Here is a 144179-nt window from a genome sequence, read left to right as displayed (position 1 = left end):
ATGTTAGCACAGGGCTGATCTCCTCACAAAAAAAAAAAAAAACAAGCAAATAAACACACAAAACCTTTTATCTCTTGAAGTTGCTAGACTAAAATGGCTGAAAAAAAACCCTCAAAATCTGATCCAGTGGATTGTTGAATAATGTCATTTGAATCCACAGTTTTTCCTAGTCTCTTGTGTGAAAATTAGAGCAGTTATTGAAAAGGAGTGGTTCTGTAAGAATAGGAACAAAGATGTTTGGAAGGAATAGAATGTGTCAAAGGGTAGTCTCTTCTTCCTTTTTGGATAAGGCTGTAACTGCCTTGCTTGAAGACCCTGTAATAGCCTTACCTGAGGAAGTTCTCAAACAAGGCAAATCTGAGTCCATGTGCCTGACCTCTGATTGTCTCCAGGCCTATAATTCGAGTCCCTAGAGAACAGCCCATAGAGGCCTTGTTTGATTTATTTAACAGCAACACCAGCAACAACACCCCTCTAGACTTGGAGAGGCCTGCTTTCAGCTACCACAATAGAGTCACAGCTCTTCACCTAATTCTCAGACCTGGGTCCATACACAGACATCCCTAGCTTGCTCTAACATTGGGATGAGGCAGGATGCATTTAAGAAAGCACCCTGTAATAACTTCATAAGTATGTTCTATGATTTTTCTTTCCAGCTTTCTACAAAGGAAACTATTTATTTACCAGAGTAACTGTGTACTAGAGAAAGGGAAATACCCAGACCTTTCAGGGATTATTGGACATTGCCTCTGAGCTAACAGTAACTCCAAGGAATGAGGGTAGACCATCATCTAACCAGATTCTCTGGTTAGAATGGAGACTAAAGAGGTCAGGTAACAAATATAGTCATGAACTAAATCCAGCTCGTGGAGGCCCAGTGGGTTCCTGAACCTTCTGATGGTTATTTTCCTGGTTCCTAAATGCAATGTCAGTAAAGACAATCTCAGTAAATGACCAAATCCCCACACTTGATTCTTGACCCCTATTATTAATAGTACCCTTTTCACTACAAAAGTATACTGGTTCTAATGATAATTTAATACTTTAAAAAATACTTTTAATACAGGTTTTAATGATAAATTATATGGTAACTCTAGCTATTATGGTAGAAAGGACCAAAGAAAACTCTTAGAACTCCTCCTCCCTGTCAGAAAGTAAATCAAAAGCCACATCATATCTTTGGGAGGAGACTGAGAGAGGAGGGGGGAAGATACAAAGTTAAATGCTACCTTCGAAGACTTAAAAGATGCAAGTAGCTTGTTTGGCCTATGCAGAAATCACATAGGACTCCAAAATGTTTCAAAAATATTCTCATCCAGTTGACTATCATAAACCTAACCCATTTTTCAAATTGTAGTGGCCAGTTCAGATACAGTTTCTTTGGTCTGACAAATGCTATTTCATTAAATAGAGAATCTCAGAAGTTTATTTTCATTTGACAGGAACAGTAGTATATTTATCTTGTCTCAGGCTTACAACAGTTCTTGAACTCTGTGCCACAATTTGGCCCATAGGGTACTTGATTGTTTCACCATTTTGTAGGGCATCATGCTAGTCTAATACATTATTGTTTCATGCTGAAAATACCCAGGAACAGAAAGTAGCAGTGACTTTAGATGGGCCTCTCATCTGTCTGAAGAACATACGAATATATTTGCCAATATGAAGGACAAATTAATACACCTTGCATCCAATACCATTAAAGAAAGAGGCATAACACTTGATAGGCCTCATTAGACTTTAGAAGCAACATATAATATAGGTGTGCTTCTTTGACTCATTTACAGGGTGACCCAAATGACTGCAAGCTTTGATGGGTCCTACGACCTGAGAAGGCTAGGCAATCCCAGCTTCACTGCAGGTGGCACTGCTACTTGGCTTTTATGACCTAGTAAATCCAACAGGACTCAAAATTTCTGTAGCAGGTTGGAATGCTCTCTAAACCCCATGAAAATTCCAACAAACAAATCACAGCAGAGGCCTGTAGGATGTGTGAGCATAAGGACATCCTCTTTGCCAAATAACAATTCTCCTTTTGAGAAACAGCTTAGCTTGCTATTGGGTTCTGGTAGAGACTGAACACTGTCCTTAGGACTCCATTCATGAACTTCCCATCATAAATGAGATATTTGCAATAAAATCGGACACTCCCTGAGATACTGTGTGCTTGCTTGATGAGCTCATAAACAAAGGGTCACGCTGAGATAAAGAGAACTTACGCATGAGCTCAACTGTATGGACTTCCCTCACCAACGCTGAGATAAAGAGAACTTACACATGAGCTCAGCTGTATGGACTTCCCCTCACCAAGGCTGGCTTGTCTCCTACAGCTGCTGAATGTCCAAATTGACGTTTGCAGTAACCAGACATGAACCTCCAATGTGGTATCCAACTCCAGGGGAACCAGAAAGGCACTTGGAGTCAAGCTAATTACATTTCTCCGTGGAAGGGCAGTTTTTGTTTCATTGGAATAGACATTTATTTTGGATTTGAATTTGCTTTTCTTGACTGCCATACATCTGCAAGCAGCACAGTCTATGGATTTAATGAAGACTTTATTCATTAGCAACTTCTCTTTCAAAATATTACCATTAATAAGTTTACTTTTTAGTGAAATAAGGCAATATACTGGTGCCCATGGGATCACTGGCCTCAAGTGCCAGCACTTGAAAGAAGTCTGCCTTATAGAGTAGCAGAATGCCTACTGGATCTTCAGTTATGTAGCTTAGGAAACAATATCTTGCCAGTCTGTGGTGCTATTCTGCAGATGCAGTGTGTACTCTGAACTGGAGACAAATATTAGGTGCTTTTCTCCTACAGCAATAATATGGGTCCAGGAATCAAAGGGTGGACTGGGGAGTGGCACCTAATGATCCACTCGCCCTTCCTTCTTGGGGCTCTGCTGATTTAGAGTTCTTGGTACGCAAAGACTTCCTCCACCAGAAAAACAATGATGATTCCACTGAATTGGAAGCAGCAACCTCTACCTAGTCATTTGGGATTCCTCATGCCATTGGAAAGCAAGCCAAAAAGAAGGTTATAGTCATGTCTGCCACATATAAGGTATGTTGTTTACATTATGGAATTTTGTACATATATTATGTCAATTTTTTTGACCTACAGTAGTAAAGTGTCTTGTTATAATAAAGTCAGTATATTATAACAATTTTCTGACAGATGTCAGTAAAGTATCTTGGAGAAGGTGCATCTTTTCCTAATTTATACTGGGATACTAAATAGACTAGTGGAGTCCCTGGTTATAGTGATGGTTAGGGAATTGAACCTATCAAAAGTAAACGTAGTGGCTACCACACAAAAGGGTCAAGAGGCGTCTAGATGCAACACAAGAGATATCTGGGATGCATTCTAGTCATGCAAATCTTTAGTTGTGTTGGATTTTCCTTCTGTGTATGCCCTTATAATCCCCCCAAAGCATTCTGAAACTTGACTCTCTTTACAGGTCTGGAGAAATGAGTTTAGATGAGGATGGAGCACGAGGACAATTGCCTTCCTCTTTTATTATAAATCCGTCAGATAGATCACCATGAATGATTTTCAGATGTCCCCACATTGCTCAAGAAAAATTTCTGACGAACAGCGTTGGTCACATGTCTGAATAAAAGCCTCCAGGAGCACGAAGATGGAATATTTGATTACTGTGGTTTCTGTAACAGAAAAGATTGCACAATAGGGGATTCTGCACAAATAATAAGAGGACTGAGATGCTGGAAACCCTTCCCCCAACCGCAAGAAAAAGTAATAAAAAATTCAACTATCTAATATTACTATAATTAGTATGTGGTATATTTATAAAAATAATTGTCAACCTGCAAGCAAAATAAACAGAAAGATCTTTTTAAAAAATCTATGATTCTATGAAAGCAATTTGTATTTAAAACTGTTCTGTTTGAAGACGACATGATTCCAGTGTTGCAAAACAATTTTGACAACCCCTTACAATTTATTGAAATGAGATTTAACTTCTGGGGGCAGAATATCATATAATGTTGATACATGCAGTGACAAGTTGACTGTTGTGTTCCCTTGTGATACTGGAGGTGACTAATTATATAATTTCTTGTGTGCAGTCTCTTGAAATCTCCTATTTACTTGTCTAGATTCCAAACAAGGGATCAGGGTAAACATTGCAAGGTGTTGCCTACAGAAGCCTGAGAGGAGGCAGAGGCCAAGCAGGGAAAGGTGGAGTGTTTCCCCCAAGCAGCCAGAAGAAATATAATCAAGGGTGTGACCATAAATCACGATGGAGGAGGAATGTCAACGACAAGGAAAAAGTTATGAATGAGGTCAGATGCTGGGAAAGCAGGAATAAATCTGAAAGTGGAAGGATCAGCAAAAAAGCTTTGTGCAGAGAATTCATACAAGATGCCAAAGTACCAGCTGTCTGGTATGTGAACAGCCCAGAAAATGCTGAAGCCATGCAGGACCAGGCACCAGTCAGAAATCTTCTGGGCCAGGGCGGGGAGACTGAGTTACCGTAGCGGCTTAGCATGTTAAAACCTCTTGATTTCAGCCCAGGCATCAGCAGTTATCAAATCCTGTCATCCATGGAGTCAGGTAAGATTTCTCCTGCACCTATGCCCATAGCACAGTTGCTGGGAGGCAGAGCTCTGCGCCTAGGGGATGCCTCCCATATCCCTTTCTGGGTCACTGGGCTACCTTTGCCTGTGAAGAAGAAAAGTGATCCCCTCTGCCTCATCAAGTTACATGAGGACTCTCAGCACCTCTTCCACCTTTATTTGGAGAAAGAACAGGGCTGCTTACAGGTAAAGGTGTTCCTCCCACACCAAGCGGTTTGTCTTCCTCTTACATGTTTGAGAGATTAGAAATTGTTCCTTGACACATTATAGACTACCATTGGCTTTACATGGTTGAAATATCTTCAAAATTCTGAAGAAGGGCAATAGTTCTTGTGAGCAATGCTATTTATAGTGTATCAGTGCAAAATTTCAACAAATCACAAGAGAAGAGAAAGGAACCAAACCTTAGATCTGTGAAGCAAAATATGTAGTAACTTGAAACAAATGAGTGCTATCGTTTGGAAACTTCTAAACAAAACAATTTAAACAAAATTCGGGAATAGCCTTATATAAATGCTATCCTACCTTAAAGCCAAAGTTATTTTCTATAAAGTGATTTCTGAATTCTAAAACAGCTTATGTTTTTCTAGGTAGTTATTAATTCGTAAATACCTTTAAGTCCCAACCATTTAATATTTGATAAACTTGAAAGCATTATGTTTGATTTCATATTTCCATGGTCTGATTTTATCTTTTGTTAGCATGTTCTCATTAAATAGTTACCTGCAGTTGAAGGTAATAAGTAGGCCAAAATAAGAATAAAGGAATCATTTATTGAAATTTCATTACATACAAAATGAAAGACACTACCTGCTTCTAAACATAATGTAAATTGCAAAGGCCAAAAACATTTTTTTCAACATAACAATAATTGATATATAGTCAATCAGTCCAGACCTACTGTCAATGAACAAAAGAGACAAAAGTTCTTGCCCTCATGGAACTTATAATATGGTTATATCTGACTCCTTCCGTCCCCATTTTCCTAATATTTACAAGCTATCAAATCTTGTCAATCTGATTTTTCGTATTTATTCTTTTCTCTCTGATCCCCTAACCACTGGATTAATTTAGACTTCCATCACTGCTTTTAATGTTTACTTATTTGTGGCCAGGTAATCCATGTACATTTATTATTTTGAAATATTATTGAATACTAAATACTTAAAAATATTCAAAGTGTAAAATGTCTCTTCCACACCTGTTTGTTCTTCCTTCCTCTTCCCAGAGGCAACCACTTTTACCAGTTTTTTATGTATCTGGACAGATAGTCAATGCATATTTAGGTGTTTATTTGTATTTTATACAAATGGTAACATATCATACACTCTATTCTGTATCTTGCTTTTTAAAGTTAATATAATTGGAGGATCTTTTTATATCAACACATATCAGCCTCACTCTTTTTTAATAGCTGCATGATTAATGGATGTATACCAACTCACAATTTGCTTAAATAGTCCACTGTTGTATCAGTCAGGATAGACTAGGTTATGTTACAGAAACAAATAATCCCACAAATCTCAGTGGTTTATTTCTGGCTCACAAAATGTCTGTTGAGGTTCTGGGCAACTATCCATGGCAAATGCCTTCCATATGGCTACTCAGTGATCATTTGTTAGCAGTTCCACCATCTGGAATAAGCAGCCTTCTTAGCTGATGCAGCAAAGAAAGAGAGAGCTTTGGTCAGAAGTAAACCTACACTGCTGCAGCCTGAAAGAAATGCACATATACTCTTCTTGCAACGCTTTTGCCAGAACCAGCCTCATGGCCTCTCCTAACTGCAAGGAGAGTAGGGAAGTAAAATTCTCCCATGTGCCTGAAGGAGAGGAGAGCTGGCTATGCAACTAATTAGAAATCCTTTGAAAAACTGTATTTAAAAGCCATGTTATTAGTCTAAACCTTCTTAGGCAAGTACTCCCACATACCTTTGCATGTTCAATAAACATATGTTAGCTAGCCAGCATTAATAGAGTACTCATATCTATTGATAGCAATCAGTGAATAGCATTTAATAAGTATATGATAGCTTAGTCAAAAGCACCATCACAAGGTGGGTCTGAATTATTACTACCATTTTCAGAAAAAGCAAAGATGGAAGATAAATGGCAAATATTTGAGGAATTATTTTAGTACTCTTTTGATTTGTAAATGAGTAAGTTATAAAGCCTTTCAGAGATTGACAGCAACAAGAAAGATGAATGAGTACACCCATGTTTATAGCAGCATCATTCGCAGTTGGCAAAGGGTGGAAGCAACCCAAGTATCTATCAGTAGATGAATGGATATAAAAGATATAGTCTATACATACAATGGGATATTATTCAGCCTTAAAAAAAGAAGGAAAATCGAACACATGCTGCAACACGAATGAACCTTGAGGACATTATGCTAAGTGAAATAAGCCAGTCACAAAAAGACAACTACTGTATGATTCCAGTTATATGAAGAACCTAGAGTAGTCAAATTCATAGGTACAGAAAGTAGAATGGTGGTTGCCAGGGGTTGGGGGTAGGGGGGATGTGGAGGGAACAGGGAGTTAGTGTTGAATGGGTACAGAGTTTCAGTTTTACAAGATGAAAAGAGTTCTGGAGATGGATGGTTGCACAACAATGTGATGTACCTAATGCCACTGCACCGTACACTTCAAAATGATTGATAGTAAATTTCATGTCATGTATATTTTACCACAATGAAAAAAGAAAGATGAATGAGTGAAAATCTTTAGAAAATGACTACAAAAATCTCTGAGAAAACTCTGAATTTCTCTGATTCCTTAAAGAAACTTGAGAAGCAGTTGATATAAGAGTAGTGACCTAGCAAGCCAGAAAGAGGAAAGGTTGTGGTCAGAGAACAAGAAATATGAGTTAATGACCTGGAATATAAAGCAGTTTTAGGGGGTGGTGACAAGAGCTAGGATATGACTGTGGGAGCAGGTAGGTGAGGTGGAGTGAAGAAAAAGCTAATGGAATGTGTGCATGTCAAAGAACCAAGAGGCCAGAATGTTGGATGGGACATCCATATGGATGTTTAAATGATCCACGAGGATGGCAGAGTTTGGGATAGAGAGGAAGACTGTGAGCAAGGGGCCAAATTCTATGAATGAGTAAAATAGGAGATTCCATCTTATTTGATCAGCATTCCTGGGCTGTATTTAACCTCTAGATATCCAGCACACACCAGATGAGCTCGTAGAAGATGGGTTGTATAAATGCGAATGACAGCTAGCTGAGAAGAGAAATGTAGCTATCCCATGGACTTTTCAAGTCTGCAAGAGCAGCACATTCCTTTCCTATAGGAAATGTGTGTGGGAAAGCACATTACAATCAGAAGCTATTTAGTGAATGTGGAATGAGGGAAAGAGTGGTGGTGATTGAGAGGAGAGGAGGGACAATTGTAATGTTTAAATGCCTAATGACATCACCCTATAATAACCTGATTTATCAGCCTCTGAACTAGGGTCACCTGCCACAGGGACTGGGTAGAGCAGTCACAGGGCTAGAGCATCCCCCCTCCACTGGACATGCTGAGTGGGTATTGCTGTTTTTCTCTCTGACATCTCCTATTTTTTTAGGCATTCAAGCTGACTACCCAACTTTTGTTAACCCATTTTTTTCTTTATAAAATCAATGGCATCTATTGATGGGTTACCGGTAATGATATGACTAAGGAGACATTCTGCCTCTGTACGTTATGTTGGCATTTGCTATGAACTGAATGTTTGTGTACCCCCCAAATTTATATGTTATAGTCCTAATCCCCATTGTGATGGTATCTGGAGGTGGGGTCTTTGGGACGTAATTATATCTAGATGAGATCACGAGAGTTGAGCCGCCATGATGTGATTAATGCCCTTATAAAAAGAGGAAGAGACAGAACCCCTCTCTTTCTCTCTGCAAGCATGTACCAAGGAAAGGTTATGTGGGGACATAACCAGGAAGAGGGCTCTCACCAAGAACCTGACCATACTGGCACCCTGATTTTGGACTTTCGGCTCCAGAACTGTGAGGAATAAATGTTTGTTGTTCAAGACACCCAGTCTATGGTATATGTTGTAGCAGCTGGAGCTGACCGAGACTGCATTTTTCTGATATCGTTCATTGGTGTCACATTTATTAGACTCCAAGAGCTATGTATTTGCCTTAGAGCAACTATTATGTTACTTTTACTATTATTTTACTTACAGCAACTTTAATTTTACTTTTACTATTACTTTTGTTATTATTAATATTATTATTATTTTGTCATATTCAGCTTCTCAAAATTTCTTATTTTGAACAGCTCAGACTGCCCTGTTGGCCATATAATTATTTATTTAATTATTCTTTCATTAATTCATTCATTTCAGTGAGTCTTCTAAGTGAAAGGCACTTTCATAGATACTTTATGCATTAAGATCCCAAGAATCCTAAACTAAGCTGTGTCCATTAGGGAGAGATCTGAATTCCTAAAAGAATGATCTCAGATTTGGACCAAGGACAATTCTAATGGAAATGGGTTCTTAGTCTCAACTCTGGAGTCTGCTGCTAATTGGATTTTACTTGGGCATCTGTCCAGTTTTGAAAGGCCATTTTTACTTACTGCATCTTACTTTTTGTTGAGGACTTAGTGAGGTGCATTAACACTTCCAAGTCTCTAGAGAACCTTTTAGCATAGTTATCACATTAAGAAGAAAAAAGTCTGTGTTATCCTACGTCTGAAATGGCTTTTCATTTACTCATTTTAGCTCCAAATTTTCCATTTATTTTCCCTTTTATCATGATTAGCCCATTAAGCACACAGGCCAATGGAAACGTTGACATGTATGTCTATCCCAAATTATTTAGATTTGGATTTTTAAGGTTAAAAACAATATTTTCCTTATAAGACAACCTATATCAATTACCAAATAATTAGAAAATACAAGAGAACATAAACAAAAATAAACTAGACAGCAGCCATAATCCCACTCTCAATCACATTTAACACTTGACTACATATCTTTCCAAAATAATTTTTTTGTCTCTTGTTGTGTTTCTTTTCAGACTTTTATTATGTGTAAGTAAATAGTATTTTTATATGTGCAATCATATATACCATACATATTTGGTAGCTTGTTATTTTTTGCCTATACTGTATTGTGAACATGTTTGTATGTTGATACATATAGATCAATATCCTGTTCTCTTTTTTCAAACATTTCCATGGTATTTCCTTGTATAGCTATATTGTACTTTAATTATTTCTCAAAAAATGGACCTGTAGGTTGTTTCCAAATTTTTCACTCTTATAAATAATTCTGCCATGAACATCCTCATACCTATACTTTTTGCAATTCATTCCAAACTGTACAAAGTTTGTTCTGATTCACTCTCTGATTACAAGTATATGAGAGTGCTGATTTTCCCACACTCTCATCATTATGAGGCATTATTACTCTTTTTTCTGCTAACTGACAGACAAAAACGGACAATAACTTTGGACTTACACTTGAATGTGTGTAGATTTGCCACTCCGGGAAACTTTAAGAGAAAATAAGCCACAAAATGGAGACTGAGTTTGGTAGCTTCTGAACATTGGCCAGTTTCTCCATTTCACCCCTTGCCATGCATCTCCCGATCCTTGTTCCCTGCTTCATTAGGGAGAGAAAAAGATTCATTTCTGAGACTGAAACAGAGCACCAACCCTTTTCTTTCCAAAATTAGTACCACTAACTCACATACACCTGGGTTTGAAACTTTTGGAGTCCTAATTGTCTGTATTGGCCTAAACACAAAGTGAAATAGACTCTTCTCTTGAGATGTCTCTTGCATCTAAGCTTTCATCGCCATAGTTCAGGACATCTTTATTCCACCCATTTTCCAAGGCCCAGTTTATATACCACATCCTCCCTAATCTCCCGACCCAATCTCTCCCTCACACTAAACTATATAACTTATTATATGTGCCATATTGTGACACATGTACATCTTGATGTAAGGAGGGATCTTTTCAAGCATACATATATCTAATTATAGTATAAGCTCCCCAAAAGAAGTCCAATTTCTTAGTTTTCTATGAATATTTGCAAATGCAACATCTTTCTCACCTTCACTCTTGCCTTCTCTACAGTATGTGTCCCAAATGAAAGCAAACCTCCCTATGATTTCACATCCTCCTGCACTAACCATCCTTTTCTTTGTAATCAAATTAGAAAGATGAATATGCTCTTGCTAATCCATTTCCCATTCTCACACTCCCCACTCAGTACAATCCAATCAGGCTTCTGCTCTACCCACTTTGAGTGCCCTCCACCCAATTTTGAATGGTCTTTTTCAAATACTAGAATTAGGTGTTTTGTTTTTTCAAAAACAAAACCAAACAAAACCAAATCCAATCATATACTCCTCTGCTCAAAATGTCCCTCTGTTGTTAGAAAAATGGCCAAAACCCTTAGCATGAGTAACAAGGATCTGTCTGCCTAAGTCTCGTCTTATATTTGCTTCTCTGTACTCTGGACACATCAACCATTTCTCTTTTCCTTGGACATGACAAGCTCTTATGCATGCTCTTGGCTGAAATTCCTTCTACATATGTACACCCTTGCCTGAACAACTCCTACTTATATTTAAGTCTTACTTTAAATATAGGTCAAGTCCCCTTATACATGATCTTATAGTACCCCATTTTCATCATAGCACCTATCACAAATGTAATTAATTAATTATTAGGATAGTTATTTAATAGATCTCTTTCCCATCAAACTATAAGCTCCATGAAGTAAGAGACTGTATCTATCTTAATCTTCTTTGGATTCCCAGCACCTACCACAGTGCCTGGCACATAGTAGACATTCAATAAATGTTTGTTAAATGGATTATAGTAAGATGGAAGGAGGAAAGAGTGGGTGCAGATGTAAGTAAGTTGGTGCGTCTTCGAATGACAAGTTGAGGAAATTGCTTTTGTGGTTATGTTCTTTTCAGTAAAGTAGGAGATGAGAAAATCATCTGGGAGTGACTAAGAACTTGCAAGTGGAAGAGAGAGTATCAGAGTTTTGAGGTTAATGGGAAACATTTTGGAATAATCACAGTGAAGAATTGGAGAGTTGGCTAAACAATAAAAATATCTTTTTAGGCCACATGAGGATTAAGGTTAATAGTCATGACTACATGGCAACATTTACTTGCTTGGTGTAGGATTTTCTCCAGTAGAATGTCAGAGCCTGAGTGGGCTTGGTGAGGAGATAGAACAGAAGAACAATTGAGCAAAGGAGTTTAAGATATTGGGAAGAGAATATTGAAGTGTTTAATTATAGTAACAAAGCTATATAAGAAAAGAAGTAAAGTCTGATTGTCAGGAGAAAGATAAAGGGTCAATGGACTGGAGATCTAATGAAGCTTTAAGATAGTTGTGGTGAGACTATAACTCAAGCAGAGACTGGAAAAAGAGTAAACTTTGTTCAGAACATAGCATACCTGAATTAGTCATTCCGATGGTGAAATATTTTCAGTGATTATAAATTGCAAGGAATGATCATGGGAGTGGGTGGATGATGTAGGTCATGGAAGATGTGTGAGGCAGGTGTCAGACCACCCAAGATATTGAATCACCTATCATGAAAGCCTCGCTTTGGGTGGAGAGGATGAGTGAGCTAGCTGCCAAAAATTTCAGAGAATGGAAGAAGAAGTGACCAGGACGTTGGAAATATGGTTCTGGAGGTTGCTATAGTTGAAACTATGAAAGTATATGAAATTGCCTGAGAAGAACTCATAACATGAGAAAATGAAAGATCACCAATATTTACACAGCAAGAAAAGGAAATCCAGTACATTAAAAGGAAGGAAATCATGGTCAGGTAGGAAAGAGGAAAACCAATACAAAGTATTTAAAGTAAAGAAAGTGACAGCAATTGAGATGTGCCTAGAACAAGGCCTTGCACATATTAAAATTGAAAGAAAAAAAGAAGTCAATGAAGAAGTGGGTTGAAAAGAGATGATGATTATATTTGGTGATTAACAAGTTCTTGGTACACATGGAGAGTTGTACAGTGAATACAAGGCATCAAATCTGATATTTTAATTTTAGATCTTGTTTCAGATCTTCTGTGAAATACACAACTATTAGACATTGGATGAAAGGTCCTGTCATTTTTTTCTACATCAAAGCACCTGTCACTATTATAATTTTGCATTGGTTTTAAAATTTCTTAGAAGATTCCATCTCCTCTGGATAGGCTAGTGATTTGTTCTGTCATATCCCTCTCTTCTTTTTGTTAAAGCTTAGATTATTCTCATGAAAGTATTGCAATTCAACTGCTTTCTTATTGAGAAATTGTCAAAAATTTAAAAGATGTGGTACTATAAATTTGGAAAAGCCACTACAGCATTATCAATATTTAAATATATGCCTTTTGCTGGATATCTACGCTTGGCTCTATTGATTTTTGCTGTTTGAGTGTGATCTGGCTTGGAACATGTACTATGTTGTGAAGTATTTACTTGAAGATGTGTTAGGCATAAAACTATTTCAAACTAGAAGTGGAGTAAGATGTCAATCATTGTATCACCTGAGATAATATTTTAAACTGTGTATAGAAAGGATTTTTATTTAAAAACACATACTATATGCACTGTATAGTACTATTTTATGGAAGCAAAAAATATGTCTAAAAATGCATGGAAAACAGCCATCTTTTCACGGCCAATATTTGTTGAGTTCCTGCTATGAGCCAGACACTTTACTAGGCACTCTGGCACTCTGGATATGACTGTGCCTAAGGCAGAGACAATTCTGCTTCCAGAAGATTGCAATCTTTAGGGAAAAGCAAACATTAAACTAATATTCTAAGCATGATGATTATTACAAAGGGGGAAATAGGTGATATAGGGATGTGTAACAGGGGATTGGAAAGACACAATTCAAAGTGTTAATAGAGGTTATTTCTGGAAATCAAGAAAGTTTACGAGTGATTTTATATTTTTTCCATTATTCCTTTTTTATTTTTCAACCTTTCTGTTTAGAACAATACTTTTGTTATTAGAAAAGGCATAACATTCATTGAGTAAAAAAAGTCAAATAAATCATTTTGGCTCTGCTTCATCTCTTATAATTCTAATCAACAACTTCAGAAATTTGTTTATTTTAAAACACACTAAAATCTAAACTAAGACATGTTGTATGTTCTTTTCCTGGTTAGTCAGTGAGAATTACCGATTTTTATCCAATCCTGGACATCCTAATAGCGTTTGGATTAAACAATAGATTCATGGGAGGCCTAGAAAATAAACACTAATTAAGAAACTCAAAGATTCAAGGCCAAGACTCGTGCTCTGCTTATATAGAATCATGAACACTTCCTACCTCAGTTTCTCCAAAGGAAGAAGGCAGAGACTGGGATTGACCACCAGAGTATATAAGTAGGTTGGGGGTCTTGTTTACAGCTACTACAAGCAATGCTCACATTTATTGCCCTTAAGCTACACAACTAAAGTAGTGGTTGGTAGAAAATTCAATATCAGACTCTCCCTGGTGATAATTGGAGCGAAATAACTTTCATAACTATATGTTATATGGTTTTTTTTTTCTGGATTCTGAAATGACTCACTTAACATTCCCATACATATAAAACATGTAAATGAGAACTGGACAATACCTAGAGTGCCTAATAACAGCTTTGTGCATGTGGGGCACTCTGTTAAGAAAAAGAGACTAATGACAACTAACAGTTAAAAAATATATACTCATCTAGAACACATAGACAACACACACATTACATTTCAAAAGAGATTAACAATTAAACGCACTCAACACTAAAAGTACACTGGCCATAATTTAATATTTCGGATCTTGTAGGTTCTTCCAATTCATCGTTATGAACATCATTTATCGTAGAAATTTGGAAGTGTCAGAGGATAGAATGCTGGGTAGACATGCTTTTGTGATACATACACTATAAATGTATGATATAAACTATAAATCAGGGTGGCTTCCCATTTTTCAAATGAGAGTGAATTATCACTTCAGCCTAGTAACTGGTATATTATGTGAACTAATTGATTTTTAAAGATATGAAGGGATTATTTAAAGATACATGCATGACAATATATATTATATTTGAGCTTCCTTTAAGCCAAATTTCAAACTTTACATATGCTGAATCAAAGCATTACTATAAATAGAGCATAGAAGACAGCATTGTATTTGTTTGGTTGTTAAAAGGAGATTGCTGATGACTGAAGGTTGGTCAAAACAGCAAGTGTTTAAATGGGAAACAATGTGACAGGGATTATGGCAGGGTTATGGCATTGGCAATTAGCTAATGTCAATGATACACTTAAGAAACTCTGGGCAAGAAGGCTAATAAATCACAGCCAGCCATCATTAATAATCCACGACAGAAGGGAACAGAGGAAGAAAGGAAAGAGAAGCAAATGTAGGAGAGAGCGCTCAGTAAGAAGATAAACAGTAAAGCATAAAGTGTCCTATAATTAGAATTATGTTACCCGAGAGCTCAGGAAAGGCTTTCTAGTGAAGAGTTCAACAAATAACTACAGGAGGTTGATAAGCATATTGTCAGATTATAAGTTTTTCACTTATTCCATTTCATTTTATGGGTGTGTGTGTGTGTGCCTTTTATAGGCATATGGTATCATACCAGCCAGGTATAATGGGGTAGAGTTTTGACTTTCTACATGTTCCTAAGGATATTATAATTCCAAACAAAAAGCAACTAAAATATTGCCATCTAGTCTCTGCTGGAAATTCTTAACTAGACAATTTCCCTGTGACAACATATAATGATAACCATTACTTTCAGTTTACTATATACAAAGAACTGAAAACTCTTCTAATACCCGTTTGATGTTTCCAGTCCATGTTATTATCGTTATCTTATCAATGATGTCAGAATTCATAGTGAGAAGTGCACTATGCTAATTTTTAAGCACTCACTAGGCTATTAAACTGGCGATTACAATATGGCATGTTAAGTGGAATGATAGGGAAAGTAGATGGTGTTATCGTCAAGGTGATGACTTTGGAGGTCAAGGAAAGTTTCTGCAGGAAATGACATATAATATGAGACTTAAAGGATTTGTAAGAGGTAGACAGGCAAAGATGGAGGAAAAGTGGAGTGGAGAATATGATTCAAGAAGAAGGAACGTCATGTGCAAACCCTAAAAGTGAGAGGGAGCATGGCAATCTGGAAAACCGAAAGCAATTTAATCTATATTGAGTGTAGATTTTGAGGTGTGAAGTGGTGTTAGATAAGCTTGGAGATATAAGCAGAGACCTGATTAATCATAAAGGTCTGAGGCCAATGGACAGGCAGTAGGGTTTAAGCAGGGGAACAACATGATCAAGTGTGGAGCAATTGCAGTAATCCAGATGAGGGACAATGAAGATTTTCAGCAGAAGTTCTGATTGCATTAGATGATGGTTAAACAGAGTTGTTGAAGGAAATGGAAGGATGTTGGAGGCAGAGAAGACAATGTTTACTGTTGATTTTCTCTCTTGAATTACAAATTCTTAGAGGAATTTCTGATTATCATTTTACCCTACATTATGTAGCACAGAGTAAATATTCAATAAATGTTTGTTGAATAAATGAATGAATGAAATAAATTCAACCAAATTTATTTTCCTAACTTGGGAGAGGAGTTCTCATTTCTATTTTCTTTTTTTGTTAGGAAGATCAGCCCTGTGCTAACATCTGCCAATCCTCTTCTTTTTTTTGCTGAGGAAGACTGGCCCTGGGCTAACATCCGTGCCCATCTTCCTCCACTTTATATGAGACACCGCCACTGCATGGCTTGTCAAGCAGTGCGTTGGTGTGCGCCCAGGATCCGAACCAGCAAACCCCGGGCTGCCGCAGTGGAACGCGCACACTTAACCGCTTGCACCACCAGACCGGCCCCATCATTTCTATTTTCTTGTATTGAATTTTTAACATTGGTACTGCCTGGAATGTTTGTTTTCGTCAAGCTGCCCTAGCTTGTGAAAGAGAAATTATTTTTCTGATATTTTTATTATGAATATTTTCAAAAATATAGAAAAGTTGAAAGAGTAGTACAATGAATAACCAAATACTCACCACCTTGTTAATAATTTGCAATATTTCCTGTGTTTGTGTATGTGGGTGTATCATTTTCAAGTTACAGACCTAACTCCTAAGTATTTCATCTGCAACTTCTAAGAATACAGATAATTTCATGTAAAACTATAATGGTATTATTGCCCCTAAGAAAATTAACAGTAATTTCCTGATATAATTACTTTCAAATTTCTTCAATTAACCCAAAAATGTCTTTTACATATGTTTTTTTCAAAACAGGATTCAATCAAGGTTCACAGATGTGCTCGGTTGTTAGGTCTCTGGAAATGAGATCTTTTTGAGTAAAGAACAAGAACGATAGGATTATTTAACCTGGGACAAAAGTGCTGAGGATAACCTAATATTCAATAGAAAGCATTGGGCAACCAGGTTTGTTTTTTGACTGGAATTGCTTTCTTTTTTTTTTAGCCAATAAGTTCAGTTGGCAAGGGCATTGTATTTATGAGTCTTGGGTCAAGGGTTCACTCTCTATATGGGTCTCCTCTCAATCCATGGAGAGTAATCTCTGTCCATGTGATCATACATTGTACTCCACGCTCTAGGTAATTATCTGATAAAAGATTGGACTTTGTCACCAGGAGGATCTGAATGAATGTATATAGACGGTTTCGGTGAAAATCTATTACTCCTTTAGGGGGAAAACATCTCAATATATAATAAATTATTCATTTGGTGGGACATCTTCATATAAAAAACAGCTCATTGGTTTAAGGTGCTTACATCATGGGGTGCTTTGCACAGTGCTTCCAGTTGAGTTTGTGTCTGGGGACAAAGGATAAGCTGAGATAAATCCAAACTAAGTTGGACATTAGTCTCTTCATCGCACCTGCCAGATCATCAAAGCGTAGAAAATATTAAGTGCAAATATGTGAGCCTACTTTCAAGGGCTAAGAATTTTGTCCTCCTTTCACTTCCCTTTCCTTCCTCTCTCTCCTCTTTAATGGAAACGCCATTAGGAATTTGACAGTGATGGACAGACTAGTGGCACCACAACAAAGTTTGTGGGTATTGTGTTTCTGTTTCTAGCTGCTGAAGGTTGAAAAATGATTGTAATTTGCATCCTTTGCATACATTTAGATGCAGTATGGTATTCCAGGGTGATAACTGTTTTAAAATTATGAAACTTCAAGCTGTTTGTTAGCTCTGTCATTTGCAGGAGGCTAAGTGAATGTCGGTTTATGTGCTCTAGTTCCCAGCAATACAAAGGCTACTTGAAGCTCCCAATAGTCCCTGAGAGCTGTCTTAGAGTGGATGCATGACCAAAACAGGGACATTCACATTCTCTAAATGACCTGGGTAGTTCCTTTATGGGATTTCTTTTCCTTCTAAAACTTATAAATAATATATGCTTTACTATACCATAAAATCTGGTTTTGTGTTAAAATAAGCATCCTGATTTTTCAGTGCAGATTATTTTTTTAAACATAAATGTTTGCAAGGTGATATTAGTGACAGTAATGTTGGGGTGGTCAGAGTGGTTTTGAAAAGTTTGTGCATGAACGATCATCGTTTCCACTTGTACATATCAATTTTTTTGTTTTAGGCTTCCACTGCTACTTGTAGAGCCTGACCTTGAGGGTAAGCAAGTGTCTCTGCTGTTAACATCTTTCCTTGGCCTTTGTTTCAGGCAAGCTGCCTTGTTTCCAGTTGCTTCATGCCAGGCTAATCTATCCTCTGTTCTTACAATACTTGAATGGCACAAAGCTAGAGGTTGCTATAATGCAGATATTAGGGAATGTCTATGTAAAGCATTCTTTCAACGTTCCCAGCTCACTGGAGTTAAATAAAAATGTACCTTATTGAAATACAGAGGTAAACAGTGTTCCAGAACCAGGTTATTAGTAACGCTTCAGGACATTGCCATTTTCTACTGAAGTTGATTTAGAGATAAAACTCACAAAACAGGAAACACCACTAGATGGGACAGCAACTGAAGGTTAAATACACTTCAAGATATATTAGCAACTGCAATCACAAGTTGTATGGTAGTATGTTCATTGTAGGAAGAATCAACGATGGGACCAGGGATTCCTAATCACCAGTGTGTGGCACATTAGTGGGAGATGAAGAGGGGTCTATAGCTGGCTTTCAGATTATTGTGTACAACCTGCAGCCAGCTGTACCTCTGCTAGGCTTGTAGAAACAGTGGGTACACATACTTGTGCATATAAACATTATCTGTCAGGAATGGCCTGCAGAAAAAAAATACTTTGCGACTCTCCACTACCATGAAAACCTTCATATTCTTTCCCAGAGCTTTATGCACATTAATTTCCCTTTCTGTCTGCCATTCTGAATCTCAAAGAAAAAGCCTTCTAGTAACACTAAATCAGTTGATTGCCTGAACTGATAAAATATTGAACTGAGAACATTGTTAGTAGTTGATATTATGGAGAAATTTTGTACTTTTGATGGAAAGTTGTTTAAAGAAGTAGATACATGTGGGACTGTCTTACCAGTAATGCACACATTTCAGGCTTGTGCTGTACTCACTTGGTGGCATGCTAAAAACTACATAAGCATATAAAGCTTTATTTTGTTTAGAAAATAGCTTTACTAAAAAAATAGTACTAGAATGTACAATTGCCCGAAAGGGAGCACTAAAAGGAGATTCTCTCCACTGACTCTTTGCTCAAAGAAAGTGTCAGAATTTCATCAGCATCTTTGTGTAGCCGTGTAGGGGGAATCAGAGTCCAGGACTGAGCCAGAGGTGAGATTCGAGCCCACCCACGCACATCTGAGGAACTGCTAGGCGGGACTTTCACAAGTTCATTTGCAGGAGAGTTTCTCATTGATGAGTAGGGAGAGAGTAGAGAGGACAAGGGGTTTTTGGCCTCAGATATCACTGTTCCCTCAGCCAGGGCCCCAAGTGTGGAGCTTATGAAGAAAGAGGCAGAAGGCATGAGGCATAAAAGCGAATTCTCTGAGGCACTCAAGGGGTTAGAATATGACATCAGGAGGCAGGTGGAGAAATATTCCTTTCCCTTCCACGTGGAACAGACCTCAGCTTTGGTGCAGTGGGAATCCGATGTTGAAAACATTTAGAGATGGTACCCTTGGCATGGCTAAACATCAACCTTGTCACAGTGCCAGAAGCATGGGAGTCAAAAGATGCTCTTGGTGGCTTAGGCCAAAGTGGAAGAATATGAGTTTTTTGTGACCTCAAGAGAACGAAATTGGAAAATCCCAGAAAAAAACTAGTGAGATTTTAGTTTTAGTAAAAAAACTAGTAGAGCCAGAATTCCTGCAATAACAGGGAGGGGAATGAAGCAGTGTTCTCCCATGAATATTAGCTCCTGTGCAATAATGACCATAGACAACATTTCTTCTGAGCATCTTACATGTCCTAAATCATCAACCTCATGAGATAGACACTTTTTTTTTTACATGAGAAAACTGAGGCACAGAGAAGTTAAATGACTTGCCTAAGATCACACAGTAAATAAATGGTAGCGCCCCAAATCAGACCCCCCTAGGCAGTTTGACTCCAGACCCCACTCTTTACCCCTTTCCTATGCTGTCTTGCCATATTAACCCCATAAGGCTGAGAACAATCAAGTTACATATGTGATTTTCTATTTTATTTTAGGAACATCATCTATCCCTTAGAAATCTAAGTAAAAATGAGAGACTGCCTTATATTACTATAAATTAATTAGTATTGAAAGATTTTTAAGTGTAGTTTGATTTGAAAGATCTGTAACTCTTTAACTTAGGAGTTAAAGCTCTTTAACTTAGAGGTGGCTAATTAGCATAAAAACTCTGGAATTATTTCTTAATTTGAGCACTGTATCTAAATACTCATGAATAACTATCAAATCAGTTAAGCAAAATTAAAAATATAAAGAGGTTAGTTGAAGGAGTTTGATGTACGGAATGGACACGAAGTGAGAAAAACAAGTCCCATGTTGACTCTTTTGGCTACACTTATTACCATATTCACCCAAATTTCCTCTATAAGAGGTTCTAGTAGATGACAAGAAAGGAAAGAGCTCCAAAAAACCACCAAAAACATGCAAACAGTGTTCATAGTAGTAAGCTAGTTAGGAAATGACAGAAAGTAGAATAATACCAAACTCTGGGGAATGGAAAAGGCAGCCTTCCTCTCATTTAATCATTCTACCTTCGGGAAGTAGAAGTGTTACAACCTGAGATGGTGTTTGCATCTAATGAGAGAAAGTTCTGCTTTATCATTGGGAATACTAGAGATGTTTTTTAGATATAGTTATTTTGTTTTTTTTTTTAGTTCTGGTCTCTGAGAATTTAGCCTATCGGGGGTTTAGAACTTTTTGTTTAACTTCTCATCTGGGCTACACTTTTTTGTGGTAAGAATACTTAACATGAGATCTACTCTCTTAAATTTTGAAGTGCATAATACTGTATTGTTAACTATAGCCATTATGTTGTACAGTAGATCTCTAGAACTTATTCATCTAGCTATAGCTGAAACTTTGTACCCGCTGAATAACAACACCTCATTTCCCCTCCCCTCCAGCTTCTAGCAACCAGTATTGTAGTTTCTGTTTCTATGAGTTTGACTGTTTTAGATACCATATATACCTGGAATCAGGCAGTATTTGTCCTGTGACTGCCTTATTTCACTTAGCATAATGTTCTCCAGGTTTGTCCACATTGTCACAAATGGCAGGATCTCCTCCTTTTTTAAGGCTGAATAATATTCCATTGTATGTATATACCACATTTTCTTTATCCATTCATCTGTCGAAAACAGTATGGTATTGGCATGAGGACAGACACGTAGGCCAATGGAACAGAACGGAGAGCCCAGAAATCAGAAGGGAGATAAATCCCCATGACTTCATAGTATATTAATTGGTTACCATATGCGAGGTGCCAAATTTCTGAGTCTCAGTGTCTCACCTTTAAATGATGATAGCATTGCATATCCTACTTACTTCCCAGAGTTGTTTTGAAGATTAAATAAGATAATATACATGCAAGTTCTTAGAAAACTACAAAAATCTTTTGTTTTTTAACTAATAAGCAGTTATTAAAATATATGATTTTTATATTTATTTGCTATCATTTTCCATTAATAGTCTTGATTATCTTAATATAATAGAATTCTATATTAGTAGCAAAAGCAGAGATTTTACAATATACTTTAGAAAGCAAACGTCTTAACAACACTTATAACACTCTATACTCCTATTCAAGCCAATGACCTTCTGTTTATATATTTTTTATTCTTCCCTAGATTTGGAGTGACTTGAGTTCAGGGAGTATTGGATTTATCTTTATTCTCAAGTTCTTGTCACTCAATAAAAGTACGTGACACAGATGAATGAATATGCAACCAATTGTTGATACATTAATAGTCAACAAGGTGAATGTGTGAAGAAAATATAATAGAATATTCATCAAGTGAAAAGTGTGGATTCTTAAATAACTTTTGAGAGGACAAAAGTTTTGGGTTGTTAAATTACTAAATTGTGTCCTCAATTATGGTTTAATGTACTTAGAGTTACATAAATTCTTTCAGTGCCTTTTAGTTAAACTAAAACTGATTTGCTAATGGTACCCTAATGACCTTTAAGCATTAATGAAAACTGCCTAATTTATGCCTGAGGCTAACTCACTCATGAGATGAAGTCCTGCCCAGAGTACAGGCATAAAGAGAAGCAGGGTTAGACAACTGCAGAGACAATTGAGCGTCTGCCCAGTGCCCCAGGAGGCAAGATATTGAAAAATATGTCCCAGAGGGAAGAGATGAGGCCCTAGTTCTGACTCTGCCACCAGCCAACTGTGTGACCTTGGCTGATCAAGCCTGTTTCCTAATCTTGAAACTAGCAGTGGCTCTCAACTAAGAAAAACATAGCTGGAGCATAGCTGGCATGCCTGGGTCTTCTGAACAATTTCTAAGACACTATTATAATGGCAGAAAGCACAAAACTTCTCAGAGAAAATTTTGCGTTTGGGGGTTTTCTTTTTGTTTTTCCTGTTATGGTGGGACCCCAGAGCTTGTGGATTTATATCACAGAAAATGTTGAGCACCAATGGAACTAGAAAATCTCTAATGCATCTTCCACACTGCAGCTCTGTGATTCCAGTCAATCGCTGAATGTTTGTGTGGAAGGAGACAAAGATGGCCATGAACCAGAATTGGTTCTAGTTGTCAAGCCAAAGCCTGACCCTCAAAAGAATGAGCTTTTGAGGAGGCTAAAACTGTTTTTATTCCTTCTGTCAGCAGCCTGCTTACAATAAAAGGATAACAGACTCCAAGTTAAGAATGTTCTATTGACTACTAATCTAATATCCACGTCAAATGAATCTGCCATAGACAATTATAATTGCAAAAATTAGAAATGATCATCATAATTTTTCCCTTAGAGTTTGACAATAGGTAATAGGGAATTTTTGCAAGATTACCTGCTGTATTTTAAAGACAACCACTTTCTTATTCTGTGTAAAATGCCAAATACTTTTTTGGAAAATTAAACAAGATAAAAATTATAATTTTCTACATCTCATTGAGAAAAAGAGAACAAGACAATATGTTCTAATTAGCATAAACAGATAATAGAGATTTTCTTTTGTACTGGAGTCTCAGATCTCTGATAGGAGACATTGTGTCTGGGACAAGTTATTAAGGAATGATCAAAAGTATTTTGTAGTGTGACATAAACAAAAGCACCAAAAGCAGGAGGGAGAAGAAAACTATAACCACGGAGTAATAATGAAACAATGTAACATTTTACTAACCTTTCAAAATGTCCAAGATTCAGGAGTGACTCTGAACTAGTGAGTTGTTTTGCAGGATAAAATCAGAATCAGAACATTTTTTAACAATTTTACAGGCAAGAAAAACAGGAACCAAATAATCATTAAGAAAATTTGCAATGATGGAAATAATTAGAAATATCAAAGGGAAAAAGAGTCAGTATTCGAAAGGGCACGGACTGAAAAAATATATATATGCCATTTTATATTACATATTATAACAAATCTATCTTTATCTTAAAGTAGAGTAGGCTGGGTAATAAGTTTTATGTAGCTCTAATTTATATGAATAGGATCATGGAGGGACGAAATTTCTAGAAGCAAACCATCAATCTATTAGTTAATGTCTTCAGGACTAAAAACTTTTGCAATATATACTTGGTGGGAGACAATTCTCCTTGAGTCTTTCACATTTCTGCACATATTTTAAGCAAGGCACTGACTGCCCTTTGTTCTGGACAATCTCAAGGATGTTTGTATAGTGAGCATACTTGGAAAATAGACAAAGTCTTGCCCTTTGGAGTAAAGGGCAGGTTTACTTACAGCCTTGGATGATGGGGATAGTATCAGCCTCTGCAGCAATGGGCAGCCATGCTTAATATCCAGTATAATAAAGATAACACTTTCCTCTAGAGCAAAAGGCAGCCATGCTTACGCCCATTATAGAAGATTCTGGCTCTCTAGGCTCAGGGTTCCTTTCCTGTAAAACAACCAGCTGTGCATTATGGCTGTCACTTGGCCCTCTTCATGTTCTGTGGGAGAGGGGGCTCAGGGCACCAGCATGAAAATGCTGACGTTCTGGCTACTGCTATTGCTGTCCTTCATCTCTGATCCAGGGGTCTCGTGTTTTCTTCCGGGATGCACGATACCGTGGCAGGCTAACTTTTGAGCTAGCAAGTAGGATAAAAATCTCAGAACATTCACAGGTCCTGACAACACTTAGATTGGTAATTACCTTGGAAACATAGTAGTCTCTTCTCTGGAGTCTCTTCTCTTCATGAGTTTAAATTGATGATTTTTCAAGATGTGTAAACAGCAGTTTTACTGTCACGTAGAGAAGAGATACCCATGTGTGTATAAAGTCTGACTGACCAACCCAATAAGCCCTCATAAGTAGCTGATCAAGAGATTCTATATCGTCTTGGTCCTTAGAGTTGATACAGCTCTGAGGACCAACAAACTCATATGAGACTGAGATAGAGTTTTTAATGCTGATTTGTTCATTTATACCAAAAAAAATCATTTCCAAGCATCAGAATTTTGCTAGAAAAGACAGGTAAGCGTTATCTCTTTACTATATGCAAATCAAGTGTAATAATTAAAGAGATAATTAAGCGTTCTCAATGGTTAGTGTCATCAAGTCTGACACAGGCCTGACCACTTTAGGTTATATCCCAGGTTGAATAATCATATCAATATTCATATCAATCTTAGTCAAGGTGCTCTCTCTTCCGGATAATGCTGAATAACTACAAATTTTACTTTGAAGGATTTCCTTTTCCAGAATCTATACAGACCACTCCTTCTTTCTGAATACCTTCTTTCTTCAGACAGATTACAATTCAACTAATTAGGTTTCAACTTTCTGTGTCATAATCACTTTCTAGTAATTTAATTTCAATGAATATACCACCTGTTCCCCCTAGCTGAACTTTATTGTTTCTAAATCTTCTGTGTTGCACATTTACAGACAATAAAATGACTAGTTTCATGAGTTGTGTTTCCACTCTCAAATAGTTCTGAGTTGCTTCACCTTACATTCTAAACACATGAAATTAGATGTAGTCTATGTGGTATTCATCTTTTGGTTCTCAAAGAGAGGTCCCTGGGAGAGCATAACTGGCATCACCTGCAAATTTATGAGAACCACACTCATAGGGCTCTGACCCAAACCTACTGAATCCAAAATTCTAGAGAAGCCCAGTAATCTCTCTTTTAACATGCTCTCCAGGTGGTTCTGATGCACACTAAAGAGCCATCACATTAATTAAATCCCATTGGATGATTACAGTGAATTCCAGAGGGTTGTTAAAATTATTGAAAATATCCATTTTGCTTAATTAAATAACAATTGGCCGTTGACTAGAGCTTGAGATATTTTGTTGTGTACAAAAATCAATATTAATCTTTGTTATTGGGGGAAGCTGGATGAAGGATGCGTGGTACTTTTCTATACTATTTTTACAACTTGATGTGTCTATAATTATTTCAAAATAAAAAGTTTTTAAAAAAACTTACAAATGTATGATTTTTATAATGAAGAGAATTTTACTTTATATATAAAGATAAGATGTTCTCCTGGCACATAAATAAGAAAATAATGATGCTTACTAAGCAATCTGAGTTATATTGAAATCTCTCTCTTACTTTTGTTCTTCATACCAATGAGAGAGAAAAAAAACATGAGTTCCAAAGACACAGTGTCTACTTGGGAACTGCATGACAAACCATAGACAATTAAATTGATATTCCTCAGATTAAAATACTACACAGAATATGTGATTATATTAATGAAAAGAGTTTTGCAATTCATAAATATCAGAGTTTAATTCATAAAAGTAGAGTTGTAAACTTTACAGATGTCATTGACAGGATTATGCTTCAAAGGACAAAAATGACCATGTGTTAGAGATTGGCCTTTGTGTTCAAGTTCAAGTCCTCTGAGAAGCAAATGCCAAGATAGGATTAGACATGCAAGAAATTTATTAGGGGAAATGCTTGTGAAGGATAAAGAGGAAGAGGTAGGAGTAGGCAGGGAGAGCCATCAGACAGCAGTGTAGGTCTAACACCTGTGAAAGGTGAGGGGGGAAAAAGAATTGGAAAGCAGTCTCAGACTGCAGGGGTCTAAGTAAGTGTTGGCCATTCCAAAGGGGAGTCCTTGAGAGAAAATTGCCTTGTAGATGAGTCCCACATCTGCACTAATAAGCCCTCTGTACTTAGTCACTGGCAGGGAGCAGCCCAGCGAAAGTGTGGCCTCAGCTCAAACACTGAGGTGGATCCAGAGGGCTGGGCTGTCCGTCAACTATGCACCCCTCAGCGGGAGATCTGAGCGGTGCATTTTCATGGTCACTGGAGTTTTAAACCAAGTGATTTCAAAAACATAAAATGCGTAATTATGAAAACAATATATGCTCTGCCTGTTCAAACTACACAGTTATCAAGATATAGTGGTGTCATACTTCAGATCTTCCAGGTCATTTTTCTCACACTTGGAAATCTCTGCAATGAATACGACAAATGGTGACTAAGATAGTTTTAAAGGAAATCAGTGTGAGAATTTTTGAAAATATGGTTTGAGACTAGAAGATTCTAATGTATCATGTGGTAAAAATTAATATGATAGCTTGCATGCATACAATGTATATATGCACCCAGTGTAAATTCTTTCATGACTCTGCCATTTCTGTGGTGTGCCATGCATTGCGGAACACAAAGCCACAACCCAGGTCTAGCAGTGCCTGTAAAGGCAAGGCCACAGATACCTCTCAGAGCTCTATGATGGATCCAGTTGTTCACAGAGCAGTTGTTAATGACCTTTTTGTTTGTTTGTTTTTAATTAACAGACTTTATCTTTTAAAGCAGCTTAGGTTTACAGAAAAACTGAGTGGAAAGTAAACAGAATTCACAAATATCCCCTCATACCCCCTCACCACAGTTTCCCCTATTATTAACATCTGTCATTAGTGTGGTACATTTGATGAGCCAATATTGACAGATTTTTATTAACTAAAGTCCATAGTTTACATTTGGCTTCACCTCTTTGTGTTGTACATTCTCTGGGTTCTGACAAATGTGTAATGACATGTGTCCACCATCACATTATCACGTAGAATAGTTTCACTGCTCTAAAAATCCCCCGTCCTCTGCCTGTTGAGCCCTCCCCTCTTCCCTCAAATGCCTGGCAATTGCTAATCTTTTTACTGTCTTCATAGTTTTGCTTTTTCGAGAATATCGTATAGTTGGAAATGTAGCTTTTTCAGATTGGCTTCATTCATTTAGCAAGGTGCATTTAAGTCTCCTTCATATCTTTTCATGACTTGAAAGCTCATTTCTTTTTATTTTTGTATGGATGTACCACAGTTAGTTCATCCCTTCACGTTATTGAAAGACATCTTGGATGCTTCCAAGTTTTGGTAATTATAAATAAAGCTGCTATAAACATTCATGTGGTGGTTTTTAGTTAGTTTTTTTTTTTTTAACTCATTTGAGTAAATACCATTAACTTTAAGTTTTTAACTCATTTGGTTAAATATCAGGGAGCATGATTTCTGGGTCATATGATAAGAGTATGTTTAGTTTTGTAAGAAACTGCCAAACTGTCTTCCAAATTGACTGTACCACATTGATGAGTTTGTGTAGGAGAACTGCAATATGGCTCCCTTAAAAAGCAAAAATAACACCTTTGTGAAATCTTACCAACTTCTCTGTTAGGGACTCAAATGTGATTCTCTCTTCAGGCAATAGAAGGAAAAAATAAAGCAGGGAGGACAGGTAGAGATTTTTTCTACTCACCTCAGAAGACTTCCAAACTTTTCTAGCATAAAACAAAGCTTTAATCGTAAGTGGGAATTTCTGTTATGGTTTCTTTCCACTTTAACCTCAGCTACTAATTAACCTCCTTTTGGAAAGTACACTTTGAGATTCTGGCCTGAGTCAAAGCTTGTATTTCCAAAACTATGTGAACAGTATTGTTGGCAGTTTCTAAATATATGTTCATTGAAAATAACAACAGAACGTAATGCTGGATTGTAGGAAAGGTATTAATTTTCTTCTTCCAGCTTTTCAGTCAATGAGGATAGATTTTAAATCCTTTCCTATCCTCTCAAAAAAAAAATCTCTACAAAGAGAAACAGATGGTCTACCCCGCCTGGCACACCTGCTTTACTGGTGACTCTTAGTCAGACAAAGCTTCAGACACAAAAAGCTCTCACTGATTTACTAAAAATACTGCATAATTATAATACACATCTTCCTCTACAGAGTGTAAAGGAACTGAGGTGTTTTCCAGTTTTTTTTTTAAAGTACCATTGTCATTAGTAAAGGGAGATTTTACTTCAAAAATGAAGAGAGATCACCTGCTTTTTGTTCAAACTATAAAAGAAAAGCATGTTCAGTAATAATTTTAAGAACACAAAAATATTAAGAATATGATAAAAACCACCCCATATTTCAGCACCTAGAGATAATCACTATTAATATTTTGGGTAACATACTTCCAGGTGTCTCTCAACAGTTGTTAGTGCCCTGGAGTTGACTCTGACTCCTAGCTACTCTGTGTACAACAGAGCAGAACCCTGCCTAGTCTTTTTGCGCCATCCTCTCACCTTCCAGCTGCTGTATCAGACAATGCTCCGCTGCTATTCATAGAGTTTTCATGGCTAATTTTTTTGGGAGCGGGTGGCCAGGTCCTTCTTCCCAGTCTGTCTTAGTCTGGAAGCTCTGCTGAAACCTGTCCACCATGGGTGACACTGCTGGTATTTGAAATACCGGTGGGATAGGTTTCAGCATCACAGCAATACTCAGCCATCACAGTATGACAATCAGCAGACAGGTGGGGTGGTTCCCTGACCGGAAATGAACCCGGGCAGAGGCCATGAAAGTGCTGAATCTTTTTTTTTTTTTTTTGTGAGGAAGATCAGCTCTGAGCTAACATCCATGCTAATCCTCCTCTTTTTGCTGAGGAAGACTGGCTCTGAGCTAACATCTATTGCCAAACCTCCTCCTATTTTTTCCCCCCAAAGCCCCAGGAGATAGTTGTATGCCATAGTTGCACATCCTTCTAGCTGCTGTATGTGGGACGTGGCCTCAGCATGGCTGGAGAAGCGGTGCGTCGGTGCACACCTGGGATCTGAACCCGGGCCGCCATTAGCGGAGCGCGCGCACTTAACTGCTAAGCCACGGGCCGGCCCGAGCATGCTGAATCTTAAACACTAGACCACCAGGGCTGGCTGTCTCTCAACATATAAGCTTATAAAATTAGGATAATACAGTACATGTTGTACTGTAATCTTGGTTTTTAAATCTACATTACCTTCTGTACATCTTTCCATGTTAAATACAGACCTAATTAATTGCTATCATTTCTGATGGCTGCATAATATCCATTGTATGGTTATATCATAATTTATTTTACAATTCTCTTATTGATTAACAACTAGGTTATTCTAATTTCTTGGTTTTATATGCAAAGGCAATATACATATAAAATATTCTTGAGGTTTTATTTTATTATCTTCAGATAAATTACTAGCAGTGTAATTATCAAGTTAAAGCTCAGATAGTTTTTTGAGGTTGCTATATTTTGCCAAATTGCCCTCCAAAAGGTTTGTACCGATCTAACTCCTGCTAACATTACAAAAGAGTCAGCATTTTTTCACCAACTCACCAAGCATGGGCATTTGGTAGGTTAAAAAAGGGAAAAATTATATCTCAACCTTGCATCTACTTACATTTTTTTAAATCTGAAGTTAGGCATGTTTTCATTTGCCTATTGGCCATGGGTATTAATTTTGTCCTTTACCTATATTTCTATTAGATAATATTTTTCTTATTGACTGAAGATCTCACTGTATATTAGACTAAGCAAAATGAGTTTATTGAATTTCTAAAAGAGCTGCTTTTTTATATTTCTGTTTGCAAGCCTCAGATTTTAAGTCTTTTTCCTAAATGTACAGACAAATTACTAGAATTCTGCTAAGAAAAAAAAAGTGCATTATTAGGACAAAATAATTCAAAAGGCTTTATTTTCTACTCTAAAAAGAGAGTTCAAATGATAGTTGTAAAAAATTAATTTCTAATAGTCATTATCTAACAAATTTGGTTCACTAGCAGTGAACAAATTCACTAGCAGTGGAAATCAAGGCAAACCAAAGAACGCAAAACTAATCTCTGCATACACACTGCTTTCAGTTTACAGTCCCTGTGCATTCTTCTTTTGCACTCTGAAATGGTAGTATACAATGTCTATTCTCCGTATCACTTGCAGAAAAGAACTGGAACTCAAGAAGTAAATTAACTTGAAAATCATGTAGGCACCTGTGTCCCCAGTTATGCTTTAATTAGGTATTCCACATCACACTGGGGAGAGCAAACCACCCTAAATTGATGCTTTTCCATTGTTTCCTGAGGACCGTGGATGTCTCCAGGTTTTGCATTATTCCAGGGGCTCGAAAGAATGTGATGTCCAGGCATAAGAAAGCTTTTCTTATTTTCTGTGAGCCTAGAAATTAAGTGCCATCCTCCCATATTTGTAAAGAAGAGTCAAAAAATAGCAGAAGTATACGATATGTGGGTTTATTGCGATTGTATAGCTTTTTAAATTAATTTTTTAACCCATCAAGGATGTAATACAATATATGCAGATTTCCTGTATAGAAACAATGAATAGACACTTAGGCTTAAATTCTAGGTCATCAAGAAACAGATTTACAACAGAATTTCCTAGCCTTTATTAAGCCTTGATTGTATAAAAAGAGCACATGTCAAGGAGAGAGAAAGCATCTTATTTAAACTGACTCTTCTTTTACCCCCTTCCGGTGGAAAGAATGAGCTCTTTACTCGTTGTGTATGTCCATGACACAATACTCTGCTCTTGAAAGGCATAAGATTATTCACTCCGGTCAAGTGGCAAGTCATGCAAGATGAAAACTAAAAGCGTGAATTTCTTTTTCCTCTAACTCTTCATTGTCTTTAGAGAAAGGATGGGTGATGCCAAACGTTTATATAAAATCAAAATAAAATGTGATTTTTATGTGTGTATAAAATCTTGTCTTGTTCATAGGTTCACTACTGCTTTTAGGGGGATATCTTATTTCCTAATTAGATTGCAAACTCCTTTTGGGCAGGACTTTACTTCATAATTTTCTTGTATTCCCTCACAGCATACACAATGAGTATTTGTTTATAGACTGCTTTGCAAGGCTTTGGAAAAATGATCTAAAAGTATCTACAATTCTGTGACACAATTTATTTATAATAAAACAGTGCCTTCAAGAAGACATTATAAACCCCATTAAAGAATTCTGCAAGACAGGTTTGTTTCAAAATAATTAAATAAAGACATGTTTAGTAGTTTTCATAGAGTATAGTGAATCTCCACTGAAAATAGGCCATTATATATTCCACATGTATCATGTATGTATATACGTGCGTGCATGCATTCCCTACTGTGGTGGAAAATCAATTTTAGTATCAGACATGACATAAGATCAAGAACAGAAACACAGAATTTTATAACAGTTTGATTCCTAGGTAAGAGTATATTATTAAAAACTTTTATTTTTCTTGCAAAAATAACAATTAAAATGGAAAATTGACCATCAGCTATTTGTTCTTCCACAAAAGTCTGTCATTAAAACTAAAAAAGTCTGTCTCTAAAACTAAACTGAAACTTCAAGTTTTGTTTGCCTCCCTTTTCAACTACAACCCTTTATATTCAGAGAACCCAAGAGCATCTATGTTCCTGAAATACACACCCACACACTCACACTTGCTTCTAGATAACCGGTGATTAAAAGACATTTACTGCATGTATTTTTTTCCCAGAAGTGTTTCATTTAGATGCTTATATAAATCATTCATAATCCGAAGTTTTCATAATGATTTGCAGTAATGTCATTATCCTTTATGGACATTTAATAATAGATAAAGATGTAGAATGCTCTGTTAAATATATAATAATTTTTAAAACATTTAATACATTTTTTATGTTATAGTAGGCTATTTTCAATAAGTGCCTGCATCAGTCTACATAATGAATTATGAGTTAATTATGCATAAAACAGGTTGACTAGATTTGAACATCAAAATTATAAAATAAAAAAATAGACTGTGATTCTTATAAATACTACAGTATGATATCATGAGTATTTCCAAATCTATGTTGTCATGGTCAGAATTTTTTTTTTTATGGGAATCTACACAGCACACTGAAGAAAAAGTAGCAATAAAACCAATGCTTTGCATGATCTACTTTTGCCCAAACAGTCCATTCTGTCAATTAAATAAACAGATTCAGTTTTCCTATTATCTTAGAACCAATAATTATAGTGATATTAATATTTACTAGGCACTTATGTACCAGGTGCTGTGCTAGTTCATTGAGTCCTTAAAACCACGCTATGCAGTAGGTATTACTCCAGCCATTTTACAGATGAAGAAACTGAGGCTTAGGAAAGTTAAATAACTTGCCCGAGGTCACAGAGCTAGTGAAACGCACAGCTGAGATTTGAATCTAGCTGTTCTAGCTTCATGGCCTATGCCCTTAGCTCTTACTCATTACTCCAAAAAATACTTATTGAGCGTATACTGTGTGTCAGGCACCCTGATAGATGCTGAGAATAAAGTAATCAACCAGAAAATTCCTGATCTCAATGGAGCTTAGCAGGAGAGACAAGCAACGAAAAATTGAAAAGACAAATGATTAAAATAATTACAGATTTGTGTGAAGTGCTATATAGCACAAGTGTATGCCCCCTGGGAATAGGGTGTTGCTGAGTCAAGTGGTTCTCTCTAACATCCCTGGGTCATCTAGTTCATGCAGTAGCATCTCTTTGATGTTCTGCTGTCCTGCACTGTCTCAGTTCTCAAGGAAGTTGAAGTAAGAGAATACAGAAAAATCTTTGACTTGCATTACTGACAAATCTATCAGCTGGATCATCCCTCCAGCCATAAAGGAAGCTAGAAGGAGATATGCCTGGAGGGATGATCCAGGTTCCATATCAGAAGCTTGCTGCCAGCCTCAAGAGTCAAGCTACCCCTCAAAGTGGCCAGAGTAGGTCACAGACCCACTTGGTGGACAGGGTCAGACTTTTTTAGTTTGTACACCAGGACAGATGGCTATCAGTTGATGGAGACAACCTGGATTACTATCTCACCTATGGCTTATTTTATGATTTAATGGGGGCCTCATTTTGGAATAAGTTCCAATTGCATCTTGTGGCAAGGGTCACACCTCTAAGAACATTGTCAATCAAACTCATGGCTCCATTTTAACCTAAGACTGTTTCCTCCCTTGAAATACACACATCATGACATCAGTGATACACAGGATTGTTTTTAATCATTTGACTTGAACAAGTGCCTTGTATATGTATTACTGGATCTCTTTCTGTACATCATTTCCTTTAGTAGCCTTACCATCCAAGGAACCAAATCCAAATGGTCTCCACATGTGCTCTAGACATTAGTACCTTTGTAATATTTCAGAAAACAAGTCAAAACAGTTGTAGGTAATTTTTGTCTTCTGAATTTTGTCCCACTTGGAAGATGCATTAGTTTGCTAGGGCTGCCATAACCAAGTACCACAGACTGGGTGGCTTAAACAAGAGAAGTTTATTTTCTCACAGTCCTGGAGGCTAGAAGTCCAAGATCAAGGTGTAAGCAGGGTTGGTTTCGTCCAAGGCCTTTTTCCTTGGCTTGTAGATGGCTGTCATCTCCCTGTGTCTTCACATGGTCTTCCCTTTGTGTGTGTGTGTGAGTGTGTGTGTGTGTGTGTGTGTGTATAAGGACACCGGTTATATTGGATTAGGGCCTACCCTAATGACCTCATTTTAACTTTATTACCTCTTTGAAGGCCCTATCTCCAAACACAGTCACATTTCGAGGCACTAAGATCTAGGACTTCAACATACAAATTTTGGAGAGGGCACAATACAGCCCATAATAGGAGAGTTTATGAGATATGAGAGCATTTCCTGTCTAGTCTATCACTGAGTTATAGAGTATAAGTGTTTATGGTAACTCCTCAACTCCTAATAGCTCCTAAGGTTGGCCTAAGGGTGACACTGGGATCTTCTCCCTACCCCTTTAGAGAGGGCAGCTCCCTCTAGCACAGCATTTGCTAGAGAGGGGTGTGCACCACCAGACAGGAAGCTAGGCGGTATAAATAACATTGAATCACATAGTGAAAGTGATTCAATTCCCTTGCAGTTCTTCTGAGGAAGTCCTTGGCCCGTCTGGGTCTGCTGGTAATGTTTTTAACACTTGCTAATTCCTCCCTACCCACTCCCCCTCTTTTTTTCCTAAACAAATAGAAATCAGGCTTTAGGCTCAAGAATCTTTGGCAAGCAACAGCATCTAGCCCTAACTAAATACTACTTTTGTTGTGTGATTGTTTTCATTGAATTCATGAAGTCACCCACCATTTCCATTTGTGGTAAGTGATTCTGTTTTCCAATTAAATTCGTATACATTTTTTATTTAACATTAAGTATTTAAGTTAAAAAAAAGGGAATCAGTTGAAAGAAAAATGTTAATGACAGCGCAGGTGGTAGGCAGATGTGGAAAAATCATGAAGGTGGTCTTCGAGGGATCTGAAGTCTTAGAAACGCTGCTCTAACATGTAAGATAAGCAGAAATATTGGTATTACTGACACGAGTTGTCCACTAAGGGACACTTCTTAGAACAATGGTACTTCTAGCTCCACGCTGGGCCACTCCTCTCAGTATTGTGGTCAACACTTGCTTCCAGGGGCCTGGTCCACTCCCCAGAGTGATGTGCCTTCTCCACTGAAGCCTATGGGAAGATAAAGCGGAGCAGAGCTGCATTCCCCTTTTGTTCTCCTGAAAATTGCCATATCCAGTATCTAAACAAATCTCTACCCACAGAGCAGGGGGCCATGCTCTGGATTGTTTCTCTTTTACTTCAGTTCCAACCTTGACATTAGTAAGGCCCTCATCCTAATGAAGGAGCAGCTAATAACAGAAGTTTAGTACAGACACATGCAGACAAAGCAACATTTCTAACCGGGATCTGAAAACTCCCAGGAAATCCCAGCATATATCTGATTCCTCATTCTTTTCTATGCTTGTTCTCACTCTGTCACGCTTTTGTTTTACAACTTGGGGGTTTCATTTTTTACTTCCCTACTGAATTTCTGATTTAACGCTAACTTTAGGACTCACATAGCTCAAATAGGAGGCTAGGCTTATGTTTGTGTTGGACATTCTAGCTTTATAAAATGTTTTATCTGCAAGAGTAAAATATCTCCCTAATCAAGATTGGTTAAATAATCTATTCTATAACTATGTGATAGTTTTAGAAGAATTACTAATACATGAGGGAAATGCTCATGGTATATTAAACTAAGAAAGCAGGTCACAAAACTGCATTTCTTGTAAAGTACTACTTTTTAAAAGCATTATATGCACATATTACAATTGATTCATATATAACTGGAAGACTATGCCATAATGTTATCAACGGTTCTTTAGCTGGAGGGATTATGAGGGGTTTTAATTTTACTTTTATACTTTTCTACGTGTTCTTAATTTTCTATATTTAATTTTTATTTTGTTTAAAATTTGAAAAAAATTATTAAATTTAAAATAGAGCTTATGTTAAAAAAAAAAGTTGTATTCAAATATTTCCAAGATAAAATCTCTACTATCTAAAATGGTGACCATTGCTGGCCAGAGTTCTTTGAGAAATTTCTTTTGCCTTCTGCTGAGAAAGAGATAACAATGTTACCCTTAGTCCTGAACAATTCTGTACCAAAAGACACAGTCTTAGGTGAGATACACGGTCAACAAAACAAAATAAGTTTGACTGATTTCCTTACGATTAGGTTAGTGAAATCTCTTTTTGCCTGGAAGAGATTAAAAACAATAACAGCTTTTGTTACAGGATTAGTGAAAAGAGCTGATACCAGAATGAAATATCAATAACTTCATATGTTATTTTATTCCTTTACAGCTATTTATTTTGGCCCCTCATATTATAAAGCTTTTTCGGGCCGGCCCCGTGGCTTATGGGTTAAGTGCTCGCACTCTGATGCTGGCGGCCCTGGTTCGGATCCCGGGTGTGCACCGACACACTGCTTCTCCGGCCATGCTGAGGCCACGTCCCACATACAGCAACTAGAAGGATGTGCAACTATGACACACAACTATCTACTGGGGCTTTGGGGGAAAAATAAATAAATTTAAATAAAATTATAAAAAAAAAAAAAGGCTTTTTCTATGGCAATTGTTCTCAATCTTTTTAACCCCATCACCCGTCAGATCCAACACAGCCCCTAAGAATACCTAATTTTCCATGGGACAAGAAAGTGGCCTCATACAGGTGCAAATCAGAACGGGAAGGGTAATTTTACTTGGATAAAAATACTCGTAGATGCTTCTGCTATCCCCCCACTTTGATAATTACTACTCTATAATATTTTGTTGCCTTTTATTGAATATTTAGACCAGGCACCTACCTATAAAAAAAAGCTTTACTATAGTCTGCTAAACATTGTTAGTGCTACTTCATTCTCCCTTCTCCCTTCCTAACTGTATCCTAACTTTCTTTCGTGTCTCCAAAACCCATGTGCTTCAGGCAAACGTGACTTCATCTCCAGCCTCAGAGCTAGGCCTGGTTGGATTAAAGGTAATCTCAAACACTTGCAACAGTGACTGGTTTAGGAATAGGACCTGGGCAATTCAGCTGTGGCATTCCTCTGGCCGTAGGATTGTTCAGAAATGAGCATGAGAGCCAATGTGAGCCAATGAGGCTCCAGCTGCTTGGAAAGAAGTTGCCTTAGTGTTAGAAGAAAGCCCCTGGAAGAGACGCATTCTTTCTCTGGAAGTCATTTTTTGCGCTTGTGAAGCACGGGACTGTCACAGCCTCTCCCCAGTGAGGGAAGCTGACCTGAGAATGAAACAACTCAAAGTGGAGGGCACACTAAGGGACCTGCAGGGGCTGTACCAACCCCGAAACCCCCCCTACTTCTAAAGTACCAAGTACATCCATTTCCTTATTCTGTAAACCATTCGGGGTAAAGTTTTCCATTTCTTGCAGCTGAAAGCTTACTAATACTGATACAACATATGTAATATTGAAGAATTCCTCAAAATATAGGTTTATGATTTTAGTGTGAACTCAGTTTCACTTCAGAGGTTGGAACGAATAGGGAAAGTCTCTGTAACTATCTTGCTTAAGTTGCTTTAGTCTCTGTAACTATCTACTTAAGTTAATCACTTAAAGTGATTAACACTTTAAGTGTCCATTAAATACAGCATAATAATATGGTTGGTTATAAGAGATGAGGGCTTTTAGCAATCACAAAATGTCCATGATCTTAAAGTAAATCTTAATAGGATTTGTGCTTAAACTATATTTTACCTGTAATGTCCTTGAGATCTAATCTTAAAATATCAATGCTGGTAAAAAGTAGGGGCCGGCCCGGTGGCGCAAGCGGTTAAGTGCGCGCGCTCCGCTGCGGCGGCCCGGTGTTCGCTGGTTCGGATCCCGGGAGCGCACCGACGCACTGCTTGGTGAGCCATGCTGTGGCGGCGTCCCATATAAAGTGGAGGAAGATAGGCACCGATGTTAGCCCAGGGCCGTCTTCCTCAGCAAAAAAAAGAGGAGGATTGGCGGATGTTAGCTCAGGGCTGATCTCCTCACAAAAAAAAAAAAAAAAAAAATATCAATGCTGGTAAAAAGTGATTAAGATACATTTCTTTGTGAATAATTTATGTATCACATCACCACGTTGAAGAATTACATTGAAGAGAGATTTCAATGAGATTTCAAGAGGATCACAAAAATAATCCTAAAGTTTTTTAAAAGTGGTGCCTTTTCAGATAATTCATTCATTCCTTTAAATTTATTGAAATATTTTAAAATCACAACATTAAAACTGTAAAAATAAAAGCAGATCAACTTTTAAAAAAAGAACTCCCCTTTTTCCTTCTTTGGTGAAATCATTTCATATTTTAATCCGTTAACAAGCAGTCTAGGAAATTAGTACCTTTAATGGTATGGGGAGAAGGAGAGGTGGGGAAAAAAAACAGATGCAAGGTAATCCACGTGATTATTTTCTAAGAGAATTGTAACTGCATTGAAAGTATATGTTTTTGAAGATTATTTAGGTGCCAAAATAATTGAGGAAAACTTGTGTTACATTTTGATAGAAAATCTTCTGCTCTTCAAAGATCTTTATTTTGAGGTTTCCACTTTCTCTCCATTAAATTCAGTAGTATTTATTTTGCAGACTACAGGTCCATAGGCACTTTGCCACCCATCCTCCATTATTTACTTATATTTAATTTTCTAGATTCATACATTCCTACACATTATAATAGCACGTGGCCACAGAAGAAATAAGGTATTCGGGCCAGCTGAATATTGATCATCTAGATTTAAATTGATTTCTATTTTGCTGACACACGAAAGTAGGAAAAAGAAAAAGCTACACCAAAAGAGAAAGCTCTTAAATTAAGGGAAAATGTATTAAATTAACTCTATCCTTTTTTTGTGTGTGTGGAAGTTCATGTTTGAGATTTTAGAATGGAAAGCAGTATCTGATAAGATCCAAACAAACAATTTGTAGGCTCTATTTCCAAAAAATCTAAAACATTTTAATCCAAAAAGACTTTGTTTTGGGATAGGACTTGTAAACAAAATATCTCAGTGAGTGAAATTTTGACCAAACTAAACAGCGTATCTCGATATGTTATTATCTTTGACTACAGCCATGGTTGATTTTAAGGGAGTGGAAAAAAAAAAATGTATGGAATGATTTTGTCTCATTACTGGGTATCAGATTAAAATACATTATTTGATTTAAATGGATTTGAAGATAATGAATTCAAGGAACTGCTATGAAGTTCCACCTTTTCGTGTCAAAATGATAAGGTTAGGCAACCATACTCCTGAGAACCAGGCTGGGTATGGAGAAAGCTAATTGATTTAAGCAGAACAGTTTAGGAGAAAGGACTAGAAGAAAAGAAACCTGACCACGTGGGTAACATGAGCTCTCCCTAAGCTCTACTCGCAGAAGGGGTAAATTAACTGGTCAGGTGAGATAATAATTTGGTCCACTGCAATGCATTTGTTATACCATTTAATACTTTTTAAATGGAAGCAAACTCAAGCCCTGGAATGTCTGATCAGTTTTCCTAAAACTCAAAAGTTTACTTTAATTTAAAAAGAATCACCAGTGAACTTGACTGAACATAGACATATGATAAATTTATTCAATTCCTCTGATTAAGTTCACAAATAAATTTTTCAAGATAGACAGAGATGTGAATTTGGATATTTGAAATTTGAAGAAACTCCTGGGAATCTTATGGCGCCTTGTGGTTCTATTTTGGTCCCATTAAGAAATAGGAGAAAGTCCCTGAAAACTTGTGATTTCTACATTTAAAAAACTGAAGCATAAAAGTTTGACAAAAGTCAAGCTTTGTTGAAGAAAACTGCTGGCCAAATATAATGAAATAATATTCTAGCATTTTATTTTGAAGAAATGAATAGTCCAAGAAAATTTTTAATATTCTTATAATTTATAATAGAGGATATAAGTCAAATACATCATATTAGTTTATGTTTAGAGTCCATCTACTGGCTAAAATTCATTATAGTTTTATCCATTCATTCAACAAATATTTATCGAATGCCTATTGTGTGCCAAGCACTATTCTAGACCCTGGGGATAGAGAGTTGAACAAACAAGGTCTCTGTTTCATAGAACTTAATTAAGAGATTGTCCTTCATTGGACTTGTGCTATTGACATAATAACAATTTAAACAAAGATTTGGGATGTATCAAAACAGTGTATCAAACAGTGTTAAAATTCCCAACAAGAAAATAATAATAAACAAGTAATAAAATGTCCTTTTAACCTCACCCTGCTGAATAGACATCATTTTGGTGTGTTCACATTCCTTGATAGAGAACAGAAACCGGTTTGTTAATAAACACTGCCTGGATGGTGGACAAAACTATAATATCCCATATCTTAGTACAATGCAAATATTATTTAAATAAGAATGATTAGAACTGGCTGACAAATACATATTTTTAAAAACATATTTAGAAAATACCTCTCAATGTATCTATAAGTATTGCTTTAAATTCTGCAGAAGTCTAGATTTTTAAATATTTTTTTCTTTGTTATTTTAAGTACCCTTCTCACTCCCTAATGGAGTAATCCTCTTTGCTTGTCATGTTTCTTGTGGCACTGCCAATGAGAACACTAATGAAACATAAAAGTTTATTATTATATTTCTCTTCTTTTTCTTCAGTTTTCCTCTTTCTTCTCTTAATATTTATAGAACAATCATATTTTTCAAGGTTAACCCACTCATTCTCATCCCTGACGTCCCTGCAAAATCATCTGTTTATAGTCATCTTAACCTTCAAGACTTCTCCCAAAGCATCACTGTAAATCTTTCTTTTCTCCTCTACTCCAATAACTCATTTCTTCTCATATTGTTAAAAAGTTTCTGAAATCAAATAGATTACAAAGTGTTTTTTAATGTTTCAGAGAATGGCTGGTGCAGTCTGAACAAGACAATCTCACAGCTACATTTCTTGATCTGCACCAAGTTATGTATTCACTTTTGTCCTCCACACATGTAAGCATTGTTATCTCTATCACTCAATATGACTGGTGCAGATATAATTCTAACATTGTTGTAAATTTAGCTTTACTTTTTTTTTTTTTGTGAGGAAGATCAGCCCTGAGCTAACAGCTGCCAATCCTCCTCTTTTTGCTGAGGAAGACTGGCTCTGGGCTAACATCCATGCCCGTCTTCCTCCACTTTATATGGGACGCCGTCATAGCATGGCTTGCCAAGCGGCGGGTGAGTTGGTGCGTGCCTGGGATCCGAAGCGGCGAACCCTGGGCCTCCGCAGTGGAGCGCGCGCACTTAACCGCTTGCGCCACCGCACCGGCTCCTAGCTTTACTTTTTTAACAAGAATTTATTGAGCCTCTACTATGAATTTACTCAAGACACTCTTCTAGGCACTAGGAATACGGTAATGAACAAAATAACATGCTCTCTAACTTACTGGAATTTAGGTTTACCAGTTTGGGGAAGATCATATATTTCTGGTTAATGTTAGGATAAGCCGGTCAATGTTGACATTGCAGATTCTTAGCTAAAAACTTTTAAAAAGTCACTGCTTTTTGCCTTGCATTCAATTCTTATCTGGGACATTAATCATTTTTATTATAAAAAAGCAATTCACATTTGTAACAATTGATAGAGTACACTAACATTCTATCACACTCAACAAGCCTAAGAGTACCTCTCAGCTAAACATTCAACCACTTAAATCTGGAGTAACTAGAATATCCAAGTCAACCTTCCTAAGAACTTCATATACTATATGGAAATAGCAATGATTTCAATATATCATTAGGATAATAACTTTAATCTTCTCCAACCCCATGGATCGTTATGCGGAAGTAGGATGTTACTTCCCCTTAGACATTATATTTCTCCCTTTCACTATTGCAAACAGCTTTTAAAAGGAATCTGGCTCAAGAATGTAAGTGAGGAGCTTTTCGAAGAGTTCATCAAGTGACTCCTTAACTGGAGAGGAGGGTTGACATGGATGGGGTTTGGGTAGGGTAAAGGCTGAAGATGTAGTCCAAAACAAATTTCTTTGAAGTGTTGTGTTTTATCTTTAAAAATCAGGCAAAATGTCTATTTTATCCATTTGGTTTCATGTTTATTTTAATTTCTTACCATTGACCAACATTGTTCCTCCAGAATATAAGAGTTTCTACTCCAATTTCCCGGCACAGTTTCATAGTCTCAGGTCATATGTTTGAGAGTCACTGGGGTAGCCTAACACAAGTACTCAGAAGACCTGACCTCTGACTGTTTTAGAATTGTTCAAGGTATCCAACTTCAGATTTTCTCATCCATTAAAAAGTGGTAAAACTCCTGCTTTACTCTCCACAGTGTTAATGGAAAGATCAGAAGAGTTGATAGGACATTGCTATTATTATTATTAAATACCTGGTTTGTTCAACAATCTGATCTTGGATTAGGGTATAAACATGAAATGGTTCCGTTTTTCTCCAATTACTGATTTCAGCTGTGCTCCATTGAGTCTCCTTCTCCCATCCCTTAATGACAGCTTGGTCAGATCCCATAGCTTTCTGATCACGTTCAGCTATTAAAATATCAGTTCAGTCCAATTTAATTCAGTTTAAAATTCCACCTCATATCTGAAACCTCATCTCCTTCCATCTTTCCTGTTCCAGCAAAGTTTTCACCTAAGGAATTTCAATTGGGAAAGGAATGGGATCAACTTTTTCACTCCCTCTCCTCTATTTCTTTTGGGACCCTTTCTCCTCCAAACAATTGGGGTCAAAGATGGAGAAAGACTGCAAATATCCCTAACTTAGCAGATGCAGGTGTGTTCTTGTCTGTTGCTCTTTCTCCGTTCAAGATCTATCAGTTTCTGATGCCCTCTGAGTGGCTCCCAGCTAAAGGCTGAATCTCTCCTGGGACACGTGTGGATTGTTTCTAGGGGCAATGTTGATGGAAGCAGCGTAGGGGGCTTTCCCAACGCAGTGTAGCCTGTTCTGGAGACCAGCCTAACTCAGTCACTTTTGACTCCTCCTGCTCAACTGCTTCTGAAACCGGATCAGTTCCCATTTCAGATTCTACACCCCATAGCATCTCGTTGCTGCAGTCTCTTCACCTGGTGGCCTGTCCTCTTGGACACCAAATGGGTCAACTGAAGTGACCTACTACCAAATTCTCATCCACGGGAATCTTACACATCTTTGCCACAACAAAATGTGGATGCAGGCTGCTAATCAATCAATCAATCAATCAATCTCTCTCACACACATACACACACACACACACCCATACACACACATGCACAGTCTCTTTTTCTCTCTTCTTCTTCCTGAGGTGTCCACAGTGAGCTGCTGATCAGCAAGTCCATCCATCTCTGAGAGAGTTTCCTTTGGATCCACTCCCTTTTACTGGGCTTGGGGTGAGGAGAGGAAGCACTTCCACCTCTACAATGGGAAGGACCTCAGGCTCATCATTAACCACTCCTCAGCCCATCATCTTTGAATATAGTATTAGGTGGATGTTGGGCTGACGGTTGTGGGTAGCAAAGCCAGTGTGGTCACCTCTTACAAAGCCCTTGAGAGGTGTTCGGACCTGTGTGCTCTTCAGAATGAGGGAGATATAACACCTCTCTGTCATCCTTTGATCATGGATGACAACTCCAAGGCAACAGATAAAGTCCCCATTCAACATCCTGTTACCTGTTACACCTGCTGGAATCTGCTTGGAAATGTACACATTTATGCAAATAAAAAGTAGCAAGTTGGCAGTACAAACGTGCAATAATTCAGGAAGGACAGTTTCGTGCTTTATGCAACTGTCAAGGGATAATGGCTTTGTTGTACCACTGGTGAAATGGTGCAACTAAGCTTGCTAGCTGCTTACTGGCTGGGGGAGTTGCTTGTGCTATTGCTTAGGGAAGTGGGTGAGAAGTTGAGGGAGGGGGGATTCTTCTCTGAATCCAGGCCATATGTTTAGAGTCTTTCTCTTAATTCAAGGAAGGGTGTATTATTGCCTGTTGTAATTTTTTGTTGCTGTTTTTCGTTACAACACAGAGAGGTAGGGAATCATTTTATACCCTTCAGGTGTACTTGTAATAACAGCATTAAATAGAACCCTGTGCCAGAGATACCTGGTAGTACAGAAGACTCTGTGTTACCATTCAGTGGGGTCATGGGCCAAAACCCTCAAAACTGCCGTGGGCCAAAACCCTAACCCGGAAGCCTGGGGAATTTCCCCACCTGACAGCTGGGTAGGCTGGCATCAGCTCTTCCTCCACTATTGGCTTCAATGTTTCAAAAGGAAGCTTTTTAGAGGGAAAAAAAGATCAACACACATGAGACATTACATAATGGGTGAATCAAAGTTCCCCAATGTCACGTAGTGTTTCTCAGTGTCACAGTGGTACAGTGGCAGGTCTTTCATTCCAGCATCTACTATCTGTTCCATCCTCTAGCCCTAAAATGAAGCCCTCTCAAACGTCTGCTGCCTCTAGTTCATGGGCACTCTATCGATGGCATAGTCTTTCCAAAGCAAAACTGAGCAGCATTTTCTATTGGCCTGCAGCCCTTTTCCACAGTTCCAGAAGTGTCTTCAGCTCTGTCTGTTCTCTGTGGAGCAGGGGGCACTCTCCCACCCTATATTCTGCACCTTGCCTCAGAGAGAGCCACTCTGACACATAGCATGACAGGGTGGCTCAAAGCTCATCCCAGCCTGAAGTAAACCCATGAAGTTTACGCCACAAAGGAGGGAGTGCAAGAAATGTTGCTTTTCTTTAGACTCTTAAATTCAACCCCAAACTCCTTCTGCCAGGCGGAAATTCAATCTCAGTCATCACTGGGGCTCCCTCCTCCACACACAAGGTGTTGTGCAAAGGTGCTGGGGTTCTTACACCGAGTAAATATTTGGGGAGGCCTCGAAAGTTTTTGCTCTTGCTGGTCACTGAGAAGCTGTCCATCATCCAAGCCTCAATGGTCCCTTGAAGTCTAGTGAGTTTGCTGATTCCGTGTCAAATTAGGGGCATAAGAACCTGTGCCAAGGATAATAAATTGGTGCTTAAGGTCTCCCTTCCCTAGGGACCCCACAGGGCCCGTCCCTGTTTCTGTCCCCTCCTTAAGGTTCTGCCAGGGAGTGGAATGTGGGTCCCCACCAGACTTTCCTTCATCCTTCTCCTTCCCAGGCTTAGGCCATCTCTTCTCCTTTCCTCCCTACTCGCTTTTCCCTGCCCTTCAGGGATACCAATTATAATCACCTTAACGAATTTAGGCCAAAGGTAACTAATCCATGGCTGGCAGAAGTTTTGATTTGGCTCCTGCAGTGTTTTTTTTCTTTTCTTTTCCTTTTTTTTTAAACTGATATTAGTTACCAACATTTAAAAATTGGATGAGTTCACATAAAAATCTATAATTCTAGCTTCTTATGGAAATTTGGAAAATCTGGCTTTTACGGCATAGCGATAACCAGCTGGGGCAGAGAAGGGCTGTCCCTTTAGATAGCCGTGGAGCTCCGCTTCTGCTCAGGCCCGGCCCAGCCCGCTTCACAGTTAACAGCACCTGCCTGACCTGAAGGAGTGTTGGACTTTGGGAGGCTCTGCTGCGGTCTTTCACAAAAGCCAGGGAGAGGGGCTGCTTGGGAGGATGTCACCCTAGAGCAGAAATACAGGCCAAGGAGGAGGGGTATAGAGGTGCTAGTTATCTTTGCAGAAGCAGAAAAGGAACAAATCACAAAATAACACCCGAATAAATTATCCTTCCACAGTAACAGTAAAAATAGCTACCACATTCAGAGATTTCATGATGGCCGAGGCCCTTAAAAGAGCGAATGCCATTTAATCCTCACAAAAACCAGGTGAGGTAAGGACTATTAACCCTGTTTTACCCATGGCAAAACTGAGATTCAGAGAAAAGGTTGGCTAAGTCACAAAGCCAGTAAGTTGTGGAACTTGGAACGCAGTTTTGTGTGACTCTCCGATACTAGGCTACATTGCCTCTCCTACCACAGACATTAGCGGCCCTTCTTCAAAGGATTAAAGGCACCAAATTAATTGCCAAGTTTAATGAGGTCAAGTCTTGGATTGGAAGTTCCATCATCTTAGCACTAAGTGGGTACTAGTTGCTACCTTCACTCCCACTCCCTCTTCCAGAAGGAGGCTGTTTTCTAAGCACCTCTTGAAGGTCAAGTTCTGGCACCACGCTTTTACAAATAGCACTTATTCAATAGGTGTAATTTTATTAGGTCTGGGAGCTTGCCTTAAATTTTACCAAGTGTGCATGTGTGAGGATGTGTGAATATGGTGGGGAGGGGACAAGAAGAGGGAAGGGACTGAGGAAGTGGGACACAGCTCATGATCCCTCCTGTAGTGGGCCACAGAAGTTGTTGAAAAGATCAAAAATATAGAGGCATACTACAAGCAAATTGTTTTTCCAAAATGTAAAATAGCTCCAGAAAAAGAAAGGATTAAAATGAGTCAAAGTGCATTGTTTTGTTCCTTTTTTTGGTGGGTGTGTGGAAATTCATAGAAATAGAAAGCTACCTAATATGATAAGCTTTTAGGCTGACAAACTAATGAATTCAGAATCAAGTGTTTAATCAAACTCGTCAGGTTGAATTTGCATGTTTATAATGTAATGAATCTTACATTGTCTAACAGACAATTTTATATTTTATTAGCATTTACTTATGTATTTTGAAACAGCAATTGGTACTTCATGAACTTATAACAAAATTTTCTCTAATGAATTTAAGCTAAAATATGATGATTTATGCTAGAATTGAAGTTACTACTGTTTAATATCACATATGAAAGGAAATTAGATTATAGAATAACAGATAAGAAGGCTATAAATGCTGATGGAATTATAATTCCATTTCTAGATGGGATAGATGGGAAATTTCACGTCATTAATTTTGTACAGTCTGAAAAAAAAAAACACAACCATGCCAACTAAGCTGATGACTTTTCAGTACCTGTGATGAGGTGGTTTTAGAAGTTATAGTGTTGTTTGGGGGAAAAATCCAGATAAAGGGAACTATGTGGAAATTTTACTATGTGAAAAAAATTTCTTAGTTAATTGTAATGATTTGTCAGTTTTTTTCTGACCTGAGATTATTCTCTGGCATTCAGTGATGGTTTACAATCTAGGTTTTCAGCCCTGCGTGGATATCTTAAAGCAAAACAACAAGGTGTACTGATGGCAATTCCTGGGTCTTTTACAGCTACTACTTCAGGTGTGAGACTGTTCTCATAAAAAGATAATAACGAAATGGCATTTAGTACATTTAAGTTCTGAACTAAGGAATCATGTATACTACCATTGTACAGCTGAAACCTAAGCTCAAAGAGGCAAAGTGTCTTGCGTGAGGTTACCCAGCACGTAAATGGCAGAGGTGGGTCTCAGACTCTGATCTCCTGGAGTACTCTTTCCATTGGAGACGCTTAGTCTCATTGCTCTGACCACCCTTTGGCTAGAGTTGAAGGCTAAGTAGTGTTTTACAACACTGATAACCTTGTATTTTGCTTGTTGTTGTTGATTTGTTTGCTAATATTCTTTGAGTATTGTCAATGTGGATGTATTTATTAGACTGCTCAACAGAGGATACATTAAATAACAACATTGGTACTGCATCAACAAAATTTAGATCGTGGTCAACGCTACACGATATGTGACTAGTTTCTTCGCGAAGAATTTCAAGGGAAAAAAATTGAGAGTGAGAACCTATAGATTAAAAGAGACAAGAGACAGATCCACCAAAACGTGTTTTGGAACTTCTTTGGATCCCGATTTGACCAAACCAACTGAAAATAATTATTAGACAATCAGGGAAATTTAAACAGTGTATATTTAATGGTGTTGAGGAATTATTGTTAATTTTTTAGGTATAATAATGTAATTGTGGCTAAGTATCTAATATTTTAAGATATTTAAAAAAATCTTTATCTTTTAGAGGTACCTATTAAAAGAGATGAATTGATATGATACTAAGGATTTCCTTCAAATTAATGCAACAGATGAAGATGATTGGTCTTTAGTTGATAATTGTTGATTATCTAGGTACCTGCGGGTTCATTATATTATTCTATATGACATCTTCTACAAAAGTACGCACTGTTCAACGATGAACCCAAAGTAGATCATTACTTTGACTTATATTGGATAATGCCTTATTTCAGGGAGACCTCGGAAGGGACCTGAAAGGGTCTTAAAAGTCGCCTAGTCCAATCTTCACATCCTCCTCCTTTTCTTTTGGGCACAAAGCGGGGGTGGGGCTGGGAATGAGGGGTGGGGATTGTTGTCTCTTCCTCCGCCTTCCCACCTACCGCGCCCGAGGTCCGGTTTCAAACTACATAGCCTCCAAAAGATTTCTAATCTTTCCTAAAATAAAGCTTGAAGTTGGGGGGCGGGGGGGAATGTAAAGGGAAAAATGTCAGTTGACAGCACTGAAAAACCTTGTTTAATTTTTGGTCTTGATTTTGCTAATTAGTTACTTTGTTGTCAGGGGGTAGAAGAACCTATACCTTTAATTTCCCTGCCCACGTGACAGTGTTTTGTTTTAGCCAAATTTCTAATGTACAGGAAATTCTCGGAAAGCTTACGTCACTGCCAACCGTTACAGTAATCACCGTATTGACGCTACTTGTTTTCAAAGCGTGGAAACTTGAGGTGCCGCTCGAGGACAATTTAGGGATTTAAGAGTTTAGACTTGAGTCATTATTTTTCTGTGATTTGATTTTTAAGCATTGTTGACCCTGGGGACCTGAACGGAGCTAGTTTCTTTTTCTGAAATCTCTATTGATACGCCGCTTCCCAGCTCGTATCTGGGGCACAAATCAGAGACTACTCTATACTCACACTCCTTACAGGGGAACTTCAGGAAGCGTTTACTGCAGTAGTGCGCTTGCGCAGTTGGTCCCCAACAAATCTCCCGCCTTCCCCTGTCCCGCTAGCAGGGGGCGCTGTGAGGTAATGGACTAGTTTTCTCCTTAGGGCTCTGGAATGTAGCGTAAAAGGGCATAAGGCGAAGCAGGCTGAGGGGCGTTCTATCCTCGACTGCTCTGGTCTCTATCACCTTTTGTCCTCCAGCCTTCCCGGGGCACTGGGCCTGCGGGCCTGGTTGCTAGGCAGAAGCGGGGCGCGGCGGCTGCCGCTACGGCTGCCCGGGAGTTTGAAAAGCGCCTACGCAGGCGGCAAAAGGTCCTCAGGCAGCGGGCTCGCCTCCACCTGCAGCCGGGCCGGGTGGCCGAGCGGCTTTTGCCTTGAGTCGGGGCGGGTTAAGGGCTGGGCTGGCGGCCCGGGCCCAGGGAGCCGGCGCGCTGCGCAGCGGGGCCGGGCCGCAGAGCAGGGGCCGGGCCGCAGAGCCGGGGCTGGCGTCCGGGACCGGGGGCGAGCGGTGGGACCCTGCCGGGGGTCGCGGGCTACCGCCACTCACTCGGGTCCCTCTTCCCCCCAGCAGACCCCGCCTGCGGGCCGCCGACCGCGACCATGGTCTCCAAGTCCGACCAACTGCTCATTGTTGTGTCCATCCTAGAAGGTGAGCGGCCCGGCACTTGCTTTTGCAGCTGCTGCTTCCGGAGTTTTAACAGAGTAGTGTGGGGCCGAGGCTTTGTTAACCTTAAGAACCCTGTCATCTTGCTTTCGCGGCCCCAAAGACTTGTTCAAAGTTGTATGTAGTGAGGTCTGTTAGGCAATTGAGTTACAAGTCTCTCAGGGGATTACGAGAGCTATTAGGGATAGGTGGTATTTAGCGTGATCGCCATAGACCCGGAGAATGTAGGAAAGGCGATTTCCGTCAGAAGCAGCATGTCGATGACTTAGATACGAGCTAAAAGTGAGCCTGGAAAGCACGTTCTGTTCAGTGGCCTCCGATAATACCGTTTGTAAGAACTTCGCTTTGACTGGAATACATGTTTCCTGCAATTTCAGAAGTATTGCGGAGGCCGTTCCCTTTACAAGTCTTGATGCGGGGCTCAGAAGACAGTGGTTGTCAAGAGGGTCTATTATACGTCTTGAAGTTTGGTTTGTTGAATGAATGACGTTTGTTTATTGGGGACTCATCGAGTGTCTGGCACTGTGCTGAGAATGTAAGAATAAAACAGTCCTGGTTCTAAAAGCTAAGGGTCTAGTGTGGATAACGTGTCAACACATACTTCGTCAGGGTGTGGAAGAGGGAATGTCCACCTCTGTCTGGGAGAGCTGGGGAAGGTTTCCCAGAGGAGGTGACATTTATTTGGGTCCTAAAGGATAATTTATAAGGTGAAAAAAGGAAGGAAGGACATTCCAGGCAAAGGGAAGCGCAAAGAGCACTTAAGGTGCAGAAAAGCAAGGCATGCTCTGCGATTGCTTTAATTCAATGTGGTGGGAGAGCAGGAAAGTGGAGGGCACAGGGGAGGATAAGTGAATTGAGCGTAGGTTATGAAAAACATGACAAGAAGGCAGCATCTGAGTGGGCCAGAGGAATGAGTGGCTTCTCCCCCACGTCCCATGGGAAGTATTTTATGGAGCCTGGCACTGTTTGGGGGGTGGGAGGAAAGAGAATGTTGTAAACCTAGTTTTTGTTTTCTTTTTGTGAGGAAGATTAGCCTTGAGCTAACATCTGTTGTCAATTCTCCTCTTTTTGCTGAGGAAGATTGGCCCTGGGCTAACATCTGTGCCCATCTTCCTCTTCTTTATATGTGGGACGCCTGCCACAGCATGGCTTGGTGAGTGGTGCGTAGGTTCGCACCCGGGATCGGATATCGCCAACCCCGGCCGCTGAAGCAGAGCATGCGAACTTAACCACCAGGCCGCCACTTGGCTGGCCTGTAGTTTTTGAGTTTTGGAACAAAAGACTGACCAGAAGGCATAAAGTGTTCGGGCAGTTTTAACTGTTAGGTTATTGATTGTTTAAAGACGTAGGACTGAAATCCTCTTATAATTTGGTTAACAAAAGCTTTTGAACTTGGAGCTGTGCCCCATACTATTGAGGAAACAGAAGTATAAGGTGCGCTCTTTCTCTTCAAGGATGTAGGATTCTGTCTCCTTGGAAAGATCAAATGAATGTGCAGGACACGATATGTTGGGTTGTCATATAATATTAAAAAAATATGTGATATAGGCTGTAAACATAGGTTTTGTTGAGGTGAGTGGGGACTTGGCTGAAGTGCCTTGAGTGGTAAGTAAGCTTTAGATAGGTGAGGATGGAAGAAAATCATTCCAGGCGATGAGACAAGCCAGGCCACCGTGGGAGTGAGCGTGGTGGGTGGAACAGTGAAGAGGTCAGCAAGAGGACCGGGGTGGAGGAAGGTGAATATATAGGAATATTCTGGTAAGAAATAAGCTTGTATAGCTAGAGTGAATAAGCATTGGAGGATCTTGAAAGCCAAAGAGTTTAGATTTAATGTTCTAAAAAGTAGGGAGGCAGCATATAGTGTTCCTAAGTAGGAGAGTGTTTTTTGCAAGTTTAGTTTAGTTGCAGCGTGCAGGGGAGAGAACCTGGAGTCAGGGATGTCAGTTAGGTGTTGCCACAAACATGTCTGAAACTGGCTTGCGTCCTCCCTCCAGACTGTTCCTCCTCTTGTTTGTATTTCCATTCACTGTAACCATGCTGTTGCCTCAAGCCAAGAACCTGGGACTCATCAGCTTCCTGGGTTCCCTCTCCATCCCCAACTTCCAAATGGTCACGCAGTGTTGTTGGTTTTGTTTTTAAAACAATAGTAGGTGCTTCATGTAAACATTTAAATGAATGAGTTTCCATTGAGTGCCCTGCTGTGGGGCCCTCATTATCCCTCTAATCTATTGTAATAATCTCTTCAGTAGTGTGTTGCATAAATGTTTTCTTCTTTTCCAGAAGACGTCTACTGTTCATATTACTGTCTGGAGATAATCTTTCTGAAATGAAACTCGCATTTTCTTAAAATCCTTCAGTGTCCTTAAGGATAATGTCTATACTTCTTAGAATGGCATACGTGGCCCTTTATGGTAGACCTCTTGCCTACCTTTTAAGCCTCATCTCCCCTCCTGCCATATGTTCATATGTTCCCAGCCCTTCGACTATATTGAGCTGTTTGCAGTTTCTTGACTACATTTCTAGAAATGCCCTTTATTCAAAAGAAAATGATTGGGTTTCCACCGTGAGCAAAATTTGGGCTGTGTACTGGATTCAAAGGATGAGTAAGACAGGGTTTTCATTCTCGAGGTATTCATTATCTTGGGGACAAGGTGGGCCCTGTTTGTTCCACTACATATCCTTTGTTCTCAAGCTTATCGGAGGTTATAGTTATGATCGTCTGACTGAAAATATAGGTTTTTTGATGTATGTGAAATTCATTTGGGGGAACCTAGTGATCTTTTAGAGCAGCTGAAAATGAGGTCCAGAGAGAGGCCTCTGTGAGTGCTAATTGAGAGAGCCATGCCATACATGGTAAGACTCCTGATAGGCGGTTTCAGATGAGAGCCTCAGGTTGAAACTCACAGATTTACAATCAAGGTCTTTCTGACCAGCTTCATGTTTAACTAAGTAGCTCGCACCAGGTGAGTAGCGCAGGGATGTATTTACTTAACAGTGGTTATAACTCCCCTGACCAGGGCTCCCTCACCAGACCTATCAACAGGTTGACTGTAAGATTCTTATTGCTTCTTCCTTAGTTCTTTAGCTTTCTGTTTTCGGTGTTTTAAGTTTGTTTCTTTCCACTAGACCCTCAGTTCCTCGAGGGGAAGTACTCTGTTTTACTCTTTTTGTATCCTATAATTTGACGTAATACCTGATTCCGAATGTCTTCAGTAAACAGTGAAGTAAACGGGCAGTACAAATGAAAAGTGATGTGTAGGTAGACTATTTTAATATTTCTTGATAATATATAACATTGTCCTTGAGAAGAGAATGAATGAATACATGTGTTTGTCTTTGTTCTCCTAATTTGTAAAGCGTCCTTAACTGTGTTAACAGGAAAAGAAAGATGCAGGTAAATTTGCTTCTGCTGATTTGATTATTTCCCAACTCTCCAGAGGACTTAACTGTTCTGTATTAAGTACTGGTATAGTAATATCTAAAATTGGTGTAATCACATTTTTAATTCTTAAATTCTAAATGTCATTGAGATCATTGCTGCTCAAAGTGTGAACCAAGGACAACAGCATTGACATCACCTCTGATCTTGTTAGAAATGCAGACTCTCAGGCCCAGCCTAGACCTGCTGTACCAGAATCTACGTTTTAACAGAGTCCCCAGATGATTGATGTAGACATTAATGTTTGAGAAGCACTAATTTATAAATGATAGATTTCAATTTGATTCGTGTTTCTTATGAATCCTGAATTTGAGTGGGTATGTGAGTATATGTTAGTGCGGTAGTTTATGGACTATATGATGTCAACCACTCTTAACATATATCAATTTTTAAAACACGTGCTAAATGATCATATTTCATATTTTTACACTTCTGATTAACCCCTATAGTCTTTTTTTTCCAGGTCGCCATTTCCCCAAACGTCCAAAGCATATGCTTATAGTAGAAGCAAAGTTTGATGGAGAACAGTTGGCTACAGATCCTGTGAACCATACTGACCAGCCAGAATTTGCTACTGAGTTAGCCTGGGAAATTGACAGGAAAGCACTTCATCAGCACAGGTGACTTATTTTCAATTTGTTCTGCTCTTTTTTGGGCTGTTATAAGTAAATATTTTTATATCTCTCATTAGATTATAATAATATTTGTTGAGTGGTTTTCTTTAATGTGCCAGGAAATTTTCAAAGTACTTGGCAAGAATAATTCATTTAAACATCACAACAACCCTATGAAGGAGGTATTATTATTTCTCGTATATTACAGATGAGAAAACTGAGGCCTTAGAGGTTAAGTAACTTGCTCTAAGTCACTTAGCTGGATAGTGGTGGAGCCCAGCAAGTCCAGCTCCAGAGCCTAAGCTTTTAACCACTACATCTAGATTTTTTTTCTTTTTGCTAATATCTGAGACAATAGATATTCCAGAAGTGCCATAATGCTGCCTACTCAATATTAAATATGGGTTGGAATTTGTTGTAATTTCTATTAATTCATTTATTATATATTTTACCTGGCTTGCAGAGGATATGTAGAGAGATATATAGTAATTATATGAGGGACTCTTTCTGATTAATTTTACACTTGATTTAGGTATATATTAGTATATAAAACAGACTTAAAGTTATAGCCTCTTATTTATTTCATGAACTCTGATGATCAGCAGCAGGCAAGAAAAATGATGCTTTTATTTAAAAAAAGGATTGAAAATATATTTCCTTCTGGGAAACGTATAATCACTTCAAGACTTGCTCTTTCTTAGTAGTAAATCAAATAAAAATACAAAGTTAAATGAAAGCAAAGAGAAATTTATTTTCTTCTATTGCTAGATCAGTTCGTGGATTTATTTGAAAGGGTATTAAATTCTTAGAAAATACCAAAATTTTGTATTTCCTTTCAGTAACTTCTGGAATATCTGCTTAGACAGGTCCTGGTATGAGACATTAGTGCCTGCATTGGTGCTTGTGTTTACAGTTGTATTAGTGCCACGTGGTACCACTCTGAATGTTGTAGGCTGAGAAAATAACACAGAGAGATTGAATATATAAATGATGATTTTTTTGCCAAGGCAGGTTTCATAGTCATTCCATTAGATAAAAGTGATGGCAAAATCTAATCAACTTACTGTACGAGCCAGTATAGCAGTTCCAGACTCAAAAGAACCCATACTACACCAGTCAAGGTCATACTTTCAGAACATTGTCATATATTACATTAAATTATTGTTAACTTAATTTTAATAGTTTATGGTATTTAATTCCTAAGTTTATTTTGTTTTTTTAGCAACAAAAAGAGCTATAAGCATATGTGTGTATTTGTAGTTTTATGAGTGTGTGACAGTATAAGAAAAATAATTTAAAATCAACCATGAAGATTCCTGGTAATTTTTGACTTTAAAAGAGTTCTGTACTTTACAGAAGCTTGAGAAACGTTGACCTAGATGATAGTTTCTTATGAGAGAAACTAAGATTTTCGACATGTTTTGTTTATTACTTAGTTGGTATATTGATAAGTAGACATAATTAATAGTTCATGCCAGTTGAAGAGTTTTTCAGAAAATATAGACTAGATGTAGGTTATCCAACAAAATTATAATTGTCTCGATAGTAGTAGGCGGCTTTTTCAAGGCTCATAGACAAGTCAGTTCAATAGTAAGCAAAAGCTATTTTATTTATCACATAAATTGTTATGTTACAGGCTGCAGCGTACTCCTATCAAACTCCAGTGTTTTGCTTTGGATCCCGTATCTTCAGCTAAGGAAACTATAGGTTACATTGTTTTAGACTTAAGAACTGCTCAAGAAACAAAGCAGGTACTGCCCTTTTGATGTTTTTGTTACTCATTGTGTTAGACAGTTGACTCTTTTCAATAGATATCAGATTGATGGAAAGGACATTGGATTCTGGACCTGATAGGTCATGGGCATGAGCCAGTATGGCAGTTCTTACGTTTCACTTTATGAATTTGATTTAGAAAATCCTGACCTTTTGGTCGTTGCTTTGACCTAGGACTATCTTTCTCAAAGAAACTTTTCTTTGAGCTCAAATCCATGTTCAAGTTGCGTTTATATCAAGCTTAACAGGTTCAGTTCCTAAGCTTTGCTTTCACAGGTGATCCTCTTCAGGTGTTACTTGCTTCAGTGAATGGTCGCCACTCTTCTTCCAGTTATGCAAACTAGAAATATGGAAGTCTTCCTCGACACCTCCCTTTTCAGCCTCCATAACCACTCTTTCCAGTTGGTTTTCTTCTCCTGATCCATCTACTATTCTGCATTTTTGCTGCTCTCATCCCAACTAAGCTGCCATCATTTCTTACCTTGGCTGTCACAATAGCATTCTAATCGGTTTCCCTACTTCCCGATCTTTGCATTCCTTATGTACTAGTCAGAGTATGTGAACTTATTGAAACACACTTATGTAAATAGTACCCCACACACATGAAAAAAAAAAAAGAAAGAGAAACTCAGGGTTTTGATTCCCTGAGTGCTAGTGCTTTAGTTATTGAAAATGTTTCTTCTTATGTCTTTTTAAATATCTTCCAACTTTTTGTATATTATAGACTTTAGAAATGCTTACTTTCAGTTTTTCTTAATGACTTTGTTTTATCTCAATTTTCTTAAGAAAATAAAGTAAAACAAATTCTCCTTTTATTTTAAAGTCCTCCATTCTTGATTTGAATCTTAAATTACAATTCTATGAAGAAAAATTTATCTGTTACTAATGCTTTTGCTACTGATAGCAATATTTGCAAATGAGCCAGTCAGCCTGGCCCAAATTTGGAGTCATTCAAAAGAAACCGAAATTTTAAATGCTTTACAAGAGGACCCGTTTCTCCTCTGTCCTTGAGTACTCATTACCTCTCTGCCTCTAGGTCCTAAAAAAGGTTTTCCTTCTTTAGTCTTAGACCCTGAACCGAGAGCCATGACTGTGTCCCTGACGTTTCTCCTACCAGCTTCTCTGCTGCAACTTGCGTGTGTCTGTAAGACACTTTTGCAGTCGCTTTGGTTACAGAGAAGGCAAATCCTCTTAGGAGGGGGATGTCTGAGAGGAGATCGTGCCTCTAAGGGCTCTCTTGGCATTCCTTTCCCCTTGTCTAGTCCTTTAGGACGGTCGTCATCATATTTGTGACCAAAGTTAAGGAGAAATGTTTCCAAATTACATTAGTTTTAAGAAAACTAAATGTTGTCTTGCTTATTCCCTTCTGTTTGCCAGCAGAAATATTTGAACTTGGCCAGTAGAGTATTTGAAGTTGGCAATAAATTGATTTTCTGTAAATAAACATAAACATAGAAAAACCCAGCTTTATTTTTTTGTTACATAACAGAAAAATGTATCATATTTTTCAGAAAAATATATATTTTATCATATCAGAAATATATATTCAGAAAAATATATCATCTGTTATATATATGAAAAATATAAATTGTGCAAGTAGCTAATAATCTTTTTTTCAGGCTTATACTTAGCAAATATCTCTCATAAGACATGCAGGAAAACTATGTTATGAATTTTTGCCTTTTAAAAAAACTTGGTTGTGGATTTTTTTTTTAAACCTACGGCCTAGTTAGTTTCTTTTACTTATCAAACATAACTTGCATATAAAACAGCGTGTTTTGTTTTTTTTTTTTTTTGGTGAGGAAGATCAGCCCTGTGCTAACATCTGCTAATCCTCCTCTTTTTTTTGCTGAGGAAGACTGGCCCTGGGCTAACCTCTGTGCCCATCTTCCTCCACTTTATATGGGATGCCACCACAGCATGGCTTGCAAAGTGGTGCGTCGGTGCGCGGCCGGAATCCAAACCAGCGAACCCCGGGCCGCTGCAGTGGAGTGCGTGCACTCAACCGCTTGCGCCACTGGGGTGGCCCCTGGTTTTTGGTTTTGATCAGTGTGAGTACCAGTTACTTGCCTTTATATAGCAGTAGTCAGAGTAAGAAGGCTGTTTCCAGGTATTGAAATGGTGCCCCTACAGTAATAATACATGTGGTCTTGGCTGTGAGATTTTTTTTTTTTTTTTTTTTTTTTTCCCACCAAAGCCCCAGCAGATAGCTGCATGTCATGGCAACACATCCCTCTAGTTGCTGCATGTGGGACGCAGCCTCAGCATGGCCGGACAAGCAGTGCGTCGGTGCACACCCGGGATCCGAACCCGGGTCGCCAGCAGCAGAGCGCACACACTTAACCGCTAAGCCACGGGGCCGGCCCTGGCTGTGAGATTTTGAAGACTGGTTTGGGTACTAGAATTTCTGAGGTTACTTTGGGGGAATATTCAGGTAATTTAGGATACTTCATTCTGTGAGAAAGCCTTTATATGTCAATATCAGTCAAGTACTTGGTTCCTAACCCAAAACTTTACCATTAGGCCTTTACTTTAGTATTTTGTTAGTGTTTTTATTAACACTAAACTTTTCTTTTCCTTATTTGATATAAACAGAACAAAACCGAAATGTGTCAAGCAGAAAAGGTATAACAGAAAAAGTGAAAAATTAGGGGTTATGGCAATGGAAAATTGGTAGTCCTTTTTTTGTTTAAGAGATGAAGTGAGATTGGGGACATATGAGTGAAGATGGAAAGAAATATATTGTGTTTTCTTCTTTTTAATATATTACCTGTTAAAACATAGGAATAGAAGCCAAGAAGACAGTCTAAACTTCTACTTAATTTTTTCAAGAGGAAATTCAGGTAGCTTCTTAATATTCTTTTTTTTTTTTCCCCCTAAAGCCCCAGTAGATAGTTGTATGTCATAGTTGCACATCCTTCTAGTTGCTATATGTGGGACGCGGCCTCAGCATGGCCGGAGAAGCGGTGCGTTGGTGCGCGCCCGGGATCCGAACCTGGGCCGCCGGTAGCGAAGCACACGCACTTAACCTCTAAGCCATGCGGCCGGCCCTCAGGTAGCTTCTTAAGCAGAATTAATTTCTTTTGAGGAAAATATGAAAAAAAAACTTTAAAAGAGAAGAAAGTACTCAGAAACTACAGGAAATATATTTAGAACCTTAGAGAACATTCCCCACTATGTATTTCTTATTAACCATTAAGGTGTTTTGTTGTTTTTGTTTTGTTGTTGTTCTCTAGGCACCAAAATGGTACCAGTTGCTGAGTAATAAATACACCAAGTTCAAGTCTGAGATACAGATAAGCATTGCTTTGGAAACAGATACAAAGGCGCCAGTGGATAGTTTTAAAGCAAAGGGAGCCCCCCCTCGAGATGGAAAAGGTTTGTGCGTCATCTCTAAGGATATTCTCTCAGAAGTCCTATCTCGACTAGAGCTTTAGGAAGGTAGTGGGTATTACAGGGAGATACATGCAGGAGTATAAACTGATTTTACTCCAGTACATCAGGCAAATATTGTGATCTTGTTACACATGCAACATTTGTTGCTCTTAGCTCTTGTTTACAAAACTTAGAAATAGAGAAAGATTTTCTTTTCTGTATTTGATATACCACAGAACAAAGCAGAATTTTGTATTGTTTTTAAAATTTGCTGTTTAGGAAAATTTTCTTCTAGGATGAAGGGTAGGAAAACCAAAAATCGTTATGCTCTTCTCTCTTAACTCAACTGTAGTTTAACAAAACCTTCATATTTTTCTTTCTTTTTTAATTAATAAACTTTATTTTTTAGAGCTGTTTTATGTTCACAGCAAAATTGAGTGGAAAGTGCAGAGTGGTCCCACATACACCTGCCCCCCGACACACACAACTTCCCCCACTATCAACATCCCTTAACAGAGTGGAACACTTGTTAAAATTGATGAACCTACATGGACACATCATCACCCAAATTCCGTAGTTTATCTTAGGGTTCATTCTTGTTGTGCATTCTGTAGGTTTTAATAAATGTGTAATGGCATTTATCCATGATTGTATACCCTACAGAATAGTTTTACTGCCCTAAAAATCCTCTGTGTTCTGTTCATCCCTCTTACCCACCAACCCTTGGCAACCGCTGATCTTTTACTGTCTCCATAGTTTTGCCTTTTCCAGGATTTCATATTGTTGAATTATATAGTATGCAGCCTTTTCAGATTGCTTCTTTCACTTAGTAATAATGCATTTAAGGTTCTTCCTTGTCTTTTTATGGCTACATAGCTCATTTCTTTTTAGCACTGAATAATAATTCCATTGTCTGGATGTGCCACAGTTTATCTGTCTATTCACCAAGGACATCTTGGTTGCTTCCAAGTTTTGGCAATTAGGAATCAAGCTGTTATAAACATCTCTGTGCATTTTTTTTGTGGACATTTTCAGTTCATTTGGGTAAATACTAAGGAGCGTGATTACTGGATCATACGGTAAGAGTATGTTTAGTTTTATTAGAAACTGCCCAACTGACTTTGAAAGTGGATGTACCACTTTGCATTCCCATCAGCAGTGAATGAGAGTTCCTGTTGCTTTACATTCTTGCCAGCATTTGATGTCAGTGTTTTGGATTTTGGCCATTCTGATAGATGCGTAGTGGTGTCCCGTTGTTTTAATTTGCAATTCCCTATATGACGTTAACGTCTTTTCATATATGCTTACTTGCTATCTGTATATCTTCTTTGGTGAGGTGTCTGTTCAGATCTTTTGGCCATTTTTTAATTGGTTGTTTGTTATTGTTGCATTTTAAAAGTTGTTTGTATATTTTGGATAACAGTCCTTTATCAGATGTGTCTTTTGCAAATATTTTTTCCCGGTCTGTGACTTGTCTTCTCATTCTCTTGACATTGTCTTTAGTAGAGAAGAAGTGTTTTTTTTTTTTTTTGTGAGGAAGATCGCCCTGAGCTAACATCCATGCCAATCCTCTTCTTTTTGCTGAGGAAGACCAGCCCTGAGCTAACATCCATTGCCAATCCTCCTCCCTTTTTTTCCCTTTTTCTTCCAAAGCCCCAGTAGATAGTTGTATGTTGTAGTTGTACGTCCTGCTAGTTGCTGTATGTGGGATGCCGCCTCAGCATGGCCGGACAAGCGGTGTTTCAGTGCGTGCCTGGATCTGAACCCGGGCCGCCAGTAGCGGAGCGCACGCACTTAACCACTAAGCTATGGGGCCGGCCCCAAGAAGTTTTTTTAATTTTAATGAAGTCCAGCTCATCAGTTCTTTGATGGATCATGCCTTTAATATTGTATCTAACAAGTCATCACCATACCCAAGGTCGTCTGGGTTTCTCCTGTGTTATCTTCTGGGAGTTTTATGGGTTTGTGTTTTCCACTTAGGTCTATGATCCATTTTGAGTTACTGTTTGTGAAGGGTGTAAGATCTGTGTCTAAATTCATTTTTTTACATGGGGATGTCCAGTTGTTCCATCACCATTTGTTGAAGAGACTATCTTTGCTCCATTGTATTGTTTTTGCTCCTTTGTCAAAGAACAATTGACTGTATTTATGTGGGTCTATTTCTGGGCTCTCTATTCTCTTCCATTGATGTATGTGTCTGTTCTTTCGCCAGTACCACACTGTCTTGATTAATGTATCTTTATAGTAAGTATTGAAGTTGAGTAGTAACAGTCCTCCAACCTTGTTCTTCTCTTTCAACCTAAGAGTTGGCTGTTCTGGCTCTTTTGCTTCTCCATATAATCTTAAAATCAGTTTGTCAGTGTCCACAAAATAACTCTCTGGGATTTTGATTGGGATTGCATTGAATCTGTAGATCGAGTTGGGAAGAACTGATATCTTGGCAATATTGATTTGTCCAATTCTTGAGTAGGGAATCTCTCTCCATTTATTTAGTTCTTCTTTGACTTCGTTCATCAGAGTTTTGTAGTTTTCCTCATACAGATCTTGAACATACTTTGTTAGATTTATTCCTAAGAATTTAATTGTTTTGGGTGCTGATGTAAATGGTATTGTTTTTTTAATTTCAAATTCCACTTGTTCATTACTAGTATATAGGAAAGCTATTGGTTTTTGTATATTAACCTTGTATCCTGCTACCTTGCGATTATGACTTATTATTAGTTCCAGGACTTTTTTTGTTGAATCTTTCCATAGATGGATGTTCTACATAGTCGTGTCATCTGCAAAGACATTTTTATATCTTCCTTCCCAAACTGCAGGCCTTGTGTTTCCTTTACTTGTGTTACTGCATTAGGTAGGACTTCCAGTATGATATTGAAAAGCAGTAGTTAAAGGGGATATCCTTGCCTTATTCCTGATCTTAGTGGGAAAGCTTCTCACCACTAAGTATGATGTTAGCTGTAGGTTTTTTGTAGATGTTCTTTATCGAGTTGAGGAAGTTACTCACTATTTCTAGTTTGCTGAAGAGTGTTTTATCATGAATGAGTGTTGGATTTTGTCAGATGCTTTTTCTGCATCTATTGATATGATCATGTGGTTTTCCTTCTTTAGCCTATTGATGTGATGGATTACATTAATGAATTTTCCAATGTTGCACCAGCCTTGCATACCTGGGATAAATCTCATTTCATCATGGTGTATAGTTCTTTTTATACATTGTTGGGGTCAATTGGCTAATATTTTCCTGAGGATTTTTGCATCTGTGTTCATGAGAGATACTGATCTGTTGTTTTCTTTTCTCATAATGTCTTTGTCTGGTTTTGATATTAAGGTATTGCTGGCCTTGTGAATGAGTTAGGACATATTACCTCTGCTTCTAGCTTCTGAAAAAGATTGTAGAGAATTGGTATAATTTCTTCCTTGAATGTTTGGTAGAATTCACCAGTGAACCCATCTGGGTCTGGTGCTTTCTGTTTTGTAAAGTTATTATTGATTCAATTTCATTAAACGATACAGGCCTATTCAGATTGTCTGTTTCTTTTTGTGTGAGTTTTGGCAGATTGTGTCTTTCAAAGGAATTGGTCCATTTCATCTAGGTTATCAAATTTGTGGGCATAGAATTGTTCATAGTATTCCTTTATTTTTTTAATGTCCATGCGATCTGTAGTGATATCCTCTCTTTCATTTCTGATAGTAGTAATTTGTGTTTTCACTCCTTTTCTCTTAGGCTGGCTAGATGCTTTTGATTTTATTGATCTTTCTAGAGAACTAGCCTTTGATTTCTTTGATTTTTTTCCATTGATTTCCTGTTTTCAATTTCACTGATTTCTTCTCAAGTTTTTATTTCTCTTATCTGCTTACTTTGAATTTAATTTGCTCCTCTTTTTCTACTTTCCTAAAATGGAAGCTTAGATTTTTTTTTTTTTTTTTTTTTGCCTTTTAGTATGCTGTGTAATTTTTTGTTGAAAGGTGGACATGATGTACTAGGTAAAAGGAAAATAGGCCTTTAGTGATGTGGTGGTGAGGTGTGGGGGAGGGGCAGTGTTTTTAGTCCTGTGATTAGGTCTCAGTCTTTTGGTGAGCTTGTGCCCCTGAACTGTCGGGGTTTGTCTGGATATTAGATTTAGGTTATATATCTTTGGCAGGAATCTCACAGAAGTGATATTATCAGATGGTGTACAATTTTTGTTTCTCTCTTTACTAATGATGTTCACTTTGATTACTTAAGGTGGTATGTGTCTGTGTTCTCAGCTGTAAACTTACTCTTGTTTTCCTTGGTAATTAAATATTTTTGTGGGGCGGAATTAGAAAATTATGAAAATATTCATTCCTCATTAAACCTTCAGTTTATTCATTTGTTTATATTGTGTAAGTATGGACTTATAGTTTTCTCTTTTTATTTAGTGGGTTACAATCTTTAGCTATTATTTTTTGTCCCAGACTTGGGCATTGGAAGCTCTTTCAAGCTTCTTCTGTTTCCTTTTGACTATCTCCATGATTCTTTGAGCTTTTTCTTGTTTTCTGGCACAAAAAGATGGTCCAGGCTCATCTTGTACTTTTCCTGTCTCAGCCCTGGATTCAGCCGTTTGTATAAGAATGATGTTTAGAAGTCGTGATCCAGGTGCTAGGTATGCCAATTGCTATTGCTACTTGCAGGCCCTTTCAGTGGAAAAAGTTAGGGAATTTGTGCATGTATGTATACATACACACACACACATATATATACACACACAGGAGTATATATACATATACACCTTTATATTACTGTTTGTCCATACGTATATTGAACAGCGTACATTCACCTTGACACCTTCAGTCTTTCCAATCCTACACCACAAGATTTATCCTAGTGTTCTCCCTTTCCATATTTGTAACTCCCTTCCTGACAGTGAGAGACCTGTCGTAGTTATTAGTTTGACTTCTCAGCTCTGCTGACCTTACTGTAATGGCTACCCTTATTAAAGTGTTTAATTGTGAGATACTGTGCTAAGTGCTTTATGTTTGTTATTTAATTTCATCTTCTCAACAACACTATAACAACTTTGCAGAAGAAAAATGAAGACTAAAGGATATCATATAGTTTCTCCATACAACTAGTAAATGACAGAACTGGGATTGGAGCCTTGTCTATGTGACTCTAGTGTCTGTGCTCTTAACCATTATGCTATTTTTTAGCCAGTGTTGCAGTAAGCATATTTCTTCAGAAGGAGTCAAGGATTGCTTGTTTATAGGGTATGCATATATAAAGCTTTGATAAACCCTGATATATTATCCTCCAGAAGGTTATACTTGTCTATACCTACCAACACGGAGAGTGCCCACTTTCCTGCAGTCTCCCTAACACTGAATATTGTCTATTATTTTAGTTATGTGTAGTTTTGTTTTTTCCTTAATCAATTTGAAAAACCTTGTCCCTCTCCAGTCTCTTCATTCCGAAGCCTATTTGATTATATCAGTTCTCTTCTCAAAATTGTTTCATGGTTTTCTCTTATCTTAGAAAACCATCTAAATATTTTCAACATGGTATTAAAGAAGACCCTTTATGATTTGGCCTCTGCACATCCCTTCAGCCTTGCCTCTTTCTATATGTCAGTCCTTACTCTCTGATGCAGCTCACCACACCTATTTAATTTCTCTATCCACATGCTTTCTCTTTCTTCTGAGTCTTTGTACATATTGTTCCTTCTGCCTAGAACATTCTTTTCCACTCCCTCATTCTCTATTCTCTCATCTTTCACTTTTTAGCCAAATTTTGGTTATTTTTCAGTTCCCACTTTAGATTCACTTCCTTCAGGAAACCTATGATGCCTTTTCTATATGGTTTATTAAATTGAAGTTTTAAAAATGTTATCTTATTTCAAAATATGACTTTTATGTGCAGAAAGACAATGATGGTTAAATAAAGTTTCTTTGGAGAGCATAGTAAAAAAAATCTTATTGAGATATTAACTGTATCCATGAAAACTGCCAAGCAAGTTAAAAAGTATAACAAGCTTTCAAAATCTTGTCATGGTTTATGGCAAACTGCAGTGTAGTTTAATTGTGTTTTTCTCCATAAAGTACCTGCCGACCTGTCTGGACTTGATCCCAAGGACATTGTGGCAGTGCTGAATGAGGAGGAAGGCTACCATCAAATCGGCCCAGCTGAGTATTGTACTGACTACTTCATTATGTCAGTTACCATAGCGTTCGCCACCCAGTTGGAGCAGGTGAGACTTTCCCTCAGATTAGTGATTCATGAAGAACCTGAAAACATTTTATTTTTTAAATCTGCCTTTTAGATATTAAAAAGATTTGCAAGCGGACTTTTTTTACTTTTTAAAAATAATTTAGAAAAATGTTTTCTTTCATATCAGAAAGCATTTTTGCTTTAGGAAAAGAATAAATTGGGATGATCTTGGTGGTAAGATAATCTCTCAGGATTTAGAAGAAAGACCATCAATTAACATTGTTTTTCATTGTACTGTGTGGCATTGTAAGGACCGGTATGAAAGGGGTTTTTTTCAAAGCATTGAATAATTTAGTTTTAGGAGAAATGTGCAGTGTTGGGAACACTTTGTCTCAGTCATACCTTAATAGCTGTCGGGTCTGGGATTAGATTTTACCTTATTTGCAAAGTAACAAATTAGCCTGTTACTGTTTCTTGGATGCAGCCAGAAGACAGAAGGTTCTTGGATCAGAGACAAAGGACTGTATTACTCTAAGCACAGCAATGCAGTGTGAATATCAGCATATTTCCTTCAGTTCCTGTTACCCCAAGTCCCATGGGGCTGACCCAGAGGGGTCCAGGTGGTTGCTTTGCACATGGTGGGGTTGTGTCACAGCTGAGAAACACAGAACATGGGGAATACACCACTTTTATTGTAATCAGTCCTGGTCTCTTTCTGGGAAAACATGTTACCTTATCTCTCAAGAATACTAGCTGTATTAACAACCCTGGGAAATGGCCTGGGCAAGAGTGGTTGGGGCCTCGCAGTCTTGAAACACTCAGCAAAAGTGTGCAGGGCCATTCGGGGCCCATGACAGATTGCCTCTTCCCCACAATAGCTTGACACAGAATTAGCTGTTATTCCATTGTCCGTCTCAGGATCAAGTCCAGTTTTCTAGACATTATGTTGGTCTATAGCAGCTGAAATAAATTAATATTTTTGGAAATAGAGAGTATGGCTTATGACCCTAAAATTTTTATCAGACTGTTCACTATCTTAGAGCTACAGAATTCCCACGTAGTCCACATTCACAAGTGAAATATGAGTTAGTGACCACATATCTATATGACTCTCAAGATTTATCAGGTAAAGATTTTCTCAGGATATATGTTTAACTTTGTCACACTGAATTCATGCCCACTACAAAAAGCACTTTTATGTGTATATTCTTTGAGCTTTACTCTTTCTCTACAAATTTGGTACTGTCATTTCCTCATTGACACTTTATATATTTGCTTTTTTCTTTATCAATTTCCTTATTTTTCTTCTGTTCATAGAGCTCTGCTAGTGGATTGCCGCACTTAATACCACTCTGGTTGGTGGGAAAGCCAGATGTCCACTGTCTTTACCACGTCAGAACACACATTAGATAATGAGTCTACTGTGTTTTTACTGTGTTATTAAATATCTGCAGAGCATTTTAAATTGCCACTTTATTTTTAATATTTTCAACTCCATAGGGAGGCATAATTGTTAATATTTATCATTTATTACGTGTTATGTTCTGTGAAATAGGCATTGTGCTACTGCTTTGCATATGTTGCATTTAATCCTACCACAACTTTAGGGGATTATTATGTTCATTTTTGAGATGAGGAAACCGAGTTTTAGGAATATTTTACAGCTAGTAAATGGCCTAGGTATTTCTGGCCGTATGGTCACTTTCCACATTCTATTATTCCCATATTATGCTCTCTTGCCTCTTAGGAGGTTTTGGAATAAGATGGATTTGAGTGGAATCTCATTCTCAGTACTTAGTAGCTCCTTTAACTTAGGCAACTTACTTAACCTTTCTGAGACTTGAGTGTTCTCAGTTGTATAGTGGCAATACTACCAGCTTTGCAGATATGCAAGAAGAATGAGATAATATAAAAAAAGTGTCTAGCATATAGTTTGTATGTGTGAAGCTATATTTGCATGGGTAAAAGCTTGTGGGTAATTGAGCTATTGAATTCATAACTAAAACTAATACAGTTTTTGGTAACACAAGGTGACTTAGTGGGACAAATCACTTAGTTTAGTTTGGGAAAAGACCAACACAGATTGATGGCAAACTGTTTGCTATCTCCATTAAAAATGAAGCCAAATAGGTTCCTCAAAACATTAAACAGAATTACCATAGGACCCAGCAATTTCATTCCTAGGTGTATATCAAAAGAATTGAAAACAAGTGTTTAAATAAAAACTTGCATATGAATGTTCATAGCAGCACTATCCACAATATCCAAAAGCTGGAAACAACCCAGATGTCCATCGACGGATGAATGGATAAACAAAATGTATATCCATACAATGGAATATTATTCAACTATAAAAGGAATGAAGTACTGATACATGCTACAACATGGATGAATGTTGAAAACATGCTGAGTAAAAGAAGCTAGATACAAAAGGCTACATACTGTATGATTCCATTTATATAAAATATCCAGAATAGGCAAATACATAGAGACAAGCAGATTTGTGGTTTCCAGGGGCTGGAGAGAGGGCGGAATGGGGAGTGAGTGCTTAATGGTTATGGCGTTTCTGTTTGGTGTGATGAAAAAGTTCTGAAACTAGATAGTGGTGATGGTTGCACAGCGTTGTGAACATACTTAATGTTACTGAGTTGTACACTTTTTAATGGTTAAAATGATAAGTTTTCTGTTATGTGTATTCTACAATAATTTAAAAAAAAACAAAAAATTAAGCCCAGTAGTTTAGTCATCCCTTGGTATTGCTTAATATTTGTTTGCTTTTTTCATTCTTTACAGACAAGCCAAGGATTTTAAAAATTGCCATTTAGTTTTTTCTTCTCGGCCTAGTCAAAGGCAATGTGAGAAAGCATCTAGCAATAAATAAACTAAAAACATACCTTTTCAGATGCAAATCAGTGACTTTAGAACATGAGACTATAAAGTTATAATAGAATGGAGGAATGAGTTTGCAGCAGTAAGACTGGATGGTGATAATCTTGCTTCCTTCTTTTCTTAAATATTGAAAGTTAAGGGTAAAAAAAACGTAGTTTTTAAATCCAAGGATGATAAAGAATTTTTAAAGGAATCTCTTCTCTTAGTGGGAATTACTTAGAACTAAATGTATTATGAAATATATAAGGGCCATCTTCATTTCTTAAATTTTTTATTGTTTTCTGATTATGGAAGAAAGAAAAAGAAAATGGAAGTCCCTTCTAATAAAACTCCTTAGAAGTAATCACTGTTAAGGGTAGTATATTTTTTCCTCAGACATTTTCCCATGCCCATAACAACAGTTGACTATGTGCTAGGCACGGTTGTAGAAGTGAACGTGTACTAGCTCTTTTAATCCTTCCAACAACCCTACAAGAAATAGAGGTACAGAGTGAGCAAGTAATTTGTCCAAGGTTTCACAGCAAGCCATTGATGGAACTGAGGTTGGGGGTTGAGGGCTTACTCCAGAATTTGTGCTCTTAGCAACTACAGGTGTATAGGTGCTGCCTCTCAATATATATAAATCTACGTGATTAAAATCCACATGATTAAACTCTACTCAATTAAACAAATACATTTTAAAGTATAGGATTAAAGTAATAACTTACTTTATATATAATAATATGCTTTATATAAAATAGTAAATAACTATTGAGTGTTATTATGTGCTCAGTGCTGGGCTGCTTTAATCTAAGTGGTTAGTACTTCTATTTTCACAAACTAGACAAATTGTCCTGTAGCTTTTTTTTTTTACCTAACAGTATGTCTTAGATAACTTTCATGTCAGTGTATCATTATTAAACAGCCATCCTATGTGATAACTATAATATATTTACACCATCTCCTATTGATGAACATGTCAGTTGTTTATAGTTTATTGTTATTTTTAACAACATGGTAGCAAACATTGTGTCCGTTAGAAGATATTTTATATATACCTTTTTTTGCTGGGAAAGATTCACCCTGAGCTAACATCTGTTGCCAGTCTTCCTCTTGCTCTCTTTTTTTTTTCCTCCCCAAAGACCCGGTACATAGCTGTATATTCTAGTTGTAAGTCCTTTCTAGTTCTTCTCTGTGAGCCACCACCACAGCATGGCTACCGACAGACGAATGGTGTGGTTCTGCACCCAGGAACCAAACCCAGGCCACCGAAGCCTTTAACTGCCAGCCTTTAACTGCTAGGCTATCAGGGCTGGCTCAGAAGATATTTTATAATTTTTGGGACAGGAATCCCATGTCTTCATCATATGTGGCCATGAAACTACCAACTTTGAGAAGTAACACTCCTAGTATAGAAGGCATCCTTTTGCAACTGTTAATTTATAGATTTCCAAATTTTGACAGAGAGGCTAAAAAGCTTTTTTATCAAAGGCCTGGACTAAGATGTTATATTAACCAGCCTGGATTAAAATTTTTTAAAAACCTTCTCTTCATTTATGAAGAGGATGGTGGAGTAAGGATAAGATGAAATAAGGTATATGGAAATAAAGAAAGCTCAGTTGAATGAAATATAAACTTTAAAACAAGTTAAATCTATAAAAATATTTTACTCTCTGTGCTTTTCTAAGATAAACCATTAAAAATTAAACTAGTAATTTGGCAGAGATTTGGAAATTTTGAGTGATTAATTTTAAGACTTGAAATAAAAAAAATCAACATTTTTAGCAAATATTTTTGGAGTTCATCAGACATTAATAAGCATGGTTAGTGGTTTACAAAGTAATACTCTTCTTTTTCCTTAAATGTTTAGTTAATTCCATGTACCATGAAACTTCCAGAAAGACAACCTGAATTTTTCTTTTACTATTCTTTACTGGGAAATGATGTTACAAATGAACCCTTCAATGATTTGATCAACCCAAACTTTGAGCCGGAGAGAGCGTCTGTTCGAATACGTAGCAGTATACAAATTCTTCGTGTTTACCTGGCTCTTCAGTCTAAACTACAGGTAAGTACTGCAGAAAGTTGTCTTTTATTAGAGATCATTTTTTTTTCCTTGGTAGGAAGATTAGCCCTGAGCTAACATCTGTTGCCAATCTTCCTCTTTCTGCTGAAGAAGATTGTCCCTGAGCTAACATCTATGCCTATCTTCCTCTATTTTATATGTGGGATGCAACCACAGCACAGCTTGATGAGCAGCGCATAGTTTTGCACCTGGGATGCGAACCTGCAAACCCCGGGCTGCCAAAGTGGAGCACGCAAACTTAACCAGTACACCACCAGGCCGGCCCCTAGAGAGGATTAGAGAAGTACCTAAACTCTGTCTTATTCAGTAGTGGAAATCATCTTTCTGCCACATCTTTTAATTTTTTAGGAATTATCCTTACCTGTAAAGTCATAATGTAACAGTTCAGAATTTTAGGAGATATACCTCCTTACCTAGTTATTGTGAAAAGAGATATGTCAGATATCAGTCCTTTATAATAAAAAATTGTGCCTGGAGCCTAAAGCTGTGGGCACAGGGAAGGTTTCTTTTTTTTTTTTTTTGTGAGGAAGATCAGCCCTGAGCTAACATCTGTGCTAATCCTCCTTTTTTTCCCCCAAAGCCCCAGTAGATAGTTGTATGTCATAGTTGCACATCCTTCTAGTTGCTGTATGTGGGACGCAGCCTCAGCATGGCCAGAGAAGCAGTGCGTTGGTGCACACCCGGGATCCAAACCTGGGCTGCCAGCAGTGGAGCTCGCGCACCTAACCGCTAAGCCACAGGGCTGGCCCGTGGTTTCATTATTGTTAGTGGAGTTCGTAGCTGTAGGCACACAGATCACTGTCTAGATTTCAGAATTTATATACCTTATTGCTATTAAAAGCAAAGAGATAACACAACTGTCTAAAACCTGCCCTTGAATTGAGTAGTTTTTTTAAACTAATTTTAAATTGGACTCTATTTAAAAGGGAACCTTACCTAGTGAAAATTAGTATTCTGTTTTTTTTTGTTTTTTTTTTTTGTGAGGAGATCAGCCCTATGCTAACATCGGCCAATCCTCCTCTTTTTTTGCTGAGGAAGACTGGCCCTGGGCTAACATCCGTGCCCATCTTCCTCCACTTTATATGGGACGCCGCCACAGCATGGCCTGACAAGCGGTGCGTTGGTGCGCGCCCGGGATGCCAACCGGCAAACCCCGGGCTGCCGCAGTGGAGCACATGCACTCAACTGCTTGCGCCACCAGGCCGGCCCCAGTATTCTGTTTTTTATTACAATTTCTTTTAATCAGACTGAAATGGGGTAGTGAAATATAGGGCTAGGTAGTCATTTGTTTAAAGAAAACTGATCAGTCATTAGACTTTGCTTGCATTTTAGGTGGGAAGTGAGAAGAGGCATTAAGAAATTTTAGTAGAACTAAATTTTAGAGGTGGTTCTGCTGAATCTAAGATATTTAGAAAGCTGAAGACTATATAAAATGATGAGATACAAGGAAAAAAGCACTTTGAATTTTATTCTGTATCTAACATATCAATCCTTACCAAAAGTACTGACTTATTTATTAGTTTGATTCTCATGGATATTTAAGTCATAAAAATCCTTTCTTTCCAGCACATTAAAAATATACACCTAATAACATTAAGACTAAGTTATAGGTCATCGATGATATTAGAACTAAAAATATTTTCGTATAGTGTTTGCTTATTGTTCATATGAATGTTGAGTTTGCCAAGGCTTCAATAATATAGTAAGGGAAAATAATAGTTATATAACATATACTGGGAACAGCCTGGTTTTTTTTTTTTTTTTTTGTAGTTGGAAAACATGGTAATGTTGAAGTTCTGAGTAGATATCAGTGATTAACAGTATATTCCACCCCAGAAGTATTCTCTTTAACCTTTTACTACTAAGCACTCTGTTTTATATATAAAGTCTGAAAAGCAAGAAAAGAGAGAAAGAAACAGTCAAGGTGTTTTATGGGTGAAAAAAACAAAATTATTTGAGGTTCGTTAATTTCCAAATGGGGCTGGATCCACTAACTTATTTTTTAGAACTGTGTTTAAATTAACGTTGAAATGGAAATAGAAAAAAATATTTGAGGTATTTGTTTTCTACTTAAATTCATGTATTCATGATAAAATTTGCATATATAAAGTAGCATAGTAAAATATTAAAGTAACCATAGCTCACCAAGGAGACAGAATAGAGACAAGGGTGATGACATATGAGTGTATGGTACTGAAAGGAAAAATGAAAAAGAACAGCTTTATTATTGAGTTCTTGGTAAACTTTGTGCCTTATCAACAGTTTTAACAATCATGTGTGAGCCTCTTACTTGATTGGTCACTGCAGGTCAGATAACCTGCATTATACTTTCCTTCTATGGATCATTTTATAGCTTTTTGTTTACATGTTTAGGAGGAAGGAAACAGTATAAAGCCCTGTCATGATTTTCCCTTTCATATTAGATCCATCTCTGCTGTGGAGACCAGTCACTTGGAAGTACAGAAATACCCTTAACCGGCTTACTGAAAAAGGGTAGTACAGAAATCAACCAGCGCCCGGTGACAGTTGAGGGTGCTTTTACCCTTGACCCTCCAAATCGAGCCAAACAAAAGCTTGCACCTATTCCTGTGGAGCTGGCCCCAACTGTGGGAGTGTCTGTGGCTCTGCAGAGAGAAGGCATAGACGCCCAGGCAAGTAGTGACCCACCTTCCCCTCCTCCGGCTTCTTGGATGTCACTCACGGTTACTCACAAAAGTTGAACTTCAAAAGAGTTACCTTGCATAAGACAGTATTTATTACTCTAAATTAGTGGCCTATATTTTATGATACGTCCTCTCTGATAAGACCTTTCTGAAAAGTCTTTGGCTTCCGCTACTCCAGTTTATAAGTGACTGTATCCAGAACCTTTTGGTATAGTCTTCTCATGTACTAGAAACCATTCCCCTCACCCCACCCCCACCTCATAGTCAGTGGCTATGGCAGAAAAGGAACTCCGGTAAAAGAGAACCTTTTTACACCTAGTTTGTGGGAATCTGCATTAATAGCATCTTTTCTGCTTGACTCAACTTAGCTAAGGCAAGGTTCTTGGTTCATTAGTGCTTTATAGTCCTCACTCTCTTTAGCCAACAGAGATGGGCATTTATTTGAATTTATATGTTTTTTGATTGTATATATCCCCAGAATCAACTTTCACATCATGTTCTTTTAAAGAACTGATCTTTATATAGGTTATGAATTAATAGAAAAACTGAAGTGAGAGTTTAAAAAATATATATGCATATATTTTTAGAAGGTAGTGGAGCAAAAGAGAGGAAGAAAATCACTTTTAAATTGAATGTCCCTTCTTACCTGTATAGGATGCATTTTGGTACTTAGCTCTGGATATCCTATTTTCTTCCTGTTCATCTTCCTTTTTCTGGTCCTAGATGCTATAAGAAAATTTGCAAATTATGAAGAAAAATAGACTAGGAATATCCAAACTGGGAAAGGAAGCTTATATTTTTAAAAAACAACATCAAGTTCTTTGCTTAATTATGAGGGAAAGTTCTTTGCAAATTATACTTTATTTAAAAATTGTTTTTAGTCATTAATTGAATTAAAGACCCAGACTGAACATGAGCCACAGCATTCAAAGAAGAGAGTTTTAACTCCCATAAAGGAGAAGACACTTACTGGGCCAAAATCACCAAGCATGTCCCCTGTCCCGCCTCACAACCAGTCACCTCCTACAAAAGATGATGCAACAGAAAGTGAAGTGGAAAGCTTACAGTATGATAAGGACACGAAACCAAATCCAAAAGGTAAGATGTTCTTTCCACAGATCTTTTAGTATAGATTTTGCAGCCATCTAATAAATGACTATGAGAGTTTTCATGGGTTCTAAGTAAAAATTGTGAATTTTTTTTAAGAACCAATAACGTGTGGCAATGTAAAAAAATTTAAAGTAGTTGCAATCTGTTTAACTTCTTTATAGAATTTGCTAAAAGATAATAAAATTTTTCGTTTACTTTTGCATTGGAAATAGTAGTCTCTTAAAGTGAAATTAAAAGATATAGTTCTTTCAAACAGATTTTTAAGTAGTAAACTCCCAAATATCTTGAATACATTAGAATTTTAGAGGAAAGCTACTAACTGCGTCTTACAGTAAACTCATAATAATCATTTTTGATCCTAAAGTTAAGAGTCTGAGAATGCATATTTATCTGGCTTTATAAAATTTTTCCATTCATTGCATAAAGATCTACAGTTATATTTAGTAGTGTAAATAATTGGAGTGGTGGTGGATTAGGAGTTAGACGTTTGGGTGTGAGTTGTAGCTCTGTCACTGAGTAGCTGTATGACTTGGGCCACTCACTAAAACATCTCTGGTCTGTGATAGGATTGGATTAGAGAGCTCTGGCTTTTCAAGTTTTAGCTTTTGTTAGACTATCATATGTGCCTAGAATAACCAAAACTACTTTTTAAAAAATGATGTAATTATGTCTGCACTAAGTCTCAGATACCCTTCGAATGTTGAGCTGCCTCTTGGAAATAAGTTAGTGCCTGCCAGGCTGCTGTCATGCATAGCTGCAGTGGCTGTGTGCTTTTATGTTTTGCAGTGTGTGTTGAGAGTAAGCTCTTTTTTTTTACACAGTCCTATAATGGGAATTAAAGCCTATATCATTTTGGAAAAATCATTTTAAGATGTTTGCCTCAGTTCATATGTTTATAAAACCAAATAGTCAAATTCCTTGCTTAAAAAGAGATGAGATGATATCTTTAAATTATCTGAATGACTTAAGAGAAACCGTCAGCAAATGGAATTTAAAAAAAAAAAATTTGTGTTTATTTTAGCCGTCAGTTCTTCTGTACCTGCTTCACTAGCCCAGCCAGTGACTACAACAAAGGCTTCAGAAGCAGCTTCAGGACAGAAGATTGCTGTTCCAGCAACATCACATCATTTTTGCTTTTCAATAGACTTAAGAAGTGTCCATGACTTGGAAATTGGTTTTCCAATCAACTGTATATTAAGGTGTGATTTGATTTTGTTTCAGAGTATTATTTTCTGAGGAGAAATGCCTTTCCTCTATTTGGGGAGTTGCAGAGAGAGAAATGTCACCAAAAAAGTTATAACATTTGTTAAACAGTGGGCTTAAAGGGGGTAAGGCTATATCATACTGAATTTGAACTTAAAGCAGGGTGGCATTGGTGGTATGAGAGGTAACAGTCATACCTATTCTGGTATAATAATTATAAGTCTTTATAATAATTTATTAATGCTCCTATTTAAAATGCAGTGACTCCTGAGCTTAAAATGAGTTGTTTCTGGATACTTGCATCTAATTTTTCAATTCTTTGATTCCTTATCAAGTTGTTTCCAAAATCCTCTGAGCTTTGGTGTGAATAACAGACAAAATCAAAGGGACTCAGCACTGAGTGTGATCGTGAATTCATAGAATGGAAGTCTTTCCATCGCGGCTTAAGTTGTGCATTTTGCCTAATGTTAGAGGCTGAGAATTATTACTAAAATGTTTTTTTTAATTTGAAAATTGAAGGTCAGAAAAAGGTTTTCTGTTAGACATAGCTTTTCTCAAAGGGTTTGTATAACATCTCTTAAAATTGTTTTTAGAAATAGAATTATTACTTATTCTCTACTTTAGTTTTTTGTCTTTTTCTCCCTCTGCTCCTTTAGCTGAGATCTCTCTTCTGGTGCTACTAGAGAATCTGATCTTAGGGTGCCTAGAGAGGATGTTGGCCAGAAGCATAGAAATAAGGGAGTATCTATAATTAGTTGCTGTGAGGGGGAAGCCTTGTACAAGCCCACTTAGAAAGCACTAATACTAGTTCTTGCCTTTCCTTCTTGCCTTAAGAGCCATTTGTTTAAGTGGCTACAGTATGCCAGTAGTGTGCCTGGTATTAGGGGTATGTGGGCTTTATAAACAAAGAGTTCAACCTAGTGAAGAAGACAGATTGAGAAATAAATCAACATATAAGGGAGGCTAGTAGTTCACTTGACAAAGAAAAGGGGAAAGAATATTCTAAACTGAGAAAATAGTCATGACCCACTTAACACTCCACGTAGAATTCACTTGATGATAAGGACTACTGGTTCAGTCTTTGATTCATTTTAAGGCATTATTGAAAATATTAACTGGCCATTTAATTTTCTGTTCGATAAATTTTATGTTATCATGCTCTGCATTGGTATGAAATCGTAGTTTGCAACTACATAATGGAATTTGTAAGGTAACACTGATATTTGAAAAAGTTTGTATTTGATTTGTTTTTTTGGTTTGTTTTTTAATCACTACATCCTGTAGTGGGGTGGTAGGTGGTTGAATTTCTGGGGCATGAACTCTGAGATGACCTGATTTCAGTGGATGTGTAATTATGTAGGAATTGAGTGAATGCACAGGATTCTTCTTGTAGGAAAAGCAATTTTTGCTAGTAGAGTTTAAATTCTAGTTTTCATAATGAATAACAAGATATAAGATAAAATTTAAGCAAGCGTTATAATATCTTTGTATTTGTCTTTAAATACAAAATAGGTTCAGCAGTAGTCAGGCATTCTTTCTTTTAATCTGGTGTGGTTTTTATGATGACAGGAAGAAATACAGTAATGTTATCTCACTCTGATTCATCTGTAGTATATTTGAGTTGCCTTTGTCCTTGATTCTCTGTTCAAAGACAGGATACATACACGCATCCTTTTGGAGTTGACTAAGAGCTTTTTAGCTCATAAAAGATCAGGACATTATTGTGTAAAGGAAAATAGGTTTAGAAATTAAATTCAGCAAGCATTTCTTGAGTGTTGACTATATGGCGGAAGCTACTTGTTTGTTCCTGGGAGTGCAAAGATGAAAAAGACAGGAACCATGCCCTCGAGGAACTCTTAAGCAGATGGCAGCTCGGTCTTTGTTTGGTGGAGTCATTTCCATTCCTAAATCTTTGTCTTATTTGGAGTGTATCAAAATGACCATCTCTTCCTTATTTGGTGTCATTGCTTCAAAATACCAGAATTCTCCTTTTTCCCCAGAGAGTCATTGAAAGATTACCTACAAAGCAACTTTGGGCACTAGTACTGTGCAGATAATGCATTTTCTGTATAATTTCTATAACTTTTATATCAATACTGAAAATACTTGTATAATTTTTAAAGTTGGTGATAAGAATAAAACCATAGTGTATTTGTATCATTTATTTATTTAAAAAAATTCTATTTGCTCATAATATTCCTATTATACTTTTTTTAACAGGCTATAAATCTTATCTGTAAATCATATTTTAAGATTTTGTTTTTCTTAAATTCTAGGTACTCATATCCATTCTTTGGAAGTGCAGCTCCTATTATGACTAATCCTCCTGTAGAAGTTCGGAAAAACATGGAAGTTTTCCTTCCCCAATCTTACTGTGCATTTGATTTTGCAACTATGCCTCATCAGCTGCAAGATACCTTCTTAAGGTAATGTATATATAACTCTTCAAAATTTGTATCATATAAACCAGAGGAATTCCTATAGGTTTAAATCCACAGCAGTTTATGCATTTGAGAATCTAGAAACAAATATACTAATAATATCTGTGACATTTGTGCTTCCACCGCAAAGTTTTATGTGGTTATAAAGGTTCTTTTCAGATTTTCATATCTTACTTGCCTGAATTTGGATATTAGAACTTTGTTAAAACAATCTATGAGTAATGAAGAAGCTTTGAAAAGTAGTCTTGCCTTTTCCTAATACAATATGTGAAGATAAATGGAAACTATTTAGTTTTTATTATTGATTCACTGAATGACTGCAGTGTATTATTTTCTTTTTCTATTTTTTCATCTATATAAAATGGAGATTGTTAATCCAGTTATCTGAAATGGATTTGTGAAGAAAAATGAGACTTGTGAAATTTTTTTACTTTCTCAGAGTATGACAATTCAAATTTGTATATTATTTTAAAAGGAAGAATGAAGAGTAACTACAAATTAACCGTCTTTGGTAATAATAGTGTTTGAAGAGTTTTCTTTATTGTATAGAAAGAGGTGTAGAAAATATATTAGTATTTCCTATTTGTTACCTGTGGAATTGAGCCTTTACATTCCAGGTAACAGAAACATCTTTGACTCCATAAGGGAATTCAAAAGTTATAGTTAGTTCAGAGTTGATAGATATGAATACATATTTTTCTTTTCTTTAGGATTCCATTGCTGGTTGAATTATGGCACAAGGATAAAATGAGTAAAGATTTACTTCTGGGAATTGCCAGAATCCAGCTTTCTAACATCTTGTCATCAGAAAAAACTCGCTTTTTAGGTTCTAATGGTGAACAGTGTTGGCGTCAAACTTACAGTGAAAGTGTGCCTATTATAGCAGCACAAGGGTAATGCATTTCTCGAAATTGGTCTTAGCTTTGCTTTTTATTCTGATTAGCTAGCTACAACCTTATCCTTTCATATCATCTTTTTTTCTGATCTTTTTTCTTTGACCTGTGGGGGCTATATCCTCGTTTGCTCTCAGCTTTCTGATAACCAATATACCCTCACAAAGTGAGGAATGTATGCTACTATAGTACTGTAATACTCAGACTGTTGAGTAAGTATTTCCCTCCCCTCTCTTTAGCCTGACAATGTTAAATTCAGGATCTATTTTTTTATTTAGTAATTCAAGGTCAAATTTATAATATATTTTACATTATTTTGCATTGGGAATGACTGTGACTATTTTTCTACTTAAAAAAATATTCTAACTTTTGCTTCAAATCTAAAGTCGGAGAATGTTGCAAATGCTTGGCACTTTTAAAAATGATTTTTTTTGTCCTGAAATTGAGTTCACATATTTTAGACAATATATTTATTGAATGATCTTTTTAAATTTAACAATAGAAACATATTCAGTTTGACATTATGTATCACATGCCTTTATTTTTAAAATGTAGTAAGAATGTAGAAGGAAATCAGGCTCGGTAAAAAGCTGAGATCTAAAAGTGTTATTGAAATTTCTTGCCTTACTCTTTCCCATCCATAGCCACTTCCAGAGAGTGAAGGCTTTAGTAAAACTTATTCACTTGGAAGATCTGGGAACAGGTGTTTTAGAGAATCAAATATTCTGGTTAACTGAAAAATACTTTTTTTTCATAATTCCTGTTACTGAAAATCTGTCTTAAAAATTAGCATTTGTTTCTGTCATTATAAGTAAAATATAATGAAAATAATCAAATAATTACTAGTTGAAGTTATTTTAATGCTGTTTGTATGTTATGAATAAATTTTTATTGCCCTGCTCTGTAGACAGAGAAGTTTTAAGAGATTTACCTAAGTGAAAACTTCAGATAGGATAGTGCTTCATTTTACTGTATTCATTTCTTCTAAAATCTGTGAGATTAGAAGAAAATGTAAAAGTTGGTTAAGTAAGAGTTCTAATTGTGTGAGATCCATTCATTAAAGTTTTATTTGACCAAGAGTTCATGGAATGTATTTGATTTAGACAAAGCCATGGTTTTTTGTTGCCGAGATTTTATTTTCCTCTAACATTTTGTTATTATTTATTTAATGATAAATGCTTAATGCAGTACTATGATACAGAAGGGTACTCATTATGATAAAAATAACATAATTATCCTACTTCAGAAATTATCCTGAGGCAGTGCTCATATCCAGTAAAAGATTGATATACGAGGGTGTTCATCCCAGAAAAAGTAGAAACAGAATTTAAAATAACCTATATATATTCAAGAATAGAGGAATTAAGTTTTTTATTTTACTACGTAAATTCTTTAGTATGTTTTACAGGCATTAAAAATTACATTTTTGAATTAACGTTTATGACATGAGAAAATGCTCCTGATGTAAATAGGAAAAAGGACAAAACTGTATAATCTTAATGTGCATGAGTGCCTGTGTATCTACGTTTACATAAAACAGAATGGAAGGGGGGCCGGCCCCGTGGCTTAGCGGTTAAGTGCTCGCACTCCGCTGCTGGTGGCCCGGGTTCAGATCCTGGGCGTGCACCGACGCACCGCTTGTTGGGCCATGCTGAGATGGGGTCCCACATACAGCAACTAGAAGGATGTGCAACTATGACATACAACTATCTACTGGGGCTTTGGGGAGAAAGAGAGAAAAAAAAAAGGAGGAGGATTGGCAATAGATGTTAGCTCAGGGCCAGTCTTGCTCACCAAAAAGAGGAGGATTGGCATGGATGTTAGCTCAGGGCTGATCTTCCTCACAAAACAACAACAGCAACAAAAAAAAAAACAGAGTGGAAGGAAATAAACAAAATTTTAGCAGTAATTACCTATGCACAGTGACATTTAAAATTTCTCCTTTATACTTTTCAATTTTTATAAATAATCTATAGCTGTTGTCATGTTATATTAAACGTAGGTATGTACTTAACAGGGTGTTTGTGATCAAATAAAATTGTGTATATGGAAGGTCTTGAAGCCTATAGAAGCTGCTGCAGTTTCACCAGCAAGTGTCAGGTGCAAGAAATGTTGCCTACTCAATGCTATAGCATTGGGGAAATGAAGGAAAAATAATGTAAAAGTGTTTCCATGAATTTTAAGATATTTCTGATTTCATTTATAGGTCAAATAACAGGATTATAGATCTTTCTTACACGATGACTCTAGAAGATTATGGACTAGTAAAAATGCGTGAGATTTTTGTCTCTGATTCATCTCAGGTAAATATCACTGAATATTATCAAATAATTCTTTAAAATAGATCTGACATGTGTGTGAGTGTGTTTGTTTCAATATGTTTTTATTCATGTCTCAGGGTTTATCTGCTGTACAACAGAAGCCATCTTCTCTTCCTCCAGCACCTTGTCCTTCGGAAATCCAGACAGAGCCTCGTGAAACCTTAGAATACAAAGCAGCACTTGAGCTAGAAATGTGGAAAGAGATGCAAGAAGACATTTTTGAAAATCAGGTTACTTTTTAAATGTTACTTAAAATCTGTTTTTGTCTACTTAGTATGGTTTTCCTTCTCCATTGTAGGCTTTTCTATGTTCCATGAGTACCCTATCTAGTCCCTTTGAATATCAAGACTGCCTTACTCTTAATGCAAAAGTTGAGAATAAAAGAATACTCAATGTGATAGACTGTCAGGAACTACTCAGAAGGATTCCCCTAAACTTTGTCCATGATTTTTGGGCAAAATTAGGAATGAAGGTTAGAGTTCAGAGGTTAAGAACTTGAAAATTTCTTTTAATTTCAGGTCCTCATTTAACATTCCCTTCTGGAATCTGGAATCATCAGTCTCTAAACAAGAGAGTTAGAAAACAGAACTTACCATCGGCTTTATACTTTCCTAATTATATGGGTATTTCTTGCCTCAGGCAACCTCTGTTTTTTTTTAAAAAATAAAATAGAATGCCTGAGAGAAACATATCAATGATCAGTATTAATTTTTTAGCTGAAAACAACTGATTTGTTTATTTAAAATATTTAGGGTTTTTTTCATGACTTTCTTGTGCAGCTAAAGCAGAAAGAACTGGCTCATATGCAGGCTCTTGCAGAGGAATGGAAGAAAAGGGATCGAGAGAGAGAATCACTAGTAAAGAAAAAGGTAATTACTTGTATAGAAATTGAAGGAAGAATATCAATGATAGTTTCTCTTATATGCACTAAAGAAAGTCTCTTAAAGGAATAACTAGTTATAATGGTGGTCTGTTGGCCTGGATAAAGTGAATAGATGGGTCAGGGGTAGGAGAAAGGATTTTCACTGTAAGATGTTTTGTGCTTTTTGGATTTTGAACCCTGCAAATGTGTTACCTGTTCAAAAAATGTATAAATATGAAAAATGAATACTGGAGCGAAAAAGCTAGCCTCTGTGTGGAAGAGAAAATAGTACATTTAAGTCTATATAAAAATGACAATCTGTAAGTTAATAAAAAGTATCAAAAACTTTTAAGCTGTTTTTAAGAAATGAAGCATGCAATAAATCACATCTTTAGAAATGATAACATGAGACCATCTGATCTTAATCTTGTTCTAGAAAGCAAACATTCAGTATTTATTTACACTCAAGTTTTTGAATAAAACAACCCTGACAATTAGACTTGTTTCAAATATTCCAAATTTAAGTCTTTAAAATACTCTCATGTTAGTGGTTAATGAAGTGTCTATAAAAGGAGAAGATAACCCATTACAGGGTGGTTTGCTACGCTGGACCAAGAGACAGAAGTAGGGTGTGAACTAGAAAACTCTTTAAAGCTATTTTCAAGTCTCGGACTTTAGACCACTTATATTTGGTGTAATTATTAACATGTTTGGGTTTAAATCTGTTATCTTACTCTTGGTTTTTTTCCTCTTGGTTTTCTGTTTATCCCATCTAGTCTTTGTTCCTTTTTTCTCTCTTTTCCTTATTTTCTTTTGGATTCATTGACTTTTTATGATTCCATTTTATTTCTACTATTGCCTTATTAGCTATGTCTGTGTTTTATTGTCTAACTGGTTGCTCTAGAGTTTACAATATACATCCCTAACTTATCACGGTATACCTTCAAATGATATTATTCCGCTTCATGTATAGTATAAGAACTTTTCAACAGTATGCATTCATTTCTTCCCTTCCATTCCTTGCATTATTATTGTCATATTTTTGCTTCTACATATGTTACAAACCCCATAATGTTATTATTTTTGCTTTAAACAGTTACTTTTAGAAGAAATTAAACTTTGAGGCAATAATGTTGTTTATATTAACTATATGTATAACGTTTCTTATAGTATGGGCCTGCTGTAAATGCTGTCAGCTTTTATTTGAGAAAGTCTTTATCTTGCCTTCATTATTGAAAAAGATATTTTTTACTAGGTATAGAATTCTTGATTGACAGTTTTTTCTTTCAAATCTTTAAAGTTGTTCCATTTGTATTTTGGCTTGTATTTCTGATGGAAAATCTGTTGCTGTTGTTATCTTTGGTCCTCTTTGTGTAATACTGTGTCTTTTTGTTCCTCTCACTGCTTTTAAGATTTTTTTTTTAATTACTAGTTTTCAGCGATATCATGGGCCTTGTTCTGTGTGTGTGTGTGTGTGTGTGTGTGTGTGTGTGTGTGTGTGCGCGCGTGTTCGTCCTGCTTGGATTTTTTGAGCTTCTTTGATCCTATTTTTGTTTTGGTGTTTGTTTGTTTTTTTTAGTTTTCATCAAGTTTGGAACATTTTGGGCTTTTGTTTCTCAACCAGTTTTCCTCTCTTTCTCCTCTCATTCTTAGATTGCAACTTATATGCACATTAGACTGCTTGATATTGTCCCATAGATAACTGGGTTAAGTCTTTTTTTTTTCCTCTCAATGCTTCATTTTGGATATTTTCTATTGCTGTGACTTCAGGTTCACTGATCTTTTCTTCTGAAGGGTCTAATTTGCCATTAATCCCATTCAGCATAATTTTTCATTTCATATACTGTATTTTTCATCCCTGGAAGGTCCAGTTGGGTATTTTTTTTTCAAGCATATTCTACTTTTCATCATGTTCGTGTTTTCCTTTACATTCTTGAATATGTGGAATATATTTATAATAAGTTATATGCTAGTTCCAGCATGAATATTATTTTGAGGTCAGTTTTTATTGTTTTTTTTCTCCTGATTATAGGTTACATTTTTGTACTGCTTTGCATGCCTGGAAATTTTTTTTATTAGGTGCCAGAAATTGTGAATTTTACATTGTTGATTGCTAGAATTTGTTATATTCCTTTAAAGAGTGTTGTATTTTGTTCTGGTATGCAGTTAAGTTACTTGAGATGAGTTTGATACTTTTAATCTATGTTAGGGTGAGTCTGGAGCATCCTTTAGTGTTGGGCTATTTAGCAACATTTCCCTGAGGACTCCACCTGCTGCTTAGTGCATCAAAAGATCTCTCCACTTTGGCTGGTAGGAGCCCGTACTTTTCTCAGACCTGTCTGAGCTCTGGGGATTGTTCAGCCTATTTCTTTCCATTGGCAATTTCCACCGCCTAATAGAGTTTCACCTCAGGCATACATAGATCAGTATTCAGCCTCAGATTTGAAGGACTACTCTGCGGATCTCCAGTGCTCACTCTCTATGCATCTTCCTCCTCTCCTCACAAATTTTAGTTGCCTCAGCCTCTCCAGTCTGTTTCTTCAACTCAGCAAGATTGCTAGGCTCTGTTTGGGTTCCCCTTCTCTGAGCTACAGTCTGAAAACTGCCTCCTGGCAGTAAGCTAGAGTTACTATAGGGCTTGCCTCATTTGTTTTCTCTCTCAGGGATCATAGTTTTGTGCTGCCTGTTGTCCATTGTCTGAAAACAGTTGTTTCATTTATGTTGTTCAATTTGTGTTTATAGAGGAGAGCAGTTAGTCTTTTATGGGTGGAAGCAGAAGTCCCCCAGGCCTTTGATTTTAAAATAGCTGTTTCAACTTTGTCTGACTTAATTCTAAAGCATTAAAAACTTGAAAGACCAGTGAGCTTTAAAAAAAGCTAAAAGAAAAAAAATATGTAGAAAATATAATGTGACTACTCCAAAGCCTCTATTCTTAAGAAATGTTCAAATAACCAAAATTGTAATAACTAGAAGCCCTCACACATATTTAAACATTATACTAGCTTTACTTAAAAGTGACTTTTTTTTTTTATATAATTTTATTTATTTATTTATTTTTGCACCAAAGCCCCAGTAGATAGTTGTATGTCATAGGTGCACATCGTTCTAGTTGGTGTATGTGGGACGTGGTCTCAGCATGGCCGGAGAAGCGGTGTGTCAGTGCGCGCCCGGGATCCGATCCCGGGCCGCCAGCAGCAGAGCGCGCGCACTTAACTGCTAAGCCACGGGGCTGGCCCAAAAGTGACTTTTATATTAAGTAATATTTACAGTTCTCAAGAATCATATATTAATTGAATCTGAGTGAGCTAGAAAATATTTTAATTTTTAATTTAGCTTTTAAAATAAGATTTTCCTTGAACCATTTTTTTCATGCTATTGAGGAGTTTTTCCAGTGTTGAGGTTTGCAACATCCAAATCATGAAAAATTTGAAAAGTTAATAAAATTACTAGAATTGTGACAAATACAATTTATGCCATAATTGAACTTTCTATTGCCAAAAAAATAATCAGTTTAAATGTAATAAGTTGGGAAAAAAACCTCACCAAATAATTTTTGGTTGGTTGTCATTTTGGTAGTAATGATCTTTCAGTTGAAAATTTTTAGTTGGTTTCCATGTTTACAACTTCTACCACCATTTCAGCTCAAATTGACAAGCTCCTGACTAGTTATTAATAACTCCAGTCAGAAAATGGAATATAATGCTTTACCAGGTGGCTGAACTGTTTATTTGAATTAGTCATGTCAAAAAGGTAGATTTGAGTCTGCCATTTTCTTTCAACCTAACATTTTGAGAGTAACAACTCATTTATCTTAATGTGTCCTAACTTGAAAGAATATTGTGAACTAGGATGTGCTAACGTGATCAGTTTTTAAAAATTTTATAAGCCACTGTAAAATTCAGTCAATGGGAAGAGCAAAAGCAATTTTTCCTCAATATGATGAAATCTTTTAAAGCTGAGTGCTGTGAGAATCTCACAGTATTTTTTATGTCTATAATGTATGAGCCTTTTCTGTTGATTTATTTTTATTTTATTCACCTGAAGTTTTTTTAAAACAATGTATGACTTTTTCAATACATTGAAAGTTACCTGAAGGAGTTTGTGTAATATTGGTGGAACATTATGCAATCATTTAAATTTATTTTTATTTCTGCTATTCTGCACAAAATGAGCTAGTCGTAAATTAAAGCTCACCTACTTGTTATGAGGAGCTTATGTCTACCTTCAAAAAAGATACTAACTAGTTAATACCCCATCAATTCAAGATGAAATGGTGAACTAGTCTATATAGTAGATAGATTACATCAAGTTAGAACTGGCATGAATTTCATAATAGTAAATGAATATTTTATGCATATAATCTGCACCTAAAAATATAAATCATTGTGATTGATTTGGTTTCTTAATCTATCAGGCTTTTTTGGTCATCTTGTGAGACCATTTTGGAGGGATTATTATTCTTTCTTCTGTATGACTTCCCTTCAGAAAGCCGAAGATAGCTGTCATGTACCCACAAAGAAGGAAGTTATCAGTTCTGTATAAGGGAGCATGAGGAAGTGCTTCATAGATAAGACCATGTTTTCACTTTGATAAAGATTAGTAGATATTGCCAGGTGGACCCAAACAATGTTTGAAATAGGCTTGGGATTAAGAAAATTGTATGTAGCTTGATGTGGGAAGAGGGGAAGAAAGGGTGTGCCTCAAGAAATAAGACAGGAGAGCTCTATAGAATGTGAATGCTCTTGTATTCCATTTTGAGGAGTTTAGACTTGATCCTGTAGACTTTCTCAGCCAGGGTTTCCTGAGAGAATTAAGCCTTAATGCCTGAAGGCATCCATTGTTGGTAATGGATTAACTTTTTTCTATGCATCTACAGTGGTATGGTTATGTACCGTTTTAGGAGAAGATAGAGAAAATAATCACTCAAATTTATTTTGCATATTCTGTGGTTCAGATGATAAACCCTGCTTGGGAAAGGTAGAAACTTGAGAAACTATTTTTTTTTTTTTTTTGTGAGGAAGATTAGCCCTGAGCTAACATCCATTGCCAATCCACCTCTTTTGCTGAGGAAGATTGGCCCTGGGCTAACATCTGTGTCCATCTTCCTCTACTTTTTATGGGATGCCACCACAGCATGGCTTGACAAGTGGTGCATTGGTCCATGCCCGGGATCTGAACCTGCAAACCTCGGGCTGCCGAAGCAGAGTGTGTGAACTTAACCGCTATGTCCCCAGGCTGGCCCCCGAGAAACTATTTTTTTAATGAATATTTTTATATAAGGGAATAAGGAAATCAGATTTTCATTTTAGAACAGTCATTCTGATGGAAGTATAGTGGGTGGAATAGAGGAATGTGAAACTAAAGTCAGGGAGACCAGGAAAGCAATAATATGTATAAAAGAAAATGAAGGCTGAAAACTAACTTCTCCATAGGATTATGGAGAAAAGGGAAATGGTTGCTAAAAAAATGATATTAAGGGGGTTTAAGATCTCAAGCTTTAAGGGACCCTTGGTGCTACCCTGTGATCCTACTGCTTTCCCTAATCAGTTCATTCTCTTACTCTCCAGAATAATTAATTCACACTGTTTTTGTCTTATCAAACAATTCTCCCTCATCCTCACCCAATTTGATCTCTCCCTTTCTAAAACACTTCCTTTACTTGACTTTCTTCACTATACTATCCTGCTATTCTTCTGTCTTCACTAGTCTCTCCTTCCCAGTTTTCGTGCTAGATCCTTCTCTTTATCCCAGCCTCTATTGGCTTGCCCCAAGGCCCAGACTTTGAATCTCTTTTCTCTTTTTACACTCATTCTTCAAGTGATCTCATCTACTCTCTTGCCATTATATATAAGTTATATATATTATGCACATTATATATATATATGTATATATTTATATATATACATACATACATGTATATATGTATATATTTATATATATACACATACATATATATATATAATGTCTTTTTTCATCCCCAGCCTCTTCCCGGGACTCTACCTACACTTGGCTGTTCATCTGCCTACACTACACTGCCAATTGGCTGTCTAATATGCGTCTCAAATTTTAACGTGTATAAAAATAAACACTATATCTCCATCTACGTAAATTTGCTCCTGTTGATTCCCCATTTTAATAAATGGCAATACCTTTTACTCAGTTGTTCAGGCTGTAAGCCAAGTCATCCTTTACTCTCTTTCATTCCACATTCTAGTTCATTAGCAAATCCTGTTGGCTCTACATTCAGAATGTATCCTAGAAACTAACTACTTTCAGCCACCTCCGTTGCTGCTTTGCTGGTTTAAGCAATCATGATCTCTCTCCTAGATTACTATTGTTACTTCTTAACTTGGTATCCCTTCCTTCATTCCTGGCCCCTCTAGCCTATTATATCCATATCAGCCAAGAGTGAGGCTTTTAAAATATAAGTCAGATTATGTACTCCTCTACTTCAAACCCATCATACTGCTTATCACACTTAGAATAAAACTCAAAGTTCTTACCAGGACATACAAGGCCTTATATGATCTGTCCCTTAGCTTCCTCTGTGACCTCATCTTCTCTCAGACTTCTCTTCACACAGCCTGTTCTAAACCACACTGGCCTCCTTATAGTTCCTCAAACATGCTAGGTCACCTCCCTCCTAAGGATCTATAGAATGTTCTTCCTTCAGAGATACTTTCTGGTCTCTGCTCAGAATAATCTGAGGTAGGCCATCTCTGACCACTGTATCGAAAGTAGTGCACTCTTCCCCTGCCCCCAGGCACTAATTGTCCCCTCATTCTGCTTTATTTTCTTCATAGCATTACCTGTTATTACAGTAAATATCCACTTCTTTGTTTATAACCTATCTTCCCTCAAAATATAGGCTCCACAGGACTTTGTTTTGCCCCAGGTCTGCTAGGTGTACAATAAATATTTGTGAAAACTAAAAGGACTATGATTTCAGGTTTTTATACGTTTTTGAGTTTGAGATATATGGGAAATATTGGCGTATTCAGCAGATATTTGGGTTTATAGGTCTGAAACTCTGGAGGGAGGTTTGATCTTGTAGTATAAATTTGGGAGTTCTTAGTATATGTGACGGTAGGTAGATGAGACCACCCAAGGAGCTCATATAGTATGACAGGAGAAGACATCCTTAGAACTCTGGGAACACAGATGTTTGGGTTGCCAGAGGGAGAAGAACATACAGGTTTAATACTCCCTCACCATCCTATTTGCATGTCTCTTCCTGTAAGGCTTTTTATGTGTAGCACTCAGAATTGGACATATTTATATTAGTGATTTGGTTACGAATGGAAGACATGCTTAGCATATTTTTAGATGAACCAAAACTAGATGGTAGCGTTACCAGAATTTATAAATGATTTTGATAGGTTGGTATGCTGGGCCTAAATCATCAAAATAACGTTTAACAAGAACAAATGTCAAATTCAGTTGTCAGATTAAAACAGTCACTTGGGCAATGGGTATAGTTATCCCAGGTTTAAGAACAAAAACCTCGGCGATTTTCTTTGACATAATAGTGTGACTAGGATTCTCAAGTAGCAAATGTAATTTTAGACTAGGTTAAAAGACGTGGTGTCCTAGTCTTTGGCAGTACATATTCTTTGATCTCTGTACTAGTGAAATCACATCTGGTACCATATTTTTGAAAGGACTTAGTCTAGAATCTAGATTCCAGATTAAATCCAAGATATTAGAGGATATAGAAATCATAATATGTGAATAATAATTGAAACTTGTATTTATCTTGGAGAAGAAAAAAGACTAGGAGAATATATAATGGCTATCACCAGACTTAAATATGTGAAGATACCTTTTCTTTCTTTGTCCAAAGTGTAGAAATAGGATTAAAGGATGGGCTTCTGAGGAGCATCAAACTGGGGCTTTTCTTGATCAGGATAGGGCTTGAGACCTGGAGACTAGATGGTGAAGAGGACAGAAAAATTGGCTCAGAAAGTCCTAGTAAGAATGATCAGTCTAAATTGAAAGATAGAAAACCATGAAAGTCCTATATCCTATATAGGCTGAGCAGGTAGACCTCTTATCCTGAATGGGACTCACATCCTTCAAGACAGATCAGAGCAGAACTGCTGATAGAAATTGGGATACTAGGCTAGGGGCCTAAGCAGGGACTCTGGCTTCAGAAGCAATCAAGGGCTCAGTTATTGTAACTATAATAAAGGGTCAGATCTGAACCAATAAGAGGACTGACTTGAAACTGACTAGCTGATCTAGCAACAGTATTAGTTCCAGGGAAAGTAAGTGACTAAGAGGGCTTCAGAGGAATACTGGAGTATTGAACAAAGCAGATTTTAAGGAGCTAGGTTTTGACTAAACACAAGATTTTACTAGTAGTCTAACCACCCGGTAGGAGAATGGGCTTCCTCAGGAGACTAAATATCACCAGAGATATCCAAGCAGAAGCTGGATAGGCTTCCTTCCTTAGAGTACAGTGGAAAGAACTTCTGCTTTGAATTGGTGGATGTAATTCATGATTTTCCTATTCTCAGATCCTCTGTTTCAGTGAAATTATAATATATGCATTTTTAAATTTGTGTGTATTTTGGATTTGGGGAAAAGATAAGATACCTTTTCTTTTATTATATTTTAGGTAGCTGAATACACTATTCTAGAAGGAAAACTTCAAAAAACCCTAATTGACTTAGAGAAGCGAGAGCAGCAGCTTGTCATTGCAGAATCAGAGGTACTGTATTCATCTATCATATGTCTTCATTTCACAGAATCCGTATATTAAGTCCATACCATTCATCTCTTTTTCCTTTATACTTAGATAAAATATATTTCACGGAAATTCTTTCAGACATTATGAGGAAATTGCTGTTCAATTGAGGAAAGCATGTTTTCTATCTTAGAATGTGAGGAATAGGTAGAAAAGTGTTTATTATTTGAAATGGTTAACTATTATGCAGCCAGCTGACTGACTGCTGTAATAGTGGAGATTTTTGGTTCACTTTCGCATTATGTGAAAGGAACGGATAGTTGCAGTGCTTAGAGAAAAGAGAAAAAGTGGCACAGGCTCAGGGGCCTAGAATCCTGGTTTTGTTTTCAGTAAGAAGGGCATATCCCATTTTCTTGCCCATTAAATATTAAATTCTAGGAACAAATGAAAACTTAGGTTAGTAATATGCCTAGTTAGCATTTTTTGTTAAGTCTTACAAAAGTTTACCCTGAATACTTTTAAAAATTACTCTAAAGGTCATTTCAAAATAATTAGAATTTTGGGGCCAGCTCGGTGGCATGGTGGTTGGGTTCACACACTCCACTTCGGCGGCCCCAGGGTTCACAGGTTCGGGTCCTGGGCATGGACCTCTGCACTGCTTATCAAGCCATGCTGTGGCAGGCATCCCATATAAAGTAGAGGAAGATGGGCACAGATGTTAGCTTAGGGCCAATCTTCCTCAGGGAAAAGAGGAAGATTGGCAACGGAGGTTGGCTCAGGGCTAATCATCCTCACCAAAAATTAGAATTTCTTACACATTAGATTTATGTGTCCCTTCCCACTCAAATGTGTTTCTTAAAATTTTCTCAGCATATCACCCTAACCTTATCTTTATATATTTTCTAGGATTTCTATATTGATTTAGATGTTTAAACTTAAATATAATGTATATTTGTTCCTAATACTAAGGCTCTGTTATCTTCTATGTGATTAGATAGAACATAAGATGTTTCTAAAATTTGCTTATGTAATAAAATCGGTTTTATTCAAATAGGATTTTAAGTGATTCGGGCCTTTTCAATTGAATTTGTACAAGTCATATATGGATTTTTGTATATTCTTTGTATATTAGAATTAAATGATCGATTAAAAATTTATAATTCCGTATACTTAAATATTAACTCAAATAACTGAAAAGGATATGAAAATTTGTAAATATTCTGAACATTTGACTGTATATAAGAATAATAGAATGTTGCACAGTATAATGCAGCTAGTAATAGGTCAGCCTATTAAAGATGCACTTGTTTTAAGCTTCAAAGAGAAAGAAAGGAACTGAAATCACAACGTGAACGGAACCTGCAAGAACTTCAGGACTCTATCCGCAGGGCCAAAGAAGATTGTGTTCACCAAGTAGAACTAGAAAGGTTAAAGATCAAGCAGCTAGAAGAGGATAAACACCGACTTCACCAGCAGGTTAGAAAAAATACCTGTCATCTCTTTGCCCTTAGAGTTTATTTGCATTCTAGAAATAATAGAGATAGTTCACTAAAAAGTTGTAAAAATTCACAGTAATTTGGACTATTAATCATATTTATTGCACTGAGATTCAAATATACTTTAAGTTGGATCTTTTCCTAATCAAAGCTAAGACTATTTTGGAATAGTTTTCCTTCCCTTATAATTATTTGCATGAGATTGTACTGTATTTCAGGTAACTCTCAACTTAAAATCCTTTTCTGATAAATCTCCTTTTAGCAAACATAGATATATTTCTTGTATCACTAGACCAAATTCAGTTAAGAACCAAATTTCCTGAGAGAATTGTGTGTATTCCTCTGCATTTCCTCACCTTACACTCACCTCTCAACCGTTCCCACTCTGCTTTCCGTCCCCATTGCTTCAGCCTGCCCCAGTTGTTGGAGAAGCCACCAATGGCCAAGTGACTAAGTTCAGTGGGCATTTTTCATTTCTTATCTTACTCAAACTTCTTGACAGCATCAACACTATTGTACTTGTTTTTGTATATTCTCTTCTCTCAACTTCTACAACACCACTCTCCTTCTTTTCCTCTACTTTTCTGGCCATCTCTCAGGCTCCTTTGCAGGCTTATTTTTTTTTAGCTATTAAATGTTAGACTTCCTCCAAGCTCAAGACTTACTTTGTACTAAACAATCTCATTCATGCTGATGACTTCAGAGATAATCTGTAACTCTGGGACTTGCACATTTATATCCCAGACCTTTCCTTTGCACTCTAGAGCCATGTATCTAATTGCCTTTTTGACATCTCGACTTGAGTGTCCTAAAGGCATTTAAAACACAACCTGATTCTCCTCTCCATACCTGACCTTCCTGTAAGTGTTTTTTATTTCAGTAAGGGACCCCTATGATCTGTTCGTCCTGTTGCAGCCAGAGTGATATTTTTGAAATTTGGGAATCGTGATACCCTCCTCTAAAACCTTTCACTTTCACCTTATTGCTCATAGGATAAAGATTGGAATCATTACCTTGCCCTAGAAGCCTCTGCATAGTTTGGACCCAGCCTCCCTCTCTTACCTCATCTCCCACTCTTTCACCTCTGCTGTTTACTCTGCAACCACACTGGTCTTCCTTCAGGTCCTCAAGCATACCACGCTTGCTTCAGCCATAGGATCTTTGTGTGTGCTACTTTTTCTGGGCCTAGTGAACTATACTTATCCTTCAGTTTTCGGCTGAAGCATCACTTACCCCGAGAAATATTCCCTGAACCCTGCTCCCCAAGTCTAGGTCAAGTTTTTGTTATATGTTTTCGTGGGATATTATTCTCCTATTCTTTTTCTTTATGATTTGTTACAGCAGTTTGTTTTTATTTATTAGTATGATAATTTGATCACTGTCAGATTGTTAGCTCCATAAAACTGTTTTCGTTTTTATTTGTATGCCTGGAGCCCAGCCAGTCTTAAGCATATAATAGGAGCTTGATAAACGTTTGCTGAAAAAAAGAAGGATCAAGCTGTTAAAAACTAAGCTTATCTTTCTTGAAAAATTTCGGTATAGATTAGATATGTATGATAAATGCCTCCAAAGTCTTCAGTAAATTCTGGCTTGAAGAATAGTTTCCATAAGCAGTTCAGGGTCAGTCAAGGTCACATTATTTAGGTGGTTGTAAATATGAATTTGATTATTATTGTAGAGGTCTCACTTAAAATACGAAAGATAAAGTTGTAAAAGTGGCAGTTGTGGTGGGAATCACCAGTAATGCCTCTCTTCTTCCACTTAGAAAGATTCAGCCCTCTAGGACAGACTCCTAACGTGTATTAGAATCACCAGGGGAGCTCTTGAAAAAAAACCCATGTCTCTACTCTGTCCCAGGCTGGTATAATTAGCTTATATCTTTGTGGGAAGAACCTTTGTAGGAAGAACTGGTAGTTTGGAAAAATTACCCAGGGTACTCCTGAAACATAATCAAGACCTGGGGAAAAACACTGTGGTCGGGGTGGGGAGCACTGGACGTTTCTGGGATGCCCAAATTGCTAAGCCCATGACTATAAACATTTCCCATTTTATATGTAAGAAAACTTTTTAGGTCCTTACTCTGAACCAGGTTACATGTACTGTACACACAAGTCTAACTAGATAGGTAGAAGGGACAGATAGACATACCGTCAGTGAAAGCTGATGAAGATAAAGTATCTATATTCAAATATATAAAAACAGTTACCAGAACTCAAAAAATAAACATAGTTGATGGACCACTTAGCAAAGGAAAAAGAGCCCGGTATGCCTAATAACTTTACAACCTGATTGTAACTACAATAATTATTTATAATAATTTCCCTGAATGGTGGAAAAAATACCAAATATTAAGTTTATCAGCTTTTGTTTAAAACAGAAAGGTGAGAGAGATTGTTTAGACAGGTTTCTAGTCAACTTGAAAAATAAAAGTTTGGCTGTTCAAAGAAGTAAACTTTAGTTGTGTGGAATGTTTTTATCTATGAGGTATGGAATACCTCATTACCTAAAGATGCTAGATAAATCTTAATTAGAATTATTTGTATTTATTGGCATAAAACAAGAATTTGTTATTATTGATAATTTAAGTTCCATTTTTGCCACAAATTTACTTAGTATTTCAAATTTAGTTAAGTCTTATGTCTTAGTAAGGAGTTCATTTTATTGGTTTATCTACTGATGGAGAATCATATTGGTATGCTTTTGGAAAGCATCTTTAACAGTGCTTGTTTGTATTTGATAAAAAAAAAAAATCCCAGATTTGAAAATAACATCTTTATATCCTCATTTCTTTTTTTTTTTTTTTTTTTTTAGTACTTTAAAACTGTTCTAATGAAATCGTAGAGTGTTTAGTCATGGAAGTCTCTCTCTCTCTTTTTGTTTAATTTGAGGAGGTGTTGCCTGCTTTCATTAGAGCATTATTCTAGGGGATGAAAAGATCTGAATTTTCTCTTCGTGCCTCTGCTGCTGACTAGCTCACTAGCTATTTGGCACTGCCTCAGTTATTTACTTCTTTGACCCTCAATTTTCTTACCTATAAATATGAAGAGATTGGGCCAAATAATCTTCAAATTACCTTAAGTTGTAGTAGTATTTGAATTATGAAATTCATACAGTATCAAATTATAAGAACACTAAATACTGCATTAAAATTAGACTTTTTATTTTTATTGATAATAACTTGGTATATCTGTAATGCTCTATCTTTTCTTACATGTGACATCTTAAGAAAAGTCTCAATGTTATAAGATGACTTTTTCATTTGCCATCTAAAATTTAACAGAAACATTCTCATGATATTTGTTTTATAAGAAATTTCATACTCTTCAAAAGTTTTTGTATATTGTCCATCAGTTGATTTACTAAATTTTTAGGATTTCCTCATTTGTGTATTTTCTAAGTTTTCTGCTATGAACATGCTTTAGAATTAAAAAAAAATATTGAATTCTGTAATTTTAGACTTTGCATACTATTGTTTTAAAATGGCTATAATATATTTTTTTAATACAGCTTAATGATGCTGAAAATAAGTATAAGGTTTTGGAAAAAGAGTTCCACCAGTTCAAGGATCAGCAAAGCAACAAACCAGAAATCCGTCTACAGTCTGAAATAAATCTTCTCACCTTGGAAAAGGTACCCATGTCAATTTATGGCAACTTAACTAGTCCTAATGATCAGTTTATAAAATCAATAAATGCTAGTTGCATATACAGTGTAATAATATTTCATTGTAGTATTCTGTTATCAAATAAGAACACATCAGAGCATTCAAGGCACATGACATTGTCAGTATTTGAATTTCTTGGCTTTTATCAGTTATAGCTTATACTAATTAGAGTCTTTGTTTGCAAACAACAGAACCATTAACTCTAGGAATAAAGGGATTCACTAAACTGTCAGGAAGGCTGAAGAACCAGTTTCAAAATATGGGCAGGAACTGGGGGAAGCAAGACATGGCTGATCCTGTCAGAAAACAGTCTACTCAGTGTGCTACTGTTGGTGCTATCACTGCGATGTCCCTGGATTCTGTATCCCCTGGTTCTATTGTCATACTGTTGAACTCTCAGTGTTGCAGTAGCCATTGTGAATACTCTCTCTGCATATTACTACCCTTTAGATTTGGCATCCCAGATAGGAGCATTTTAATCACAGGGCTGTACTCTACTCTCAGCTTGGAAGAAGGGCTGTCCATCCTATTTTATTTTTTATGGTTGAAAGCCAGGTCTTGCCTCTCATTTATATTGGGAATTCCCATGAACAGAATGTTCAGGTTCTAGGCATTAAAAAAACGTGTAATGTCCAACAGATGACCTAAGTTTGACAAAATGTGCTCTTGCATTTTGTAGTTTGATAATTTTTAGGCATTATTAAAAAGATATAGCATACATTGGAAAAATAACACAGATAATAAGCAGGAAAATAACCTTTAAAAGTTTAAGGATTTAATTGCCAGTTTCCCACTCAGCTTTGTATGAAGGCTTCCTTGCCCTTTCATTTCTGTAGATTCAGCCACTAGGGGGCACTAACAAGCTAGGTGGATGGGAATTGGGAAGATGCCAGAGTAGTTCTTTCTTCTCTCGCTCGCGCGCTCTCTCTCTTTCTGTCCTCTGTCTCTCTGCTTCCCTTATTTTCTCTGGTAGTTGCATCTTTTTATGGGTCCGTCTCCCACCAGCTAGCTCTTCTCTCCATCCTTCTCTGGGCAATCCAGCAAAAAAGTGGTTCTAGCTTACTAGATAACCCCAGTTTCTAGGTTCCTGGTAGCAGGAACTACTACTTCCTGGTACCTTTTGTAGTCCCTCCTACCCAAGGGAAGTAGAGAGTTCCTACCTGCTAATCACTGGGTTGCCTCACCATATCCTCTTTGACATTTCTGCTCTTCCATTACTTGTATAACCAGTTGCCTGTATTAACATACCTATTTGAAAGACCTAGAGTGATTTCTGGTTTCCCAGAAGGATGCTGACTGATCCAATTGGTTTTTCATTATCCAGCAAAAAATGTGTATCATTTATGACACTGTGCTAAATGCTATTATGAATGATTCAGAAATGTTCAGGATAGAGTCAAGTAAATAACAAGTTACAAAAGGAGACAAGGAACTTACCCAAATAATTGTAGTGAAAGGCAAATGATAGCAGGTCTCATCTAACTTTCTCTTTTTTTTTTTGCTATGAATACAAGGGGAAAGCAAAGTCACTTCTACTGAAATCAACACATTAAGTATAACAAAGAAGTGAGATTGGATATGGAACCTAAGGGACATGTGAAATTTTAACTAGGGAAATATGCGGGTGAGGTTATTCCAAGAAGAGGTATTAAACAGAAGCACAGAGGTTAAAAAGTTTATTGCATATTTGGATAATAGCTTGACTAGAACCTAGAGTTTAATCAGTATAGTAGTTGTTTCAAAATAAAAATAGTTCTGATAAGAGAATGCTGGAAATAAAGTTAATTTTTGGCTATATTAGGGAAGACCTTAGATGCTAAGTTAAAGAATTCGTATTTCATCTGGTAAGAAAAGTCAGATTACTCTCAGGTTTATGAGATTGGCTTAATGGATGTTAATATTAATAGAAATGAAGAATTTTTGATGAAGAACTTTTTGAGGAGGTGGAATTTGTAGAGAATTCTGGTTTTAGACCTATTACATTTGAGATGCTAGCAGAATAATCAAAGTGGAGAAGTTCACTAAGTGGTGAAAAATGAGAAAATGTAGTAGGAAGAGAGAAAAGGGCTAGACATACAGATGTAGGAGTCATTTGAATAAAGTAACAGTCTTTGAAGTAGATGAAATTGCTTAAGGAGTGTTTAGGAAGGACAACTGAAAATACAACTCAGTGGGAAAGTTCAGCTTCATGGACAAAAAGCAAGAGTCAAGGAAGGAGGCTAAAAATTTTTAAAGAAGTAATAAAAACAATCTAGTGTGGTGCCCAAAAGAAAAGGAGGAGTTTCAAGAATGAGAAAGTAAAAGTAATCTCTCATGAAGGGAAAGCCAAGAATGGCTGAGGAAAGGCCATGTGTTTGGCAGTTACGAAGTCACTGACTTTTAAGAAGCCAAATTGCAGAGGGTTATAGAAAGTTTGGCATTGAAAAGAAAATAAGAAAAAATGTAGCCCAAGGGCCTAACACTGTTGAGAAAAGCTTTTTTAGAGGTAGGAAAATCTGAGAATATTTTTAGATTGATGATAAGAAGTTAATAGCAAGGAGAAACTAGAGCTTTAAGAGGAGAGAAAGAAGAGTTAGCCTTTGAAAGAAGAAACACTGTTTAAGAGGCAAAAAGGGTGAATATATAAAAAATTTGGAGGCAAGAATAAGAGTATGGTTAAAAAAAAATCTTTTGAGTTGAGGAGGATATTAATTAACCAGTTTCTAGTGTTTCTGAATTCATAAAATGTTTCTGTAGCCTATGAATTGCCATGCTATCTTTGGTTCCTCTTCTTACCCCCATGTCTATTTACTTGGAAAATCTTGTTGATTCTGCTTCTTACATATCTGGACAATCTCTTTATGTCTCCTTTTTTGGCCTTCTCATTTCTCTACCAGTGAACTTGAATCCAGCTGAACATTTCCCACCCCTTTTTTTGATATGACCAAGTATTAAAGTATTTCTGTGTTTATAAGTATGAATTCTGTTGGTACCTATGAGATATTTGAAGCACTCAGATAGTATCTCGTCGATTCTCACAAGCTCCCTTAAGTAGGTGTCAAAGAGTATTTCTGTTTTACCTTGGAGAAATTCAGAGACCAAATATCTCAAAAGTGGAACAGAAGTATTATCTTATTCATCTTTTCTGAATATAGACTAGATAATATCCACCACAGAAATAAATTGTGACTTTTAAAATGACTTCTTTTAACTACACTTCTACCAAAGGATAAAAATCACTAAACATATTTAAAAAGTGTGAACAGTACCATGAACTTGTTGAGAGAGAGGAAAAAAAGTGCATAACTGAACTGCCTCTGTGTCAGACCTACTGAATTCATTCCGCAAGTTTAAATGCCTAGAAAACAAGGCTTCTCAGCTCTTCTGAAAATTCTTTGTAAATTTTTTTGGAGCCAGAAGAGGGCAGAATCTTATTTCTTAAGTAATAACAAAGACATAAAAAGGAAGATATAAGTGAAAAAAGTATCTGATTTAGTCTATAATTTCTGGTGATGTCTGATGGAGAGCTTTTTTTTCTTTCCTGATTACCATTCTCTTCAGTATAACACAGATATTCCCATTTTTACTGAAATGGTCCAAAAGTAAGTTAACATTAAGATACAGTTTTACCAAATGTAATTCTTGATTCTCTTTATTATATAAGTGAATAATAGTTTATGATTTGCTTTTAGCTAGAAAATGTCTTTTAGATGGCTTAAAAATAATTGAGAAGAAGTGAAACTCTCACTGTTTGCAGATGACATGATTGTATATATAGAAAACCCTAAAGAATCTGTTGGAAAACTATTAGAAACAATCAACAACTACAGCAAAGTTGCAGGGTACAAAATCAATCTACAAAAATCAGTTGCATTTCTATACGCTAATAATGAACTAACAGAAAGAGAGCTCAAAAAGATAATACCATTTACAATTGCATCAAAAAGAATAAAATACCTAGGAATAAATCTTACCAAGGAGGTGAAGGACCTATACAATGAGAACTACAAGACATTATTGAAAGAAATCCATGATGACATAAAGAAATGGAAAGATATCCCATGCACGTGGATTGGAAGAATAAACATAGTTAAAATGTCTATGTTACCTAAAGCAATCTACAGATTCAATGCAATCCCAATCAGAATCCCAATGACATTCTTCACAGAAATAGAAAAAAAATACTAAAATTTATATGGGGCAACAAAAGACCCCAAATAGCTAAAGAAATCCTAAAGAAAAAGAACAAAGCAGGAGGCATCACAATCCCTGACTTCAAAACATACTACAAAGCAATAGTAATCAAAACAGCATGGTACTGGTACAAAAACAGACACACAGATCAACGGAACAGAATTGAAAGCCCAGAAATAAAACACATATACGGACAGCTAATTTTCGACAAAGGTGCTAAGAACATGCAATGGAGAAAGGAAAGTCTCTTCAATAAATGGTGTTGGGAAAACTGGACAGCCACATGCAAAAGAATGAAAGTGGACCACCTGCTATCACCATTCACAAAAATTAACTCAAAATGGATCAAAGACCTGAAGTTGAGACCTGAAATTATAAAACTCATAGAAGAAAATATAGGCAACACACTATTTGACATTGGTTTTAAAGGAATCTTTTCGGATGACATGCCTACCCAGACTAGGGAAACTAAAGAAAAAATAAACAAGTGGGACTTTATCAGATTAAAGAGCTTTTATAAGACAAATGAAACCAGAATCAAGATGAACAGACAACCAACCAGCTGGGAGAGAATATTTGCAAAACATACATCTGACAAGGGGTTGATCTCCATAGTATATAAAGAACTCACACAATTGAACAACAAAAAAACAACCCGATCAAAAAATGGGCAGAGGAAATGAACAGACACTTCTCCAAGGAAGATATACAGATGGCCAATAGGCACATGAAAAGATGCTCAACATCACTAATCATCAGGGAAATGCAAATCAAAACAACACTAAGATACCACCTCACGCCTGTTAGAATGGCTATAATCACCAAGACAAAAAACAACAAATGTTGGAGAGGATGTGGAGAAACAGGAACCCTCGTACACAGCTGGTGGGAATGCAAATTGGTGCAGCCTCTATGGAAAACGGTATGGAGATTCCTCAAAGAATTAAAAATAGAGATGCCCTATGATCCAGCCATCCCACTACTGGGAATCTATCCAACGCACCTGAAATCAACAATCCAAAGAGGCTTATGCACCCCTATGTTCATTGCAGCATTATTCACCATAGCCAAGAAGTGGAAGCAACCTAAGTGTCCCTCGACTGACGATTGGATTAAGAAAATGTGGTATATATATACAATGGAATACTACTCAGCCATAAAAAAAGACAAAATCGTCCCATTTGCAACAACATGGATGGGCCTGGAGCGTATTATGTTAAGTGAAATAAGCCAGAAAGAGAAAGACAAACACTGTATGATCTCACTCATATGTGGAATATAAACCAACACATGGACAGAGAAAACTGGACTGTGGTTACCAGGGGCAGTGGGAGTGGGGGTGGGGGGTGGGCACAAGGGGTGAAGGGAGTCATATATATGGTGATGGACAAACAAAAATGTACAACCCAAAATTTCACAATGTTAGAAACCATTAAAACATCAATTAAAAAAAAAATAGAAAAAAAAAATAAAATATTGAAAGCATTATAATTTAGTAGGGCATACAGAGGTTGAAAACAGAAGCTGAAATTTAGGGCCGGCCCCATGGCTTAGTGGTTAAGTGCTCGCGCTCCACTACTGGCAGCCTGGGTTCAGATCCCGGGCGCGCACTGACTCACAGCTTCTCCGGCCATGCTGAGGCCGCGTCCCACATACAGCAACTAGAAGGATGTGCAGCTATGACATACAACTATCTACTGGGGCTTTTGGGGGAAAAAACGGAGGAGGATTGGCAATAGATGTTAGCTCAGAGCCGGTCTTCCTCAGCAAAAAGAGCAGGATTAGCATGAATGTTAGCTCAGGGCTGATCTTCCTCACAAAAAAAAAAAAAAAAAAAAACAGAAGCTGAAATTTATATATTTAAGAATATTTAGTGAGTATGTACTGTGTGCCCACTCCTGTTGTAGGGCAAAGGGAAAAATGAGAAGAAAGAAAAGAGAGAGCAAGAGAAAAAGTACATTATCCTTTTGGGACCTCACTTTTAAAGAGTTTGTAATATAATTGGGGAGATGACTCAGAGAGCCTTAAATGACCATAATCAAATACCAGGGAATGTGATAGAAACTCTGTAATTCAGAAAGAGAAATCATTGTTCAGAATATAGTATTTTTAAGACAACTCCATATAGAGGTAGAATTTGAGCTGAGCCTGAAGTTTTAAGTAAGCAGAGAGGAAAAAAGAAAGAATTGACAGGCTTAGGAAGTAATTTGGGCAATGAGGCGGGTATAGGGGACACCATCCTAGTGGTTGGAGTAGAGGGTTTCCTGGTGAGGAATACCAAGAAAGTAGATTGAGCAAGTCAGATAGAAATTATATTTTGGAGTGCCTTGAAACCTAGGCAGAGGAGTTTAGGCTCAGTACTGTAGGCAAGAAGTAGCTAGTGTATATTTTTTAGTAGAGAAGGAATTGATCTAATAGTGGTTTGTAGGATTTATAGATCGAATAGATCTGAGGCCCAGGTGGCAAGAGTGGAGAAGAGCCTGAGCTAAGGAAATGGTAGTAGGAATATAAAGGAATAAACGTAGAAAATATTTCAAGGGAGAAATCTGTTGTCTCTTGTGACAGATTAGAACTGGGGAGTAGGGGATTAGAGACGAAGACAATGCCATACCTCCAGGAGAGAATTAGAGTTGTGGGTGTATCACGGGTAGACACAGGGGAAATTGAGAACCAGTAAACATTAGTCTGTGCTTTCAGTCTTCACTAGCCTCTGAATTGACTCTAGATCCTGAGCTGAGTTTTTGTTTCAGGATCTATAACTTGGCTTATGATATAAGTGCAAAGGCTTCCCCAAGTCTCAGATCTGTTCACGACAAGGGCTCTTAACTCAAGGTCTTTGAATGCCTTGCAGTTACATGAAAACTTTGGTTGTGTGCATTTTTCTGGGAATTGAGTCCATGTATTTCTTTAGAATCACAGAAGCAGCTATATCCTTAAAATAATAATAATAATAAAAGTTAGGAATTGTTGATTTGGTAATAGAAATCAGAAAAACGAGGTTTGTGTCTCAGATTTGCTAGCTACAGTTTTTTTATTTGTTAACTATAAAGAAATGATATGTATTGACTATACATGTGTTTTAAATTAGTGTGAATAACTATGCAAATGTGAATTATTTTGATAATCATAGCAAAACTGATATAACTGCCCAGACAGCTTTTTCTGGTGCGGTCAGCTCATGGGTATAAGCAGCCCCTCTAGGTTCATCCCTGTCCTAATCCTCATCCTTGGGCTCTTCCAGGATACTAGACTTTCTTCAAGACCCATGAACATGATCACTTTTATAATTGAATATTATTCTTTTACCTCATAGCTATAAAAAAAATTTTCCTATTCCTCTAACATATGTCCTATTGTTAAATTACCAAGTAATACTTATAAATCCTTGGGGTGTAAGCAGAAGAGATCATCTTTGATAATCTCAGAGTATTATTCAATTTAAGACGTATGAGTCTAGTCGTGAAATGTCAACACATTTAAATCCAAGCACTAGGGATTTGTAAAGCAGAAAAGACCGTGACTTCATGAAGTCATATATTACTGCAAAGAATGTTCTGGTCTTCTGTGAAGGGAATTTGGCAATCTGCTTTTCCTTTCATTTTATTTTCATTTGAGTTTTCTGAAGTTTGAATTTTTGGATAATGTCTTTGGTTTTATTTTCCTGCAAAACATTAGGAGTTGTGTGTATGGGAAAAAGTAGATTTGATATAAAAAAATTAGACCAGTTTATAATAACAGTATTTTGCTATAATTCAGGCCCATTATTACATTATCACTTAAATAGTCAAACTTGCTGTTGGCTACATGAATTTGTTTGGTACTTAGTTTGAAACATTGAGAGAGTACATTCCAAAATATAGCCAAGTTGGCTTCAGTTCATGCAAACAGATTGCCTGCTGCAAGTATAAATAACCATATTTTTTTAATTGAATCACTTTCATGTTTTTCTTTATATATTTGAGGAAAAATAGAAAATAAAAGTTAGATGAGTGTTATTAGGAGCATTATTTTTCTTACTCTTGGGTTTATTTTAACATTCTTAAAATATTTTTTACTTTGTAATCTTTCCTAGTAAACTGCTTTCTGATAAAACATTTCACTGTTCTCAGCATTCTGTGATTTTGCCAAAATGTAGTTTTGAAAGTATCTGTACTACCTCTCTTCATTTTAAAACAAAATTCCACATAATGGTAGACCTCCAAAAGGAATAATTTGGTTTCTGAGATTTAGAGTGCCAGCTAAATTGGAATGCTAACAGTTAGAACTGCTTTTTGTAAAAAATGAATGTATTTTTTACTCCATGATCTTTATGTAATATACATGTTTTAAATACATTTATAGTAACTGTCTGGAGGTGAAGACTAATTCAGTTTCTTTTAGTGGAGGCTGTTAGGCAGTAAAAATACGACTATATTTTAAACAAGAAAATGTTCATGTGCCATAATATTTATAGTAAATTATATAACAGTTTTAAATGATGTCGTATGTTACACTATATAAACTCTTTTCTTAAGCCAGACTCTTTGTATATATTATCTTTCAGTGATTGTACACAGTGGTATAGTGTTTCACTTGATATGATTTTAATCACTGTTAGGTTGAACTTGAAAGAAAGTTGGAATCCGCAACTAAGTCTAAACTGCATTACAAGCAGCAATGGGGACGAGCTTTGAAAGAACTTGCCAGACTTAAACAGGTATGTAGTTTATAGCTGATGATGGATTATTCTTTTTATGTCTTTTTCCCTTGATTTTTTACAAGTTTGCATATTTGGCAATATCTGGTATGTTGAGATGTCTGCATTTCAATCTCCAGTGCAATTTTTGAGATTATGGCCTTTTTTTTAAAAAATATGTTATATATAAGATCTTTCTTTTTCTTAATTAAAAACTGAAACTTTTAGGTCCTTTTGTTTTTAATTGCCAACTGTTCTCTTCCTCAGAAGAAATTGGGAATACTTTCTTTTACTTGCACTTACAAAACTACCATTCTTTTCCTCCTTTTAGTATTAATTTCTTTCCATTGAGAGTGCCTTTTGGGGGAGAAATTTAAAGATAACTTAAAAAATTTAACATGTCCTCAAATTTAAGAACATATTTTAAATGTTATTCCTAGGAAGACAGTAATGTATTCAATTAAGAACAGGAGTCACAGGGAGTTTTGCATAATTTTACAAGCGTTTAAAAGTGATAGTAGTTTCCCAACGTCTTCTTATGTTACATTTTTTTTCCTTCGTGCTACTAGATAACAAATGCTGTTAGCTTCATGAGAAATATATCTTAAGATCAAATAAAATATGAGCAGGATTTTTATTTTGAATCTAATCTACTTGACCTAAAACTTTTAACGATTTAAAGTAATGGTTCCTTTGTTCTAAGTTTTGCTTTTCTTTAATGCATCAGTTTTATTCTGAATGAAATTTTATAGATAGAGTCTTTCAGATTTGTATTTTTCTTAATGTGTCTCTATAACCATCAAATGCATTAAACATCTTTGTGGTATTGTACTAAATGCTTACCACCTTCGTAGAGAGTTGGTACTAGACTGCATAAGAATAAATAAGGCAAACTGTGTTAATATAGCTTGTGGATGGGTTGAGATTGTAAACATAAGTATAAAATAATATTACAGAAAGTAAATATTCTATATATGCTCACAGGACTAAGGGATGAGTGAATAACATATATAGTACTGGGGGCCTCCTGTATTCGAGAAATTTATAGATATAAGTAAAACAGGTCTTTCTCGCAGAAAGCTTACAGTTTAGTAATAGGGAAGAAGAACTATAAACATAACATTTACTTTCTAATATTAAGAGCCCTGAAAAGAACCATACAGAGTACTCAGGAGGGGAAAGGACATTTATTTAATAAGACTTAGGAAAGGTATCAGAGAAGAGGAGGTATTTGAGATGGACCTCTGAGGAATTGATTGTGATTTAGGAAAGTGGGGGTAGGGGGAGGATGTTGTGAATATAACGAATAGAATGATTATAGGAAAGACACAAAAAGCATTGACTCTACTTGGAGAACAATGGAGAGCCCATTTTAGAGGTCATTTCAGGTGATAAAGACTGGAACTTAAGTGGTAGCAGTGGACACATGACACAGAGATTCTTTTAAAAGACATGGTTTTGGTAGATTCTGTATTTGATAGATTCTACCACAATATACCTGATGGGAATGCAGAGTAGAAAGTCAAAGATGATGCCAAGAGCTCAAGCCTTAGTGTCTGGAAAGAGAGTTTTCCAGTATCAGAAATATGGTTATTAAGACAAGAAGCTAATTGGGGCAGGAGAAAGGGATAGGACTTACATATTTGGACATTTTAATTTTTACAGAAAGAAATTCAGCAAGCAGTTAGAAATATGGATCTGATGTTGGGAGAATGGGCTTAAAAACAGATGAAAGAATCCTTTGCAGAGGTGATAATTGAAGCTGTGACAGAACTTAGAATTCTTTTGTTTAAGAAGGAAGAAGGAAAGCTGATAATGGAAATAGCAGCTAGAAAGAAAGAGGAGGATAATTATAATGATACTGATAGAGAAGTTAGCATGAATCAAAGGCTTACTATATGCCAGGTGTTGTGCTTCATATTTTTTCATTTAAGATTAAGATATTTCATATCTTTTCATTTAGTCCTAACCAGTATCCCTATATAGCAGGTAATATCATTCCCATTTTATAGATGAAAGAAACTGAGAGAAGTTAAGTAAGTTGCACAGGATCACACAGGTATTAATTGATAGAATTAAGACTGAAACCATTTGACCAGAGTCCAGGCTCAGGCTCTTTCTCCTTAATAGTTTCGTTCCATAGAAGCCAAATAATGAAAGAATTTCAAGGAGAAGAACGTGAGCCATAGAAGGCTTTAGGGATTTCTGACAGTTTTGAGGCAGAAATCATGATTTGGCATATCCTAGCAAGGAAAATAGCATCATTGACTGTTAGATAGACTAGCTCTGATAATAAGAATTAAAGTGACTTTGATAGAGAAGAAGCTGATATAAAGTCATGATGCCAAGATACTTAGGTTACATACAATACAATAGGGAACAGTCCCTGTGTAGTTAGGAGCAAGGAAATATTGTGATAAAAGTAGCTGCTAAAAATTACAGGATACAAATTCTATCAGAGGCAGCATATGTAGTAATTTAGAACGTGGCCCTGGAGTCAAAAGAGCTGGGTTGTATCCTGGCTCTACCTCTTAACTACCTCTGCGACTCGGGTAATTTAATCTCTCTGATTAGTCTCCTCATTTGTATAGTGAAATTTTTCCTCACAGTTGTCCTGAGAAATAAATGAGTGGTCTGTAAAGCATTTGGTGTACAGTGTTTGGTACATCATATGTGCTCAATAAATGGTAACTTGTTAAAAGGAGATGAGCCATAAAGCTATTGTATAGTGTTCTTGGTTTCAGTTGATAGGGACCTAATTAGACAGTAGCTTTGGATATTGATGAACAGAACAAATATTGGAGGGGTTTGTGACTGACTAGCTGTTCAAAAAACTGATAGGCCTCAACAATAATTTAAAATTTTTAAGTCTAGAGAACAGGAGGATGTTGTTAGATGGTAACAGCAATAGAGAAGTGGGGTAGGATATAGTTTGAGTAATAGTATTTTGGATGGTAGTTTAAATAGATGTTCCGTAGAAAACTGTGTGGAAGGGGGAAAAAAAACATATGTAAAGGCTAAATGTGCAGATATGCAAGAGTTTCAGCAGGTGAGCTTCCTAAAGTTTGAATATAAAGAGATGAAGTGCACGAGTCTGAAGAAACATCTGTAGTTATTTCGTTTGTTCATTCTTTCATTCATTCAGCAAGTACTTACTGAGAGCCTACTGTGTACCTTGCACAGTGTTGGATGCTCTAGATACAGCAGTGCTCTCCCAAGGAACTTAAAGTTCAGCTGGCAGGACTGATGTTTAACAGGAATAGAGCAGGGTGATGAGAAATGCAAATGAAGTTATCAAAAATAATAGAAAATAAGTATTAGAAAAACGAGGACAAGGGAGTTATCACTGTATTTTCTCACTCAAAGCTAAGGGAGAAACATTTCAAAGACAGTGTTTCAAATATCACTTTTATATTTGAAATCATTTCACGTTTTAAAATAGAGAGTAAATGGAGAAGTGGAAGATGGTGCCTGCCATTGAAGAAGTTGCAGAGTGAAGGATAAGAGACTAGTGCAATGGTAATTCATTATAAGGCATTACCAAAATCAGCAATGAAAAGATGGAAAAGCGTTAGCTGTTGACTAGGGTATTTCCTTTGGAGAAATAAGTAATTATTATTATTATTTTTTTTTTTTTGGAAGATCAGCCCTGTGCTAACATCCATGCCAGTCCTCCTCCTTTTTCTCCCCAAAGCCCCAGTAGGTAGTTGTATGTCATAGTTGCACATCCTTCTAGTTGCTGTATGTGGGACATGGCCTCAGCATGGCCGGAGAAGCACGTGCATCGGTGCGCGCCTGGGATCTGAACCTGGGCCGCCAGTAGGGGAGCGCGCGCACTTAACCGCTAAGCCACGGGGCTGGCCCCCAGTAATTATTAATTATTAAAATATAATTTAATTATAATTGTGTTTCTTATTAAGAAATATCCCTGCAAGAACTTTTTACTTGGGGAAATTGATTATGTTCATATGTGTATATTGACAGATGACATTGTTTTCACCGAGGTGGTTTGTAAAATATAAGCAAGTAAATAAATGATGTTCTGAAGAGAATCCTCTAAGTTCATGGCTCTGTTAGGGTTACACTGAGATATTCAGGTAGACTCCTTTAAGGGGAGATTCAGTGTAAAAGGCTCCCACCCAAGTACCCCTCCTTCCTAATACATGCATCCTCATACACTTTTGCTATCTTCTGGATCTTTCCATTTAATCCATTATTTTCTGTTTACTCTTTCTTCCTGTATATTTTCTACCCTCTTGCCCAAAAACCATTGGCAAAGTAATTTTAGCTATTCCTAATAACAGAGAGGATATCACAAACGTTCAGATGCCTCCTTTCTCTTGAGTGTATAAGTGTATTAAGAAGAAAAGAAAACATGGTATTAAATTACTGGCTCAACTCTAAACTTCTACTTCTTGAAAGAAAATAGTCTCGTTCTTTGAGTGCAGTGATCTTCATTGCAGAGCAATTCTATTCCTTATCCCACAAACTTTCTGCTTTAGAAACGACACTGTAAATAGATTTCAAGGTCACTAGGAATCAATGATGTTCTACAGACCACATTTGAGATTCAATGCTTTAAGGAGAAATGTAATAGACCTTGAGATTACCATAGTGAATTGTGCTCTGCCACTAACTGTTTTTGGAAGATTAAAATTAATAACTTCATTAAATAGGCACAATTCATATGTGTGAAAGTTACTTCCATTTTTTTCTAAAACTCTTTATTAAAAACACGTTTATTGTGTTTGAATGTAAAATTGGAATCCTCTATCTGCTTTTGTTCAGAGGATTGTTTGTACAACTTTTTGTTTAAATTGGATTAGTACCATGTTAATTTTACATTGCCTCTGGTGAATAGCCACGGGGCTATAATCTCTGCCAGTAATTTGTCACAGCAAAATCCTCTGGAGGGCCATACAAAACATTTGTGTAGTACGGATTAGACGTCGAAAGCCGTATCTTAGATTGTTAATAAATGTTAATGACAAAACCCAGCTGGTAAAGTTTGGAAATAAGATCTAATGCTTGGTGCCTATTGCCAAAAGAATGTTTAAACAGAGATTTCCATTACTCAAAGGTGACCTAGTATAGTCAATTTGTGAATTAAAAAATCATAATCTTCTAATTATTTAGAAAAAATCTTTTCTTCTGATTCACAACCATAGAAGTCTGTGTTTCCAAGTTGTACACTTTTTTGTTCTTTGTTAACTGGGTAGGCAACAGCTGTAAATTATAAATTATAACATAAAATAAGTCCTAAGTTAGAAAACAAGGAAATGATACCCATACTTCTGAATTTGCTATCTTTGGTGCAGTGTGTAACACTGACTTTAAAAAGTTCTAGTTCTGAGACATTTAAGGGGTAATTTAGTTTCCTTTTTTTCCATCTCCATGAAGATACAGTATAGAAGTATTTTTAAACCATAACAAATACTTGAATCAAATTGTTCTACAAATACCTGAGTCAAGATTGTCACTTTACTCTTTGTGTTCTAAGTAACATAATTACTAAAAACATTTATTGACACTGTAGAATATAGTTATGTAGGAAGAATAAAAGCCACTACTTTCTAAAAATAAATGAGTCATTATTAAGAGATATGAATTTATTATTGTAGAAAATTTAACATTTTTATTATGTCAGATATATTAAAACTAGGTATGTTTGCTCCCAGGACAGGAAACAGAACTAAGATTTTGGGTAGGATGTGGGTCCCTTACCATATTTGTGCACAGTAGATCTGTTTAAAACTAAGCTGATATATTTAGTTAAAACAACACAGACTTCATTGGCTGACATCAGTACTATCTTGTCCAGCCTCCTGCTTATCCACTCAGAGTAATTAATTTGATTAATTTATAAGTAATTTAGCCAAGGATGGGATGTAAATCTTTGTTTAAGAAAACAGTTGGAGGTCCAAGTCTTGGTTAAAAACTGTGTCTTGAAACCATCCAGGCCCTCCTACTGACTTGTCAGCTCTGGGTTATTTTCAGAAAACTTTACTTGAGTTCCTTAGTTTAGTTGTAAGTTTTTCCCACAGACTTACATGGTATGTGTGAGTGGGAGAGTAAGTAGTGGCCACTTTTTAGCCGCTGTTTAGTCTAGTGTATGTATGTTTACATCTCCTCTCTGGATTTATAGGCAGCCAAGGCAAAATAAAGATTATACTCACTTGATTGAAGAGGCTTTAACCTAGAGCACCTGGCAGCAGAGAGGATTTCTTTCACTAACCTCTAATTTTTGTGTGTGTATGTGTGATTATTATTAATGCTGTATACTCGATTAAAAATTTAAGGCATTTACAGGCTTTTCTTATGTTTTAGAATTAAAATGTTTCAAGTTTTATAAAGTTACAATGTGGCAAAGTAACCTAAAATTAAATAATCAACTTTTTATTTTTTCTGCCTGCAATTAAACTTGCTCAGTGTAAAAATTGTAACTTTTGCAGCACCATATAACATAGCAGTCATCAGTAACCTTATCCCCTCCACCACCAGAGATGACAGTTTGGTGTATTTTTGTCCAAATTTCTTTTCCTTTCTTTCTTTTTTTTTTTTTTTTTGTGAGGAAAATTAGTCCTGAGCTAACAGCCATTGCCAATCCTCCTCTTTTTGCTGAGGAAGACTGGCCCTGGGCTAACATCCATGCCTGTCTTCCTCTACTTTATATGTGCGACGCCCGCCACAGCATGGCTTGATAAGTGGTGCGTCAGTCCGCTCCCAGGATTGGAACCAGCAAACCCTGGGCCGCTGAAGTGGAGTGCGTGAACTTAACCACTACACCATCGTGCCGGCCACAATAATTACTTTTTAAATGTAATATATCATACATTCCAAAGAGAGAAAAAAAAGATTTTTATATACCCCAACCCCTGCCTTCTAATTTAAGAAACAGAGCATTATCAATGCTTTGGAAGGCTTCTGTGCCTTTTCTTAACTGCATCCTCTCCAGAGGTAACTACTGTCCTGAATTTGATACTTATTATTCCTTTGCTTTTCTTTATGATTTTATTATATTTAAAATATTGGTAAATAACACTGCTCACTTTTGTATGCTTTTAAACTTTATATACATGGAATCATTCTTTTTGAATTATTCTTCTGTGACTACCTTATGTGATTAAAAATTGAGATTTAGCTATTTTGCAAGTAGCTATAGTTCATTTTTATTGCTTTATAAAACTTAAACATATGAATATACCACAATTTATTTAACCAGGCTTCTTTCAGTGGACATATTTTTTCCAAGTTTTCTTACTGTAGGACAACACTGAAAATTTTTGTACATGTAAGAGTTTCTCTAGTGTTTATATCTAAAAGTGGAATTTTTAGTAATAGCGTTTGCACATTTCTTATGCTTCACTAAATATTGCCAAATTACTTTGCAAAGTGGTTGTACAAATCTGCAGTTCCCAAGAGAGCTGTATAGTTGTTACTCTTTACACCATGTCCAACACTTGGCTGTTATCAGATGTATTAATTTTTTCCAATTTGGTGGGTCTGAAATAGTGTCGCTTTGTGGCTTAAATTTTCATTTCCCTGATTGCTGACTTTAAGCATCTTTTCATATGTTTATTGGCCACTTGCACATCTTCACTGTGGAATGTCTTTTTATGTCTTTTGCTCAACAGAAGAAAATCAACGGGTAGTCCAGATTTTGGAGTCACTAGACACAAAGTTTGAAATAACTACTATCACTCTATTCTAGAAAGTAGGTGATGTGACAGAGAAACGTATTAGAGAAGTAGAATCTTTTAAATCAGAAAGAAATTCTGGAACTGAAAAGTATTGCAAGTAAGATGTAAGAATTCAATAGATGAGTTAATAGCAGATTAGACATAGCAGAAGCAAGGATGTGTGAACTAAAGGTAAGTCAATAAAAAGTATCCAAACTGAAACAGAGAGGAAAAAAGATGGAAAACACAGCAAAGAACATAAGCAACATATGGGGTAAAGTATATGAGACAGACTACCATTTGTGTAACCACAGACTGCTGTCTTAGTCTGTTTGGGCTGCTATAACAAGATACCACAGACTCAGTGGCTTATAAACAACAAATTTGTTTCTCACAGTTCTGGAGGCTAAAAGTCCAAGATCAGGGTGCATGCATAGTCAGGTTCTATGTCTGTTGAAAGCCTGCTTCCTAGTTCATAAATCGCCATCTCTTCACATGGCAGTCTTCACATGACAGAAGGGGTTAGGGAGCTCTGTCAGGCATCTTTTATAAGGGCACTAATCTCATTCATGAAGGCTCCACCCTCATGTTGGTGTGACCTAATCACCTCCCAAAGGCCCCATTCCCTGGCACCATCACATTGGGGATTAGACTTCAACATATGAATTTTGAGGAGACACGAAGAACATAGCCTAGCTGCATCATAGTAAAATTGCCAAAAAGCAAAGAAAATGTTAAAAGCTATGGAGGGGCAGAGGGAGACATTGCCTTCATAGGAGCAACAATAAGACTGACAGATGACTTTTCAACAAAAGAGAAGGAATTCATAGGATAGTGGAATAACATCCTTAAAGTACTGAAAGAAAATAACTGCAAACTTAAAATTCTGTACTCAGTGAAAATGTCCTTCATAAATGAAAACAACTTCAGACTTCTCAGACTAACAAAAATTGGAAGAATTTGTCATGGCAAGCCTAAAGTAAAAGAAATACTAAAAGGTGTTCTTCCCAAATGAAAGCACGAGAATAAAGAGCAGTGGAAATAAATATCTGACTAAAATATAAATGGATGTTGATTGTAGAAAAACAACAATCACAATATCTGTTGGGTTAAAAATATAGAGAATTAAAATTCATGACAAAAATAGTATAAAAGATATAAAGGGATAAATAGAGTTAAAAGTTTAAAGTAGTTGCATTATCGGTGGAATTGTAATTTACATTATTTCTAAAAGGAAAGTAAAAATGAGTAACAAGCTAATAGGGGGAAAAATTGAATGACATAAAATATTAGATCTAAAAAAAGACAAGCAGAGAGAAGAAGGAACGTAAAATAGATGGAACAAGTAGAAAATAGTAATATGTAAAGATTTAAACCCATGTATATCACCAATTGCTTTAAATATAAATGAGCTAAATACTTCCATTAAAGACAAATATTAAATTAAAAACTGAATTAAAAAAAACCAACAGTATGCTACTTATAAGGGACACACCTTCAATATAATGATACAGAATGGTTGAATTTAAAAACAGAAAAAAACATATACTGCATTAATTCTAACCAAAAGAAAGCTGATCTAGCAATACTTTATATCAGGCAAAGTAGACTTTAGGGGAAGAGGAATTACTTTAGATAAACAGAGTTTTCATAATCATAAAAGGATCAGTTCACCTGGAAGATGATAATTTTAAATTTGTATGCACCTAATAACAGCCACAAATTTATTTAAAACAAAAAATCAATAGAACTGAAAGGAGAAACAAAATGATAATAATAGTAGATTTTACCATAATTCCTGGGAAGTGATAGAGTAAACAGAAAATCAGTAAAGATTTAGAAGATTTAAACAACACAACCATTCGTATATATAGAACACTTCTTCAAAAAAAAAGTCCAGGGTACACATTATTTTCTAATGCACGTGGAACATTTAGCCAAATTGCTCATGTGTTGGATCATACAATTCTCAATAAATTTCAGAAGATTGTAATTCAGAATATGTTCTCTGGGCCAGCCCCATGGCTTAGTGGTTAAGTGAGCGTGCTCCGCTACTGGTGGCCCAGGTTCAGATCCCGGGTGCGCACCAACGCACCGCTTCTCCAGCCACACTGAGGCCGCGTGCCACATACAGCAACTAGAAGGATGTGCAACTATGACATACAACTATCTACTGGGGCTTTGGGGAAAAAAAGGAAGAGAATTGGCAATAGATGTTAGCTCAGAGCCAGTCTTCCTCAGCAAAAAGAGGAGGATTAGCATGGATGTTAGCTCAGGGTTGATCTTCTCACACACACACACACACACACAAACAATATGTTCTCTGATGACAGATTAAGCTAGAAATTAATAAAAAGATAATAAATATCCCCAAGTGATTGAAAATTAAGTAGTACACATCTAATGACCCATGGCTAAACTAGAGACCATAAGTGAAATTAGAAAATATTTTGAACTGAAAAATAATGAAAATACAGCATATTAAGACATGAGATTTAATGAAAGCTGTGCTTACGGGGAAATTTATAACCTCAAGTGCACTTAAAAATAAGATAAGCATAAAATCTGTTCTCTACATATCCCTTCTGACCAGTCAGTAAAAGAACAAGAAGTTAAGGAAGTTAGAAGGAAGGAAATAATCAAGATAAGTAAAAATTAATGAAACCAGGAAAATTTACAACAAAATCAACAAAGCCAAAAGTTGTTTCTTTGAAAGGAACCTCTCCCTTGGCAAAGAGTGTTCAGGACAAAAAGAATAGGCACTAACTCCCAATACTAGGAATTAAAAAAAAAAAAAAAAGGCTACAGATCCCACAGACGTTTAAAGAAATAAGAGGATGAGAAATTTTATGTGAATTTGAGAAACAAAACTTAAAAAACTGACACAAGAAGAAAAAGAAAATATAACAGTCATATAGCTATTAGATAAATTGAATCTGTAATGAAAAATCTTCACACAAGGCTCCAGACCCAGATGGCTTCACGTTTGAATTTTAGTAAACATTTAGAAAGAAATAATACTAATCTTACACAAACTGTTTCAGAAACCAGGAAAAGAGAACACGTCTCCCTTTTTTTTTTTTTTGTGAGGAAGACTAGCCCTGAGCTAACATCCGATGCCAATCCTCCTCTTTTTTGCTGAGGAAGATTGGCCCTGGGCTAACATCCATGCCCATCTTCCTCTACTTTGTATGGGACACCGCCACAGCATGGCTTAACAAGCGGGGCACGCACTGATGCACCCGGGATCCGAACCTGCGAACCCCGGGCCCCCGAAGCGGAGCGTGCACACTTAACCGCTGCGCCACTGGGCCGACCCCCGTCACTTTTTTTTTTAATGAGACCAGCATAACCTTAATCTTAAAATCTGACAGGACATTATAAAAACAAAGCTAATTGGCTAATCAATCTCGTGAACATAGATATAAAACTTGTAAGCATTACAATCAAGTTTATCTATTAAACAAAGGCAAAGTTGGCTATTTCCACCTTAAAAGAATAAAGGAGAAAAAAAAATCAAGTGATTATATAAAAAATGCAGGGAAAAGTCAATACTCATTCATAATAACAATTCTTAGCAAAATAAGAATGTAGGGGAAATTTTTTTTTTTTTTTTTCTTTTTTTGGTGAGGAGATCAGCCCTGAGCTAACATCCACCAATCCTCCTCTTTTTTTTTGCTGAGGAAGACGGCCCTGGGCTAACATCCGTGCCCATCTTCCTCCACTTTATATGGGACGCCGCCACAGCATGGCTTACCAAGCAGTGCGTCGGTGCGCGCCCGGGATCCGAACCAGCGAACCCCGGGCCGCCGCAGCGGAGCGCGCGCACTTAACCGCTTGCGCCACCGGGCCGGCCCCCTGTAGGGGAAATTTTTTAATCTAATCAAGGATATTTACATAAAACCTACAAAAAAATCTTCCTTAAAATAATGAAAGTTTTCCCTGAGATCAAGAATGAGAGAAAGATGCCCTCTATCACCGTTTCTTATCAACATTGTCCTAGAGGTTCTAGCCTGTGTAATAGGCCAAGAGAAAGAAAAGGTACATCAGTTGGAAAGGAAAAAATGAAACTGCCATTATCTGCAGGTGACACTGTTGTGTACTTAGAAAACCAAAAAGTCTCCACAGATGACCTGCTAGAATTAATAAGTGAGTTTAGCATGTTTGCTGGAAACAAAGTCAGTATGTAAATATCAATTTCAATTCTCTATTCTAGAGACAATAGAAAATGAAAATTTTAAAACTGCCATTTACAATAGCATTTAAAAACATCAAATACCTACGAGCACATTCAGAGAAAGATGTTAGTGTGTAGAGAATTATAAAATATTAAAATTAAAGAAAACCTAAAATTAAGGAAGACCTAAAGGGTAAACCATGTTCACTGATTGAAGAATCAATATTGTAAAGATATTGGTTTGGGCTAGACTGATCTGCAGATTCAGCGTAATCATAATCAAATCCCAGCTAGCCTTTTCTTTTTTAGCCCTAGAAATTGAGATTTATATGAAAATGGAGGAGTCAAGACTAGCTAAGAGAATTTTGAAGAACAGCCAAAGGTAGAAGACTTACACTATCAGATATCAAGAGTTAATATTACAAGAGTTACAATAATTAAGACAGTCGAGTTTAATGCAAGGATAGAGAACTAGATCAGGTTAGGGAGTCCAGAAACAAACCCATGCATATACGAGCAGAGGTGATGTATACTGCCAAGCAGTGGGGGAGAAAGGGTGTTTTCCAGTAAATGTTGCTAGGTCAATTGGAGCTCTATATGGGGAGAAAAAGAAACTTGATCTCACACCATACACAAAACCAATTGCATATGAGTTATTTATCTAAATGAGGCTTCAAGAGGGTAACATAAAAGAGTATCTTCAAGACTGAGGCAGGCAGAAATTTTCTTAAATTACACATAGCACTAGCCAAAAAGGAATAGAGACATAAATTTGGGCTATATTAAAATTAAGTCAAAAACACCATTAAAGGAGTGAAAAGGGAAGACAAAGACTAGTGGAAGATATTTGCAATTTAAATAACTGACAAAGGGCTTACCCAGTATGCATAAAGAACTACAAACATATGAATAAGGAAAGATGGATAGCCAAGTAGAGCAAAGTGCCAAATGGTTGTACAGGAACTTTACAAAAGAAGATATCCAAATGCCATTAAAAATATTAAAACATGTTTAGCTTCATTAGTCTTTGAAAAAAATGCAAAATAAAATCACACTGAGATACCACTACATAATCTATCGGAATAGTTTAAATGAAAAAAAATGTTGACAAGAATATAGAACAGTGGAATGTGCACATAGAAGTATAACTTAGTACTACTACTCTGAAAACTGTTTGACAATACTTACTAATACTGAAATTCTTACGTTTTATGACCCAGCAGTTTGAATCCAAGGAATATACCCAAGAGAAATGCATATAAATATATGTGCCAAAAGGCATGTACAATAATGTTCACATCAGCTTTATAATACGAAACTGGAAACTAACCCAGATGTTCCTCAGCAATGGAATGAACAAGTTGTAGATTCATCTTATGGAATGCTATGTAGTAACGTGCATTATCAGCTACACATAATATGAATGAATATGAAAAACAATGTTAAGTGAAAGAAGCCAGACATAAGTAATATATACTGTACAATTCCATTTATATAAAGTTTAAAGCAGTCAAAACTTATTTGTGGTGTTAGAAATTAGGGTAGGAGTTATCTTTGGGAAGGGATGAGTGGTTAGTGACTGGGAAGAAACACAGAGGGACTTCTGGGGTTCTGATAATCTGTTTCTTGATCTGGAGGTGGTTATGTGAATGGTTCACTTTGTGAAATTTTATCAAAATGTACATTTGTGATTTGGCAGTTTTCTGTTATTACTGAATAAAGGTTTCTTTTTTTTTTTTTTTGTGAGGAAGATCAGCCCTGAGCTAACATCCATGCTAATCCTCCTCTTCTTGCTGAGGAAGACCGGCTCTGAGCTAACATCTATTGCCAATCCTCCTCCTTTTTTTCCCTAAAGCCCCAGTAGATAGTTGTATGTCATAGTTGCACATCCTTCTAGTTGCTGTATGTGGGACGCGGCCCCAGCATGGCGGGAGAAGCGGTGCGTCGGTGCACGCCCGGGATCCGACCCCAGGCTGCCAATAGCGGAGCATGCGAACTTCACTGCTAAGCCACGGGGCTGGCCCCTAAAGGTTTATTTTTTAAAAAAGGAGATAGCACATATCTATTGATCTAGCGCTCCCATTTTGGGGTTCTGTCCTATAGAAAGAAAAGCACCTGTCCCTAAAGAAATATGTAAAAAGATTCGTGAGCTAGATTATAGGGTGTTTTATTGCAGCATTGTTTGTAGTACCAAAGTGTCTCTTACTGAGAGAGAGGTTGAATAAATCATGGAATATCCATTCTGTGGAATGTTACACATTTATTTTAAAGAAATTTTATATGTGCATAAATTTTTGTCTGAGCCTGGAGAAAAGAGTGGAAAGGCATATTATTCCCTGAGGTGGGAGTGGATTAGTAGCCAGTGCAGGGATAGTTACTGAAGTTTTCTTGGTACGCCTTTGTTAACCATTTCTTAGATGCTGCTCTTTCCACTGGTCCTTGTGGTGACTCATTATGTTGACAGCAGACTCTTCCCTGCCTTCAACTTCTGTTATCTTATGATATTCAGCTAACCTCAGTCACTGATTGGACCATGAATGATTATGTTTAATAGCAAGAAGAGAAGTCATGGAAAGAGTTTTTAAAGAGAACCTGGGCATTTCTGGATGATATGTGACTCATAGAATTGACAGAACATGGCTTTATTATAAATAGGATTATAATCACAAGTCGAAGTCATATGAAATATATTTATTCCTAATATTAGGGATCTGGCTTATTTCTTTCTTTCAAGCGAGAGCAAGAAAGTCAAATGGCTCGTCTTAAAAAACAGCAAGAAGAATTGGAACAGATGAGGCTACGTTACCTGGCTGCTGAGGAAAAAGATACAGTAAAAACTGAGCGACAAGAATTGTTGGATATAAGAAATGAATTGAACAGGTATAATGACTAGAAAATTACATTTTTTTTTTCATACAAAAACAAAACTTCTAATAGGACAACCTTTTAATTGGTCATTGGTCCAGGGAAAGTACAACGTCAGGTCTTTCAAGAATAGAATAGATCATGTATAAAATGTAGCTGACTTCTAGAGTAGAAAATCTATGCCAAAGACCATTACACTCAGATTTTTTGCCATGAATGTAGTTGTATCAAATCTGTTTAGCTTTTTTGTTTCCATTCATAGCATTAGTACTTGAAATTTTATTTTTGTGTGACTATTTCACGATTATTGCTAATATTTCAAGGTAATCGATTATACTGAATTTTTAATTACATAAAGTGTAAGAAATTTAAATTTTAGTTATATTTTAATTTATTGACCCCTTACTGTGTGTCAGGAGCTATTTTATTATTTATTTGTTTTTTTTGTGAGGAACATCAGCCCTGTGCTAACATCTGCCAATCCTCCTCTTTTTTTTGCTGAGGAAGACCGGCCCTGGGCTAACATCCGTGCCCATCTTCCTCCACTTTATATGGGACACTGCCACAGCATGGCTTGCCAAGCAGTGCGTGGGTGCACGCCCAGGATCCGAACCGGCGAACCCCGGGCTGCCACAGCAGATCGTGTGCACTTAACCGCTTGTGCCACTGGGCCGGCCCAGGAGATATTTTAAATTACATGCCTATCTCATTTTTTTTTAATCTTTAAAGCAACTTTTTAAGGAAGATATTATCCCCATTTTAGAGATAAAGAAACCAAGAATTAAAGAGATTTAAGTACCCTTTCCAAGGTCACACAGCTAGTAAATCGTGGAGCCAGAGTTCAAATCTGATTCCAGAGGTTGCATTTTTAACTACTGTGCTACACTGGGCATCTCTGTAGTGTCATGTTCATCTTAGTTACAGTTTCAACAGTATTTCGTGTTAGAAAATTCACCATTAGGAGGCAGCATAAGAACAAATTATAGTCTTTTTGGAGGGGAGTTTGAAGGAAGACTTTTTAACTTAGTTTAGCAAGAGATTAGTATTTTTGTTTTAGCAAAGCATACTCTCTTAGCTTGGGCTGCCATAACAAAATACCATAGATTGGGTGACTTAAGCAACATAAATTTATTTTCTCACAGCTCTGGAGGCTAGAAATTCAAGATCAGTGTGCCAGCATGGTTGGCTTCTGGTGAGGACTCTCTTCTTGCCTTGTAGACAGCTGCTTTCCCACTGTGTCTTCACATGGTGGGAAGAAAGAGAGCAAGCTCTCCAGCATCTCTTCTAATAAGGGCACTAATCTCATCATGAGGTCCCCACCCTCAGGATCTCATCTAAACCCAGTCACCTCCCAAAAGCCCTATCTCCAAATACCATCACATTGGGGGTTAGGGCTTCAACATATTAATTTTGAGTGTGACACAATTCAGTCCATAGCACATACATTTGACAAAATATCCCATGACATCTCCATGTATGAGCTGGGAAAATTCAGTCACTATATTGGGTGGGTTCATAGCTGAATCAAATAACTGCATTTACAATATTAATGTATAAATATCAGTTACAAAAGGTCAATGTCTATAGATCCATGCTGCAGAGCTCAGTTCGTGCTGTTATTTTCTTTTTATTCAGCAAATATTTATTTGGTGTCTCCTATATTGTAGACTTGGAAGATGTTACAAATTAATTAATTATAATGTGATCCTTGCCTTTCAAAATTTTGCTCTCATATATAGCACTTTTTTGGTTTCAGTATAGCAAATATATATTAAGCCTCTACTGTTTGCTAAGCACTGTTTTGGTGGCTTAAAGATAGTCAATTGCCTATCAAATTTGTGGATCATACAAAATAGAATCTTATCATTAATATCTTAATAAATTAGGATTCAGATGGAACTAAAACCAACAAGATTAAATATATTAGACAAAGCAGAGTCCTCTGTATAAATTATGAGAAAAATCTGTTAAGTGATGGGCAAGACATAATAAAAGAGTTCATGTGAAGAAGCCTAGGAAGATTTAAGTGGCCAATAATAACAGTGTGACTTCGCTGCCAAAGAGCCAGTGTGGTTAGGGATGTTCATAGAAGTAGTGTTCAGTTCTCAGCACTGGTAGAATCACCTCTGGGGTGTTCTTACCAATGTGCAACATACTTTAAGGCAAATCAGCTACCTAGAGAGTTTCCAATGGAATGTGACCAGAAGTGGTTCAGAGAATGAGGGATATTGAACCTGAAGAGAATTCTTGGGCAAAGTATTAGATAGCTGTCTTCAAATATCTGGAAGGCTACCATATTAAAAAGAAGTATGTAGGTTATCCTCTTGAGCAGAATCATATGCATTTACTGGAAAGTATAAGAATGCATACTGAGTTCAATATAAGAAGGAACTTTGTAACAGAGCAGTTCTACAAAACAGTAGGTTCCTAGTGATAGGAAGTGTGTTAGTGGAGTCCAGATATAGCGTTTGTCAGGGAAGTAAAGTTTCCTTTGATAACTTTATGGGCTTTATCAGCTACAAAATTCTAAAATCTTATTATGATCATAATTGATTTGCATTTTCGTAAAGATTTGGTAGAGATAATCTATCAGTTGTGTAAAAATTCCATTTGTCTTTCATGTATAAACAGAAGAACAAGGAAAGTTATTGAATTTTGTGGTACATAGTTTGGTGTTGTGTGTCATTAATTTGCCTAGAGGACCTCTTCCTCCAAGAGAGCTTAAGAATTAGGGTAGGGGAAACAACTGTTGAGAAATCATTCCTTACCCATCCACATGAATTGGGTACCAGTATCAAATTGGTACCAGTATCCCATTAACCGCTTGATTTCCACTCCAGTGTCAAAGCATGGTGCCCTTACTATTTAGGCTTTCTTTCTTAGAACAGATGGAGATATTTGGTGTCCTCTTTGGACTTTTTTTTTTTTTTTTTGCTAAGGAAGACTCACCCTGAGCTAACATCTGTGCCAATCTTCCTCTGTTTTGTGTGTGGGTCACTGCCACAGCGTGGCCACTGACAAGTGGTGTAGGTCCGCGCCCCGGAACTGAACCCTGGCCGCCGAAGTGGAGTGTGCTGAACTTAACCACTAGGCCACAGGACCGGCCCTCCTGGACTGTATACTTTAGTTTCCTGTTGTTTGGTGGGGAATCTTAGGAGTCAGTTCAAGTTTCAGAGGGTCGTCGGTACAAATGAAACTGTATCCTACCAACAGTCTTACACCCTTTCTGGGGTCCTCCTCCTCTTCTGTCAGAGCAGTTCTGTCTCCTCACTGGCTCTTCTCCCCTCTCCTTCACTCCATGTGTAAATTCAGAAGTGGATTTGGTTCTCACTGGCTTACTTACTCTGAAGACCATCTAGAAAGCAGAGGCTTAGACTCAACTACTTTATCTTACTTATTTTTAAAGATCAAATTTAGTAGTAGTTGCAAATTTAAACATTTTTGTAGCCAGTTACATGGAGGAGTATCAAGTTATATCTTAATTGTACATTCTAAATTAAATTACAGGCATGTGCCACATAGTGAAGGACTGCATATGTGATGGTGGTCCTATAAGATCAGTACCATAGAGCCTGGGTGTCTAGTAGGCTATATCATTTAGGTTTGTATAAGTACTGTAGGGGAGGGATAAATTTTCTGCTACCCTTCCAGATTCTTCTGGCTGGTCTAAGAATTAAATTGACATGAGACAGATTAACAGGAGAAAAACAAAAGTTTAATAACATGTATACATGAGATAAACCCAGGAAAACTGAGTAACTCACCAAAATGGCTGAAGCCTTCACCTTAAATAACATCCTCAGTTAAAGACAAAAGATGTTGGGATGGGGAGACTCAGGGACTTCAAAGGGAAGGAAGGTAATTCACAGGTAGGTGAAAAGGAGCAAATGTTTAGAAAACAAGTGTTTGGCCACATGGAAACAGAAGAACACAGAGGGCAGCCTAACCAACAGGCTTTTCTAGGTTCCTCCCTGTCTACCACCTAGTTCAAGTTATGCTAAGGTGATAGCTCACTTCCTGAGACAGGTGTTTTAATCTGAATTCTTTCAGGCAGTTAAGGGGGAGGTAACAAGAAAAACTTGCTGAATCTTTTATTTCTTAAAAATAATCAGCCTAAAAATAATCTTCATGTTAAAGAGACACATTTAGGGTGACAGATTTTGTTCCTCTTCAGTACACTCTATGATGTTCACACAACGACGAAATCACATAACGACGTATTTCTCAGAACATATCCCCGTCATTAAGTGATGCATGACTGTAAATTAAAACATACTTCTTGTGCAGTCTTAGTGTTGCTATCACTTAGTAAGTATACTCTCCATTTTCAAGGCAGTGCAATTAATGATATTCCATTGGAAATACCCAAATTCCAGGCTATCACTTGCTCTCCTTCCTCATCTCCTCGATGAGATCGTCACCAAGATTACCTGAAGATATCCATACAAAGTCTTAAAATGTATATGCCCTTTGAACCAGGCATTCACTTTTATAGAATTTCACTTTCTATGATTAATTAGTCATATAAGCTCCATTATAGTAGGGACTTTTCTTCCTGATTCACTGCGGTATCCCCACAGCCTACCACTGTTTGGTACAACTAAATATTTCTTGAATGAATTTAGAAGGAATTTTTATGTTCAAAACAGTAATAAGAAAAGTTTAATAACAACCTAAAAATCAACAATAAAGGACGATTAAATAATGATACATCCAAATGGTGGAATGTTAATGAAGCCATTTAGAACACTTAATGATGTAGGAAAATATTCATTATATTAATAAGTGAAAAAATAGTATATTTCATATATAGTATCATTAATTTTTTAGAAAAATAGGTATTTAAAATATATATGCATTTTTCCCATTGAAAACAAATACAGAAAATTATTACTCAGATTGGTTATCTCTGAATAAGACTACAATGATTTTATTTTTTTCCACACATTTCCAAAAGATCTAGTTTTCATGTATTTTATAATTAGAAAAACAAGTATTGTTTTTAAAACTGTCTTTTATAAGTGTGCTAACTCTGACTAGCCAAGTGGAACACTGGTTTTAGTTTTCTTCCTGAAAATATTGCTAAAAACGTATTTTACCATTAAATCATTTTGTTTTTAAATGGTGGTGTTAAGAAAACCAAAACAGTATTTGTTGCCTGCTAGAATGATATTTGTTCTTGACTTCTCAGGTTAAGGCAACAAGAACAAAAACAGAACCAGGATTCCAGAGAGATTGCAAGTGGAAAAATGGATGGCCCACACGGCAGTGCATTGGAAGAAGGTTTGGATGATTATTTGACTCGCCTAATAGAAGAAAGGGATACTTTGATGAGGACGGGGGTGTATAATCACGAGGATCGAATAATAAGTGAACTCGACCGACAGATCAGAGAGGTTTTGGCAAAAAACAATGCCAGTAATTAATAACATTTGGAAAATCTTTACAGAGACTCCGGGTCTAAATTTTAATTGCATTGTAAAACCGTCAAAAGAAGGGAAAATGGATGTTTTAAAATGCAATTTTCAATTTTTTATAAGCAGAATTTTGTATGTTATTGTATAGTATTTATTTGATTTTATTTACTTTATGCTACCTCTCCCACTGTGGTTTTATTTGTAATTGCATTTTATATACTCACTTTAAATGACTTTTCAGTGTTTCTCATAATTTCATGGCTACCTTTCAAAACAGCTTTTCACTAGATTTGTTCTAGGAGCAGTGACTATAGTGATTTCCAGTTCTATAACTTTTTTCATGTTGAGCCAAAAGAGTATATGTTGCACTTTAAAAATGCTGTGTCCTCTTCATTTGAATATACATATCTTAGAAGTTGAGGCCAATTGTAAATATAACCAGTTTTATTTAATTCAGTTTAAATGACCTGTCTTTTTAACTTGTAACATTTGCGAGTAACAAGTTTGAAAACAGAAAGCAGAGAAGCCATATGATACATTGAATGGCAAATTAGCCATTTATTTAAAGTTAATACAAGAGTAAACATTTTTGAAGAGCTGTTGAATTTTTGAATTTTCAGTGTACTCTTAACTTTTAAGAATATGAAGTAATAGCTTAATAAGGTTGTCTTTGTCAGTCTCTTGCTCAAAATTGCATTGTTTTCTTTTGTTGAAAATAGAGATTTCTTTTTATTTTCCAGTAATAATAATACTAGTTGTTAACTCAAACTCTGTGTAATATAACATGGAAACAGACACATAAGGGCTTTAGCTGAGAACAAAGAGTGAAAAGCTATTTTTTACTCCCCCTAATTTTAATCAGTCTTTTTCAAAAGTACATGAGATTAACTCATTGGATTTATGTAGTGCATGTCTGCATAAACTTCTAAGAATTACTTTACATCGTATTCTTCAGGGCCAATATTTGCCCTCAAAGCAATACCTTCCACCTTCTTTTACAGGGCACTGAAAAGGTTTATCAGTAAATTCACAGATTAGGTGAGTCTTAAAATATATGTAGTTTAAAACTTCTGATTTCCAAATGTAATAGATTTAAGTATATACTTTAGGAAGTGTGTACTATTTATTGATAACTTCCATAAAAGCCGAATAGACTATTTGGTAACATTAAATTAATTTTCTGTTGTTTTCTAAGGAGATATATTTCTTGGTTGGGAAATTCAAGTCCCTTCACACACTATGTGTTTTTCTTTCCTTATTAACAAAGTATTAATCTTCTAAAAACAACCAAGCAATAAACAACAGAGAAAGAAATTACTGAATGAGAGAATAATGAATACGTGAATCATAGCAGGAATTTGAAATATTAATTATGGTTATACATTTTCTCTCATTGATTTTCGTGCCACATGAATGGAACAGAAGTATTTTTGTTTCGGAAGATCTGGGGTAAAATATGGTGACTGTGCCTTCAATTGCATTGTATGCTGCGTGTGACTGTTTTTAAACACTAGAGGGGGCCTTAGATTTAAAGAAACAAAAAGGACTTTTCTAAAATGGATGTGTGGTTTATTTTGCCTTCTGTACAGCAATCTTTTGGCTATGTAATTTAACAAATAAAATCATAATTGTTTGCATCTTTGAATTCCTAAGCAGTCTATTACTTTTGTTTCTAAATCGAATGGGCAAGTGCTTGGCACTTCCCATATCAAGTCACTTTGTGTTTTTGGTTTTTAAGTGCTTACATTGCATGTACTTTTATATGTCTTAAGACTGGGAGAATCTGAAATTTTAACACCTTTTCCTAGTCCTTCAGCAACAGCTATTTCATTTGTGAGTGGCATTTAACATACTTTCACTGATTACTAAATTATTGTCAGTGCCTGGGAGTTGAGTATGACCACAGTAGATGAATGAATGAGCAAGTGAGTGGGTCAGTGAGTGAATAAGTTTCCTCATTACTACATATAATATTTTAATAGTCATGTGAAATAAAATTTACCTTTAAAATATTTGTGAGTCCTTTTCATGGAGAAAGTCTGGTCTCCACATCTAAGGCTGGCACATACTGTGTGGAAGGGTGTATCATGTCTACCAGGTATACGTGGTGGTGCCATATCTGTATAAACTTGAGGAGTTCCTTTTCAGGGGTATCCCAGTGATGTCTATCTAGACCTGGATTCCTGTTGCTTCCAGGAGATGGGAGAGTTTGAGTATGATTTAAAGACGCATTGGGGTCACTGCACAAACGACTTCAGAGTAGAACAGTAGAGTCTGACTCGATGACTCTCTCATCCACTTACTGCTCTGTCCAGATGCTGCCCCGCCTGAATCTGAGTTCTCAGATCGTACATATTGCTTGTCCTCAGCCACCTCAGAATGGACTGACCTGGTTTTTGCACTCTATAAAAGGGTCCTCTGATAGCTATGTATGGACTTTTAAAATTTGGCCTCTCATTACCGTTGTGTCCAGCTTGACTGGACACCTAAGTTGATTTTTTTAATTGATATAATTCACATACCATAAAATTCACCATTTTAAAGTATACAATTCAGTGGTCTTTAGTATATTTATATGCTTTTGCAACCATCACTATTTAATTCTGGGACATTTTCTTCATCCCCTAAAGAAACCCCATACTCATCAGCAGTCACTGCATATTCTCCCGTCCCCTCAGCTCCTGGCAACCACTAATCTACTTTCTGTCTCTGTGGATTTGCCTATTCTGGACATTTCATATAAATAGAATCCCAAATTTGATATTTAAAATTGGAAATATTAGAAAACCTAAAGTATTTTTCTATGACTAGTTTCTGTGGTAGACAACATTTTATCAGATGTTGAATTAAATGATACAGAGATTCTAAAGGTCCACATACAGGTATAACATTCATCAGTCAGTTAAGAATATATAGCTCAACTGTTCTATTGTCCATTACCTATTAAAGCAGTGACCAAAAATAATAGTGAAAGGTAGATAATGTTCTGCTGTAACATCTCTGAGAAATCCTGTGGTGCTGGAAATGGATTATTGATACAGGGCATGTGTCATGCCATTGGTGTCTTATCAAAACTGCACGCTTTTCCATGTTTTATAGAGTTTGGGGATAATGAGAAGTATAGTTAACCAGAATATAAGGTCCATGGGGACAGAAATCAGGTCTATTTTCCTTTCTGCTACATGCCAGGACTAAAATAGTGCCTGCCACATGAAGGCACTCAATATTTGCTGCGTTCATAAAGTAATACATGAAGAAAAGATCGTGTATGGTCTGCCAGTCAAAATAGATGTGAAAAATTAATGATGACTGAGGTGCTAGGGAAATAGGCTCTCCTGGCCTCACTGCCCAGGCCCTTTTGAAGTTGAGAGGTTTTGTTTGTTGGATTGTTTGGCTTTTAAAAAGTTTGCTTCAAATGCATTTAGACAGAAAGTAGAATAGAGGTTACCAGGGGCTGGGGGGAGTGGGAATGGGGAGTTACTGTTGAATGTTTGAGATGATGAAAAAGTTCTGGATTATGGATAGTGGGAAAGGTTGCACAGCATCGTGAATATATTTAATGCCACTGAATTGTACACTTAAAAATGGTCAAAATTTTGTGTTATATGTATGTTACCACAATTTAAAAAAATGTTGGCTTCAAACTGCCTCGTATCTGCCTACCCGGTGTTTTCATGCTGAAAGTTTTCTGCACACGAGTTGCCTGTCAAGCCATTCTTGAAGATACTGTCTTCTCATTCCTTGATTATAGGAATGGATTAGATACTTCATTGTATTTTTGCAGCACTTTTGTTAACAAAATCTGAAATTAGTGAAAATGAATGGCTATTTTTTCATCCTGACTTCTAAAGGTAAATTGGAGGCTGCTTGAAACTTGGAATTTTAATGCCTTCATGTTTTATAAAATTAAGGTCTTGTCATCCTTTAAGAAAAGAATAATGACAACAAAATCAAGACCAAAAAACACTGGTTGTTTAATTTAGGTGATAGTCCAGACCATGAACACAAATTAGATAATTTTTCACGACAGATTACGTTTCCTAAATTAGGCTTAGTGTCTTTTTGTTGGTGGTAATCTTATTGTTGGTTGGTGGTCTTATTAACTGATAAAGTGATTTGTGTGGGAGTGCTGAGTAAAGTCTGGTTGAATAATTTTTAATATGTTATGACTTGAAAATTTAAATCCGTCTCTGATATTTGTTTTTTGGCAACTGTAACATAGGCCTTGGAGCCCAGACTTTTCAACATGCACTTTTTCTGCCACCTGCTCGAGAGCACAATCGTTATGCTTCTTCCTATCCCATGGGCCCTCTGCTTGCATGACTCAGGAGACAAAGATGTAACTCCTCTATCTTGGTGTAAATGGGGAAATACAGACAGAATTGTTTAAGCACCTAAATTTTTCACTAAAACCAAAAGAACTAGAGTGCTCACTGATTTTGTTATATAACCTCTATTTGGCATCAAATTAGAATCCACTGTTGTTAGGAATGTAACTGTAGAAAGGCTGCTATATACTTAAATCTCATTTTATTTGCTTCTCTGGGGGTTGTCTTTGTGTTTTCATTAGAAATGTTTTTACAGATGTAGGCTCTTCAGATATAAACTTGCTGAAGTGGAGACTCAGAAGTTTACCTTTCAAATTGAAGGGGGTTGGAAATCTGTTTAGAAAGATTAATTTATAGGTAAATAATTTACTGACTCTGATACGTTAATGTACAATAACCCCTGGAGGCTTTTAAAGATGTAGTCATTATATTCGTAAGGTTTCTAAGAATGTTAAACCCGTCACTCATAATAGGAGAGAACTAAAATAGGGCCCATATATAATTTCTTCTTGGAAACATTTCATCCACAAATTCATATACAAATATTTTTTCTTTTCCAAATAACTTATCTAATAATTGGACAGCACAGCCCTTTTCTTGATTAGCATGTTAACTAGTCAAAAGCATGCAGATACACTGGATGAGTGCTGCATTTCCCTCATTATTTTAGATTAAAACTTGGCAAGAGCAAACAAAATATTGCTGCAAAATCCTACTTTGACATTATTGTAAATGTTAGTGATTGCCAACTAAATAGTGAGAGAGTCTGTGCCCAGTAGATTTGCAATATATTACTCAATTCTCTAGCAAATTCTCATATTAGTGAACAGATTGAATAGGAATAAAAGCATTGAAGAACTGGTTTCATTTCTACAGCTTCTTTCTATAACCTGAAAAATTGAAAAAGATTTGGGTACTAAAATTTTCATGTTTTCTTGAAAGAAATTCTGAATTTCAAGCAAGACTATTATTGCATTACTTGAATTCAGTTCAGATTGTGTGCAAAACGTGATGCCCTGAAGGTGGTATGTCAAACCAGGAATTTGAGGCATTAATAGCACATATCTTTAGTCATCCTGTTTAGATTGGATGAGATAGTATAGCAGACTGGGGTATTCACCTAATCGTTGCCTAAGGAAGGAAATTTTAATTCCTGAGTTAGCTTCCTAGTTGGCAGATGAGATTAATAGTCTTGTCTTGGTTTCTTATAGAAGTTTATGTAGGTAACTAATTGAAATTTGTGAAATTTGCAAAAAGAAAATAAAGGTACCAAATAGGAAATAAAGGTACCAAATAGGAAATACTTTTATAAAAAGTATTCAGGAGTAATTTAGCCCACAGACTTTTTTCACCAATAAAAATTGTATTTGCCAGCCCACATTTGGCCTACCATTTCTTCCCCTATTATCAATCCACACTTCTTTATCTCTTACCTCCCTGTCAATATATAGGTGTTTACCAGGAACAAATGACACCCAAAATTTTCTTTAAAAGATTCTTTAGAAAACCCTCAAAAAAGATGAAAGAAAGAAAGAAGGAAAGAAGGAAGGAAGGAAGGAAGGAAGGAAGGGAAAAAAGGGAAGAAGGGAGAGAAGGAAGGAAGGAAGAAAGAGAAGGAGAAAGTGGAAAGAAGAGCTTGCACCCAAATTTTCCTTCAGGAAAGGAAAATTCTTTTCTTTTTCTTTCTAAGGTCTATAAAGTTGTCAGGTGGTTACGCTGGTTCTGCTATTATCATGTTTTGTATTATCATTTGAACCTCAGTGTCATTGTCCAGATCTAGCTGAACATGTCTATGAATCCAGCAGTATACATACACAGGAGAAGCAGTTGTCAACCTGGTATGTTCTAGCATGAATCTGAACTTGAAAATTTTCTGCATATGTGCAGTAGTCATTTTAATGCTACCTTCAGTGTGTGTATATATTTAGCAATTCCAGGTGGCATACTCTTCTACCAAATAAAAGAGAATAATCTGCCCATTCCACTGAGATCAAATAAATTAAGGAATTTGTTATATATATATATATATAAACTCTGTGGAAGTGCTTTGTTTAGTATAAAAGTCTATATCGTTATATATAAAGTATTAATATTGTTCTTCCTATTATGATATCTTGGAGAGAGATTATATCATTCCTGGTTATTAGTGAATCATATGAGTGACAGTGGGCTTCCAATCCCTTCATGTAATCAACAGCAAAGAATGAACAAAATAGCATTTCTGTGTTTTCCTTCTCCTCATCCTTTGTCTACACTCATTGTTCTACCTTTCCTATGATAGCTTCAGTTGCTATGATGCGGAGTAAACAAAAAAGTTTCCAATCACAGCATTATTAATAAAAGCTCTGATAATGCACGCTAATTATTTTATGTCAAAAAGGACTTTTTCTCCGATTCAGTAAGAATATTTGGATACTAAATTTGATACTGAAAGTAGTATCAAACCTGTTTGAACCAGAGGAACAATTTATGTCATAAACTACATCAGATTAGCTGCTAGTCACACTGCAACTTCAGAGGTAAGCATATGAGGAGAATGAAAAAAACAAACCAATCTGTTTATAAGCCTGTAGTCCATAAAGTTGGCCAGCAAAGGGGGGTGGTAGGCAAACTCAGTGGGAATCTAAGATGGTCTTAAAATCCGTAGGCTCCAAGGCATTCTATAGAATGTCCCAAGAGCCAGTTCGGGGTACAAGTGATAATAGTGGTCAAGTGAAAAAAGTCATTTATCAAAATCCACTATCTATTCCTGATAAACACTCCCAGCAAACTAAGAATAGAAAGGAACTTCCTCACCCTGGTGAAGGACAGCTACAAAAAACCTGCAGCTAACATACTTAATGGTAAAAGAGCAAGTGCTTTCCCTAGAGATCAAGAACAAAAGAATATCTTCTCTCACTATCTCTATTTAATATTGTGTGGCAGGTTCACAGCCATTGAAATAAGACAGAAAAAAAACAAGATAGCAGAGTAGGAGATACCAGCCTTTGTCCCCCAACAAAAAACAAATAGACAGCTATAAATGAATGAAAATAGCCCTGGGAGGACTCAAGAGTACAATTAAGAACCTACAGCAACACAGTGGAGCAAAAAATGGAGAATAACCACACAGAAATGATCTATGGGAAGATGGGCATAGCTGAGGCATCTAGAGACAGCTAGGAATGAAAAAGAAGGGTGGGGGCTATCAGTATCAGCCATGCAGTGAATGCCACCCTGGCAGTCTTTGCCATTGAGGACCTCAACAGCCCCCATGACAGCCAGAGACTACACCATAGTGTTTGTTGGCATGGACCCCACTAGCCTTGCTTCAGTGAGGACACCAGCAGCTTTCACCAATGAGGTAACCAACATCCATCATTGCCCTGGACCACTTGGAGAGGAGACGCTGCAACCTCCCTCCTGCCAGAAAGAGCAGTTGCTGCATCATCCTGAGATCAGGACTGCCACCTCTCTTCCCAAAGCCCACACATGCCCCAGACCCCAGAGCCACCACTGCTCCACATGTACCCAAACTTCAGACCCTGACTACACAACTGTTCTGCATACACCTGCATCTCAGACACTGGAGCCAGTGCCACTGAGGGCTAGGCAGTGCCCCAGACTCCAGAGCTGCTGTCTCTACAAATGTACCTTCTCTTCAGTCCCCAGCTCCATGGCTGCTTGGCATGTACCAGCATCTCAGACCACAGAGCAACCACTGTTGCAGCTAGTCAGTGCCCCAGACCCCAGAGCCACTGCTGCTCTGCAAGCAGATGCTCCAGAGCTAGACTCCATGGGCACCTGTGCATCAGACACCAGTGCCATCTCCACCATGAGGGTGCCCACAAGCCAGACCAGTGGAAAAAAAAGTTCAAGAGGTCCCCGGAAGCCTTTACCACCAAAGACCCCAACAGATCTCACCACTGCTTCAGACAACCACAGCTTTTGCCACTGAGGACCCCAGCAAATCTGTGCTGACACTGACCTCAGCTGACACAGCTACATAGAGCTGTGGACTTCTCTGGAGTCAGAACCACCACACCCTACTCAGCCAGCACTCTCACACCAGCCACAGGTGAAGGTCTTTCCCCACCAAAACCGGTCCATAAAGTCTGGAAGAGGTGACTACTCCATCAAATGCACAGACATCAACACAAGTCTACAAGAAACATGAAAAATCAAGAAAACGTGACACCACCAAAGAAACACAATAATTTTCCAGTAACTGACCCCCTAAAAATAAAGAACTATGAATTGACAGAGAATTCAAAATAATTGTTTTAAGCAAGCCCAGCAAGCTACAAGAGAACACAGATAGACAACTCAATAAAATCAGGAAAACAATACATGAACAAAATAGGTTCAACAGAAAGATAGGAATCCTAAAAAAGAACCAAACAGATATTTTGGAGCTGAAGATTACACTGACTGAAATGAAAAATGCAATACAGAGCACCAACAACAGACTTGATCATACAGAAGAGGGAATCCGTGAACTTGAAGACAGATCATTTGCAATTATCTATTCAGAGGAGAAAAAAGAAAAAGAATGAAAAAAAGTGAAGAAAGCCTACGTGAATTATGGGACACCATCAAGTGAAACAATATTTGCATTATGGTAGTCCCAGAAGGAGAAGAGAGAAAAGAGCAGAAACTTATTTAAAGAAATAGTGGATGCAAACATCTCAAATCTGGGAAAAGATATGGACATCTAGGTACGTGAAGCTCATAGGTCCCCACAAAGATTCAACCCAAAGAGGACATTACCAAAACACATTATAATGTAACTGTCAAAAATGAAAGACAGAGAATTTTGAAAGAAGCAAGAGAAAAGAAATTCATCTCATACAATGTAACTCTTACAAGGCTATGAGCAGATTTCTTAGCAGAAACCCTGCTGGCCAGGAGGAAGCAGGATGATATATTCAAAGTGCTGAAAGAAGAAAAACCCTGCCAACCAAGAATATTTTATCTGGCAAAGTTATCCTTTAGAAATGGAGAGATAGGGGCTGGCCCTGTGGCCTAGTGGTTAAGTTGGGCGCACTCCACCTTGGCAGCCTGGGGTTTGTGGGTTGGGATCCCAGGAATGGACCTACACCACTCATTAGCCATGCTGTGGTGGCAACCCACATATAAAATAGAGGAAGACTGGCACAGAGGTTAGGGCTAATCTTCCTCAGGGGAAAAAAAAAAAAAAAGAGGAAGAAATGGAGAGAGAAAGAGTTTCCCAGCCAAACAAAAGCTGAGGGCGTTCATTACCACTAGATCTTCCCTACAATAAATGCTAAAGGGAGTTCTTCAAGTTGAAACAAAAGGACACTAATTAGTAACATGAAAGAATATTAAAGTCTAAAAGTCACTAGTAAAGATAACTATATAATCAAATTCAGAATCTAATATTGTAATGGTGGTTGCAAATCACTTAATTCTGCTATAAATGTTAAAAGACATTAAGGGGTAGAAAAAAAATGAGTTAGGTTATAGAAGACCTAACTGTTATTAATAAGATAGATATAATTTGTATATATGCATCTTATACCCAGAAAACAGAAAGTAAACCTTTATAAGTTCACTTGAAATATGCAGAAAAATTGAGCATATATTAGGCCGGAGAAAATATTATATCCTAAAAATATAGGAAGTGTGGTCTTTGATAAACCTAGAAATTAATAAGGAAAAAAAATTATGAAAAGACCCTTCAACTTAGAAATTATTTAAACATTCTCTTAACACTTGCATCAGAGAGAAAAATAGAAATCAATACAAATTATAAGACCTCTAGAAAATAAGAATGATGAAAACAACATTCATCAAAATTTATGTGATAGTGACATAAGCAAGACAGTAGACGGGGAAACTCCAGGCCCTTGTTCCCCAATAGAAACATCAAGTAAAGAAGAGACTGACTAAAATAACTTTTGGGAGTGCTAGAAACCAGTTAAGGATATGCAGCAACCAAGTGAACACCCAATCAAGAAAAAGTCACACTCAAAACAATAAGAAATTTTGTAGCATTTTTGCTCACCTTTACCTCACTCCCTCCTCAGTGTGGGGTGGTGTGAAGCAGTGCAGTCAGGACGAAGCAACCCAATTCCTGGCTCCTCCTTCACAACTGATGGTAAAAAGGGGAACTTGCAGGGCGGGCCCTGTGGCTTAGCGGATCCCGGGCGCGCAGCACCGCACCACTTGTCCAACCATGCTGAGACGGTGTCCCACATACAGCAACTAGAAGGATGTGCAACTACGACATACAACTATCTACTGGGGCTTTGGGGAGAAAAAGGGGAAAAAAAAAAGGAGGAGGATTAGCAATAGATGTTAGCTCAGGGCTGGTCTTCCTCAGCAAAAAAGAGGAGGATTGGCATGGATGTTAGCTCAGGGCTCATCTTCCTTGCAAAAAGAAAAAAAAGTGGGGGGGGGGGGACTTGCTTGCAATATTTTGGTCTGTTTCAAAAGCGCTGAGGGACTGGTTTCTGTCTCTCCTGACTGATCTCAGACAGGAATGGTGGCATAGTTTGGATATCAGGTTGGAGGTTGCTGAACGTAGTGGTGGGTAACATGGCATAGGAAAACTGCAGGGGACTGCAGACCTGTGGGTGCCTGGGGGCAAGATACTATGGGCAGAGGAATACAATAAAACATCTAAGTCCTCAAGAAGAAGCAGGAATGAAACTCAGGGAAATTAACACATTTAAAAGCAGCTGTGTTTACAGAGGATGGGGGGAGAAATCACATGCACAGTTTCAGGGAAGACAAATGCCCAGAAAAGCCTTGAGAAGACCTTAAGCCTTCAGGCCAGGTGAATTAGTGAAGTTTTCCCCCTGCATGGAGCCAGTCTGCAAAGACTGGGAGAGGTGGTTAATTTCTTGTGTGCCCAATTTTCAACAAAAGATCACAAGTCATACAAAGAAACAAGGAAACCTGGCCCATTCAAAAGAACAAAATAAATCTCCAGAAACCAACCCTAAAGAAACACAGGCTTCAGATTTACCAAAGATTTTAAAACAATTATATTAAATATGTTTAAAGAGCTAAAGGAGAACATGAACAAGTAATTAAAGTTATTCAAGAAAACTATAAGGAACATAATGAGAATATCAACAAAGAGATAGAAATTACAAAAAAGAACCAACAGAAATCCTGGAGCTGAAAATATAGTAATTGAATTGAAAAATACAATAGAAGTGTTCAACCACAGACTTGAATAAGCAAAAGAAAGAATTAGCAAACTCAAAGACAGGTCCTTTGAAATTATCGCGTCTGAGCAGGAAAAAGAAAAAGAATGGAGAAAAGTTAGCAGCGCCTAAGGGATTTATGGGATACCATCAAACGGATTTAATACACACATTTTGGTAGTCCCAGAAGAAGAAGAAGAGAGAGAAAGGGACAGAGAATTTATTTGAACAAGTAATAGCTGAAAACTTACAAATTTGGGGAAATACATGGTGATACAAATAAAAAGAAGGCAAAAGAACTCAAAGTAGGAAAAAACTATTATAATCAAACTGTGAAAGTCAAAGACAAAGAAATAATCTTGAAAGTACAAGAAAAAAGTGACTCATTACATACAAGGGATTCTCCATAAGATTATTAGCAGATTTCTCAACAGAAACCTTGCAGGCTAGAATGCAGTGCAGATACATTTAAAATGATGAAAGAAAAAAAAAAGTCAAGCAAGAATTCTATATGCTGCAAAACTATCCTCCCAAAATGAAGAAGAAATTATGACATTCTCAAATAAGAAAAGCTGAGGGCATCTATTACCACCAGACCTGCCCTATAGGAAATGCTAAAGGGAATTCTTCAAGTTGAAATGAAAGGACACCAGAGAGTAACTTGAAGCCATAGGAAAATATAAAGTTCTCAGTAAAGGTAAACACCTGGACAAAAATAAAAACAGTATTATCGTAATTTTGGTATGTCACTACACTTTTTATTCTTTCACAGGATTTAAAAGACAAAAGCACAAAAATCATATGTCTATGTTAATGGGTAATAATATGTAAAGATATCATTTGTGGCGTGAGTTACATAAAGCCGGGTGGGAGAGACTGTAAAGTGTAGAGCTTTTCCCCCCAGCTTTATTGAGGTGTCAATGACAAATAAAGAAATAGAGTTTTTGTATGCAGTTAAAGTTAAGCTGTTATCATTTAAAATATATTATAACTTTAGGATGTTATATGTAATCCCCACTATAACCACAAAGAAAATATCTATAGAATATACACAAAAGGAAATGAGAAGAGAATCAAAATGCATCACTACAAAAAAATCAACTAAATACAAAGGAAGGCAATGTGGAAGGAAATGAAGGACAAAAAACTATAAGGCATACAGAAAACAAATAACAAAATGATAATAAGTCTTTCACTATCAGTAATTACTTTCAGTGTAAATGGATTAAAATCCCCAGTCAAAAGGCGTAGTTTGGCAGAATGGATTAAAAAGAACCATGACCAACTATGTGTTCTCTACAGGAGACTCACTTTAGATCTCAGGATAAACACAGATTGAAAGTGAAAAAATACTCCATGCATATAGTAACCAAAAGAGAGTAGGAATGGCTATATTAATATCAGACAAAATAGACTTTCAGTCAAAACTGTTACAAGAGACAAATTATATAATGATAAAAGGGTCAATTCACTAAGAAGATAAAACAATTATAAATATTTATGCATAAAACTCAGAGCTCCTAAATATATGAAGCAAACTTTGACAGAACTGAAGGGATAAATAGAGAACAACACAATAACTGGAGATTTCAATACCCCACTTTCAATAATGGATAGAACATGGGACAGAAGATTGATAAGAAAATAGATGACTTGAACAACACTGTAGACCAAGTGCACCTAACAGACATACAGAACACTCCACCCAACAACCGCAGAATATTCTCCAGGATAGCCCAAATATTAGGCCACAAATCAAGAAGATTGAGATTATATAAAGTATCTTTTCTTATCACAATGAAATGAAACTAGAAATCAATAGCAGAAGAAAAACTGGAAAATTCACAAATATGTGGAAATTAAACAACACACTCTTAAACACCCAGTAGGTCAAAGAAGAAATCACAAGAAAAATTAGAAAGTATCTTAAGACAAGTGAAAATGAAAAAACAGCATACCAAAATGTATAGGACACAGTGAAAGCAGTGCTTTAAGGAAAATTTAAATCTGTAAACACACTAAAAATGAAGAAAGATCTCAAATCAACAATATAACTTTACACCTTAAGGAACTAGAAAAATAAGAATGAACTAAACCCAAAGCTAGCAGAAGGAAGGAAATAATAAAGATTAGAGCAGAGATAAACAAAATAAAGAATAGAAAGCAATAGAAAAAAATCAACAAAAATCCAGTGTTGATTCTTTGAAAAGATCAACCAAACTGACAAACCTTTAGCTAGATTGACTACAAAAAAAAAAGAGAAGACTCAAATAACTAAAATCAGAAATGAAAGAGGGGGACATTACAACTAATTTTACAGGAATAAAAAGGACTATAAGAGAGTACCATAAGCAATTGTATGCAAAAAAATTGGATAACCTAGATGAAATAGACGAATTCCTAGAAACACACAATCTGTCAAGACTGAATCATGAATAAATAGAAAATATGAATAGACCTGTAACTATTAAGGAGATTGAATTAGTAGTCAAAACTTTCTCAACAAAGAAAAGGCCAAGACCTTCATTGGCTTCATTGGTGAATTCTACCAAATATTTAAAGAAGAATTAAGATCAATCATCTGCAGACTCTTCCAAAAAATTGAAAAGGATGGAAACGTCTAACCTCATTCTATGAGGCAACGTTAACCTGATAACAAAACCAGACAAAGACACTACAAGAAAACTACAAAATAATATCTCTGATGAACATTGGTGTAAAAATCATCAATAAAACACTAGCAAACAGAATTCAACACCACATGAAAAGGATTATAAACCATGCCCAAATGGGATTTATTCCTAGAATGCAATGATTATTCAACATATAAAAATCAATTGATGTAGTAAACCACTTCAGAAGAATGAAGGGAAAAAACTCGCATGATCATCTCAATTGATGCAGAAAAAGTATTTGACAAAATTCAATACCCTTTAATGATAAAAACACTCAACAAAGTAGGTACAGAAGGAAACTACTTCAACATAGAAAAGCCCACATATGAAAAACTCAGAGCTAACATCATTCTCAATGGTGAAGATTGAAAGCTTTGCCTCTAAATTCAGGAACAAGACAAGGATGCCCACTTTCACCACTTCTATTCAACATAGTACTGGAAGTCCTAGCCAGAGCAGTTAGGCAAGAAAAAGAAATAAAAGGCATTCAATTGGAAAAGAAGAAGTAAAATTATCTCTGTTCACAGATTATGTGATCTTATATGTAGAAAACTCTAAGAATTCCGCAAAAAACTGTTAGAACTAATAAATGAATTCAGCAAAGTTGTAAGATACAAAGTATACAGGCAAAATCAGTTGTGATTCTATACAGTAACAATAAATGATCCAAAAAGGAAATTAAGAAAACAATTTCATTTACAATAACATCAAAAAAAAAAATACTTAGGAATAAACATAACCAAGGAGGCAAAAGACTTGTACACTGAAAACTACAAAATGTTGCTGAAAGAAATTAAAGATGACACCGATAAATGGAAAGACATCCAGTGTTCATGGATTGTAAGACTTAACATTACTGAGATATCAATACTACTAAAAGCACTCTACAGATTCAGTACAATCCCTATAAAAATCTCAAAGACTTTTTTTTCTAGAAACAGAAAAACCCATCCTAAAATTCATATGGAATTTCAAGAGACCCTAAATAGCCAAAACAATCTTGAAAATGAAGAACAAAGTTGGAGGTCTCATAATTCCTGATTTCAAAACTTACTACAAAGTTACAGTAGTCAAAACAGTGTGGTACAGGCATAAAGACAGACATATAGACCAGTGGAGTAGAATAGAGAGCCCAGAAATAAACCCCCACATAAATAGTCCAGTGATTTTCAGCAAGAGTACCAAGACCATCAACAGAGAAAGAACAATATTTTGAAAAATAGTGTTAGAAAAACTGGATATTCACATGCAAAAGGATGAAGATAGAGCCATACCTCATACCATATAAAAAAATTAACTCAAAATGGATCAAAGACCTAAATTTAAGAGCTAAAACTATAAAACTCTTAGAAGAAAATATAGGGAAAATCTCAACATTGGATTTTGCAATAACTTTTTGGATCTGATATCAAAAACAAAGGCAACAAAAGAAAAAATAGGTAAATTGGAGAACCTTAGAATTAAAAGATTCTGTGCAAAGGACATGACAGAGTGAAAAGGCAACCCATGGAATGGGAGGAAATATTTTCAAATCATATATCTGATAAGGGTTAATATCCAGATATATAAAGAACTCCCATAACTCAACAATAACGAAAACTAACGACCTGATTAAAAAATAGCAAAAGACTTGAGTAGACATTTCTCTGAAGAAGATATACAAACGGCTAATAAGTACATGAAAAGATGCTCAACATCACTAATCATTAGACAAATTCATTCAAAACCACATGAAATATCACCTCACACCCATTAGGATGGCCACTACAGAAAACAAAAACAAAGAAACAAAAAACTCAGAAAAGAACAGGTGTTGGCAGGGATGTGGAGAAATTGGAACACTTGTGCTCTGTTGTGGGAATGGTAGAGCCACTATGGAAAACAGCATGGTGTTTCCTCAAACAATGAAAAATAAAATTACCATATTGTACTAGTTAGGTTTCTCCAGAGAAACAGAAACGACAGGATTCTTCAGAGAAACAGAACAGTGGGAGATTTATTATGAGGAATTGGCTCACATGATTCCTTAGCGGGAGGCTAAGAAGTCCCTCTATCTGCTATCTGCAAGCTGGAGACCTATGAAAGCCAGTGGTGTAATTCAGTCCACGTCTGAGGCCTGAACCAGCGGAGCCAATGATGTAAATCCCATTCCAAGGGCAGGAGAAGATGAGACAAGATGTCCCAGCTCAAATGGTGAGACAGGAAAAAAAAAAGGAAGCAAATTCCTCTTTCCTCTGCCTTTTGTTGTATTCAGGCCTTCAAAGGATTGGATGATACTCACCCACACTGGGAGGGCAATTTACTTTACTGAGTCCACCAATTCAAATGCTAATCACATCTGGGAAAAGAAATTCTGACATATGTCATCACATGGATGAACCTTGAGGACACTATGCTAAGTGCAATAAGCCAGTTGCAGAAGGGCAAATACTTTATGATTCCACAGCGGCAGGGAGGAGGGGAAATCAAAAGTTATTATTTAATAAGTAGGGAGTTTCAGTTTTCCAAGATGGAAAAGAGTTCTGAAGATGGATGGTGATTGATGATGGTTGCACAACAATGTGAATATACTTCATGTCACTTGACTATACACATAAAAATGGTTAAGATGGTAAATTTTATGTTATGTGTATTTTATCATAATTAAAAAAATTTTTTAATGCAGAATTTCAGACCCCACCTGGACTTCCTGAATCTGAGTTTGCATTTGCACAAGATCACCAGATGTTTTGTACACATATTAAAATTAAAATTAAAATTTGGACTAGAAAGGCATCCTACACTTTCAAAAAGAGTTTGGCAGTTCATAACTAAGTTAAACATATAGCATCCTATGACTCAGGAGTTTCACTTGTAGGCATCTACACAAGAAAATTGAATGCAGATGTCCACAAAAAGACTTGTGCAAGGGGCCGGCCCGGTGGCGCAAGCGGTTAAGTGCGCGCGCTCCGCTGCGGCGGCCCGGGGTTCGCTGGTTCGGATCCCGGGCGCGCACCGACGCACTGCTTGGTAAGCCATGCTGTGGCGGCGTCCCATATAAAAAAAGTGGAGGAAGATAGGCACAGATGTTAGCCCAGGGCCGTCTTCCTCAGCAAAAAAAGAGGAGAATTGGCGGATGTTAGCTCAGGGCTGATCTCCTCACAAAAAAAAAAAAAAAAAAAAAAGACTTGTGCAAGTTGATCATGGCTGCTCTATTCATAATAGCCAAAAATTAGAAATAACACAAACCATCGAGAGAATGGACAAATTGTGAATATTCATGTAACAGAATACCACTCAACAATACTAAAAAGAAGAAGAATGAACTGCTGATACATGTAACAACATGGATGAATTTCAAAAACATTATGTGAGTAAAAGAAGCCAAACATTATGTGGTATGATTTCATTTATATGAAATACAAAAATAGGCAAAACTAATCTATGACGATAGAAGTCAGAATAGTGTTTACAATTTCTTTCAGGGTTATGGATACTGCCTCAAAAGGTACACAAGGGAACTTTCTGGGAGTGATCGAAATATTCTATGTCTTGATCTGAGTGGTAGTCACTTGTATGAATATATATGTAGAAATGTATTTATACAATTTACACACTGTATTGTGTATTTCACTGCACAGTGGAATTCTTAATATTCTTAGTATTATCCTTAATATTTGTGGATCTTACTGTATGTAAATTATATCTTAATAAAGTGCCATAAAAATATAAGAGCTGAGATTTAAATAGGATGATATTAGAATTTTAAACAGAATTTTTAATAACCTGAAATGACTGGAAAGTTCTGACATCTGTCCAGGATGTAGTTAAGTATAGGAGAGATTTAACACAGTAAAAGAAGTGAGTGAAGAAAAATGAAATGGATTCATGCTGATGTCTTATTGAGTAGAGACTATTCAAAAAACCAGTTACAATTCCATTATGGAATATTCAGTTACATATAAAATGATGCTGTAGGTTGCTTATGGAACATATATATGTAATAAAAGTTTGTTGTTGTTGTTTTTAAAGAACAGGAATGTGAACAGCAGTGTAAACATTCAGGAGAGTGGTCAGACAGGGGAAGAAAGGGGGTCAACGGGATTAAGAGGGATACCAAAGGGTCTTCAACTTTATTTTTTCTTAAAAGGCAAAATAATAATAATAATAATAAAAATGTTAATACTTGTTAAATCTAGGTGGTGTCTTTAAAAGTGTTTATTGTACTTTTATCTGTAACCATTGTTTAAAATATTTCATATTAAGAAACAAAATGAGATAGATCTTTATATCTTAATAGAAAATTATCTGTAAGATTTACTGCAAGCCATCACAGTTTTATAGTTTGCTTGCATTGATCTTGTTAAATAGGTTAAATGTGTGCTTGTGAATAGAACAATTCTAGAAGAATACCCAAGAAACTATTAGCCATTGCCCCTGGGATAGGAAAGAACCTTAACTTCACTGTATAACCTTTAGTAATAATTGAATATTTCTTTTCAGTGTTATTTATTAACAAATGATGTAATTAAACGAGTGGTTTAGATGATATGATTTTTAAGGTGTTTACAGGTTCTAAAATGCTATGATATAATGAAACAGATTTCCAGAAAGGACTTTATTCTGAGATCTAAAGACATAATTTTGAGATCACACATATTTTGAGTTGTAACATTTTATTAAAATTACCTGAGGGGAAAAGCATAAATATTGTCTTGTTTCTTCAATCTGCATTATGCCTGTACAACTAGTCAATTTTAAATTACTGAATATTGATACATATACATTGTGTTGCCACTGCATTGGATTTTTGTAGATAAAGTATTGACCTTAGTATCAGAGAATCTTAAAATAATAGTGGAAAATATATATTAACTTGTTTACAGAAATTTCTTATAATTATGTTATAACACAACATCCTGTTTCTATCATAACAGATTTAATATTCCATTCTTAATTATATTTAAAAACACTTAAATTGTCCTTTTTTTTTAGAACTAGCTTTAAGGCAGACTTGCATTCTGGTTTGGCATGCTTCATATGTGAACTATAATCCACCAAAAGCACTTAAATTAAGGTTTATCCATTTATTTACCATTTAAACCTTGATTACCTCTTATTCATTTTAACATTTTGTACCAGATGATTGGCTAGATATGGAGAGAGAAAGAAGACTAAGACATGGATCCCACCCTAAAGGGGGTTGTAATCTAAACAGGGCACAAATAGCTGCTGTACAAGGTATACTATGGGATTAGTGCTATCATGGAATGTTAAAAACTATTATAATGATGCTCAGAGGACAGAAATACTTCAGAATAGGAGAGTCACAGAAGAGGTAGCATTTAACTAGGCCATGAAAGAGGAAGAACTTCAAAATGACCTTATATTAATTAATCCCTTTAAAATTACTGTTCTTTTCTACGAAATGCTCAGAAGTTGTTTTTAATGCAGTAATTGAAATTTTTCTATTTTTCTACATAGAGAGAAGGCTTTTTTTTTTTTTGGTGTAAAGGTATGCACTGCCAAAAAAATGAAGGTAGTTATAGTGAAGTGTTAAAGAATCATATCTGTAATGATACATTTATTAACATCATATAAAGTAATTTTATTTTATGTCTTCTCAAGAGATACATTAATCAGAAAAGTCCAAACTGCATAACTCATTCACTAAAAGATGGACTAGATGAAAAAACACCTATAATATTTCATATTCAATATGTATAATAAAGTATCAGATGGCCTAGATCATTACAGTAATGAGAATTTAAAATACAGCATATTAGTTGCTGGAAAGGTCAGAGATGGTGAAATAATAGCACTAATAAGAACAACAACAACATCATAATACTTGGAGGTTTGGATCAAATAAACTCCCAAAGAGAAACCCTCTAAACTTGCACTGTGAAGATCAGGGGAAGAGGGCAGAATTAGAAGACATGGTTTTAAATCCCAGCTCCCCCGCTTGACCTCTTAGCACCCCTGCTTTCTCAGCTGTCCAAATGGTAATGGCCCAGACCATGCCTCCTTCGAAGGGTTATGCTGTTGAGTGAATGTGCTTTATAATATACAAATCATTATCAATTGTAGTTGTTACTAGTCAGGTGTGACAAACTAGCTCAA

General features: G+C 36.6%; 1 protein-coding gene across 6 annotated transcripts; it reads left to right on the top strand.

Annotated features, from left to right (window-relative positions):
* Window positions 1-49134: 49134 nt before the first annotated feature.
* Window positions 49135-125592, top strand: CEP120 (centrosomal protein 120). 6 transcript variants are annotated; one of them, XM_058539425.1, is made up of 20 exons: window positions 49135-49250; window positions 53168-53324; window positions 54955-55069; window positions 58328-58469; window positions 64527-64675; window positions 69374-69571; window positions 72013-72240; window positions 73134-73350; window positions 74384-74561; window positions 76842-76991; window positions 77717-77899; window positions 80106-80202; window positions 80298-80450; window positions 81000-81089; window positions 89703-89795; window positions 91086-91247; window positions 94775-94897; window positions 103702-103800; window positions 118370-118515; window positions 123692-125591. In XM_058539425.1, exons 1-20 carry the CDS (start codon window positions 49202-49204, stop codon window positions 123924-123926), a joined length of 2964 nt encoding a protein of 987 aa, XP_058395408.1. In that variant the 5' UTR covers window positions 49135-49201; the 3' UTR covers window positions 123927-125591. The 6 variants fall into 6 exon arrangements, with proteins under 6 accessions (XP_058395408.1, XP_058395381.1, XP_058395371.1 ...); XM_058539398.1 differs by lacking the exon at window positions 77717-77899; XM_058539388.1 differs by lacking the exon at window positions 91086-91247.
* The last annotated feature ends 18587 nt before the right edge of the window (window positions 125593-144179 follow it).

Source organism: Diceros bicornis, chromosome 1 (assembly GCF_020826845.1).
Source record: "Diceros bicornis minor isolate mBicDic1 chromosome 1, mDicBic1.mat.cur, whole genome shotgun sequence".
NCBI classification, from domain to species: domain Eukaryota; kingdom Metazoa; phylum Chordata; class Mammalia; order Perissodactyla; family Rhinocerotidae; genus Diceros; species Diceros bicornis.
Note: the sequence above shows the minus strand (reverse complement) of the source record. Positions and strands in the feature narration are given on the sequence as shown.

Excerpts from the sequence above, each read along its gene's own strand:
- CEP120 (XM_058539425.1), top strand. The coding sequence starts at position 49,202 with ATGGTCTCCAAGTCCGACCAACTGCTCATTGTTGTGTCCATCCTAGAA. Across the intron at positions 55,070-58,327 it reads CTGCTCAAGAAACAAAGCAG|GCACCAAAATGGTACCAGTT; the intron begins GTACTGCCCTTT and ends GTTGTTCTCTAG. Across the intron at positions 77,900-80,105 it reads CCTATTATAGCAGCACAAGG|GTCAAATAACAGGATTATAG; the intron begins GTAATGCATTTC and ends TTTCATTTATAG.